General features: G+C 40.7%; 7 protein-coding genes and 1 long non-coding RNA gene across 9 annotated transcripts in view; 4 read left to right on the top strand and 4 right to left on the bottom strand.

The window, feature by feature from the left end:
* The window catches only part of LOC144531010 (sorting nexin-18-like), an 11,204-nt gene extending 7,188 nt beyond the window's left edge, over nucleotides 1-4,016 (top strand). The window contains exon 4 of the mRNA XM_078270880.1: nucleotides 512-4,016. Coding sequence (XP_078127006.1) covers nucleotides 512-738 — 227 coding nt within the window. The 3' untranslated portion in view covers nucleotides 739-4,016. The remainder of the gene's footprint in view (nucleotides 1-511) is intronic.
* LOC144531009 (chondroitin sulfate proteoglycan 4-like) lies at nucleotides 3,403-26,616 on the bottom strand. The gene is made up of 22 exons (XM_078270878.1): nucleotides 26,422-26,616; nucleotides 22,313-22,476; nucleotides 20,666-21,784; nucleotides 20,103-20,513; nucleotides 19,898-20,019; nucleotides 19,277-19,385; nucleotides 17,051-18,379; nucleotides 16,283-16,375; nucleotides 15,497-15,994; nucleotides 15,101-15,247; nucleotides 14,258-14,443; nucleotides 13,875-14,057; nucleotides 13,226-13,402; nucleotides 12,110-12,311; nucleotides 11,856-11,987; nucleotides 10,821-10,996; nucleotides 10,493-10,688; nucleotides 10,211-10,382; nucleotides 9,565-9,937; nucleotides 9,060-9,212; nucleotides 7,937-8,518; nucleotides 3,403-7,346 (listed from the first exon to the last, which is right to left on the bottom strand). Exons 1-22 carry the CDS (start codon nucleotides 26,483-26,485, stop codon nucleotides 6,267-6,269), a joined length of 7,668 nt encoding a protein of 2,555 aa, XP_078127004.1. The 5' UTR covers nucleotides 26,486-26,616; the 3' UTR covers nucleotides 3,403-6,266.
* On the top strand, nucleotides 22,412-44,365 carry LOC144531011 (uncharacterized). The gene is made up of 2 exons (XR_013503181.1): nucleotides 22,412-22,500; nucleotides 44,090-44,365. It is a non-coding gene; the product is annotated as an uncharacterized LOC144531011 (long non-coding RNA).
* Nucleotides 44,366-56,109: 11,744 nt separating this feature from the next.
* On the top strand, nucleotides 56,110-75,398 carry LOC144531298 (ras-GEF domain-containing family member 1B-B-like). The gene is made up of 14 exons (XM_078271356.1): nucleotides 56,110-56,300; nucleotides 64,672-65,212; nucleotides 65,899-66,021; nucleotides 66,518-66,655; nucleotides 67,268-67,483; nucleotides 68,062-68,136; nucleotides 69,811-69,903; nucleotides 71,583-71,685; nucleotides 71,957-72,036; nucleotides 72,419-72,514; nucleotides 72,591-72,686; nucleotides 73,417-73,540; nucleotides 73,662-73,734; nucleotides 73,840-75,398. Exons 2-14 carry the CDS (start codon nucleotides 64,688-64,690, stop codon nucleotides 73,871-73,873), a joined length of 1,776 nt encoding a protein of 591 aa, XP_078127482.1. The 5' UTR covers nucleotides 56,110-56,300; nucleotides 64,672-64,687; the 3' UTR covers nucleotides 73,874-75,398.
* Nucleotides 75,399-75,458: 60 nt separating this feature from the next.
* LOC144531299 (anthrax toxin receptor 1-like) lies at nucleotides 75,459-90,065 on the bottom strand. Its single transcript, XM_078271357.1, has 17 exons — nucleotides 89,789-90,065; nucleotides 89,137-89,208; nucleotides 87,679-87,750; nucleotides 87,410-87,491; nucleotides 86,709-86,813; nucleotides 86,096-86,164; nucleotides 84,454-84,534; nucleotides 84,283-84,343; nucleotides 82,280-82,375; nucleotides 80,621-80,690; nucleotides 79,081-79,159; nucleotides 78,698-78,793; nucleotides 78,480-78,530; nucleotides 77,043-77,138; nucleotides 76,627-76,800; nucleotides 76,260-76,340; nucleotides 75,459-75,626 (listed from the first exon to the last, which is right to left on the bottom strand). The coding sequence occupies exons 1-17, from the start codon at nucleotides 89,911-89,913 to the stop codon at nucleotides 75,588-75,590; spliced, it is 1,449 nt and encodes a 482-aa protein (XP_078127483.1). The 5' UTR covers nucleotides 89,914-90,065; the 3' UTR covers nucleotides 75,459-75,587.
* A 3,206-nt stretch (nucleotides 90,066-93,271) lies between these two features.
* On the top strand, nucleotides 93,272-101,831 carry LOC144531384 (progestin and adipoQ receptor family member 3-like). 2 transcript variants are annotated; one of them, XM_078271482.1, is made up of 7 exons: nucleotides 93,272-93,458; nucleotides 93,875-94,115; nucleotides 94,383-94,545; nucleotides 95,782-95,937; nucleotides 96,238-96,372; nucleotides 96,589-96,679; nucleotides 98,900-101,831. In XM_078271482.1, the coding sequence occupies exons 2-7, from the start codon at nucleotides 93,904-93,906 to the stop codon at nucleotides 99,040-99,042; spliced, it is 900 nt and encodes a 299-aa protein (XP_078127608.1). In that variant the 5' UTR covers nucleotides 93,272-93,458; nucleotides 93,875-93,903; the 3' UTR covers nucleotides 99,043-101,831. The 2 variants fall into 2 exon arrangements, with proteins under 2 accessions (XP_078127608.1, XP_078127607.1); XM_078271481.1 differs by having other exon boundaries at nucleotides 93,273-93,458; nucleotides 96,175-96,372.
* A 2,745-nt stretch (nucleotides 101,832-104,576) lies between these two features.
* slc26a1 (solute carrier family 26 member 1) lies at nucleotides 104,577-111,238 on the bottom strand. The gene is made up of 7 exons (XM_078272182.1): nucleotides 110,796-111,238; nucleotides 110,113-110,310; nucleotides 109,137-109,383; nucleotides 108,738-108,969; nucleotides 108,045-108,228; nucleotides 107,563-107,850; nucleotides 104,577-107,433 (listed from the first exon to the last, which is right to left on the bottom strand). Exons 1-7 carry the CDS (start codon nucleotides 111,183-111,185, stop codon nucleotides 106,858-106,860), a joined length of 2,115 nt encoding a protein of 704 aa, XP_078128308.1. The 5' UTR covers nucleotides 111,186-111,238; the 3' UTR covers nucleotides 104,577-106,857.
* A 14,862-nt stretch (nucleotides 111,239-126,100) lies between these two features.
* LOC144531313 (5-hydroxytryptamine receptor 4) overlaps nucleotides 126,101-144,179 on the bottom strand; it is a 75,339-nt gene continuing 57,260 nt past the window's right edge. The window contains exon 7 of the mRNA XM_078271382.1: nucleotides 126,101-126,364. Within this exon, the coding sequence (XP_078127508.1) occupies nucleotides 126,295-126,364 (70 nt within the window). The 3' untranslated portion in view covers nucleotides 126,101-126,294. The remainder of the gene's footprint in view (nucleotides 126,365-144,179) is intronic.

The raw sequence follows: 144,179 nt of genomic DNA, 5'->3' as shown, positions 1-144,179 counted from the left end.
AGGTGTGGGATTTTGACATGGAAACTTTGACAAATTGAACATTTGACCTAGGGAAAAAAAAAACATTACATAAAACTCTTTGAAAGGTCTCTTTAATGTGTCTTATTAATAAGATATTGAGATGGGGAACAGAGGACCCTGGGAACATAGATACCCTCTCCATGAGAGTGGTATCAAAATTCTCATTTAACTCTCGGCAAGAAAGCAAAAATCTATGAAGAAAAGACAAAAAAACTATGCGATAAGACTGCTAAAAACATATATAACATATTACATTAAACATAAATATTACATATCTTCTATCTTATGTATTTATTGAACTATGCCTGTCCAGACAAATGGAGTAAACTGAATGACACTGTTGAGCACGATTACATTTCAAAGGCTACGTTTTTGATTGCCGATTTGGTCGTAGTTCTAGTTTTAGTTTGGCTCTATATTTCTTTGTATACTTGCCACACTTCCTCAATCTCCTTCCTCTCTTTCCCCTCCCTCCGCCACCTTTTTCCAGGTGCACTGACCAAGGTGAAAGACTGTCCAAAGCAGGAAGGTGAGCTCCACGACCGCTGCAACATCATTTCCTGTGCCACGCTGGCTGAGATCCAGCACTTCCACCGCACGCGTGTACGGGACTTCCGCTCGCAGATGCAGCACTACCTCCGTGAGCAGATCGGCTTCTTCCAGAAGATCACCGCCAAGCTGGAGGACGCGCTTCAGAGATATGACGATGAGGAGTAGGAAGAGAGGGAGACAACAGAGAAGTTGGACTACAAAGGCCTAGAGGAAACGGGGGGGAGGTGGGGTTAAAGTGGGGAGCAAATAGGGATGATTGATGGGTTCGTCCTCCAGTAAAAGAAAAATGTTTTCATCCTTTGAGAGAGAAAGCTTTTTGATGTTGGGACTCCTGGGCCTGGTACAAGCATTGGAAGAAATATACTACTCGTTATAAAAAAAAATATAGGCCACTGGGCTGTGGAATGACAACTTCTTTGGATTATCTGGACGGTTCTGATTAATGTACCAGTAACAGGGATCTTGCTGACACTCCAGGCACATCTTGCAACTCAGCGGGACTGCAACAGATATTAAAAACAGCTGCTCTCAATGTGATGGGGCTGCCTCTCCATTCCAAGTTTCAGGGTCACGTGATGTCTCCATGCCTCCACTGCCTCCCCACTTCACTGAAGCCCTCTGTCTGGGAACACAGTAACTCAACAGAAACGTAGACACGAAACTCCCCAAATCACTTAAACTGGATGTTTTAATGATTGAAAGACAGGACTTAATGAATTTAATGATTTTTATCTCTGTATGTGTCTGTTTTTACTTGAATGACCTGTTCAGTATTGTTTTGATGGGACGTGATTGTATTGATGGAAGTGATTGTTTGTGAATATAGAAAGAGGCAAAGTGGGCGTAAGTTGGATTTCATTACAGCTTGAAATCTGACCTACTTGTGATGGCTAACATCTCTCACAACTCGGATGCCCTCCCATCTTTTTATTATAATTGGAAGCCCTGTGTTCTGCATTTTAGTTTATGCCTTGCCAGACCTAAAACAATAATTGATCCCAGACGATCTGCTTGTTTTGAGAAGTAGCTCCACAGTTCGGTTTCTTTGGGTTGCTGCGGGCCTTGGGTTATTAAAACTCAATCTGTCTCTCTGCTTTCCATCAATCAGGAAAGGCCAGAGGTAAGGCACAGGGTACTACAGCCCATAGACTGTATAAAAGAAGTGGAAGAAGCTTCCAGGTCTGAAAAGTGAAGCCAATGAGGAAGTGCCTTAAACCTGCATTCTATCTCATTTCCAGCAGGATGTGACCTCACTGGTTGCAAAAAGAAGTAAGTCCGATTGAGTAAGTCTGATTATATAGACGTCTATGAGAAAATGACCCATGCCTTAGGGCGGGGCTACCTTATGATTAACACGTCGCTACCACGGCAACCTGTCAATTAGGATAGAGGCTTAGCAATGCATAGCCATGGCAATGAACATTTAAATAGCTGTGAACTTGTTTTTGGGTGCTGTCTGAGTTTTCGTCTTAGAACTTTGACCCTCTCACCGTGTGTTTCAGTTCATCAAAGTAAAACCTTTTGTTTGCCAAAAAATGTCATGTTCAGTTGCACCTTGCTAACCAAGCTAGCTAGCGCTAGCATTAGCTGTTAACTTGAGGGAAAAATTGCTGATTTTCAGGCAGCTCAGTGTCACTGCAGCGCGGGCAGTACATGCAGCCGATTGAAAATCAGCAAATGTTCCATCTTAAGCATTTAGCTTAGCACAGCGCCTTTGAAACAACACTGGCCTAATGCTCCTCCCAAGCTCCACCCTCCTGCCAAATATGGTCATTTCTGGTTCCAAAAACCAAGATGGCGATGGCAAAAATGTTACTCGAGGCTTCAAAACAGTAGTCCACAAACCAATGCATGACATTACAGTAGCTACGTGCACTTCATTTATACAGTCTATGGTACAGACACTTTAACACAATGGATGCTTCCCGGCATTAAAGCTTTGAATCCAGATCTTCTAGCTAAAAGAAGATCTTTTAGCTGGAGATCTGTTTGCTTTTTCAATGATTCTTACTAAATTCTTATGAGGGCATAGTTGTTTTATTGTAAAAAGACAATCTTCGTGAAGATCTATGTGCTTAGTCTTTTTTTGATACTGCCACTTGAGGGCACCAAAGTTGGACATTTTCCAATTCTACATAGTGGCTTTAATGACGGTTCCTCTTCTCAGTTGGCTATGCTAACCTGCTACTCTAAAGCATTCTTGGTAAAGTAATTTGGTAACTAATAAGTAACCAAAATAAACTCACAGAACTGTTTGTTGTAAGTCCCCAAAACATCACAGTATTTTGACACCGAGAGGGAAGTTTAGGATCTGGTGAATATAACCAATAAAAATTTACCATAAAGTAGATCAGTGAGATAATCAATTGAATGCATTACAATGGTTTACACCAGGGGTCTTCAACGTTTTTTAAGCCAAGGACCCCTTAACTAAAAGAGAGATGGAGCAGGGACTCCCTATTACTTATGTTTTATAAAATGAAGTTGCATAATAAACTGTGCCTACAATAATGTGTAGGGCCGCCTAAAGCCTTTATACCTTTTTGCATAGAATACTAAGCTATTACAATAGGCTACTAATTGTTGGCATGATTTTATAAATCATGTCTAAATGTTAAACATACATGTAGCACAGTGAACTCTTAGGATGAACTGTGTATGTGGATGGCCTTAGTGACTACCTTACCTATGGGCCAGTTAGCAGTGGGGATTTATGTTTGCTAATAATATTTTGGATTCATGTTAAGACTTTTGGTAACACTTTACTTGAAGGTATCTACATAAGAGTGACATGACACTGTCATGAAGACATGACACTGTCATGACACAGTCATGACACATGAACCCTAACCCTAACTTTAACCCTAACCATAACTTGTCATGACAAAAACCGAATGACACTTACTGACAGAAGCGTTGTGTCATAAACGTTTATGACTTGTTTATAAACGTTTATGACTTGTTTATAAACGTTTATGACACGTTCATGACAGTGTCATGTCACTCTTATGTAGATACTTTCAAGTAAAATGTAACCAGACAACTTTCAAAAATTTACAATAATTTGGAGGCCCCCCTGCACTGACTCTGAGGACCCCCCCTAAGGGCCCCGGACCCAATGTTGAAGATCCCCGGTTCACTCTATCTAGTGCTGTAAATATTACACTCGCATAAAGTATTTCTGGTAAATGTAACGTCAGGTGTGACTTATTCCTCTCCTGGGATTTTACTTCACACGGTTTACAATGGGATACACCACCAGCTAGGTTACTAACAGTGTTCCTCAGAAACACGTAATCCACTACAATGAAACTGTTTCTTAACACTTTTAATGTAACACATCCAAACAGCATTTCAGTAGATAAATGAAAGTAGAATATATTTCAATCATATATCTGTGTTGTTGACTGTTTTCCCTAAATATAACTTATAGTTTCACTTGACCCGTTCTGTGTCTTTCATAGTGTTTTGATGAATATGAAATCTTTTGGTTATCTTCAATATATTTAAATATTTAGTTTTTGAGTGGTCACTTACTTCAATGCTATTTCCTAAAGTCAGATTAGAGTACATGTCACAAGACACCGAATCCCTCATATCTTCATATTTCCAATGAGGTTAGTCTATTATAAAAACAAATACGTATTCTGTGTGTTTTCCATGCAAAGCTTTCCCAAAGAGAAGCATGTTATCACTAGTTTTTCCTGTGGAGGCAGCAGCAATCCAGTCGCTGATATATGACACCAGAGTTGACAGACTGCAGGTCAGGTTACTGCTGTCGCAGCCTCTTCATTATTTAGACGTGCTCCTTTCTCCCCTCTTCCCTGTTTTCTTCTTTACTGGTTCCTGCTAATCATTTCAAATTCTCGGATATTCTGAGCCAATACAATTTAATTCATGAAGATATTCTAAAGATTAGGATTTTCAAGATATTTTCTTCCACTTTATACTAAAAAAAACAACAACTCTCTGAGTGCTGCACCTAATCCATTAAGTTTTAAAAGCCACACACAGGATTACCTGTTGGTCAGGCTGGTCATGGGGTGATTCAAAACATTTACATATACACAAATTGTGTTGTGGCACATATATGCGTCAATATATATCTGGAAACATGTTTGAAGTGCTGACAAATAATGTATTTCGAGTACATGTAGGCTAATGCCTCGAAAGCCTTTTATTTTGTCTTTGATTATTGAACGGGCTGAGGCCTACTTTTACAAGTTACATAAAACCTAAAGGGGGGTTATGTAATTGTCACACAATTGTCAAGTTTAAAGTGAGTGTTTATGTGTTCAAGTACTCAGCTCTTAAAATGTAAATCCATGTTGTCAGCAGATGGACGGCCTGTTTCAGGTCATTAACATGATTATGACTTTTAGATGTATCCCATTGACTGATGATTGGACTCATGTGTTTGAGATTAACACACAGAAGTGTTTAAGACATATCTTTTATTAAAAATTAAATCTTTCACAGTGCATGGCAAACAGAGGCTGGCATATTATAAGGGGTCACAGTTGACAAAAATAAGTCAATCAAGAACTGAGAAAGTTACCTATTATAGCCGCTTTCCGTTCAAGTTTTTCAGTTCCTAGAACATAACGTTCCTAGAACCCTTTTTTTCTCGTGTTCCGACTGGACCAATTTGGGGATTATTAAGTTCCTCTGGCCACAGTTCCTGTAACTCTTTCAGCTCCTACTTCAGGGCAGGGTCTTTTCCCTTTTCCACATAGTGGTGGTTAGATGGCTGTGATTATAATAACAAAAGGTCAGTTCCTATGGCCACTCGGCCAGCGTGAATGCAAATCCGGTTTTGGGGGAGAGTATTTAGTAGAATTGTTTAGAAGTGGACTGTTCCTATAACTACGTCCCTGTAACTACTTCGGTCGGAAAGAGGCTATTGTCTCACTATGAATTGTTAACTGCCTTGAGCTGTAGCAAAATCAGAAACGTGTGCAGAGCAGTTAAAGAGGGGTGAATGTTAAAAACAATAGTTTGCATGCATGGCCTTGGAAACTTACAGTGCCATTAGTCACATTTACAAAATGGCAGTGTGATCTAACAGCTCACATACATGGTTTTGGAGTAATACATCAACTCTGTACAGTTACAATATTGTGGTTGAGGGGTGTCAATTACCAGTTACACTACACTACACTAACTCTTTTGAGCTAATTTTAAATTCAGCTACATTTAATCTTTTACAGTAAATGCGCAACACGTCAGTCTATGTTTCACTTTCTTGTTCAGCCACAGTTCCAAAATTATAATACTATGTTCATCACAGCTATAGAAGTTAAAACCAGTGTTTTGAGGAATCCGTCAGGCTGTTTGTTACAACAGTTGTAACATTGCCAAGGAAACCAACGGTGGTCATGCTCATGTCATACCACCTCACACCTCCTAGGTAGCTGGGTAACGTTTTCAGTACATTGTTACTACAACAAATATGTGTTTGGTTCAAGTTAGTTCAGTGAAATGGCTGAAATATAATGGCCATTATGCATTTCCTACGAAAAAGGAACAATTTCTTCAACAAATGTCCATACTTTTGTCCTCTTTTTAGTTTATAGCAGGTCAGATGTGCCTGAGATGACTACAGATGTCCCCTGGAGAGTACGTGCATGCTATTTATACACTTAAACTAAAAATACACCTCTAAGGCACAGTTTTCCTTTGGATTACTTACATCAAACCCAGTACTGGTTGTCTTTAAGAGTCGGAGTAAGGGACCTAGATCTCAGAGAGGTCTTGAAACCTGCAGTGACGTTATCTCTTTCATTATTGTTATCACCTCTAATATTCCCATCACCACCTGCTCCATCAGCTTCAAATGGCCCCCAGAAGGTCATCCCAGGGGCCAGACTCCTTCTGGGACATCTGAGTACCCTGGGTGAGGAAGGGCAGCTTACAGGGCCCAGCGGGGTGACCACCACGGAGGGCATAGCCACGCTGCGTTCCGCCCGGCCCAGGTAAGGGCTGTCCTCAGTGTGTAACGCCACTGCGGCGAGCTGCTGGAGGAGCCGCAGCCGCGCCTGTTTCTCCTTGCGGCGGCGGAACACCAGAATCAGAATAACGAGGATTATGATGAGGAACAAACAGGCCAGCAGCGGCAGGATAATATGGAGAGGGTCGGAGGCAGGGCGAGGGAGCATCTCAACGTGGACCGGGTGTATGTCAGGAGGGATCGCTGGGCCGTGCTTGTCTGAGACAGAGGGAGTGTGGGGTTGTGGGGCATGACTATGACTCCCTGCTCCCTCTGCACCACTCCCTGATCTTCCTCCATGACTCCCACTGATTGTGTGGTTCCCCCAGCGGGTGTGAGGCCTCAGCTTGTGCTGAGTCCTGTTGTGGTTCTTATGTGACAAAATGTGGGGGGGGAAACCCACCCCAACCTCGGTGAGCGTCGTGGGACCCCCTCGCCCACCTCCTCTTCCGGTAGTAGTCTTATTATGTGTCGGAAGACGGGTTGTCGTGTGTTCTGTATTTAAACTGCTCAGACCATGATGCATCTGGTGGTGGGGTAAGATGGTGAAGTGAAGCTCACCCTTTGCCGGTTGGACGTTTCCAGCCTTCAGCAGAAAGATGAAAGAATCATTGAGAGGTGTGGCAGGGGCGTGGCCTCGAACTGTTGTGAGTGCTGATTTGTTGTCATGCAGCTGGCTGTCACCATCGCTGAGAGTCTCCTCGATGGCGACGCGGCCTTGTACCACATCTCTGAACGTAAACGACGTCAGGACCTGTGATGCTCGGTTAGGGTCATAGGTCATCTGCATACATGCACACACAGACACAGCAGAAGAGAGAGTGAACTGAAATTAGATGATTAGATTACGAGTAGTCTCGCTTTGCCAGACCTTCCTCCACAGCGCTGCGGAGGAGGGTCTGGCTAGTCCACACAGCATTACGGGATGGGAGAAAAACATGCTGTGGTTTAATGGCATTTCTTTAAACCAATCACAATCGTCATGGGCGGCGCTAAGCACCGGACAGAGCCACGGTGCCGCTGCAAAATAGCCTCGGGAAGGAGCTTGTTTTGGTAGAACGTTCAAAAGTTGTTTTAGTCGTGCAACAGAAAACTCAGTTTGGACAGATAGTCTAGCTAGCTGTCTGGATTTACCCTGCAGAGATCTGAGGAGCAGTTAACCATAGTCCTCAGAAATCCACCGGCTTCTAAACACAAAGAAAGCGGAATGTGACGGACATCCGGCCGAAAAGAGTGACATCCGGCAGAATTTCCGCCGGCAACGGAGCAATCCCGGAAGTGGAACGTCGTGGATATAGACTTTTTCTTACTATTTGATTATTGATTGCATCCATACTCAGTATGGCATGTTCGAACATGAATGAACAGCTTTACCTTGACTAGTTTTCCATGTTTTGGTGGAGACAGAACCTCAAAGACCGGGTCGGCTCGGCTGATTCTCGCCAGCTCAGAGGCGTCGATCATGGCTTTCCCCAGTTTCACCGCGATACCACTGGGCACTCTCACTGACTCCCTCAGGTAGATCAGAGGGCGCACAGTTACATTCACCGTCTGTCCTGTTACATTTCCATAGGCCACACCAGGGGACGAGGCTGAAACTGAGACTTGGAAGCTGTCCTCGGATTCGCTGAAATCAGTCATGTGATAGACCACGCGGCCAAACTCCAGGTCCTCATGGGAGAAGGTTGTGACTTCCTGGTCGTTGATAGCAATGCGCCCGTGGCGAGGGTGTGTGGTGACCGTGTAGGTGATGATGGCCTGCGTGCGACTGTTGGTTTGAGCTGCAAACCGGTTGGTTGTCAGGATCACAGCGGTCCTGCCTTGAACCAGTGACAGGCCAGTGTTGTTAACCATGGAGACAGAGGGCTTCATCACCTCCAAACTAAACAGTTTGTAGAGTGGACGATGATGACCGTCGGTTACGTTGAAGTAGAAAACACCGGTTGAGGGCTCTCCCTGACAGAGGGAACACAGGAAGTTTAATAGCACACTAAAAGACAATCAATGGCTATCTGAAAGTCAGGATAAGTAAATAAAAAAATACCTAAAGACTATGATTTAAGGTTAGGGTTAACTTAGTCTCGCATTGACAGATCTTCCGCCACATCGCTGCGGAGGAAGGTCTGGTTAGTCCACACAGCATTCCGGGATGGGAGAAAAACATGCTCTGGTTTATTGGCATTTCTTTAAACCAATCCCAATCGCAATGGCGCCTCTGCAAAATAGCCTCGGGAAGGAGCTTGTTTTGGTGGAACATAAGTACGTTCAAAGTTTTTTTAGTCGTGCAAGATTGGAACTCAGATTGGACAGATAGTCTAGCTAGCTGTCTGGATTTACCCTGCAGACATCTGAAGAGCAGTTAACCATAGTCCTTATAAATCGACCGGAATTTAGAAGGCCAACACAAAGAAAGCGGAATGCTGTTACACAATTATATAATCACATGCAAATTACACACATATGGGCTTCAAATGGACAACCCCCAAACAAAATTGACCTGCTGTATAAAGTGCAGCCGGCCGTGGTTGACGTCGTACTGGGTGAAGGAGGTCACCGGCTCTGGTCTTTCCCCTAGCGTCAGGTAGCCGTTGTTGGGCTTACTGATCACAAGGTAGTGCAGCTCCTCTGGAGGGGTGTCATGATCCTCAACCTGGACATGTAGATGGACAGGATTGCATTTTATAAGACAAAAAAGTAACGTTCACCCAAAGTAAAACATTCATGTTCAAGTATTGTTCCTGCAGGTCTAATAGATCTCAAAAGGAGGAATACTGAGGATCTTCTTACACCACCATTAATAAGAAAAGGCTTCTGTTATTTAAGATACACTTAATCGTGTATATATAAAATAGCACTTTGCGTAGAGTAAAATGTAGAATTTAGTTTCCAACGATCGTTAAATAATTGTGAAAATCATGTAATACTGATTATATAAAACATGTTGAACCATAATTGCGCAGGCCCGAACCACAGCGTCACATGCTATCTTATTACTGGCCCACCTGCAGGTAGTCTGGTCCTAGTACGACTCTCTCTCCGACTACCACCTTCATACTCCGCGCTTTGCTCCTGATGAGTGGTGGCTGGTCGTTGACCGGTGTCACCGTGATGCTGAACGTCTCCGTCACCGCCAGCCTGTCCTTGGCACGCCGAGGAGAAACCACATCTAATGGCGAAGGGGAGGATGATAAGGCTGAATAGAGATGGGAAAAGGAGGAGGAATCGGAGGAAAAGGCAGACAAGGAAGAGGAGGAGAGATCCAAAGGAACCACCCAGGCCCGGAAAGTGAAGCTGTCGCTCGTCGTCTCTGAGTCATCGTGGACGTATGTGATGCCGAACTTGTTTAGGGTGACCTGGGAAAAATCAGGTTGGTTCCTGTGAAAAGACGAACATAAAAAAATGATTTGTATGTATTATTTACTTCATATTTGCAAGGTTGTCTAGTAGTGTTTGGTGGAGTTTTTGTTGAGGTCAGCAGTGAATTTTCAACACGTGAAAATACAATATATCCTTTTTTTTAAATCATAATTAGAACATCTGATATATGCAGGTTCCCCTGAAGTGTCTGTGTTATTGTGTTGAAATGATGTGTCTGTGCCTTGGATTTGCTATGACTCATTTTGAGTTTAGTGTTCAGAAGCCAAGCACCTGGTGAGGTTATGTCCTTGTATAGACAGAGTCCCGTGGTGCGGCAGGGAAATCACACGATACAGGATTTGGTGGGCTTTCCGGTGGGGCTCTGGAACCTTCCCAAGGAGATTGGAGGCATCGAGTTTTGACCTGTCGATCGTCACCCTGCCTCCCTCGGCCACCACAGCTCCTGAATGAGACATACAAATACCTCAGTTGGTCCTTTTGAAATTATAGTCTCTCTGGTACAATAAATATCAAAAAAAGAAAGGGAGATTTTTGCACACAGTCACACAGTACCTGCGTTGTTCAGTAGTCTGGTCTTGCGTTGAGCGCTGTCGTGATGTTTGTTCGCCTGGTAGGAGATTAGGATGGTGAAGATGTGCGGAGGAAGGAAAGCAGGAGGGGAGGACACGGTGAAAGAGAAAGAGTCTGCTGCCGACCATCCCACTGACTGTGGCTTGTTCTGATCGTACAAGATAACTCCATCATTCACCTGAGACACGAAGAAATGACAAAAGAGGAAAGGGCATTGTTTAATTTGAGAAATAAACAAAAGGCTTTCTTTTTGAGCAAAACTAAACATACATACTGTACATACAACACACATACAGGCACAGTTCCCTACCATGCTTTGTGTGAATGTGGAAATGTTTTGTGTAGAGTTGTCGGGCATACGTCGGACCAGGCTGCCAAGTTTAGGAAGAGTGGTCACTGCAAACACCACCGAGAGGTTTCTTCTGATGTCGCTGACATCGTTGGTTATGGCCTGAAGCTCCAGCTCAGAGATTGGTGTCACAGAGCCTTTAAAAGACGGGGGGAAAAAACACAGTGAGAGAGACAGGACAAGCTCACAACAACAGAGAGGGGGCAGTGAAGGTTTTTGGTGGAAATGGATTTTCAGTAGACATCACCATGCTTCCAGTTAAAAGAGCCACAAAAGGGCAGATGGGCTAAGAGCAAGTAAAAAATTGAATAGGCAAGTGAGTGACTTTTTTTCTTAAAAGCATTAAAAAAACGTAGTATAGAAGTATATTGTTAAAGATATAAAGAAAAGAAATCAACAACTAAAGTATTAAATGTTCCATACTATCAGAATATCAGCTTCACTTGTGTAACCTTGACCAGAGAGACTACTGATAAGTGAGTATGCTTACAAGTTAGAACCACTTAATTCTTGAATAAAATGGGAAGTGGCCTGGTACTGACTGGGCACAGACGTATTGAGTAATCTATTTGTGTAGGCAGAAACGTAACGCAGCAACATAATACTTAGACCAGTGATGCCACCCAGTGCCATTGTTATAAAACTGCACTACATTTACTGTAGCTTTCTTTTTCAGATTCCATTTGATCTATAATCACAGGAGGAATGAGGCTACAAACTATTAAAACATTTCAAACCAAAAATGTGGAAGAAAATGGAAACAATAAATACATTGATGATAATACATTTCTATCTAATTAATCTTCTAATGACCCTGAAGAGTGGTCCAAATACCTAGGTTTACAAGTGATAGATTCACAGGCTGGTATCACCAGTTTAGATGTAAACATGCACTGTACCTGAGCAGGAAAATGCCAGCCTAAGAACCTCTCCTACCACCAGTCACTATACTTTAGTGCAGAGTGTCACACTAGGTTTTTGATTGTAAAACCTTACCTGGATAGACCTCCATGGGATGGTTTCTCTGCAGGGTGAGGGCCAGAGAGTAGGCAGTTGTGCTGAAGATCTGGCGAGGGGTGAAGTTCACGCCGTCGTTCACCTGGAAGTGAAAGCCACCCGATGAAGCACCTACACAAGAACCGAGTCAGCATCAAGTAAACAGAGGGGTTGTCTTTTTTTCATTTATTCCAGACTAATCAATTGGTCTAAAAGTTTAGAGAAAGATACTACAAATAGCAAAATATACTCACCGCTGTGCACAAACATCAGTTGTCTGGTTTCTATGTGATTCTGGGTGAAGTTCAGGATGTGTCTGGAGGGGGCGCTCTTCAGTGCCACGTGGCCGTTGCTGGGTGGTGTGATGATGAACTCCAGCCCCTCAGACTCAGGAGTGTCCAAGTCCTCTGCTCTGAGATCATCTCTGGTGATTTCTGTCACTGAACCCACCCACACCTGAGGAAACGAGACAGGAAGGTTATTAACTCTAGCTAGCCTATTAAAAGAATAGTTTGCACTTTTAACGTTTTGGGAAATTAACTTTTTCACCTTGGTGCGAGTTACATGAGAAGATCAAACGTACGCTAATGAAACTAGAGCTATTAGGCCATTAGCTTAGCTTAGCTGAGCTTATCGTAGCGTAAAGACTGGAAACGGGGAAACAGCTAGCCTGGCATGGTCGAAAGGTAAAGAAATCTGCCTACTAGCCCCTCTAAATTTTTACAAATTGACACATTTTGTTTGTTTAATCTGTACACAAGCAGAAATGTATAATCAACAAGTTGTAGTTTTACTTTATGCTAAGCTAAGCTAATCGCTTTACACAGTAGCTTCATATTTATCATACAGACATGAAAGTAGTATCGATCTTCTCATCTAAACTCTAATTAAAAAGCAAATAAAAGCATTTCCCATAAACTACTCTTTTAACTTTAGGTTGTTGTAATAATATCTTCAAGCTTGCACATATTTTCAGTAGCCAATAAAAACTACAATAACCGTAATAATAAAAACAACACAATAATACCAAGGCTATTACCAATATCGATATATGAGAGTTGAAAAGATTTGATCAAAATATATCATCCAATATTATTATTTTTTACATAAACACAAACAAATACACTTGATAAGGATACCTTATATCTGGTAATTAATTATTTATCGGTCTAGTTCGACATTTTTCCCAATTAAAGGTTTGCCATTTGAGAACTCCCTAATCATGTATATTTCCTACTTTGACCAAAAACATGGAAGTAATCCGATCCAGCATCTCTTTACTCAGAAAAGGTGATGCCCTCGTTTGGGCTGAAAATAGTAAGTCTACTTCTTATGAACGTCTCCTGTGTGTATATATCGTCACTCCCCACCTTCAGACCCTTATTGGTCGTAACAACAGGAGTCTCATCATTGACAGGTATGACACTGATGTGAGTGGTGCAGGGCAGACTGTGCTTCCTGATTTCCGTCTGATTAGCCACAATGGTAAAGTTGTCTCTCAGTGTGTCGCTGCCGTCATGGATATAGGAGATGTACTCACGTTCCACCTGGAGAGAGCGACGCGCGAACATTAAGAGATTGATTCTAACACGGCCCTGCTTAAATTAAAAACTGGCTAAACAACAGTAATATAATATATTATCACACAGAGATGAGTGTTCCCCATTTAATTTAATGGAAAAATCAATCAGATATTGTGATTTCCAAACTATGAAGGAGTCATAGTTCACTCAACTCCCTAAGACCAATAAGTCTGATGTTGAAAATGCAGGAACAAAATAGATGGAAGTGTGTCTTTTGACAGAGCTGCAACCATTTCCCAAAACACATTAACACTGAAATTATTGCAAAATATCATTCTTGTGCATTGCTAATGAACAAACATTTATTGGATCACACATAAACACTCTTTACAGCATGAATCTTACTAATTACCCCTTTTTAAAAAAAACAAAAAAAAAAACAAAGGTCCAAACCCAAATTTGAAAGACTGTGTGTGTGCTCTCTGCTCAGTCAAACCTCAGTGTGAGTGAAAGCAGTGATGGGCATTCCCGGGATCCGGCTGTGCTCCAAGTGTCCGTGTCGCGGTGGAACGATGACCTGGTACAGGAAGTTCATCCCTGAGAAGTGATGATTGGCCACCTTGATGATGTCGGAAGTCAGCGGCAGGGACGACCCCTCATCAAGGGTCAAGTCAGACACCTACAGACCAGATCACAGTAGGTTTGACGTACTGATTGACGGGTTGAAGAAGTTGGCTAACTGATCAATTGATTCTTCCTTTGTGCAATCCTTTGGTTGGAAAAATGAGTTTCTCTCCATTTCATGCAATTCTTTTCTTTTCCTCTTTTCCTCTTTTCCTTTTTCCGAGGTACTCTAACATCTAGACATTCATTCTGTACCTGTAGAGGGAGCAGCATTGGGATGATGTCAATCTCCAGCCTGATAGGTCCGACCTTTGTAAGCCCGTTGGTGGCCTCCAATAGAACAGAGTCGTTGGTGTGTCCTGCAGACTGCTGATGGTAGATGATCATTCCCTGGTTCAGGTCCTCCTGGGTGAAGGAATTAGTTGGCTGCTCTGTGAAGCCCTGCATGGAGGAACGGAGCAGACAAACTCATCAAGTGCTGTGTCTGTGTGAAATCTTTAACATTTTAAAGCTGCAGTGTGCAACTTTTGTGGGCCAGTTTTGCTTTTACTTTGATAGATCAAAGTGGAGAGTCACATAAAATATGAATGAGTAAGAAGGCTGTAAAATGAGACTCCTTTTCTTGGTTCTACAGTCATGGTAAAGTCACTGAATGTGAAAGGTTCACGGGTCACTTATATATAGTCTATAATTATAAGCCGACTCTGCATTGCCTTTTGCACTACAGGGCTTTTTGGTTTGTGGCTTGCAAATTATGTTTGGAAAGAGAACGTCTTATTTAATTAGTTTAACAGTCTCAGTTAAATATAGGATAGTGTAGGCTTGGTTTGATCAGATTCGATTTACAGTGCTGGCATTATCAGCAAACAACTCCACAACTGTCACCACATTTTGATTCAAATGTTGCTACTCTGATTGTTGCACAGAAATATGTGAGATCACATTTACCAACTGAGCACTACCCACTTTAACCAAAGAGAGAAAAGCGAGGACTAAAACATAAATGCAGAAATCTTTCATGTGAAATAACAAGTTTGCAAATAGCTGGTGAACATAGTGGACCCACTTCCTGCTCCACTTAGTCACTTTTAAACCTACAGTCGGCTGTACTTGATAGAGGCGCTGCTGTTCTCCATTGTTGTTCTTGTGCTTGTCGTTGGGGGGAATCCTCTGAAGGAAGCCCAGGGTGGGATGACTTTGGACAGTAAAAACTATCTCTGAGGGCTGGCTGTCCTCATGAACCACCTGTTCAAACAAACAGAACACATTTACAATAATCTACAGTATGACTAACAAAGCATAGGGTGAACATACATAAAATTCCCACAATATGATCACAGTTACAGACAAAAACCTTGATAAACTGCAAAGCCCTAGATGCAAGTAACTTATAGATGCAAGTAACTTATCTTGCAATATCAGAAAAAAAAACAGGCTGTAAAGTGACCACCTGGTAGTAGCCGATGAGTCATACATGTACGGTTATTTGCTTACCTCTAAGTGCTCCTTGCTTATGGAGACATTCTGTCCCTCCGCCACTACCACTGGACGGTTACTTATGACCGTTGGCGGCCTCTGGTGACTTTCCAGGTAGATTTTTACCATCACTCCGATGTCCAAATGTACCTCCCTTCTCTCTCTGTCCATTCCTCCATCTGTGCTCTTGTCCCTTGCTGTTGTTGTCACATTGAACCCATCTGACAACTCATGGCTGCTGTCATGGCGATACGCCAGGCGCCCTGCCACCAAATCTTGCTGGGTGAATATTGAAATTGGTTTTGCGCCTGTTACAGTCTCACAACTGCCATTATTAAAGCAGAGCACGCCGTGTTTAGGTGGAAGGAAGACCTCAAATGTCACTTCCTGTGGGTCTCGGATGTCAAGGTTGCTGAAGATGCTGAGGTTAGCAGATGTCATGGTTGTGAGCCCACCTCGCTGGACCACGAGGCCTGTGTTGTTCTCGACCTGAAGGTAAGGATCCTGCGCCATCACCTGCATCAGCCAGTTACACAACAGAGAGAGAGCAGCAGTCAGCGAACACATTGCTAAGATCCCTTTTTTCCACACTAAAAGTAAAATGCCTTATGATACCACTAATAAATGACACCAAAATATAACTATAAAACATCCTTAATGATGATTGCTCCTACTACACATACTTTTTGACCCATTCTTATTATTTCAATGGCTAATCAACTGTGAAATTGACTAAAAATCCATGTAAAATATAAATAACAAATAAAGCCCTAAATACATCATGTGTGAAGACGTTATAATCACCTCCAGCAGGGCTGAAACATAATGTTTCCCATCTGATACGAAAAGCACAAAACGGCCGAAACTCACTCCTCTGTGGACAAACAACACTTTTTTCTGATTGGAGAGAAAATAAGAGAATACAAGACAGAAGAGGAAAAAGCATCAGCAGGCTTTTTAATTAAAAATAACATTTCCAAACTGAAGAAACACCAGTATTACATTGTACAGAGTACCTGAAGGTAAAAGGCTGCTGGATTTGCCGTTATAAAGTGATTGTCGGATATTCAAGCAGAGTCTGAAATCCCCTCCCTCTTAACCTTTCTAATATTGGAACTGGGGGGCTGCATCCAACCATTTGGATTTCCAAAACCGATAATCGGACAGGCATGGCCACTTCATGCAGCAATTGGCCAGGTGTGCAGAAGTGAGAAACTATGAAGAATTTGAACTTCTCTCTCAAGCTCTCGTTTCATTCTTTACGCAACTGCTTCATCACTTTTTGTGTGTACAACCAGGTGCAACACATGAATACCTTTGAGGAAGTGTGTGCCCTTATCCCCATTTGTATTATTGTAAAAGGACATTTCCTGTGAACTAGTTCGCTCATTAGTGTTACTGGAAAGCTGCAGGGCTTTCAACCTTTTTTGTGATCAGTCAGAAACTGTAGATCACATGAGGGTTGTTGTAGTTATGACAGAAACATCTGAGGACTAACCTTTGACTTTGTGATTCTAAATATTCTTCTAACATCTGGATGATCAATCATTTTCAAAGATAAATTGTGCTGACCTGCTGGAGGTCCCGTTGTGTGAACTCGTACAGCTTGTGACTCGTATCGCTGGCCAGCACCAGCTCTCCCATGGGAATCCCCCTCCGCGTGTACACCAACCAATTGTCCTGAAAGTCTGAGTCGTCGTCCCGGTAACGAATGTCAGTCAACGTCACCAATCTCTGCCCATTGCGAGCGACATGGAAAACTTTATCCACAACCCTGACGGGTCTCTGATCGTTGACGAGCTGCACAGAGATATTAAAGGTGTGCTCTACTATGTTTCTATCCTCCTTCTTGCTGGTGCGTTTGTGCGGTTTGTAAACCATAATTTGAAAAGTGAAGGAATCCTGCTTGGTCTCGCTGTCATCATGAACGTACATGATCTTCTCCTCAATGATATCCTGATTGGTGAATGTCACAATGTTGTCGTTAATGGAAGTTGAGTTGGAAAGGTTGATCCTTCTTATCTGCCCGTGCCTAGGGCTCACCGTAATGCTGTAGTGGACCTCCTGGTTACTTGCTGTGTGGGTGAACAGGATTTCTTTGTTGATGACTTTACTTCCTCCTTCCAGGGTTGAAAGGCCTTTGTTTACAATGGTGATGGCTGTTGACTCAGCATGGATATTTATTCTAAAGTCGTAAGCTGTTGAGTTGGCATGCGATGAAAACACCTGAAAGCTGAACGTGTCTCTTGTGTCATCGTGCAGCATGTTGAGGAGCTCATACTTCATCAAGCCATCTGTGATATTCTTTTGGCTAAAGGTTGAGTTCCTTACTAGAACTTTGTTGTCCAGGAATAGCTGCCCTTTATTTGGCACTGTTAGGAGCCTAAAATAGAGGTCACTCTCATTAAGTTTAACACCTTTAGAAATCACATGGAGGTCCTCAGGAGTGACAGCAGCAGTCTGAACACCATTGACTTCCATCTTGCTGCGTGTGACCTTAAACTGGATCCAGTGTACCCTGATTAGGAAAACGACTTCCTCTGCAGCCGTGGAACCGATGCTGATCTTACATTTGAAGTAATCAGTGATGTTGTTCCTAGTCTGAAGGCCATGGTAAGTGCTGAGGTATCGGATCCGTTCTTTTTCGAGAAGCTTCTGAGAGAAGTATGTTGTCTGTTTCCAGTCGCCACTTGAGTGCAACCGCTGGAGCTCACCATATTGTGGCAACTCTGTAACGTCATAGCGGATTTTCACTGCCTGATCATCCACATTAACTTGTACTGCAAGGTGAATGGTTGTGATGATGGAAGCCCCGCCTTGGTTCACCTCCAGTCCAGTGCAATTCACCAGTTTGTGTTCAAGTGGCACCGCCATAATCCTCAAAACTACTGTGTTGCTCAACTGTGGAATGGAGACAAAACACCAGTAAACACCAGAGGTGAGGATAACAGATGAGATGAAGGGAGAAGAAACAAGGGAGGATGCAACAGAAGATGAGAAGAGGAGAATGACGATATTAGAACAGGAGCAGATGGTTTATCAGTAGTCCACTGTTGTAACATCTAATTTAATGGCAAAATGTAAAATGTGTTTGTATGTGCAGTTATAAAACAATCATCGACAAGTCAACGAGACCAAGAGGCTGCAGCCATGCCAGTGGCTCTGTGAGGATGTACTGAAGCACAGCAGTGCTTTGAGCTGATGGGAATGTCATTAGTTTTGCAGGCAAGTATTGGACAACAAATATTGACCTGATGATGGCAATATATGGAAAGTTAATGGAACACTTAAGTGATTACAATTCATCCTGAGGGGGATGCAAATGTACCAAATTGAATGGCAATCCATTCAATAGTTGTCAAGACATTTCACTTAACCCACAAATGTCAACCTCATGGTGGTGCTAGAGGAAAAGCCAAGGGATCACTGAAGTAATTTGGATTCGACATCTCATTTTGTCGGTACAAAAAGTTGTGGCAATCCATCCAGTAGCTGTTGAGATATTTCATTGGTTTAGTGAAAACTTTGACCTGCTGGTGGCACTAGATAAAAAAGTCAGAGAATGTGTATCCTCTGGGCACCATGGACACCCGTACTAAACTGTATGGCAATCTGTCCAAAACTGAGATATTTCAGTCTGAACCAAAGTCATTTACCAACCAACCATCCAACCGACTAATAGACCGACACACCAAAAGACATTAGCATGGCTAAAAATGCTCCAACTCTATATCTCACATCCTTTATGTCACAGATAATGGGTTTATTGCATCTTGGGCACGCTAATACATTACTTACCTTCAGGCCATCGCTGACTCTGAGTGCCAGCCGAGATTGGGGGACCCCAGTGTGGACAAAGCTGATCTTACCCCCCTCCAGATCACTGAGAGAGAACAAGTTAATGGCCCTGGAAGATATATGCAATCCTGTTAATTTCTATGTTCTGTTTCATAACTCTGCTTGTTAGGGTTTGGGCTAGCCCTAACCCTAACTCTGATTTGAAATATTAACCCATCTAATTGCTGCTAGCATAAATTTTGGCTACATAGCGAGGTGCAACAAGGTAACAAAAGTGTCTTAGACTGAACGTGGAATGTGACTAGCATTATCTCTATTCCATTGTTGGCCCAGTATTTATAGATGCTGATGATATTATTTGAAGAATAAAGAATTGTCGGTTAGTTTAGCTAGTTGTGTACCAGCAGATTCAACAAGCAGTTACAGAGAGCCATAATCTACAATTAGCTTTTGTTCCACTAGCATGCTTTTCACAATGCATTCTTGCATAAAATATTTTGTTTTATCTGAATAAAGAATGTATTATTTTAATTAACATTTAACAACCAATAGACCTCTATGATGATTGCTTGTAAGGAGATTTGCAAGGCACTGTAAAGCCCCACAAGCCATAGCACCAACCTGCCAGGGTAATCATGGTGCTCAAGATGTCCAACCTCAGTGTTGAGGTTTCCCAGGGCGCTGAACACCAGCTCTGCAGGACTGCTGTCAGGGTCTGACACCCTCACCACATCTGAAGTCAGCTGGGGACATTGTGGTTGTATTAATTTTCATTTTAAAATCAACACACTTTTCACGTAGCATCCAAGCATTCTGCTTTACCTACCTGTCGTTTGGACTTCTCCAGTAGAGTGAAAAGGTTTCCCTCCGGCAGGCTGAGCACAGGCGCATCATTAGCAGGACTGATGCTGATATCAAATCGATGCAGGCGGTTGCTCTTCAGAAATACAGGAAGCTTCTTCTTACTGCTGGAGAAGACCGAAAACATGAAGAAGTCATATTGGTCCTCTGACCCACTGTGAACGTACATCACCCGACCTTGCCACAGGTCCAGCATACTGAAAGTCCGGTCGACCTCTTCTGCTCCTATTGTGATAGTCCTTTCCTGCCCTTTGCCCGGCATTCCATCGGGGTCAGGACTGAGGTCCAGCCGGAGCTGGCCGTGGACAGGCTGCCCCTCAATGCGGAACATCAACTGGGATGGATGAATGCCCAATTTCCGAAAATCCAGATTCACCTAGAAGGGAGTGCAAATAGGAACTGACTTATATATTGGTGAAAATTACATAACTCCACGTTATTTTTACTGACATTTATGCATACATAACTTGTAAAATAACAAAAAGTGAAAACTAGAAGAACAGATCAGCAGGAGACAACCAGTCCTACCCTAATGTGTTTGGGCTCCAGTGATGCCCAGCCTCCCTCCACAACTTCTAGCTTTCTCAGCATCAGAATATTTGGGTTCTTCTTATTGTTGGTAATTGGTCGTGTGGTTGTAACATCAAACTCAGGACGATTTTTTGGGCTAGTGGTGGCCAGTGCATTTGTAGCTTGCCCTGTATTACAACCCACAGTGATGTCCTTGGTTATGGCAGCATGAGGAAGGCCTGTTCTTTGAGTATTCACCCTAATTTCTCGGAGGCAGCCTTTAAAGGAGACTCCTTGCCCAGCCTTTTGCCCCCCAGACACAGCGGACATCAGCCCAGCTCGCCGTGCCTCTCCCTGGGCTTCTTCGTCCAGTCCTCCCAGGAAAAGAGGCCCTTTGAGCTGGATAACCTGGAGCTCCAGACTCAGGGTGGCCTTGATCAACTCCTCACCCACCTTCAACTGGACGCTGTTGGGCAGCAGGTGCAGCTGGATGGGATACCAGGTATGGTTGCTGTGAACATGTGTTAGAGAACGCAGCTCAGTCTTACTGCCCTCTCCATTTCCTACTGTTGCCACCAGGTTACCATCTTTGATCTCTATGGCAACAAACGCTCCCTGGTTACCAGAGCTAAACAGGACCATGCCATCTTCTTCTCTTGCAGAGGGGTACAATTCACATTCAAACACCCCCTCCTGTGGCCCCTCCCAAGGCGGGAGAGTGATAAATGCTTTAGAGCTGAAAAAGCTGACAGCATCTTCTTTTGTTGCAGAAAACTGTGGACTACAGCCCAGAGATACCTCGTGGACGCTCTTGTACCCAGAATAGGGCCTTAGGCTGGACAACAGGTTATGTTCATTGAACACAACTTCATCTATGCATCCTCTAAACCCAGTGGAGATGTTAAAAAGGTATGGGTGGTTCAGTCCAGCTGCCCCGCCAACAAAAAGCCCATTCTCGACACTGAGCTCCAGATCTGGTCCTGGCATACGGAAGCTGGTTTGAAAGTTTCGGTCTAGGGTCATATTGACATTATGGCGGTTGTGTGTCAGCTCTATGGAGTGCCATGCCAGGTCGCTAAGATGGATGCCCTTTTCTGAGCGTAGTGAACGCTCACCTGAGCCCAGGTCCAGACGTACCTGAGGGATGAAGGGGGGAGGCAAGGAAAGAAGGAATAGAAGGTGATAACCAAGACACATGCAATGCAAGACTTTCTATTTTTTCTATGCCAAAATACAAACTTTTACTTTTGTTGCAAGAAAAGCAAAAAGCAGGCATAACATGAGGATGAAATCTTGAATGTGCACAAATAAAACAGAATCAGGGGAGTTGTTAACAGAAGATCAAAGAATTATTCTACACAAATGCAGCCAAAGTCTTTCAGGAGCAGCTCCCTTACAATGTACTTGGAGTTTTCATTAAACTATTGCAGTGTTCTCTCTAAACCTTGGTCATGAAGGAACTTGTTCTGAAAGTGCCAGGGGGTTTGTTTTCTCTCTGCGAGCAATCCGACACCAAGCTGAGTGGGTTCAGACTTCTCTCTGTCTCTCCTCAGGATAGTAAATGGCAATATATGAGCCAAAATGGCTCAAGGGAGAAATATTTTCTCTTCTTTTGAAGGTGTGAGGCATTTGTTTGCTTTGCTTGTTGCTTGTGCTTCAGCCTACCTGCAGGCGCCCAGAGATCAGCTCCAGCAGCAAGAAGTCTCTGCGTCCAGCTGCCAGAAAGAGCATCCCCGCCTGACTGGAGGTTCTAAATCGTACATGGAGCAACGTCTGAATGGATGCCTCCACTGTCCGCAGGTGGATGTAGCCATCACCGTAGAACGACACTACAACAATGAACAAGAAGACAGGTAATGCAGAATTATGCTGGAGATTTGTTCCATGTTTTTATTTATTTAATAACATTCTCAGTTATATCCGTATACTTTAACACCTAACAAATGAAATAAACATGTGGTGATGAAAGGCATTCTCCCAGCAAAGGCTATTCCATTAATCTGTATTGACTGGCTTGTCAATGTGGTGTCTACTCTGAACTTTACACCTGCTATCTGAATTTAATCAATGACAACTAATGCATTCTAGAGTGGGTCATCCTGAAATGTTCTGATGCTAATTAGACTTCATTGTTGACCTAAATGACGCAGATTGGACATTTAGTTGTACAAACATTACTAAATGACAGAGCTGCTCTGAAAGCACAATGCCATTAGTTGGTGTAAAGCGTGTTTTTTTCCAGCACATGTGACTAACTCGAATTGGGAACCCAGGATCCAAATATACATACAAATGTGTGAAGGACTACTATTTAAATTCATTCATTTATGACCATGATATTGATATTCTATTGTTATTACATCCTCATGCCAGATATCAACTATGCAGCTATGTGGCCTGTTTGAACTTGGAACTTTAAAACAAGATTAAGTTTACAGCTATGCAAACATCAGCATGCTAACATGCTCACAATAACAATGCTAACATCTTGAAGTTTATCAGGTATACTGTTTATTATGGTCACCATCTTAGTTTAGTGTGTTAGCATGCTAACATTTGCTAATTAGCACTAAACACAATATCCTCTTTCAAATGGGTTTCATGTTCTTTAGCAATGTTTATCCTTAGGTCAAATTAATGTTCAATGTAGATCCCTGGGTCAATATGTGAAATCACCCACCTACAGCTTACAGCCTACTACATACTCTTTGAAATTTACGCCTTCATATTTGCAGGCAAGACAGTTTTCTTTGCTCAACTGTAGACGTTGATTTCTCCACACTGGCACACTGAACAGATTTTTACCATTCAAACTGCATTTGAAATTCCCAGCTCCTATCATTTCTTTGCTATGTGAACTGTAGCCCTTACCAATGTCTAAAAAAACTCAACACAAGGCTGGACTAGGCCCTTGGGAAAATAGGACCCTGGGAACATAGGGACGACCCCGATGTCATTAGTCCTGCAGGTATTTGGTCATAAACCAAAGTATTTTGACCTGGTTATGACACTAGATTAAATACTAAGGTGGCAGGCTTTTATCTAAAGCCTTGTACAAATTAGGTTCAACTGGTCAACACTTGTTATTCTAGGTGTTTATAGTTGTCTTTATATGTAATTGCAATGTACTTGTTTTTAGTAGTGAGGTCAGTGTACCAACCACTCACATCTGTGAATGACAAAAACGGTAAAACAGTCTTGATTTTAATCGATTTGACCTACAAAGCAGCTGTATAGGAGCACTCTGTTAACATGACTGTCAGTTTGTGGAAAAAGAAACACACAGTAGGGGTCAACAGAGAGAGGGGGGGAGAGAGAGAGAGAGAGAGAGAGAGAGAGAGAGAGAGTGTGTGTGTGTGTGTGTGTGTGTGTGTGTGTGTGTGTGGAGGGGAAATGGCTGACACTCTAAAAATTCCCCAAAGCGCTTTAAACATTACAGCAGTGTGGAGTGGCAGTGAGACTAAACACAAGATAGAAATTAAAGAAGTAGTTCAGTGATTCAAATAAAGAAGCAGAACCGAAAAAATGAAAGGAGCTAATTGGCCTGAGGGGGGTGAAAACCCAAAGCCGAAACTTTTTATGAATGAATTACTCACAAAAGCTGCTGTGTACAGCCATAGACTGTAAAACAAAATACACAAGGTGTACAGCGCAACAATTCGACAGTGTATTTACATGACAGCCAATCATTCACTAGAGCTGGGCAATATATCGATATTATATATCGATATTGTGATATGAGACTAGATATCGTCTTAGATTTTGGATATCGTAATATCGTAATATGGCGTAAGTGTTGTCTTTTCCTGGTTTTAAAGGCTGCATTACAGTAAAGTGATGTAATTTTCTGAATTTACCAGACTGTTGTAACTGTTCTATTATTTGCCTTTACCCACTTAGTCATTAAATCCACATTACTGATGATTATTTATCAAAAATCTCATTGTGTAAATATTTTGTGAAAGCACCAATAGTCAACACTACAATATCGTTGCGGTATCGATATCGAGGTATTTGGTCAAAAATATCGTGATATTTGATTTTCTCCATATCGTCACACCACATCACATAGAAAAAGTCTAGCAGCAACACAAGCTAGACTTTTACCTGTAGGGAAATTATAACTAATTAGCATTTAACATAGTGTTCATTCTCTTAATATTGTTTTTCTGGCAGGTCGTTAAAGCATCTGCCAGATTGGCCAACATTGCTGATTCATTCATAAAATTACAGTTTCTGTGACTGACTTTAAGTAAAACAATTTGGGGTAAGCTTTTTGACCAATGTTAGGATAAATAATTTTACGTTAACATCCAATACGAAAAACAGACTCATTTTTGTACAAATAAGTATAAATTTGCTTTTAAAAACAAATAGAAAACAATTTTTTTTTTTTTATATTTTACATCCGGTCTTCTGTGCTCCAAATGTTTTTATATTTTATCCTTCATATAATATATATATATATATATGATATATATATATATATATATATATATATATATATATGTATGTATAGTTTGGCATAAATAAGGTTTATTATTCACTTGCCTTTTAATCCCTTCGCAACGCTGGTTGGTAAATGCACTGCCTGCTAAAAAATTATCTTATTATCAAGACTAATATTACAGTATGTATTATAAGACTGGTCCCACTGAGAAGTTCTCAGTCAGCAGGCTGGCCCAGCATGCCACTCTGCATTAGGCTTATAAGCCTGCTGTTAGTATACACCGTGCCTTTCTATCTCTCTCCAATCTGCCTCTATGACACAAGTGAACATTGGATTATTAGTAATCTTCCTCGAATGTGAATGTAGGTCTGTAATGCACTGTCATGAGCAGGTGTGAGGAGACATGTACGATTATCTCAGGCAATGCTGACGACCATGAAATGCTACTCCTGCACATGCAGCAACTTGTGTTAGGAAATGTTCATATATTAGTGGCAGTTATTTAGATTTGATTAAGTGAGACAATGTCCACTTACAGAACTGTGTGTGGAAACAAATTTAAAAACAAATGAATACTGATTTACAATACACAATGTGCCATGGAATGATGTGCAAGGGTCAACTTGATAATGATGACACGGTTTTGTTATTTTAAGCAAGTTACATCACTATAGGAAAACTATCTTCTAAACCAAACTTTGAACTGTGTAGGAGGGCATTTAGTGAGCAGTGTGACATCAGATCAGGTACCCATGACCCTGTGCAACTGAAGGCATCCATATAATCCCGTATCCAGCAGCATATTGCCATATGTCTACAGACAATATTAGACTGGATTAAACATTAAGCTACCAACTGTCATAGACACATTTGAATTTAATCATCTACAACAATACCATTATCTCCTGTGTTAATTGATTAAATCAGAATCAGAAAAGGATGTATTGCCAAGTAAATAAAACTTGGAATTTGCCTTGGTAAATGGTGCATACATAAACATATTAAAAGGAAATAAACAGTAAATGTAAAAGAAATGATGACATGAACAATATGTACAATAAGAAAAGAAGGCTGTACGGTTTAGTGCAGGATGAGCAGAGTTGTTCAGTATGAGCAAAAGTTAAGTACAGTAGCCTATAGTGTGCAATGGACAGGTAGGGTTTACAGCATTACCAGTCACATCATTTTTTACAGCGCTACCAGTTATATCATAGCAACGCAACAAATCGTTCAACTACAATGCTGTAGCATAATCATTCTCAGTTGTAACTTTTGCATCACAGGTAAGAGTAAAAGTAATGTTGTCTCTTCTGCAGTGCCTTACCTCCATAAACGTGTCCTGCAGAAATGAGCAAGAGCAGAAACAGGTCAGCCACAAAACTTCCCATTGTTAATTAAGCCTTTATAATCTAACTTGCATTTAATGAAGAGCAACATCTGGCTGCTTGATTGTGCTGTCCATTGTCTTTACTGCACAGCACCGGCCCTCATTTCTAACTGACAAGTTCCAGACAGTCTGTACTTGCTTTGCTGGTTGTAGCTTACAGCCTTTTAAAAAAATGTTACCTGTGTCTGTGAGCAGTGAGGTGAAGCTCCACCCTCTGATTCTCCCCATGGCTGCTGTAGTGCTGAGTACCAAACATGAACACAGGGGGGAGGTGTCACAACACATACGGAGACAGAAAGGGAGAGAGACAAATGAAAAGAAATGTGCAGAGGCACTTTACGAAGTGCATTGATTGTGTATTTTTTGTTCATGGGAAACTGAGACTGGATCTGGAGTCTTGTTAGACTATTTCAGATACAGTACATATGAGACTTAGATTGAAACATTTAGAAGCGTGTAGGCCTATATTCTGAATTGAACCCCTCATTATATTATATATATAGCTAGAGGAGAAGAAAACCAAAACTGGACACAGAACTAACTTTTTCGTGGTGATTTATTTTAAAACAGTGATTCCTTGATTTCACGTTACCTATAAGAAGACATGACAGTGAAGGCTCATTCACAATTTCTTATGGACAGGTTCGTAAGTTTACATAAGAAGACAAAAACATAATTTTAGCCGGCTTTCAGGGCTAGAATGTCACTGGGATATTTTATCAGCGGTAGCTAACAGACATGAAAACGTAAGCAGACTGTAACAGAGTTATAACTGCAATGCTTAGTAGCGCCACAAGGCGGTGCCTCCCTCTGTTAGTATGGCAGTGAAGACGTGCCGCTGCAGCCTTCTCCCCTCGGACCGAGACACATCAAGAGAGACTTCATTAACGAGTTTTACTGTAAATATAGCGCCGTGGACACCTGGCATTGTATGGTCCATGTTGTAGAATAAAGTAGCCTATCAGTGTAGAATATCCGTTTAGTTGTCTGTCGACTCTTTGAGCTAACTGGCTAACTGCTAGCTCTCTCCAACACCATTCACTTTACAAGACTTATATGCCAAACAGTTGAAACCGGATAAAGAGCGGTCAGAGAGTGCGGCTGGTGCCGAGCAACGGTTGCTAAGCTGCACCCTGCTGGGGGCGGGGCTTAGCTGGAACGTCCCTTGATCTGACCTCAGGTTCGATAATGCCTTTCATCCATGATATGCCTTTCATGAATGACATCATGACATTTTGCCTATAAGACAGCTTCAGACATTAGGGAAAATCATTCTATACTATGGTTTACTCTACATCGGTTTACTTTTATCTGCTCAAAAAGCTTCTGACAAACCTGTACCTGTAAAACAAGACAAGACATTCAGAAAACGCAGCCTATCTAAAACAATCACCATGACTGAAATGGAAAGTTCCCAGACAGAGGAGACATCGAAGATCAGAGTGGAAGATGTTCGTCCAGTGGTTGAATCCTTTTTCAAAAGGATGACTTTGGAACAGCAGAGATTGTTGATGCAAGATGCACCTGATGATGCCACATCAACATTGTTGGCGGAGATGATTTTGGACCTAATATCACTAGTTTCTAAATCCATTTTGACAACTCTGCAGAATAAATGCAGCCAAATAATCTCTGAGGAGTGTGTTCGATCCAGTCTGGGTGACACACTTCTTCTGACTTTTGCTGAAATTCTTCAAGTAAAGGACCCAGTCCACTGTGACAGCTCAAAGAACTTAAACAACATGTTTGTTACAGAGGTTGCACAAAGCATTTACTCTGCTGTCACAAATAGTGCGGACACTTTGGAACCTGTATTTAGTGAGCGTGTGACTCCCCCTCACAGACTTAATGTAATGGTACGACATGCCTTTAATATGTTGAAAGCATTCGTGGGCAAGATGAAAGATGTTTTGTGCTCATGTCGACCACGTAAACCACGAACAAGACAGGACATCTCCATAGAGAAGGCCGCTGATGGACAACAAGAGATGGACGATCAAGAGGAGGCAGATACTGATCGCTACCAGTCAGCAGCCAGATCTGTGGAATCAAAAACCCCGGACACGGTCTCCCGAGCATCAGAGCACTTTGTGAGTGTAACAACCACAGCTGTGAGGGAAATAATTACAAATGAGGTCAGTGGACTCACAGAACCTCTACTGCAAGAAATGACCGACTCGGAGTATGAGCAGCTGCGATCTGACACCTCACGGGAGATTCAAATTATTTCAGATGACATTACTCAGTTAATTGTTCAGGAGGTTAACAGTCTGGAAGAGCAATATGCTGCAAGTATTAGTCCAGAACCCACAGAGACAAATACCAGCCCAGAACCAACAGAGACAAGTACCAGCCCAGAGCCCACAGAGACAAGTACCAGCCCAGAGCCCACAGAGACAAGTGATACCCCAGAAACCACAGGGATTTGTTTCACCCCTGAAGCCAGAGGGACATGTATCACCCCAGAATCCAGAGAGAAACTGTCCTTAAAAGGAGTGGGGAGCAAGATAAAAATCTTTTTTGCCACGCAGTTTGCCAAACTGTCAATACATCGCATGGCGACTCAACTAGACAACCAATTCCACCCCGACTCCAAAGTTAAAAGTGAGAAGTCAGTGCAGTCCTTTGTGACTGATGTTGATTCTCTGTTTTCAAAAGATGGTGTAAAACAACAAGTTGGAAGTGAGGTTGTTTATAGTAAATTGCAGGATATTTCCAACGGTAAAGACCAGGTGTTCAAAGAAGAGCTTACTGGTCTCCTCTACAGTTACGTCTCTGAGGAGAGGATTCCAGAGACTGTCCCAGGATCAAATGAAAGGACACTGTCTGCTTCCCCATCCCGTGATACAGTGTATGGTGAAATACATTGTAAAGTGTGGCGTTACCTTGGACTGATGAAGTGGTGGCTGTGCACACGGGCTGACACCCACAGTGACATGATGAAAAAGGCTTTCAAGAATACTGAGTCACTATCACCCACCGCTACACCGACACCCTCACCCTCACCAATACCTACTCCTACTCCTACTCCTACACCTACACCCAAACCTACACCTACGCATACGCCCAGACCTACACCTACGCATACGCCCAATCCTACACCTACGCATTCGCTTACGCCCAAGTCTACACCTACACCCAAACCTACACCTAAAGTCACAGTATCTGAGGAGGCAGCTGCCAGACCTGTGCAGAATTCAACAGCACAGGCAGAGAAAAATAAAATTTCCATCAGGCTACTTGTGCAGAAGTTGGTTTTGCGGACCTTTAACAAAGCTAAGGTGAACACAACAATTGGAAATTCAAAAACCATCATTGAGCGCCTGTTCAAAAAGATATGGGCTGAAGTCGAGGGAGAAGATTTTCAAATCACCAATGACACTTACAAACACCTCAGCAAGGCCATTTTAAAGGACATGTGCAAGAAGTGGGGCTGTGCACAGGACGTGCTGGTTTCAATGAATCTAGACGAACCAGCAGTTGACAAATGTATTGTCTCCTTCTTCAAAGACCACCTGATGAAACCAAGGAAGCGAAGCGCCATCAAAAGATTCTTCTCCGCCATTTCAAAGTTTAGCCAGGGACTCTTTATTGATTGGCCTCTGTTGTGAGGATTGTCTTTGTAGGGCAGAGACCAGTGTATAGTGTATATAGGACAAAGGACCAGTGAGTGGCCTCTGTAGGACGGAGACCAGTGATTGGCCTATGTAGGACGGAGGCCAGTGATTGGCCTCTGTAGGACGGAGACCAGTGATTGGCCTCTGTAGGACGGAGACCAGTGATTGGCCTCTGTAGGACGGAGACCAGTGATTGGCCACTGTAGGACGGAGACCAGTGAATGGCCTCTGTAGGACGGAGACCAGTGATTGGCCTCTGTAGGACGGAGACCAGTGAATGGCCTCTGTAGGACGGAGACCAGTGATTGGCCTCCGGATTCTTCCCACTTCCCTTTAAACTATGCAGCAATTGGGCACTAACAACATCTCCCCAACACTAGTTGGTTTCATGTTTTACAATAAACAACACAATTTAAAAAATAAAAATCTGCTTATCTCTCTTATCATTTGTTGTAAATATTCAACTCGTGCAGAAGTTCTGCCAATTAAGTTTTACCCAGGTCAAATGTTACCAGCCGCAACAAATGTTGACTGACTTTAGGTAAAACTATTTGGGGTAAGCTTTTTGACCAATGTTAGGATAAATCATTTTACATTAACATCCAATATCAAAAACAGACTCCTTTATGTAAAATAAGTATACATTTGCTTTTAAAAACAAATAGAATACAAATATAAAATAATTATATTTTACATCCGGTCTTCTGTGTTCCAAATGTTTTTATATTTGATCCTTCTTTTGTTTGTTATTATGTTATGCCTGTATTGGTATAATTTGGCATAAATATGGCTTATTATTCACTTGCCTTTTAATCCTTTCGCAAAGCTGGTTGGTAAATGCACTGCCTGCTAAAAAATAATTTTATTATCAAGACTAATATTACAGTATGTGTTATAAGACTGGTCCCATTGACAGGTTCTCAGCCCAGCATGCCACTCTGCATTAGGCTTATAAGCCTGCTGTTAGTATACACCGTGCCTTTCTATCTCTCTCCAATCTGCCTCTATGACACAAGTGAACATTGGATTATTAGTTATCTTCCTCAAATGTGAATGTAGGTCTGTAATGCACTGTCATGAGCAAGTGTGAGGAGACGTACGATTATCTCAGGCAATGCTGACGACCATGAAATGCTACTCCTGCACATGCAGCAACTTGTGTTAGGAAATGTTCATATATTAGTGGCAGTTATTTAGATTTGATTAAGTGAGACAATGTCCACTTACAGAACTGTGTGTGGAAACAAATTTAAAAACAAATGAATACTGATTTTGCAATGTGCCATGGAATGATGTGCAAGGGTCAACTTGATAATGATGACAGGGTTTTGTTATTTTAAGCAAGTTACATCACTATAGTTTATACTATCTTATAAACCAAACTTTGAACTGTGTAGGAGGGCATTTAGTGAGCAGTGTGACATCAGATCAGGTACCCATGACCCTGTGCAACTGAAGGCATCCATATAATCCCGTATCCAGCAGCATATTGCCATATGTCTACAGACAATATTAGACTGGATTAAATATTAAGCTACCAACTGTCATAGACACATTTGAATTTAATCATCTACAACAATACCATTATCTCCTGTGTTAATTGATTAAATCAGAATCAGAAAAGGATGTATTGCCAAGTAAGTAAAACTTGAAATTTGCCTTGGTAAATGGTGCATACATAAACATATTAAAAGGAAATAAACAGTAAATGTAAAAGAAATGATGACATGAACAATATGTACAATAAGAAAAGAAGGCTGTACGGTTTAGTGCAGGATGAGCAGAGTTGTTCAGTATGAGCAAAAGTTAAGTACAGTAGCCTATAGTGTGCAATGGACAGGTGGGGTTTACAGCATTACCAGTCACATCATTTTTTACAGCGCTACCAGTTATATCATAGCAACGCAACAAATCGTTCAACTACAATGCTGTAGCATAATCATTCTCAGTTGTAACTTTTGCATCACAGGTAAGAGTAAAAGTAATGTTGTCTCTTCTGCAGTGCCTTACCTCCATAAACGTGTCCTGCAGAAATGAGCAAGAGCAGAAACAGGTCAGCCACAAAACTATTTCAGATACAGTACATATGAGACTTAGTTTAAAACATTTAGAAGGGTGTTATATATATATATATATATATATATATATATATATATATATATATATATACATATATATAAACACCACAATGAGCATGACAGAGGACCATTGTTCAGTAGCCTATATTACCACTTTTCTGTGATTCACTATTTAAGGATGTCTTCCTCCATTAAGCTTGCTTAAAATGTTGGCTAATGAACTACAATACTGTACTTTACCATGCTAGAGCTAGGAGAAGAAAACCAAAACTGGACACAAAACTAACTTTTTCGTGGTGATTTATTTTAAAACAGTGATTCCTTGATTTCACGTTACCTATAAGAAGACATGACAGTGAAGGCTCATTCACAATTTCTTATGGACAGGTTCGTAAGTTTATATAAGAAGACAAAAACATAATTTTAGCCGGCTTTCAGGGATAGAATGTCGCTGGTATATCTTATCAGCGGTAGCTAACAGATATGAAAATGTAAGCAGACTGTAACAGAGTTATAACTTCAATGCTTAGTAGCGCCACAAGGCGGTGCCTCCCTCTGTTAGTGTGGCAGTAAAGACATGCCGCTGCAGCCTTCTCCCCTCGGACCGAGACACATCAAGAGAGACTTCATTAACGAGTTTTACTGTAAATATAGCGCCGTGGACACCTGGCATTGTATGGTCCATGTTGTAGATGAAACCAAGGAAGCGAAGCGCCATCAAAAGATTCTTCTCCTCCATTCCAAAGTTTTGCCAGGGACTCTTTATTGATTGGCCTCTGTTGTGAGGATTGTCTTTGTAGGGCAGAGACCAGTGTATAGTGTATATAGGTCAGAGGACCAGTGAGTGGCCTCTGTAGGACAGAGACCAGTGAATGGCCTCTGTAGGACGGAGACCAGTGATTAGCCTCTGTAGGATGGAGATAAGTGATTGTCTAGACCAGGAACCCATAAGACGGAAGACATGCTTGAGATTAAAAATAACAATACAGTAATAGTCCTCAAGTCTAAACCAGGAACCCGTAAAACGGAAGAAATGCCAGAAATTGAAAATAATTATACAGTATATACTATCATCAAGCCTCGACCTACAGTAAAGCATACAGTAATACTCATCAAGCCTAGACCAGTAACCCGTGAGACTGAAGACATGCCAGAGATTGAAAATAATAATAATAATAATACAGTAATACTCGTCAAGCCTAGACCAGTAACCCCTGAGACTGAAGAAATGCCGGAGATTAAAATCAATGTCATCCTCCCAGTGATCGAATCCTTTTCTAAAAGGTTGACAAAGGAACAGTGGAGGTTGATTAATTCAGGCACCCCTGGTCATGCCACTAAAGTTTTGTTGGCATAACTACTTTTGGACATAATAAGAACACTGTCACAAGCCTTGTTAAAGGCTAGGAGCCAAAATGTAGTCTTTTCTGAGGAGAATGTTCTGTCCAGCATCGGCAACAAACTCTCTCAGAGTTTTGGCAAGGTTTTGAACGTTGACGGCCAAGTCCCCTGTGTCAGCTCAATATCATTGACCAACTTGCTTGCTAAAGAGGTTGCAGATATTTGCAACTCTTCCACTATTGAGCACACTGCAGAATTGCGTGTCACTCCCTTCGAAAAGACTAAATGCTATGGTCCGTCATGCCTGCAAAATGTTGAAGTCGTTCACAGCCAGGATGAAAATCTTCTGCTCATTTCGACCACGTAGTCAGAGACAAAGTCCGACTGCCTTCGAAGAAGAACTAATTGTGGAAGATGAAGAGAAGGCAGCCACGGATGTCCGCTCTCTGTCAACCACAGCTATAGAACCAGAAACCCCGGAGGTTTCACCAAAAGACAGCTCTGAGATGACAACGGCTCAAGCGGTCGAATATATAATTAGGGAGGGGATGAGTAAGATATCTGAACCTGTTCTGGACGAAGTACCAGACGCAGAGTATGCGCAGCTAAAATCTGAAAGCTCTCAGGAGATTTCAACTGTTGCAAAAGACATTGCTTGGTCAACTGCAAAGAGTTTCGACAAAACAGATGCTTTAGAACAAAAGACGAAGCACAAACTGTGCATGAAACAAATAGGAAACATGATCAAAACCTTTTTTGCCAAGTGCTTTGTCAAAACCTGGATCCATCGTATGCTGGTGCAACTGAACGCCAAATTCCACCAGGGCTCCAAAGTTGAAAGCGGGCAGTCAGTGTCGTCACTCCTAGATGACATTGACTCTCTGCTTCGGCCACAGCATGGTGGAAAAGCACGCTGTGGAAACAAAGTCACTGTATTCTGGGACCTCAAGAAGATTTCCAGTGGTAAAGACTTGTTATTCACAAAGGCACTATGTGATCTCCTCTCCAGACACATCTCACCTGGGATGGCGCCCAATATTATACCAGATGCAATTAGAGAGAAGGCATCTCACAGGACACATCCTGACATGTATGCTGACATACAGAACAAAATGTGGAGTTTCCTGGGAATGCTGAGCTGGTGGCTGAACACTAAGGTCGGCGGCCACAGTCAAGAAGCTCTCGGCTGATTGAAAAATCAATCACTGGCACCAACACACACATCACACCAACACAGTCAGCAGAGGCGTGTGAGGATGCAACAGCAAAGACATCAAGACACAAAATGTCCATCAAGGTGATCATGCAGAAGCTGCTTACAAGCACATTCAAGAAAGCAAAAGTGGACTGCAAACTTAAAAACACTAAGGACTTCATTGACCGCCTGCTGGAAAAAACAATGGGGGCCAGGGCGAGGGTGTCGATTTCGATCCCGCCACAAAAACATTCAGAAACCTCGACAAGGACATTTTCCAAGACGTGTGTAAGAAGTGGGTCAGTGCAGAACAAATGCTGGTGTCCGTGACTTTAGGGGAACCAGCACTGGAAGACTCTATTGCTTGCTGTTTCAAAGATCACCTGATGAAATCACAGAAAACAGGGTTCTTCTCATCTGTGTGTAAAGCCATCTCCAATTTCTGCAGACGCATAAGTAGGGTTGGTGTTATATGTACATAAAATGTTGTCTGTCTACTATGTTAGGGTTTTCTCCGGGCGCTCCGAGTGTTTCTCCCACATTTAGTATGTGAATATTTTAAAAAAAAACATTATCTTAGACATAGTAGTCATCTTGAAGGAAAATGTGTTTTTTTCCTTCAAACTTGAATGGCAAAGTGAATGACCTCTGTAGGACGGAGACCAGTGTATAGTATAGGACAGAGACCAGCGATTGGCTGGGTTTATTCCGGGTGCTCCGGTTTCTTCCCACTTTCCTTTAAAGGTCCCATGACTTGCTGCTTTTTGGATGTTTTTATATAGGCCTTAGTGGTCCCCTAATACTATATCTGAAGTCTCTTTCCCAAAATTCAGTCTTGGTGCAGAATTACAGCCACTAGAATTACATCCAGCGCGTTCACATAAAAGAGGCGGTGTTTGCACAGCACGACCAATCACAAACATCTACCGCATATTTTACAAAATATGCGCAAAAGAAGAGCAAACTATAATTCTACATAAATATGAAAAACACGGACACGGTTTTACAGGCAAAATGCAATATAGTAGCTGCTTCCTAAAACAGGAAGGAAAGCTGGCAAAAAGGCTGACGCGTTATGCGTAAATCACAACGCTTATCAATATCACTTCCCCATCAGTCAGGCTCAATATCTGACCATATTACACTTTTGCTTACCATAACTGCTTTAGCCTATAATTTCAGTTACACCAGGCAGTGGTAAGCGATCGTGAGAGAAAATAAAAAATATATAAAAACATAATTCAAACCCATATGCACATTGGCAACACATGGCTCAAGAAGCCGACAAATAGCCTATACGTAATAAATATATAGCCTATCTTTCATAAAAATACTCATCAGGGAATGTTAACTGGGTTGTCGGCAGTGGCGGCTTGTCAGTAGAGGGCGCCATCAAATTCCAGAAATATAAATGTATACAAAAATGAAATAAAAAAAATAAAGTAAAATATAAAATAGTAAAATTAAATTAATTTTAAATTAACGATGTTTTAAAATACAAAATTCTATAGAAATGTCCCAGTGTCAGAGTTTACCAAGTCGCCTATTCCCAGTGTGCACCTTACTGTTAGAATAAAACAAATACACAAATTAAAGCTGTTATAGCATTGTGCAATACATATGGGACTATTGTGTATAATGAGTACTTTAAATTAGATTTATATTTTTTTTCGATAATACCTATATACATTTTTCTATATTGAATCAAGGACATTTTCAATTGGGTTATTACCAAATGAATTACCAATAATCTGTATGCCTTCATATTTGACATGCATCAAATAAACTGATCTCATATCGTATGCATGTATTATTCAGTCTAGTTTGCTTCATTGTTCAAACTTAAGAGATAAAACTAGCCCATACTTCTCATTTCCATCAATTTTTGGAAGTCCTATTTCTGCCGCATCAAATGTGTAACTTTCTTTCTTTTTTTTATCACTCTGGCATATCATCCTGCCAAAATCTGGCAATTTTAAACTTAAACACTCAGCTACTTAAGACTACTCAGGTACAAAAACGACGTTGTCTGTTATTAGTTACTTTCCACCCCTGACGTCAGTAAAACACCCACTGAATTGAAATGAATTGACCTGCAGAGAAGGATAGAAGAGAGAGGAAATGAGAGACAGAGGAAGACAAAAACAGAGAAAGAAAACAATAATGTGAAGAATGGGAAGGAGTGTGCAGAAATGCTAAAATGGAAGAGAGAGAGAGACAGAGAGAGAGAGAGAGAGAGAGAGAGAGAGAGAGAGAGAGAGAGAGAGAGGAAGTAAAAAGGAACAAGAGGTTAAAGGAGGGAAATGTCATGTGGCTGATTGAGGTAAAGTGGAAGTTTGGGTGTGATTGTTCAAACTGCAGGACAAATTTCCTAGTCTGTATCCTGAACCCCTCCCAGCCTTTAACCTACCACCTCTACACACACACACACACACACACACACACGTTAAGCTTGGGAGAGTTTGGTCCATTAGAATGTTAAAAGAACACATAAGGGCTTTTATTCAGCTGCTGATTCAAACTCTGCTTGGCTCGCACATGAGAGGAGTGCTTGGTTTAGGTTTAGTTCCCAGGGTGTTGAATAAGAGACCATGCAGCCTGGTTTCTTAGACAGAGGGGTCACACCCAAAATGGGTCACAGTTCAGCTGGTGACGAGTCCTCTCGTGACGAGTGAGGTGGTGTGTTTTAATGAGCCTGGATCCCACGCTGAGAGGATTACCGCCTTGTCTTTTGGGCTGGAAAAGTCTTTTAAAGTGCTTTTTTTAAAACTCTCAAGCTAAACTCGGGAACTTGAATGTTTATATTGAGCTCTAATTTCTATATTTCACAGGAACTAATCTTATCTGGGCATTCGGGACCCATTTGCAGGGGAATTTCTGATGCTAAAAGCAAATACGTTTTTTTTGATTGATAATAACAACTAAACAAGTTGTGTACTGTGACTAACAGTGTTGTTAGGTAAAATGTTACAGTAACCGATGATAGCCAAAACTACAATACTGTGATTGTCCAATATTTGAAATGTATTTTAATCATCAAATGAACGAAATATCAAATCAATCAATTAATCATAAAACCTTTCAACGTGCACCTGTTACTAGCTGTGTGCGTAGATGTTTTTCTATACACACATGCACTTTGAAAACGTTGCGACATGCTCATGTAACTGAATAAAGGGATTGTTGTTTTAGATGTTGGCTGGCCTTTGAATTTCTTCCTCTACAAACAACTTACTCAAGCTATGAAACTGGTATAACACAAGTTAGAGAACAGGAACCACCTGGCAGAGGATAAGGCAAACAGCGTAGACAAGGAAGAGATGGAGGATTAGGACCGATTTAACTCAGCAGCAGCTAAAACAAAAACACGCCACACAGCTGGATGGACAGACCTAAAAGGTTCCTGCTTTTTACAATGTCCCCAACACTTTGCTGTGTGTTCAACTGAACATGTAAAAAAGAAAACAGAAAGCCCAACCTGCTTCTGTCTTGGAAAAATAACAGATGACAATCTTTTCCCATCCTTCCTTCCTCACCTTTGTATCATACATGTGTGTGCACATTTGTAAATGTTTGCACGTATCAGTTCCTATTTTCACGAGTAATTTGATACAGATATTGATATTTTTTGCTAAGTTGCTAAACAAGCACTACAAAAAAGAACAAAAAGCCCAGCACATTATCCACCTGTGCAGCCGAGAAGAATGACTCAGTGTTTTGATGCATGGAGTAAAAATAAAGTTAATGGAAGAAGGCTTAAAACCGTGTGTGGGCTGCGGTATAAATGTTGGCTCGAGCCTGTAGTCCATTTCCACGATAAATACAGTTATTGAGTGACACATCCATTTTCTATTTATGAGCTGGTTGCATAAGAGAGACACAGAGAAAAAGAGAGAAAAGGGCTGTGGGCCAGAGTCTCATTCCGAGAGAAAGTGATGCAGAAGAAGTGGAGAAAGAGGCTGTCTGAGAGAGGTTTAGAGGGTCGAGATCCATCGATAGACATTAAACCAGAAAGGACAAAAATAATTAACAAGCTGCTGTTTTTCTTTGTTCCGGGCATTTTTAGCATTTAGCTTAAGTATCATGACAACCTTCAACAAAAAGCAGCTGAGGAAATTTGATCCCGTTTAGCGTGTGTGTGTGTGTGTGTGTGTGTGTGTGTGTGTGTGTGTGTGTGTGTGTGTGTGTGTGTGTGTGTGTGTGTGTGTGTGTGTCCTTTCTCCAGAGGCACCTTTTCAAATGTTTCGGGGAACTTTTCAGATATTTGATATTTCTCTCCTAACAAATGCAACGCGATTCTGGGACCAGCTGCTACCTTTGCTTGGGGACACTTTAGAGTCTTTGATTGAGTGGGTTTCTGCGCGGGTGTGTGTGTGTGTGTGTGTGTGTGTGTGTGTGTATGTGCCCACATGCAAAGAGTGATTGAGGTGTGAGTCACTTTGAGTCATAGCTACTTCATTTAGCTCGCTTGTTGAAAGTGAAGAGAAGACATAATAAGACACAAGAAGAGAAAAGCTGATACGACTTCAAATTAAATCGTTTATCAAAGGGGAAAAATAGACAAATAGCAGTAGTGCTAAGTATCTTCAGCTAACAGGTACTAAACTGTCCAACAGGAAACAGACCAACTCCCCATCCTCTGCTACTTGCCAACCTTAGATTCAGTCTCGTTTTGGATCTCATCTTATCTGTTTGCATGTCTTGCACACTCTCACACACTTTAGAAAACAAGCCATGCTAGCAGCTCTGTAAAACTGTACTGTACTGCACAGTGGTGCTTTGAGCTAAATGCTAACATCTGCATGCTAACATACGAATAGTGACAATGCTAACATGCTGATGTTTAGCAGCTATATGAGTTTCCATGTTTAATTGTGTAGTGTGTTAGCATGCTAATATTTGGAAATTAGCACTACGCACAAACTACAGCTAAGGCTAATAGGAAGGTAATTAATGATCCAAGTTTTGGTCATACACAAGTATTGGATGTATTTCTTTTCTTTTTTATCACCAAATTTATAAGGGGGGGCCGAAAGGGCTCCAGGGATGGCAATGTTGACCTGTCAGTCCCCATCAGGAAGATGTGTAATACATTTGGTCATCGCTTAACTTTTTATCTCACATCATCATCAGGTATAAAAGAAGAAAAAATGTATCCAATACTTTAGTTTATGACCAAAACTCGCAGAACTAATGATCTGCATCCTCAGCTGTAGTTTGTATTTAGAGCTAATAACCAAATATTAGCATGCTAACACAGCACACTAGTAAACAACGTGGCAAATCATATACCTGCTGAAAGACCACAGTAGTAAAAGAGAGAAGTAAAATATTAGGATACACGTCCTCAGTGAAGACAGCAACCCTTTTTCAGAAAACATTTTGACTTTTCATTGCACATAACAAAATGTCTACAGTGAAAAAGGATACCTTTAAGATAATGAAGTATGTTTTCTTGATTTCTTGTGCACTGATACACATGCACATTTTAATGTTAAAATTTGGAAACTTTAAAGTGAGCAAACCTATAAAGTTTTTTTTTCTTCTTTTTTTTCTTACAATTACTTTCATTTTCCTTTCCTCCCACCAACATATAAAACATAACTTGTTCTATGAAAACAAAGCCTGGCAACATCTGCAAGATCAGCACTAAGAGGGACGAGCGACAGGAAGGGAAAGGGCAGAGAAGGAAGGATGGGAAGGGACGAGAGGAAACAACCTGTGGTTGTCTCACAATGTTTTAGTTATGTTAATGTTCAGCTCTATGAACACACATGTAAGAGTTGTAATTGTCTTCCAAAACCTTTCCAAAACAAGTAATGAGAAAATCATGTCTTTGTCTGACTTGAATTTTCCGAGCACTTAACACTTTAACCGCACACACTTAAACAAGCTTACTTTTACAAGCATGCGGACACAGTTTCAAAAACAAATACGTGCAGCCAGGTATTCACATGGATACTGCAAGTTACAAGTACCATTTTGCTCTCTCTTACACACACACACACACACACACACACACACACACACACACACACACACACACACACACACACACATAGCTCACACACTACTCCCTTGACACAATATCACGGCTTCAGCTGAGGATTGTTGTGTTCTTATTTAAACTCTGCCTTTCCATCACTGTGACAAAGGTCAGTCCCCAAACACAATGGCTGCAAGCAGCTGACGGCCTGACTCACTACCAAATCACTTGACCCTGCAGCTTATCACACATTTAACATAATTTAAGACCTCAAAGCAAAACATAATATGAGTCACTGCTTCTGTCTTCGTCATAACAAGGGCTCGAACTATGAAAAAGATATGATAGGCAGGGTTCATCGTGTCACTGACTAAGGACTGAACTTTCATCACACCATTCATACGTGATCAATGACACTCACAGAGCCCGGTAGTTTAAATGTGTGACATGCTGCCACAACTTTGCAGTTGATTCATTTTACAGTTTTTCTTGATTGCTTTGACCTGCTTAAAGAAACTGGGATCCACTCAGTTTTCATCATCACTGTTTCAGCAGAGCAGAAGACACCTCTTGCAAATGTGTTAACCCTTTCTCACTGGATTGACACATTCCCCCCCCCCCCTTTTGCAGAACAGTTAACACGGATGTCATTCAAGCAGTCCAAACTCCATTGTTTTAGCTATGGTAACCAAACAGAATCAGAAAACTAACTATTAGGAACTACCTACATCAGTATGAAATCACTGAAGCACCTGTTTGACACTCCTTCACACAAATCTTCAATTAGCGATCAGTCTGCAGGCCTTAAAGGTGCAGCGTCTGTGTTGTTCTTTGCCAACATGGATGGAAGAGGTCAAAGGCAGATGAGTGTGAGAGGAAGAGGTAGAGGAGTCCGAGTGCGAGGTGGAGGTATAGTTGGAAGGGCTCAGGTTTCTGATGAAATTCGGGCAACTGTTATTGATCACGTTATCAATCATGGCCATGTGGCCCCAAGAAGGCAAATATGACAACAAATGTCACTGGCATGAAAGCTACGTACAGTAATAGGCTACAATGACAAGCAATGGTGCACTGAGTCGCACTGAGTGCTGTATTTAGTATTTTGTTGTCCACTGTGTAATGGTTGATTGAAAGAGCTCATACACTTGTTTGCAAGTTGTGTTGTTTGAAGGCAAAATTTGCTTTTGTTGCATATTTTACATGTTTTGGCAATGTATCATTTTGACCATGAGTGCCACTGTTTCGCCCTGTGTGTTAACTGTTTTGAAAAATGTGGAGTTTGAGTTGACTGCTGTATCAAAGCCATCAAGAAAAACTGTAAAACATTTCTAACCTTCCTGTCTTCCACGAAACTTGTTTCTGAGTTTTAAAAAAAATAGGAAATGCGTTGCATATCATGTGCTGTACCCCAAAGCTACTATCTGATCTCTCCCTTTAATCTTTTCTCATGCTACGTCTAACTGGATTGTCTTTGGCGATACAATTTCTCAGCATACAATTCCCTCACCAAAAGCTATTTTTGTTGGAGGGGTTAGGCCTTTTTTTTGAATCTCAGGAATAGGAAACAAAAACAGCATTCTGCTGAAAACCGTTTGAATGAGCCAAACAAACATTGGGAAATCCTTCGAAATGTGGTACTGTAATGTTGGCTAAACTTAAATTGCACATTTAATGACAACATTTTTCAGTTACGTAATAACCAGCATGCAAAGACGAAATAAAGAAGAATTAACTCAATCTGCGTTTAAATACATCAAGTAGTTGAAAGCTAAATTAGTTATTTTTTATGTCCTTTTACATCTATAAGACAACTAGATGGACAAAGCTCTTGACGACGCATTAAGGCAAGCCCCATTTAGTTTTCAAACCTGGCATTTTAGAGATGCCTTCGTCCCAAGCTAAACTAGCACAACCAGTACAACAACGTCTAGACTGTCTTGTCTTTTAAAAAAAAACAACAGTGAGCCTGGGAAGACAGGCTGTCTGAAGGATATATGAAAGAACCAATTGTAAAGTTGAAGTAATTAGGAGGCCACGAATGAGACTCATGGACAAAAACTAGGGTCACAAGGTCAAACTGCAACCTGGTCATTAAGTGAGTTAGATATGAATCAGCTATTGTTGCCTTCCAAACTGTCTAATTTTAACAGGAAGAATGCCGGTGTTCTACATGAATTAGAAATGATCGTGTGAATTGCCCTTCTTGTCATTACTTCTCATCCACAGTTTATTTTAAAAGTTGTTGTACATCACGCTGTGGTGCGATCATAAATACTGTTGTTAAGCCAGCAGCCTACTAAAGCATTACTGCTTGTTTGTGAACACAGCCAAAATGATGACAAATCAGACAAACTGTGGTGTGTCGTGCATGTTGCAAGACTTTTTCTTCCATCACAAAAGGAATTTGGATCAGAAATGGCTCATGCTAAATATTTTCACTTGTCACATGGAAGCTAATTGTTAGCTCTATTTAGCTTTTCATACTCATAAACAGGCAGACAATCTCTTAGCTTTTGGCTCTGGTTTGGTCGACCAAATAGTAAGAAAACAAATGCTGTTGTTGTTCCTGGGTATTGGACAGTAGATGTTTGACTTCCTGGAGCCAGTCATTTATTTTGTTTGTTCCCACTGGGCAGTGTACATTTAGCTTGTGTGAGATCATAAGCATGGAGTGTCAGCTGCCTATATGTGGGAATCAGTGAGAGCTATTGGGACGCAACCATACAGAGTGGCTGACCAAAACTATGAACTAAAATTGTCTCAAAGCTACAAGGCGCTACAGACTGTAGAGTTGACTGTAATACCAGCAACTCTTTCACATTACAGGAGGGGAACTTGCTGAAAGGACTGACTGATCTTGGGTCTCCTCATTTCTTGCATTTTAAAACGTCTGATTTTGCTAAATAAAAATGATTGCTGTATGAACTGGGAATTACTGAAATTGTTGGGTCTTTGTAAATTATAATGTGGTCTAGACCTACTCTATCTGTAAAGTGTCCTGAGATAACTCTTGTTATGATTTGATACTATAAATAACATTGAATTGAATTAACTGCCACAGACTATTATAGCCTGTAATAATAGCTGCTGTTACATATGAGTTTTGCTTCAACCTCACCTCTCTCTCTCTCTCTTTCTGTCTTTCTCTCTCTTTTTGTCTGTCTGTCTCTCTCTCTCTCTCTCTCTCTCTCTCTCGCTCTCTCTCTCTCTCTCTCGCTCTCTCTTTTTGTCTGTCTGTCTCTCTCTCTCTCTCTCTCTCTTTCTCTCTCTCTCTCTGTCTCTCTCTCTCTTTTTGTCTGTCTTTTTGTCTGTCTCTCTCTCTCTCTCTCTCTCTCTCTCTCTCTCTCTCTCTCTCTCTCTCTCTCTCTCTCTCTCTCTCTCTCTACAGGAATGAATCACTCCCATGAGATGAGTTGGAGTGGCACTTCACTCTAAAAACAAACAAACTCGTCCCTCCCCTTTGGCGCTGATGTTTACAGAAGAACCGTTTGTGGCCCAGATTCAGGTCACAAATTGTTGCTGATAAATGAAAACCTCATGTCCCTTATTGCTGATATTCATCCAATCCAACTGAAGGATTATATGTTCATGTAAGAACTGAGGTCATCTTCAATCTCATGAAAGAACTTTTAGATCAAGTTGGATAAACCCAGAAACAATTGGCCGTCTGTTTGGAATTTTGTTTTTATTCCTGAAAACGTGACATTTCAGAACTGCAATGTCTCCACAAGACATGGCCAATATATCACTATTATAAAATAACCACTTCTAAAACATTTGTTACAGTCCAACTGCGTTATTGCTTAAGCCACAAACTGTCTCACGATTCTCCTAGCTTTAAGTTACTTCAGAGGATTACTTTAACTGATTTTAAAGGATCCAATGATGGCCGGATCACAACAAAAACAATTGTGCCTAGATTCAGTCAAAAAAGTCTGAACAAAAACTAGACCTAAACACACATAACAAACTTTCTGAAAACACACTTCTCAAGTCTGGGACAAAGTGGCGGGAATAAGTGGACAACATGCAAATGCAGACAGGCAGGAATGTTTGCCGTGACTCGTTAGTGACGCATTTGTTGTTGTGCTACGCTGCAGTGCACTTATTGTTGAGGAGGGACACTTCACACTTGTTGGGAGAGGAGGACAGAGAGAGTGGGGAGGGGGCAGGGGGAGAGGTTTTGCTGTGAGAATGAAAAGCCGAGGGTGTTCTCCTTTCGTTTCCTTCTTTCCCTGAAAGCCACCCCCACCCCTTCCCTTAGTCTGTCTCCCTTCCACTCCCCCAACACTCATGTTGTTCCTAATGTCTTTCCGGTCCAGGGGTAGGACCTGTTCCCACCCCGTGTGGGACACCCCTTGGACACACACACACACACACACACACACACAATGAAAGCACACCCTGCTCCATATACAGTCCTACATGTTGTCTGGCCTGATTCTTCATGTGGAGAATAAGCTTTGAGGTTTGAGGGATTGTACAGCATATTCATATATGTATAATATATATATATATATATATATATATATATATATATATATATATATATATATATATATATTTAGGAAAAGTCCTACCATCATAACATCATTCATCATTCAAACTCTAAAATATAGAGTGTCTTTTGGCAGCGACATGATTTTTGAACTATGATGTGACTGTTTTTTAACCTTTGTAGCTCTGAGGTTTGTTATAAGATCTTGCTCTTTGCAGGAAAGGTTTTCTATTCACTGTGATCCACTAGTTTACATTGGCTGGCATTTTCGAACTACTGCTGACGATGCTGTGCTAACAGTTTTACTACTTCAGGATCAGTATTTGCTTATTTTGGGTTCAAATCCCTTTTTTTCCCAGCCAGAACACAATAAAAAAAAAAACTTGTCTGGTCTATCACTAACAGCGGGACAAAGAGGACAGTTGTCCCATATATGACCAGAAACAAATGTGAACATGCTAAAAAAGGACTTGTTTTGCCATCACTCTTTTGACTTTAAGAGGCATTTCCTGTACTTCCAATGGCATTTTGCCCAGACCTCCCATTAAATACTGATCTGTCCTCACATAGACGTCTGAGTGAAGATAAAAATGTGATCAATGAGCGATTTCAAAATGTTTCAGTATGATAGAGGGGAATTAACATCTTTCAACAGTGTCTGTTATGTAAGCTCCTGGCCGAGCACTCTGTGTTGGATAAGCCAACAAAATAGATTGCACAAGGACAACGTTTGGAATAAACCTTTCGAGTGCACCGCCGAGCAGGAGGGAACACAAAGCTTGTTTCCTGTTTGTGTCACATTCAAACCCCTCCCCTCCATTTCCTTCCCTTATGGTTTGATTGTGCACCTGCACCTAAAGGCCAGCATAAACACTTTCAGCTGCCCGCCGCATGACTGGACGCTGAATGCATCAGCTGCACAACAACACGTGGGGAAACAATACAGCCCGTGGGTGAAAACAAGTTTGTTTTTCAGTGATCCTTGGCAGAAAGAATAGAAAGTCCTGGGAGGCCCTCAGATTCCATTGCATTATTCTTGTTTGATGTTGACTGTTTAGATTTGGTCACTGGGATGAATATAGATGTTACATCCAACTTATTATGTAGAGGAATGAAAGGAATGTGACCAGCTGCTCTACTCTTTGATAAACTATATTGTGGGTCACAGTGACGGATGCGGTAATATTAAACGTGCACTGCAGTTATTGGACGAGGTTTTCTGAAAACATATAAACTGCACACACATTTTTCTTTAACTTTTTTTTTGTTTAGTTCTTTTTAAATGTGACAAACTGATTGATATCACAATATGTCCCCACTGTATGACAATACGTTTGACGCCTGACAAGCTGTTGCAATTGGAGATTAGCTAGCTAGTTACGACCTTTATTGTGCACAGTGTGGGCAATTGTTTTGGCTTCACCACACAGCGTGAAAATCAATAAAATTCAACTGACTATTGTCTTGTTGACAAATGAAAGGACCAGGTGTGGACAAAGAATGCCACACTGCTCTCTGCTGAATCCATTATATGACATAATCATCAACACGTTATGAGGTTATAGAAAAACAAGAATGAAATGCAAGAATAACAAGGTCAACAATTATAGGTCAAATTCCCCTTTTTTATGGAAAAAGAATGAGGTCATGGATATGAGTGGTTATGTTAACATACGGTTCATGACAAAAGCACTGAGCAGTCATTAAAATGTTTGAAATTAGTCTGGATTAGCAATTATCAACACAGCACAAGCCAATAATATCTTCCATGGCCTCGGTACAAAACCCCCCCATTATTATAGCATTATACGTTAAGTCACTATACTTTGGTTGGCAAGGTAACAACACTTTTACAGATGGACCCTCTGTATTGTAGAATTAACTTTTAATTTTTGACAAACAGCCTTGTGAAATTGTACAGAGGCGTTTACATTTTCAGCAACAGGTTTCGTATTTGACTGTGCCTGAAACTAAAGTTGGCATGAGGATCGTCTTGAAAAAAATGTTGATTCTTTTTTTCCTCTTGTATATGAAATCATACTGTAGGTGAGTGTGAGTTCCTAAGGGCCTTATGCGCCACTGCTAATTACTCAAAGACAGAAAACATGGCTTTGTCCTGTTTCTTGCATCAGGCCTGGTTGCACTCTGAGATTATTCTCTAAACTGACACGATTGATCAGTCATTGTATATCTGCAGGAGGTCTTTTAGATTATATTGTTTTAAACCACTAATGAGTGCAGCATTTTAGTCATTGTGAAGAAGTGAGAGGGGAAAACAAGTTTTGCATTTTGACTAGTGCAGTAAAATCCAATCATTGTAAGGAGTAAAGGTCAGTTTGCTTAGAAAACCCCAACCGAATTCCTTAGAAAGAATCCAATTTGGTTTGGACGTACGTGTAACACACACACATACACACTCACACTCCCTCCCACTAAATCCAGTGCCACATCTGCAGACAGTGTAGGAGTGGTTTACAGTAAAAACTACCGGAGCTGCAGTGAAATTACAGAAGAAAATCAAAACACAAGACCGTGCTCGCTCCCAGATGTCTCTTTACTTTTGTTTTTAGTAAGAGTGTGGGCAGCTCACATCCCACCTCAGACATCCACTGGGTTTAACGCTTTATTGGGAAGACTGGGAAGCAGCAGAGTGGGCACTTCATAGTACAGATATAGAACTGAAAGAAAGGCAAGAGTGCCTACGCTGTGTCTTTAAAAAACAGTTACATGAATATGTGTTTCACTGACTCCTTTTTAAATATTTACTTTGCATGGGTTGTCAGCTTTAATTAGACAGTAAATAGGGTCATGAGAGGAGGGGTAATTGAGACCAAGAGAGGCGAGGAGACAGAGGAGAGACCAGAGTCAGACCTTTACATTACAACAAAATAATGAAGCCACATCTACGCATCTGGATACGAAAATATCTTAAAAACTACAAAAAAAGTGTTTCTGTTGTTACAAAATTCTGTCCCTGCAGGGACTGTTTTGTATATTTCACCCACGCAAGATTGTGCAAGTTTCCAAAAAGGTGCAAGTCATAGCTGTGACAGTAACAATTTAAATGTCTGCATGTGTTTTTAGTCACCCCAAATCCAAAATTTACAACGTGTCTGTCTGCTAGAGATATAAAAAAAACAACCAATAAGAGCATGTTGCAACCTACCTACGTACGTACCTACAGCGTAGATTCAGTGCAGGACCATAAATTAGCTTTGGCCATCAGTACATCTGACTGAGGTTCAGTCCCTGTTGGAATTGTCTGTGCTGTGATTCATAGGTTTTTCATGGATTTGGTGGAAGCAAGTTTGTAGTTTTTGGCAGAGCATTTAACCTGAGAAGGATTGGGGGAAAGGTTTCCCCTGCTTGTCGTCTTTTCACAGGTACTTATCATATTTTATATGCTCACTACAGTGTAATATGACTCTAAATATTCCAAATGGATGGACAGAAGACCCTTAAAAAATCCTTCAGATGTTCAAAAAAAAGTTGAGCTTTTGCTTCCTACCTTTTATGTAAAGCAGATGTAGCTCAGTGTGAGGAATGTAGGGTTATATACAATGAGAATGTAAAGTGTAGTGTGTGTGTGTGTGTGTGTGTGTGTGTGTGTGTGTGTGTGTGTGTGTGTGTGTGTGTGTGTGTACCTCTCATCCTCAGAGGATATCTGTGTGACATTAGGTTTTAAGGGCACATCCAGGAAACAGGCCCTCTGTCCAACTGTCATCCATCACCAGGCCCACACGAAGAGACGGAGGGTTCAAACCTGGAGGAGGACGAGGAGAAGGAGGAGGAACAGGAGGATGAGGAAGGAGTTGATGAGGAGTGTGTCTCTATCGGCTTCACCTGGAGAGCGGGCAAAACCAATGTGTTCCTTAAATTAGTTATTTTGTTAGTTATAACAGTTATTTTTTTAGTTCAAGTAACCAAAGCACAAATGGTTATGGGGTATAAGACTGTTTACATCTAGGCAACAGTTCTTCTTGCTTGATTTGATGCCCCTTGATGTGTTCATCTCTGTTCCTAGCAGCAGGAGAAAGCACACACAGATGACGACTGACGTTCAAACCTTAGTCATGGGTTACATAATAAACACCTGCATGTTCCCTGTCGTTTTGCTCAATAAAAGCCAACACAAAGACTAAGCAGCAAAACAAAACAAAAGAAAAATGTTAAATGCTATACATGCTGGCATACATCCACAGCTGTCTGCCAACCTGACTCATAATGGAGCACCTGATGAGCACTTCCTGTCATTAAAGTACATGGCTTCTGTTGCCGTGGGTGAAAGTGATTCCTTTTTCTATGGTCTTAATGGTTGCTATAGCAACACAATTCACAGGTCACAAGGTTGAACAGAAAGATGGATCACTTCAAGGAAACAGCAGAGCAGCGTGAGTGAGTAAATGAGTCAATGAGCACCCAAATGAATGGGGAATAGTGTGCATATGTTTTGTTTCTGTTCCTTTCATTGGGACGGTGATGGTCTCGCTTTGCCAGACCTTCCTCCACAGCGCTGCGAAGTGATTCTTTTCTCTAATACAGATGATGCTGAACTGAGAACTGAGCCTAGTAGCTAGCATGCTAACTAACTAGCTAGCCAGCCACTAAATTGGTAGTCTCGCATTGCCAGACCTTCCTCCACAGCGGTGCGGAGGAGGGTCTGGCTAGTCCACATAACATTCCGGGATGGGAGAAAAACGTGCTCTGGTTTATTGGCATTTCTTTAAACCAATCACAATCGTCTGGGGCGGCGATGTGCGCCGGACGAAGCAATGGTGCCTCTGCAAAATAGCCTCTAGAAGGATATTGTTGTGTACACGTGTACGTTCAAAGGTTATTTTAGTCGTGCAACAGAAAACTCAGATTGGACAGATAGTCTAGCTAGCTGTCTGGATTTACCCTGCAGAGATCTGAGGAGCAGTTAACCATAGTCCTCAGAAATCGACTGGAGTTAAAGTAAAATTACAACACAAAGAAAGCGGAAGGTACCGGACATCCGGCCAAAAAGAGTGATATCCGGCGGAATTTCCGGCGGCACCAGAGCAATCCCGGAAGTGGAACGCCATGGATATAGACTAGGACGGTGATGACAAAGGGTATATTGATGCAGCTCAATGCACATGAGTGAGACATGTACTCGTGTTTTTGAGAAGTCAAAGCATCTATAAAAACTGAGGCCTGTTGACTCAGCTGACAAAAGTGCAAAAACTGTCTGAGGATCTTTTTGTCTATAAAACTCATACAGTAATCCAATTACTGTGCATTATTTAAATTCTCTACACTTTATAAGCCTATTTCTTTTACCACTAACTCAAGAAAAAGTAGTAGAACTGTTTAGCATACATTTTCCCTTGCTTATTTTCCATATCTTATGACCTTTGGGGTCTTTCTTTTCTCGAGCTTAGTAAATTTGACACATATTGTCTCCACGCAGGGTCAGGGGGCTTCCAGGAGATGAATCAGTCAGACTTCTTACTGGAAGCCTGTGAGTCACCCGTCTGCACCCCCCTACCCCCCCCCCCACAATCCACCCCTCTTCTCCCCCTTATGATATAGCCCACATATCAACCTGGACTGTCCTCATGCATGTCTCTCGGCTCAGATCCTCTCACATGTAAACATAAACGCAAAAGGGATTTATTTGAAGCAGGTCAATATTATTATGCAGCTCTTCAGCTTTTCTAATGTACAAGTGCATGCATTCCTCAGAGAAAAGAATGTCACCACAAAAGCCTCCCGTCCCTCTGATCCAGCACCATTATACCCCAACCCCTCCCTTCCCCCGATTCTCGGGTTCTCCCCCTTCTTCTCCCCCGTTTCTCGAACCTTAATGATTTCACCCAGCTGTCTCTGTGTAATCCCACCCACACTCACTACAGCACATACGTCTGTTGTTGTTGCCGTTGCTGCTGGTAGTGGCGGCTGACATCATTTGTTTTATGTCGCCGTTTCCTGGAATCCAAACCATGCTGCCAGTCAGAAGCTTTTTCACAATGTTTTTTTCTGTCATTTTGTTTTAACTTAATAATTTAATGTAGGCCTAATTGTAAATTATCTAACATTTAAGTCAAATTAATAGCTTTTTACTTTACTGTAGAGTTGGAAATAAAGTACAGTTGCACATCACATTGGGCAACCAGAGTTCCAAGTAGAAAGTAGAAATCCTATTGATCAAACAGACAAACAGAACTAGATGAAGGGGACAAAACATTAGAAACCCCATTCAAAACAATGCAACACAAGACAACAGCAATTGTGGCCACAAAAACCTAAAATTGAGTTGAATCCTCTCTGACACCATCGCAACAAAAACTTAAGCCCGCAATAATTGTTTTTTTTGGCCACTTGGGAACAACAGAAACACTACACTGACATATTTCCTGTTAAATTTACATCAATTCAATTCAATTCAATTTTATTTATAGTATCAAATCATAACAATAGTTATCTCGAGACACTTTACAGATAGAGTAGGTCTAGACCACACTCTATAATTTACAAAGCCCCAACAATTCCAGTAATTCCCCCAAGAGCAAGCATTAGCAGTGGCTAATGCGACAGTGGCGAGGAAAAACTCCCTTTTAGGAAGAAACCTCGGACAGACCCAGACTCTTGGCAGGTGGTATCTGACGGCACCGGTTGGGGATGTGATGAACAGTGGTAGTAATAGTCACAAAGATAATGTAACAGTGACTACAAATGGTAGTCATAGTAGTTCATGTCATAGCAGGGCACTGAAGGGCGTTACAGGATGTAGCGTGGCACAGCACAGCATGGGTGGACGTAGCAGGACGCAGCAGGACACTGCAGGGCATCGCAGAGCGTAGGGACACAGTGACAGCTCCAACCAAGATCTTGGTGCCACCTTAATCCAAGGAAATATTTGGGGCGAGAAAAAAACATAAGGACTCCGGGGAGTAAACTCCCCAGAGCTAGGCTAGTAACAAGCATTTCTGGGACAAGGATGCACACAAATGGAAAGAGAGAGGAGAGAGCAGCTCAGTGTATCACAGGAAGGAAGGAACTTCCCCGGCAGTCTAGAACTATAACAGCATAACTAAGAGAGACAGGTTAAGGAGAGGAGCCTGGTCGGGCTAGAACTCTCCCCAACCAACCAATTACAGTAGTCCAGCCTGGAAGTAACGAATGCATGGACTAGTTTTTCAGCATCGTTTTGCGACAGGATGTTCCTAATTTTGGCAATGTTATGAAGATGAAAACAAATCAACATTAGCATTCATGTGGAATCAATAATAAATCAATGAATATCTCTTGTTTGAGCTCTTCTTTTGGTCACCACTCACTCCTGAGGGAATTGATCTGGCTCTTTAGCTGCTAAATGCTCCACTAGTTGTTTTGCTAAGCAGGTAGCATTAGCTTAGCATTTATAGGTTTTTCGCTAATAACCGCTGCCTGCTGCACCTGAAATTGACACTTTGAGAGCAGTGAGAACGAACCAAAGCTGTTAAGTTGCAGACCTGGGTACCAAAATAATTATGTGAAGTTAGTCCCATTTCCTAAAGATGATCATTTGTTTAGGAAATGTCCGAGTTCTCTGTAACACAATCTTTTTAATTGCTGTGTCAAACAAAATATATTGTCAGATCATACTGGCACAGGCGCGTCTCCTATAAAATTAAAAGTCAGAAACATTGCTCGCTCCTTGTTATTTAATCTAAGGGTATTCACAGTAAATTTACAATTGCATTGCATCAGATTTCACGTAAAAAAAAACTTTGCTTGACAGTGTATGTTGGCATGGCGACTAAGAATCAAGGACATGAGTCCTACTTTCACTGTTTTTGCTTCAGTATCTGTATGAGTAGTTTTGATGAATAATGTGACAATCAGAAACGGGGGATGAGTGCTTCTCTGGTTTCCGTAAATAGTGTGCAGACAAAAAGCAGACACAACCTAAACTCAATTAAACCACCTTTTTATTAAACCAATTAAGCCTCTGGAACCATATGGCTTATGTTTGAATCCTGCAGGATGTCCCCCTCCTGTTACTCCATTATTACATTCTCTCTCGTTATAAGACAATTAAGTCTTTAAAGGTCCCATGTTATGCTAATTTTCAGGTTCATACTTGTAATTTTGGTTTGTACTAGAACAGGTTTACATGCTTTAATGTTCAAAAAACACTTTTTCTCATAATGTCTACCTGTATTCACCCTCTGTCTGAAATGCAACGTTTAAGCCTGCATCCAAAAAAGCCCAGTCTACTCTGATTGGTCAGCGTTTGCAGCCCGGGAATGACTTTAACGGCACTTTTTAGTATTGTTGTGACATCACAACTGTATGGAATTCCTGCCTGTCCTGTGTGCATTTATCTATGGATTGAGCCTTTTGATACTTTTGCAGTATTAATATAGCACCTTGACCTGCTTTATAATATAAAAAGACATGGACCATGGACTTTTTACAGTGTGGGACCTTTAAAGTCATACTAAAAAGGCAGTGAATACTTTGGGAACCATTTCAAGCCCAAGAAAGTTTATTGTCACTCTACCATACAATGATAAATGTTTTTTAAAGGTCTTACAAAAGGTGTGTTTTAAGAACATAAAACTAACTTTGTTCATTACTTATTGAAGAAGTTTTCAACAGAATGAAACAAGTGATCAGAGAGGGGACAACGTGTGACAAACATCCAAGGTGGGATTCAAATCAACATCACATGAAGATGGGACATATGACGGTGCATGGCTGCCAAATGCAAAAGTAACTGTGGTGGTGTTGACGTCATGGGGACCGCCAGTTGAGGCTTATCTTATTTACATTGACATCCTTGATCTCATATGCCACTCTGACAGGAAGTCTTCCTCAAAGGCACTCTGGCAGTCGTGGGTGTCAAGCAGCCAATCGAAAATCTAAGTCTCATGAGGGCCCTTACCAAGCGCTGCAACGGTCAAGTATCACCGGATGGAGATGCGTGTGTGTGTGTGTATATGCATGCATGGGCATACTACCCAGCCGGAAGCTGTGCGCTCGGATGCCTGGTGTAGGAGTTGGGTTATTGAAATGAGAAAACCCTGCAGCCTGTAAGAATCAGAGATCAGCTATTCTTGCCTAAACGGTGATGTGTCAGAATGTAAGAGGCGTCAGTGATCAAAAAATGAGCGCCGCCCACAACGTCAGCAGGGCTTCGCTGTAAATCTAACGCGGTGTTTATGTAATTTGATGTTTATGCAATGAAAAGGACTGGACTGTGCTGAGGTGGATGGCAGCAGTGCAGTGGCAGTTGAGGGGGTGGGATTGGTGTGCACCCACCTCGCTTTAATTACCATATTTCAGAGGAAATTAGACTGTTGGAGGGAGCATAGTATATATATTTAGAGTATATTCTAAACATTTAGAGAAAGAGATGAGGTGTGTTTTTATACTCTGCAAAAGTAAAATGAATTTTGCTCCTAGTAAACCTGTTAACCCATAAGCCTAAAAAGACCCACATAGGAACGAAAAACTACGTCGCTACGAGTCACTGTTCCTGTTGTTACATGAAAACCTAACTTAGATAATCGTCTTGTTTTTACTTCAATTTAGGGATAACTTTGTGTTATGGGTGGAGTATTTCTTCAACCTTGTGGGGTTGTTAAATCCTTTCAAAACCCCATCGGATATCAGGAAAATCACTGTCATCAAGACTGTTTTTCTTAATTCTTGAAAAAAAAATGTATTGCAACAACATGTAATTAATACAGATTCTGTAAATAAAAAAGAATCCTGTTAATTACCACTTTACTGCATGCAGTGTTGAATAGTGTACACACTACAGTACAGCTGAGAGTCAACAACTGTGTTTATAGATTTACTCAAAGGTACAATTTAATGGATTACCAATAAACAGTTACACATTAGGGGATTGCGAGAACGGCTATGACCAGGTATAATTACCTGTAAGCACCAGTCTGCTGGGAGTGTGTTCATTAACTTTACACACAAACATTTGTATGAAAAAGTGGTATGTGACATGGTATGTTATGTGATAAGTGAATGAAATCTTGAATACACACACAACCAACAAAACTTGATTAAACCGGCTTTCAACTGCACACAACAATGACATCGCTTCACCAAAAAAATGAAAGCTGCACTATCCAATACATTGTATATTACCAATCATCACATGACTCTGTGTAATGTGAATTTAACATTATAGTAACCCACAGGGAGTTATCACCCAACTCTCCAGTTCTCCTCAGTTCAAAGGAGCATTGTAGGTAAGTAGGAAAAAAACCCTCAAATGGACAGTAGCCTACGTTATGCTACAATAGATGTAATGCTTAAATACTACTCCATTATGCTTGCTAACATACTGTAGTAGCTTATAGAATAGCTAGCTAATTTCCTTCTTAGATGGAGGGTTATCGCTAGGCTACATCTGTGTGTTGTAATGTTGAATCCTACTAGCAACTCTCACTGACAACGCCTAATGAAATTATTTACAAGTTAAAAACATAACACACAAGAAGCATAGGCTACTCTTCCAAACTCTTGCTTTTAGGTAACTGAGACCAACTTACACACACACACACACACACACACACACACACACACACACACACACACACACACACACACACACACACACACACACACACACACACACACACACACACACACACACACACACACACATTCCGAGAGGAAACCGTACACCTTCCATATTTTAGCTCTCCAACAAAAACATTCGCGGCCCCTGGTTGCGGTTGAAAAGAAAGAAGTCGACGACGGCGAGCCAGCCAATCACAATTTCCAGTGATTTCGATTTTTCGACTGCTCCAATGCGATTGGCTCGTGTCGCCCCAAGAGGCTCCCTCCCCCGTGCAGCCATTGGCCGGTTTTCCCGGCTCTATGGAAGTCATTTGAATACGCCTCGCTTTGAGGCTCATTTCCAGCGCTGCTGGTTCAAATAATTGACTCAAATACCAAGAGCGGAGACACACAATGGAGGGGAGCACGGTGCAGACACACTGCTGAAAGGCTTATCTGTATTTTACACACCGTGCAGCTTTATCCCGGTGTGAGGAGGACAAACTGCGGAGATTACTAACAGTTTGGTTAGTCTAGACTAGACTTGAGCTGCATCTTATCAGAGGTAAGTTGTGCAGGGTGTGGATGACGGGGTTTATTAGAAACAAACTTAATTTTTGTTGGAATTAAGATTCATTTTCAGAAAAATATTTTTACGGACGGAATGAAAATCTGGTACGGTAACATTGGAGACGTTTAATAGGGTGATAGTTGGCATATATTTGACTTAACAGAATTGACGTTTAGTCACACAATTGTTTTCCCCAAGATTTTATTCCATTGCCTTAATGCATTTAGCATCAGTGTGTTGCCCACATTATTTTTAAAATGAAACTTAAATCAGACTATCATATCAACTGAAAAGCTTATCTTGTGATATTTAAAGATAAAAAACAAACAAAAAACTAAACAATGCTAACTCTATCTTCCCTCCTTTGTATTTTCTTCCTCCTAAGTTAAGTACTTTCGTTGTTGTTATTGTTTTTCCACCCATGTGAGTTTATAATTATGCTGGCTGTCAGACTCACTTACTCACCAGCACCTGTGATAGGACTGTGGTTACACAGCATGGCTTTTTCACAGTCAGCTTTTACTTTTACTGTGTTATGACTCAGTCAGAAACCCATAATGTAGACCAAGCTCTGTGTGTGTGTGTGTGTGTGTGTGTGTGTGTGTGTGTGTGTGTGTGTGTGTGTGACTAACAGATTGTGGATCTGTAGGGAAAAGAGAAAAGAATGAGAGAAAGCGTGTATACTTGTGGCCAAACAGACTTTAAATAGCCATATTTCCTCCACACACTTCTATAAACCAATGGTCCCTAAGCTTGCCAAAATTAATGCCTCAGTTGTCCCTTACTTTGCAAGCGTATGCGACAGGGTACATAAAACAAACCCTAAATTAAATGGTTTAACTTATTCAATGATAATAAATAACACAATGGCAGACTGAAGAACACAAGCAACATTTTGGGCTTCAGCTGTTCTCAAAACAGTTGTTTTATCTTAAGTTACGTTTTCCAACTTTAATCTTAATATACATTGTATGTGTTGGGCAGTGTTGTGTGAGATCTTTAGTATTACAGACAATAGAAAATGTGTGTGAGAAAACCCCTTACACAAGCTTGTGTTATTATATCCCAGCAGCAGAGGAGATAATGGGTCTTTATCCTTTCTGACACTAGGTTAATACTGTACTAGCCTACCAGATCATACAGTGTGTGTGTGTGTGTGTGTGTGTGTGTGTGTGTGTGTGTGTGTGTTGAGCCTACACACAAGGACATGCGTGCTTGTGTGCAATGTGTGTGGGAACAAAAGATAAAAACAGAGACCAGCAGTGGCTGAATTGTGTTCCACATATCTCTCCATCCAATCTGAACATGGTGTCTGTATCCGGCTCTGTTTGCCTGTCTATTAGATTTAGTTGCAGATGCAGGTTTGGAAAGTGGTCAGTGGGTCCCAGTGCCTGGTGTTTTGACAGCGGCTGAAAGCCTCATCTGACCTGTAGGCTTACTCAAGCGTGAGTGGAGCGTTTTTGTTTGAGCTCTGCACTGTATCCTCCTACTTTAGTTTGGCTTGTTCTGATCTGGTGATGATGATGCTTAAAGTGATTTAAACAAAGTGAAGGAAAACAACTCCAAAACACAAAGAATTATAGGTATGCAGGTTACTTTGATCGAACAGTTAACTAGAATGAAATAATATCTTGACCAAGGCTGTATACACATGTTCAAAAGTGCCTCAGAACACACCGACGCGACGCCGACTTGAGCATACGTTCTGCGCGTGCGTGAGACGTAATACGTCTCCATAACAGCAGGCGGCGCTAATCTGTGATGTTGCCCTAAAAATGAAAACCGGAAATGACGGAATATCTCTCCAGACCTAGTAAACACAGAGCACACTGTCGTCAGTCATTGTTTTCATCAGAGAGTGTTGATAGTAGTCAAGAAGGATCGTTGTTGTCATTACTCGCTGAACGGAAGTAAATACGATGGCTAGTAATAAGAAGATACTGGCGTTGTCAGCTCCGGTTTTCTCGTGCACTGATTCGCTAGTCAAGGGCTAGCACTCCACCAAGCTGATTGGTCATTGAGTCCGACTGCCCGCTGGCCGATTCAACAAGTCAAATCGGCCAAAATGAACGCCGACGGCTCCTCCGACTGACGACGGCACGGAACACACCGAACAGACTTGAGTCACTGACCTCGCCAGACTGTCGCATTCTCGTATACAGGCGGTCGCCGTCTTGGGAGCTACTGTCTTTCTAAACTATCTTTTTAATAAACTGTCTGTACACTTACAAAGTTCTCAATGCTTCGGTTTACATATAGGGACCCTCATTATGCTACCGTTGAAGTGTGGTGATATTTTGAGCCTTGTTAGTGGTATAAATAGCGATTTGTTTTTACTTTTCCTGTGCCCCGAATTCTAACGTTGTAAGCTAATCAGTGGTCCGTGCTAGCTTGTTTCAAGCTACAAACACATTCGATTAGCATGAAATCATGTCCCAGAGAACGACAGAGTGGGTACACATCTGTTAATAACCCCTAGGTTTGTTTTGCGCCGGAATTGTCCTTTAAGATAAGACTGCTAATTGAGGCATCATGGATTTATTAATGTGGCCTAAATGGCATTCGTAAGTCAAGTATAGTCACTTCCTACAGATTTAAGTTTGAGTTTGAAATCCTCTAAACAGCAGTGAGCGAGCCCTCCTTCCAGAGGAAGTTGGACTTTCTTTGCTTTTCTTTGACAGAAGTGCTGTTCCTGTGTATGGTAGTGCTGTTTAAAGGGTTAACTCTTGTACGTGTGGAACTTGTCTAGTGTGCAGCTTTGACAAAACCACGAGTAAGTGATATGAGAACAGCCTGGACTTTAACCTCAATCTTTGTAAGGAATAAGGCTGACTACGGAGGGTTTTCCCTCAGACTAACGCGCTCGTCTTGCTCACACGCCTTACCTGCTGTAAGTTATTAGTGTCAAAGTACATAAGGTACAAAGTAGAACAAAGATAACGTTGCATTGCTTTGGCCTTTTACCACACTGATAAATTGTTTTACAGGTCCTCTTTATCAGGTGCTTTTCTCTCATGCCATGTGTCCACATTGTGTTAACCCACATGCTGAACTCTGTCTAACAGTCTTTTCTAGCTTCTAGCCCTGCTTAAAGGCCGCACATTTGATTAGACGTCACACAAAAAGCAGGAGCCTTTGCAAACAAATCTTCTCTTGTTCCTTTCAGGTCCTGTAAGGATCAGGGGGTTTCACCACAGACTATTATTAGGTCAGTGAGTACGTAGATGCTCTCTGGGGTCAGTTGGCTTTCAATAAGGAGAATTTATACTGACTTAGATAGCTGCAGAGTGCTTGCACACCACCATGCATGAATATACTGTTTTCTTCTGTACTATGTGCATGCACTACATGAGAGCTGCTTGAGCCACGTGCAGTTATATCGGCTTATGTCAATACGCAAGTTTCGATATGCTCCTTTTACCAAAGTCAGATTCCTGTACCTTGTTTATTGCGCTTAGCAAATACAAGTGTGGATTTATGACGCATGACCTCACAATAGATTATGTCTGTCAGTTCACACCTTACAGAGGAATGAGAAAGTCGGCTTTATGCTGGTTTGACTGATGTGAAAACGATCCCAGCCTCGGTTCATGCAAAGACAGGGCCTCACACGGCCTGACGGTGGCAAACAGAGTGTGTGAAAGCTGCTGTGTGAAAGCTGCTGTGTGTGTCTGATCTGCTGTGGTCTGCTCTGATCTCTTCCTGAGGGTCTTTGTGTGGTTGTTAATGCCATGACAGGATAGATAATACCTCTATTGTTGAAGACCTCCCCCTCATTCTCCCCCGCCTGTTATAACTAGCCTCAGCATATATGGGTGTACTTTTTGTTTTTGTTTTTTTAAAACACATTGTGTGATTTAGGAAAAAAATAGTCTGAGTAAGGTTGAAGGATTTAGGTTTTCTGGAACTAATTCAATTGAAGTTAGCCTTAAGCCATCGTTGTTTCTGTTAGCCTAATCTGCAGGGATCCATCAAGGAAGCCAGTCCAGCTGCAAACAAATGCGCTTGACTTTCCCCTAATCAATTTATTCCTGTCAGGGTAAAACAAAAAAAAGCTTTTTTTAACATGCTTTATTGATTTAAAAGCCAGACAAAGCCAGGCATTCACATATAGTAGGATGATATTTGACAACTGTCAAATGTATTGACACCACCTAATGATCTTTGAAGCAGTTTGGACAATTTCCCCTGGTTTAAATCTATTAGCAGATCATATTTGTCTGCAGCTCCATCAAACGTTCAATTAGTTTTGACCTTTTGATGAACCAGGTTATGACATTTCAGGCACCAGACACTACAGTCTGTGCCATTTGTCAAACACGAGATATTGTCTGTTGTGTCACGTTACGAAACGGATGCCAGTTGCAGGGAAGATGCAAGATGAAACTCGCAATGTTTATTTTTTCTTTTTTTTTTTCTCCTTTTAAGTTCAGAACAGGAGCATGAAACTGGATCCTTGTGGTTTCGTTAGTACAATGTTCAAAAACTACACATTTCTGCCCTTTCCTGTATTTTTTATTACCACATCAAACCCCTTTTGTAAGGCTGCAATTTTTTTCAAAGTTTACAAACAAGGGAGTTTAAACAATGCTTTCAATATGAAATTATGCTCAAACACCATCATTAAGGCGTCCATAGAGAGTCCAACCTATGATTAAGAGAGAGTAAAATTTCAGCACTGCAGCATGGAAGCCACAAACTATCCAAAGGGTCAACATTTCAGGAAGTCAGTCTGGAAAAACCCAAGATTGGATTTAAATTTGTTTTCCATTTGTTTAAGGTCACCTTCCAGTGCAAACACAAGAGAAGCACAGCATCCAAACTGGAGTAAATATTATTCAGTACTAGATGCCTTATCTTAACGTGACCACCAGAGCTTTTTCGAGATTATATTATATTGTAACTTTAGGAAGTTAAAGCCACTGTAATCTTGTAACTGAGTTAGAAGGAAAACAGCAAGCAGAGATCACAAAGTTCAGAAGACGGGCTGGCACTGGACTGGCTTACGGCTTACTCTGGCATGATGCCAGGCTCTCTCTCGCTGTGTGTGTGTGTGTGTGTGTGTGTGTGTGTGTGTGTGTGTGTGTGTATCACTCAAGCCATCATTTGTTTGTGTGTGTGTGTTTGGATTATAACGGCATGGGGCAAGGCGCCATGGTGGACATGGGTGTGTAAGATGTTGGCTCAGGCAGACACTCCTCTGTCGGCGCTGCGATGGACAAACAAAAGTCTGCTGGATTCCTGCAGGGTTTTTTCTTCTGGCAGAGTGTTAATGTACGTGCATGTGTATACGTCACTGTGTGGGGTGTGTGTGTGTGTGTGTGTGTGTGTGTGGCTCGTTTTACGCTGCCATGTGGTTCCTAGACAGACAACAGGAGCAGGATAAAGATGGCTCCAGAGTTAAAGCACGCATTGGTGGTGATCTGGGATCAGCTTACCTACCTCAAATCCAATTATCTACACCATTAAGGCAGAAAGAAATCATTGCTGTCTTGAGATCATCCATCTGTTGGCCTATTTTTTCCCCCCCATATGCTGCCCTGATGCCGAAAAATTTGATTCAAGAATGTGTAGTAATAAAACATACAATAAAGGAAGAGACAGTGGGGGAAAAAAACTGTGTGTAAAAACCCTTTTTTTTTTTGTAAACAAAAACCAGTAACTTTTAGGGAAAGTGAATTTTACAAGAAGGCATCTTTCAACAGTTCAAAGCCAAAACGGTAAGCAGAGGAGGGGTAATATTATGTGATTAAGTGTAATTACTTTCACAGAAGCTTCTTAGGCTTCTGCTTTGCGTGATCGAGTTGCTCAAACAGATATTTTCACAACATGTGACGCAGCTCAATCATCAACCACATTCCCAGGAAGCGGGAGTGGTTGTGTCATAGTGTTATTGCAGGAAAACTACAGGAGGCATTTGTAGGGGAGTGATTTCTAATGTTGACTGGAAGATGGTTAGTCCAACAGCAGTGAATGTGTTTTGAACACCTATTATCATTTCTAAACTTAAAGTGGCTATATGTAACTTTCAGTTAGTGTTGATGTCAGCGGCCCCTTTGGACAAAAGCGGCAGAGTTCTTCCCACACCTGCTTAGGCCTCTCGCAATATGCAATAAATCAATTAATCGCATGATAAATAAAAATGAAAAATGTCCATTTTATTTATTGTTTTTGATTGTGTTTGGTTTTTATTCCAGTGCATTTTTTTTGTTAACGGAGACTGAGAGTCAATTTCATTCGTTGTTTTTGGTTGTTTTGTTCATTTATTGTGGATATTTAAAATGTCTTCCAGTTCCAGTGTTAAATATTCTTTAGAAATAAAAGTTTCTTAATCTTTGAAAAGGTGTACCTGCATTATTATGACATTATCATTATATTAGATGAAAATGGTCTCAATGTTATCGTTTATTGCCATAATTTCTGGGACAATTTATCGTCCAGTAAAATTTGTTATCATGACAGGCCTACACCTGCTGTCTTAAAGGTCTAGGAGTAAGCGTTACGGGGAGGTCATATAGTTGCGATGAATAATAATAAGAGAATACGTTACAGGTGCATTGTTGCATTTCAAGTGTTGCATACTGCAACTTGGCCTACTTTGGATGTCTCGTCAGCTAAACCGGGTATCGCTGTAATTCAATTCAGTTTTATTTATAGTATCAAATCACAACAACAGTTATCTCGAGACACTTTACAGATAGAGTAGGACTAGACCACACTCTGTAATTTACAAAGCCCCAACTATTACAGTGATTGCCTCAAGAGCAAGCATTAGCAGTAGCTATTGCGACAGTGGCGAGGAAAAACTCCCTTTTAGGAAGAAACCTCGGACAGACCCAGACTCTTGGTAGGCGGTGTCTGGCGGCGCCGGTTGGGGGTGTGATGAACAGTGGTAGTAATAGTCACAATAAAGATAATGTTTTGTGTCACAAGCCAAAGCAATAAGAGATTGTTGTAGCAACCAACGTTATTAATAACTTAGATTAATATAGCGCCTTTCATGCAACCCAAGGACGCTTTACACAAGTACAGGGAGACAAGGGAAAAGAAAATAGCAGGCCAACACAACCACAGACTAAAAGGAATAAAGCGTCCGCGCTAAATGGAAGGGGGGGGCGTCATTTAATGTCGGTTACTGGCGTACAACCACATCGTGCAATCTAAAGTTATTTTCTGAATGAAATAGACATGCTACATACCTTAGGGCCAATTCAGGGTCGTTTTTGAATAATTTACAATCCCGTAATTGTCTCCATCTGTGAAAAGCCCGACCCGAGTGTGACTCGTCGTCTTTTTCACTTTCCCTTTTTAGCTTTTAGTAGTTCTTCGTTTAATTTCCTTCTTTTCTGTGATTGTCCTGCCCCAGTATCAGCCATAACTACAACAGATAACTTCAAAATAAAATCGAAATACATTTAGGCCTATATAAAGAAATCTCCTGCTACCTTTTACCTGGCTGGATACACTAACACAGGCTTTTCCGGTGTTCAGCGGCAGCTGAAATCTGTGACCCGTCAGAATGTGTACTATGTAGCGCCGTTTACCTGCCGTAAATCATTCTGTGACCGAAAAATCGGACCCGGGGCAGAGGCGTTAATGGAAAAAAAAAAAAAAAAAAGAACCGCGTTCTTTTCACTGTTAACCTCGTTTGCTGTTACAGGTCATTTATTATCATCAGATGGAACATTACAGTTTCAGAAACATTTAAAAGTTACATATAGTCACTTTAAAGCATGTCACCCCAGTTTTGTAGTACCATAATTAATGCCACTGCTGAAATTAGTGACATAATTTGATTAGCTGATCGACAGAAGATTGATCAACAAAATAGCTTGTTGTAGCTTCTTCAATGTTTGGATTTGCTGCTTTTTAATTAGTATACGTGAAATAGATTGGGGTTATTGGACTGTTGATTTGAACAAAAGCAGCAGTATAAAGCATAAGGATCGGTTGCTGGGTTCTCTGGCTGTATATTAGGTCAGTGGTTCCCAGAGGGGTTGCAAGATAAATCTGAGGGGGTCATGAGATGATTAATGGGATAGCAAAGAACCCAAACCATATTCTTCTACACAAAATTATGTTTATTTTTCATTCTATAATAATTATTTTCTTGTGGAATACTGCAAAGTTCCTTTTTGAATGCCAAAAAACGATTCCAGTCGCTCATAAGTCAACAAGGGGGTCACTTTGTTTTAGTCAAAAAGTTGGGAACCACTGTAAAAGATCACTTGCAATGCTGCAAATCACAGAGCAAAACAGCTTTGTGACCCCAGCTGACTGATCGATATACGGTCCGAAAATGACATACACCGTGATTGTATCCATATTGCCCACTCCTAACCTCCTCCTTGTGTCTTCTCTACAGGCCTCCCACGGTCATCATGCCTCCCACGACCCCGTATGCCGGAAAGTTCAACTCTTGTGCTTCTTACGGCAACAACAACAACAACCACCCTCAGCCCCACAGCCCGTACCGCAACGGCACCGCCCCAAAGCCCGCCAAGGAAAACGTCTACAACGGCGCCTACTCCGCGGCAGAAAACCCCTACGACATACCGCAGCCCCACGCTTCGTATCGCAGCTCCTCTGTCTCCTCTGTGACCACCAAGGAGCATCATTATAACAGCGGCTGCGCGGTCTCCGAGAACCCGTACTCCTCGACGCAGCCTCACAGCCCCCGGCAGCACAGCACTTCCTGTCCGGCACGCGCGTACCGTCACACCAGCAGCAGCAGCGGCAGCGAGCAGTCTTCTCGTAACAACTCCGTCGCGGCGAAAGGCCGGCGTTACGGACACGGCGTCACCACTAGCTATGGGGAGATGTGTTACCATGACAACAGTTTGGTCTCAGCATCCCTTGAGGCGCTGATCCAGCACCTGGTCCCCACAGTTGACTACTACCCCGATGTAAGTACCAGAAAAGTGCTCTTAATGTTGTGAGAAACACATTATTTAGTGGTACAGACGAGCTGTGTTAAAGGTCCCATGACATGGTGCTCTTTGGATGCTTTTATATAGACCTCAGTGGTCCCCTAATTCTGTATCTGAAGTCTCTTTCCCAAAATTCAGCCTTGGAGCAGAATTACAGCCACTAGAGCCAGTCTCACAATGAGCTTTCCTTAGGATGTGCCATTTCTGTGTCTGTAGCTTTAAATGCTATTGAGGAGGAGAGAGGGGGGGCAAGGTGGAGGGTAAGGGTGTGGCCTTGACCAACTGCCACTTTGCTCGTTTGAAAGCCATGATGCCTCTCTCTTTCTCATGGGCGGGCCAAATTCTCTGGGCGGGCAAAGCAGAGAAAGGGGAGGTAACCTCACTCTTTATGACATCATAAGGAGCAGATTCCAGATCAGCCCATCTGAGCTTTCATTTTTTCAAAGGCAGAGCAGGATACCCAGGGCTCGGTTTACACCTATCGCCATTTCTAGCCACTGGGGGACCACAGGCTGGGGGGAACTCATATTAATGTTAAAAAACCTCAAAGTGAAATTGTCATGCCATGGGACCTTTTTAAGAGGAAAAATGTAAGCTGTCCGGTGTGTGTGTGTGTGCCGCGCCTTCTTGTCCTGAGAGCTGTTTTGTTTCCTCATCATCAGAGGTCGTACGTGTTCACTTTCCTGCTGAGTTCACGCCTCTTCCTGCATCCGTACGAGCTCATGACCAGGGTTTGTCACCTGTGTGTGGAGCAGCAGCGGTCCGGAGACGCCCTGCTGGATAAGGTGGGCGGATCTCACACACACACACACACACACACACACACACACACACACACATCCACACGAACATACGCAGCTATTATTTCTCTCTCCCACACAAACTCACACCCACCATATGATCGTCACACTCCCTCTCCCACAGACACACACAAAGCTCTGTAATTCTAATGTGTGAGAACATATTTATTGACTATTTTCTTAGCAAAGAAATTCCACTCAGACAGAGAGGGCTCAAATTGACACAAGGGAACACATTTAATGGGAACAATAAAGTAAGCAAGCAAACAAACAAATAATAGCAGCATATTGTTTCAGAAAGGCAAGCCACAGTGGCTACTTTTGTGCCGTGTGAAACATTAAGGTCATGAGGTTTAAATGTTTGTCTCAAGACAGACTACATCAATAAATGCTGTAAAAGGATGTCTGCAAAATGTCTACTTCAGTGACACTTAACATGCAATGTGTTTTTTTTTTTTTAAATTTTATTTCATTTTTTTAGATCCGTTTCCGTGAGGTGGCGCCCAAGCTGGTGCAGCTGCTGACCGAGTGGACGGAGACGTTTCCGTACGACTTCAGGGACGAGAGGATGATGCGCTGCCTCAAGGACATGACCCACCACGTGGCCCGAGGGGATGAGGTCAGTGTGGAACTCTGGGGGGTGTCAGGTTTTATCACGATACCATATTATATTGATTCTTTTGGACAACGATACAACATTTACTGATATCACAAAGTCTGCCACGATTTTGTATCCAATTCAGGGGCCTGTGACCGAGACGAGACGATACATAAGCCCATTTAACACAATCAGTTATATTAATATATAAATAAATATATATATATATATATATATATATATATATATATATATATATATATATATATATATATACAAAAAGAAACTAAAATGACATTTGACAATTTAATTACTAAGCTCTTCTGGACATTTAAATAAAAAAAAAAAAACTTTTTAAGAAAAAGAATAAATATAAAGTGGGAATTTCAAAATAAAGGCGCATCTTAAAGATGACGATATGTATCGACATTTTCACTTTGTATCGATAATATTGGATAGTTGAGGATTGAATCGACGAGTGGACCAAATCCAGCATTGCCCGCCAGACTCATTTAGTAATCCGCAAACATCTTTTCATTTCTCATGTCGCCGTGATTCCTGTGTTAGTCAAGTGAAAGAGTTTAGTTTTTGAGTGTCCTGTCTAATGGGCCGCGTTATGTTTGTGTCTTCCAGTACTCTTGGCGAGCCATGCAGCAGATGACGCAGCGGCTGATCAAACGGCTGTCTGCCCTCGGCCAGTACGAGGAGGCCGTCGCCGCGCTCAACGCCGTGGCGACGGAGCGGCCCGCTTCCCTGAAAAGCAAACAGGCCTCGGGTCAGCGGAGCGACGTGATGAGCGTGTGCGACGACCCCTTCATCCTCGCCCAGCAGCTCACACACATTGAACTGGTGAGAAGAGATTTGGGACTCTTTTATTTTGGAGTAACGTGTCACAAGTCTCCTGTGTAACCATCTGTTGTGTGCTGAAACGTGTTCTCTCAGTCATTTTATGTCTTGATGTGGGGTTACTACTTTACAGGCCTTTTTATACTCGTTATTAGTTTGGTGGTGTAAAAGCAGAATTTAAGTTTAAAAAAACAAAAAACATTTATAGACTTGAACTGCTAAATTACCTTTTTATCTATTTCTGTCTCCAGTTTGCATGTTGACTTAATGCATTTTTGTTTTCCAATAAACCCCTTTGTGTGGTCTGTTTTGCTGCAGCGGTGCATATTGAAAGTTTATTTATACTTTAATTTTATGTGAAGCTAAATTGCTTTGACTTTTTTTTTTTCTGGCAGCGCTAATCGTTAAACCACTTATCGGAGCACATTTTTTGTTTAGTCTTTTATTTATTTATTTTGCTTTTATAGTAACCCTATTAATAAATACTGATAACAAATTATTATTTGCATCATAACCTTCAGTTTAGTTGTCATGTGTTGTTGTCGTCCTTATTGTTTCCTCTCCCTGTTCTCTGCCTTCAGGACAGACTGAGTTTTATCGGTCCCGAGGAGTTCATCCAGACATTCGCCATGAAGGATCCTCTGGAGAACCATAAGGTACAATTGAGTTTCAGTTCCCAATCACGACCCTGTGAGCCAAGTTTGTTTGCGTCTCCCCTCTGGTAGTTAATGTTGCCGATTCAAATGATTTGTAAATCACCGAAGCTGTCTTTCTACTACAAGATGAATGCATTCAAACTCTTTCCAGTCAGAATTAGCAGAAGGATGGATCTAGCTGCTACGCCTACAGCCTGCTGCATATAGCTTTTTCCATGTAAAGACCGCTTAAGAATACAGCAACATGATGTGTTCATAATGATCAACATCAAAGACATGATGAAGAAAAGCTCCAGGTTGTTGTCATTTTTATGTCCTGTATTATTTTTAGTTCAAGTTTCTTCATTTTAGGTCTGCTTTGAGTCTAATTTGTGGTTTGCTTCAGTTCAAGTTAATTTGCTTTAGAAGCCACATAAAAGATCCTTCTGGCAGATATTGTGATTTAAACCCCCCCACCCCCCCCTTCAATGTAGATTTAGAAAATGCATCAAACACAGTATGAAAGAGGCATTCTGCATACGTACACTGCAAGTGTATCTGAAGGGCTCTTCTACTCACAGGACCTAAGTGTTCCTGTGAGTCAGCTGAAGGGTCGCCTTCAATCAACGTTGCCGAGAACATGCTTTCGGCCGCTGTTTGTGACCGAGTTGCATCATCCGTGGTTGCATCAGTTATGTAAGACCCACTTTGTATAAAAGAGCCGTTGAGTCAGCATAAGGGGTCCTGAAGTGTAAAGGGGAAGCTTGGAGTGGAGTGGGCTGCCGGTGTTGTGTAAGCATTTAATAAAGCCATGAAGCTGAGGGATTAAATCACAGCCAAGTCAAGTCTATGTATACGGCGCTTCTCTAATGTTTATTTATAGAAAATTGCTCCCGGCAAACATGTTTACCATCGCGCATCTCGCAGAAAACCAAAAGGCCCAAAAGCAGATGGAAATAACAACAGACGCGTCACAGACTCCACTGTGCAGGTCTACAGGTTGTGTGGGTGTGAGGGCTGTCGAGATCCATTTGCAAAAGAAAATCACAGAGTAGCAGCAGTCTGCTTTCTTGTATTTCTTATAAAATGATCTTTGGATACTCTTGAGAAAATTATGATGCAGAAAGCAGAATCAGAATTTGTGTAAAATCCGAACAAGAAGAATATAAAAAAAACAAAATCTTAGCTCAAGGTCCACTTACTATCTTTTTCTTCCAAAGCTTTCATCTGCATCTTCATGGTGTTCCTCGGTGGATGGATTGAGCTCAGTATTTGCATTTGCTGTGTATTAATACACAGTACTTTAATCAGTACTCTGAGCAAACTCTTAGGAAACCCATGAGATGCAGCTAAAGCTCCAGAAAAGGCTAGTAAGGGTACCTTAATGTCTATTTCCATTTATTACACAGATGAATGTATTTCAAGATTTAAAAAAAAAAGACTTGAGTTGGATCAAATCTTGGCGTTGCATCGGTCACCTACCCATAATCCCTTTTTATATAGTTTTTTCCCTAGGCGGTTCACTTTATGTTCTCACCTATAACAAACAGGACCACAGTTCTTTTGTCTCTAAAATAATATAAATATTAAACTACTAAAAACAAAAACAAATGTATCCTCGTCATGCTTGTATTTTGACCATGTCATCTCCCTCCTCTTTTTTTTTTTTTATTATTTTTTTTTTTTTTTTTTTAGGGTTTCTTCCGGAAGCGCAAAACCAGTAACCTGGAGGCCTACGTCAACTGGTTCAACAGACTGAGTTACATGGTGGCCACTGAGATCTGTATGGTACGTTGTTCTTAAAGGAACAGTTCAGAAATCAACAAAGTCTCTCCCTGTTTTAGGACGGCAGCTATTGAATGTTTTAGTAGTCGAGTATTCTACCGATTATTCCATCGATTAATCGAGTAATTAATAGGGGTGGGGATCACCAGAGGCCTCACGAAACGATATCATCATGATACTTATGTCGATATTATTGCAATATTCTGCGATATATTGCAATTTATTACCTTTTTTTCCAACTTCAAATTTTTCCCAATTTCAAATTATGTCCCCAAAAGGAAACTTTGTCAACATCTGTTTTATCTATAAAGATAAACTTCTCTGTTTGTTCATTTCACTTCAATTTTATTGCTGCAAAATGGGATTGTCAAGCAGACAACCTGACCAACACATACATAATAATAGATCGATACTTGGCGTCTGTGTATCGATACGGTATTACCACAGAAAATATTGCGATACTATATAACTACTTTTGCTTTTATTAAGGAGCAATAGTAAATATATAATAGAGAAAGTAAGACAGGTCTGGTAAAATGAACAACTAACACAGTCAGCTGACCAGCTCTGAGTCACCGCAGTGTGTGAGCTCACCGCTCATCCGGCGGCAGGGGTCCCCGGGTTTGGCGTCACCTGGCGGACGAGCGGTGAGCTTTCGTCTCAACTAGCAATCATATGGATTTACGTTAAATGCTAACGCTAAGACGTCCGGTATACTCGCCGTTCCCGACCTGTCGCGCGCCAGTGTGACGTCATGGGAGCGCCGTAACTATTTATACTTGTGCGCGGTGGTCGCGACACTAGTTGCAGTCTTCTCCTGAACAGAGGTGGCGCTAATGAGGAAAGGCTACCGACTTTGCTCTTTCTACGGACTAGAAGAAGGTAAATAATAATAGGTAAATAATGGCGAAGAGAAGCACTTTGAATACTTCAGAATGTCTGCACGACGATTCGATGACCTACTTCGTCGGTGAAGCCTTTCATTCACCATAAAATAACTTATCTTAACCCAGTTAGTTTACAAGAGAGACTTGCAGTCACTCTGAGAGTCCTGGCATCCGGTTGCCCTCAGACTGGTCCATGCATCCTTGTTTCTGCTTTGTCCGCTGAAAAAAACAGAAATCCTGGCGCGCTAGCGATATCTACGTCATTTTGACATCACATTGGCAGGTCAGGTCGGGCCTTAACGTTACCTTGTGTCGTGTCTGCTACCTGGACTAAGTTGCGTAACACTAGACTAGATGCTTTCTGCTGAGATGCTGAAGCATTGACGTTGTGCTATTATGGTAAGCTAGTTCTATTTGACAATAGACACACTGTACAGTTTTGGTTTTGTTTGAGCTTGAAATGTTCCCCAAACTTTTGGAAACTTTGCGTCGTCGTCTCTTCTCTTCGCCCCTCGCTATTTTTCGCTCAATTCCTCCATTTTGCAATCCGTCGTCTTCTTCACGTCACCTGTACATAGCCCGTCAGCGCTTTGCGTGACAGAAACACAATTGGATTAAACAAGGTACTCGAGAAATCATTTTACACACACCAGAGCTCTTGTTGTTCATTGGCAGGTTTCTGTTTCACTTTTGTTATCCATTCTTCGTTCTGAACCACGCAGCTCCAGTTGGCCATCTTTAGGCCAGAGATCGAGGAGTCTTTGATTCACCTCCTGTTGTGTTCTGTCATTACAGCCAGTGAAGAAGAAACACCGAGCGCGGATCATAGAGTTCTTCATTGATGTGGCTCAGGAGTGTTTCAACATCGGCAACTTCAACTCCCTCATGGCCATCATCAGTGAGTATTCCACAGCAAACATACAGAAACTGGCCTTTCACCAACAGATGGTGAAAAGCAGCAAACACTGTTTGAATGACTTGGTGATTTCGGGGGATGAAGTGCATTGTGGTTCCCAGCATTTGTTTTTGTCAAAGAGAAATCAAATTCAATAAAGTCAACAAACATAGTGCCAGCTGGGGTTTAGGTTTAGGCTATTAGTTCAAGGAAATACAAACTGATGTTTGTTTCTGTTAATCCTCTGCATACTTATGCTTCCTCTGTCTTTCAGCTGGGATGAACATGAGTCCTGTTGCCAGACTGAGGAAGACCTGGAGTAAAGTCAACACTGACAAGTTCGAAATCCTGGAGGTAAAAAAACCTGCATACATCAGTGATGCGCTGGTACATGCATTACATTGTATTTTCTTTTAATCGTTTTGAAAATGAAAACTACATATTTTTGTTCCTCTTACCCGTAGTGTGCCATCAGTCTAGATTGTTTCGGTGTAAGTTGCCCAGTGTTGGAGATATCGGCCGTAGAGATGTGTGCCTTCTCACCAATATAATGGAACTAGATGGCACTCGGCTTGTGGTGCTCAAAGCCGATCAACTCCAACATTGGGCAACTCACATTAAACCAATCTAGAGTGATCTAGATTTTGGGGGTGAACTGTCCCTTTTTAAAGTTGTATGTAGGATTCCCAACTCCAAACGAGTTTGATCAATGTCTGCTCTGTCTGACCTCACTCAGCACCAGATGGACCCGTCCAGTAACTTCAGCAACTACCGCACTGCGCTCCGTGGCGCCACCCAGAGGTCTGAGACCGCACACAGCAGCCAGGAGAAGGTACGAGAGCACCAGGGAGTCTTCTCAAAAACCTAATGTCCCAAATGTAAAATTTGCTGTTGTCTCTTTCCTGCAGATTGTGATTCCTTTCTTCAGTCTCCTCATTAAAGACATCTACTTCCTGAATGAAGGCTGTGCCAGCAGGCTGACCAACGGGCACATCAATTTTGAGGTCAGTCCACAATTGAAGAGAGTGGTTTTAAAGTGACAGTATTTCAATGAATCAGGTCGTAGGTTGAGGTTATGAGCTCTTTTAAACACAGTAAGATTAGATCATTATGTAACTGCTACACAGTCATGCGCTGCATCTCATATCCCTTTTTAAATTGCCTCCTCGAGTCCTCCACTTGCCTCCCTTGAAATCATGGGAGGAGAGCGGCAACGAGCAAATGTGTTTTAGAGGGATGAGACAGCCTTTGCTCTGAAGCGTCGCATGAATTTGTCAGCTGTGTGGGCGGCGTTAGCAACTCCTTCAGCTGCACGGCTTCCGGGAAGGCTGCTCTCGTGTATCCTCGCCTACAGCTCCTCGATGATCCCTCCTCGATGCCCGCTCCTCGGTCCTCGGGGCAGAAACGAGAGCTTTGAGACGGCATTCACCGAGGAGGGACAAAACGGCTTCCGGTTCAGCCGAGGACCGAGGAGTCGAAGAGCTATCAAATAAGGGCCATGAGATGCAGCCACAGTTAAGGCTTTGAGAAAAGGCTTTCACGTGTGGTGTAATGGCTCCCTCTTGTGGCTAAAAAGAGCAATACAGTTTCCCTCTCTTTTCACTTCAGATGACATTAAGAAACTACGACAGCCGTTTTATTGAGATGCTCTCCTTGTTGTGCATTATGATCTTAATGCATTCTGTGAAATTGGTGTCAGTGTTAATAAAGTCTGTTGTCATTGTGTCTCAACAGAAACTTTGGGAGCTTGCAAAGCAGGTGAGCGAGTTCCTGGTTTGGCGTCAGGTGATCTGTCCGTTTGACAGAGATCGCCGGATCCTCCAGTACCTCGTCACCATGCCGGTCTTCAGCGAAGACGGTCAGTAATCCGATATTCACCGCATTAATCCAATCAGATGTAAATTGCTAGACTGCCATGTGTAGTCACCAAGTTGAGAGAACAATTCCAACTCGGGCTTCGTCTTGTTTTAATGCTGCAGAGCTGCACCTGGCCTCGTACGAGAGCGAAGGACCTGAGAACAACATGGAGAAAGACAGTCGTAGGTCTCTCAGGTGGGTGTACACTCACACATGCACACATTCAAAACGATCAAACCACCTCAACAATAATGAATCGATTAACGATAATGACGAGATAATCTGTGTTCTGTTCTACAGATCTTCCCTTCTGCATCGAGAGAATCGGTCCTAAGAGAACGACGATCTCCTCTGCTCTGCAGGCTGTAAATGAACGAGGTATTTTAAAGCTACAGGTTCCTCCATATTATCTTATGGACACAACAAACACAGCTGGGCCCACATTCTCACACACATCAACAGAAGAATATGTCACAATTTGTGGGCTTTGAGCTCACAAGGAGCATACATGATTTATAAATCGGATACTGTCACAATCCCTGATGAAATTCAGCAGATGCCAAAGGACCTTAATGCTGCAGTTTTGAACATAATGATTCCCAAGGAGTACTCGGATCGACTCGGAAGCTCTTCTTCTTCTTCTTCTTCTTCTTCAACATCAGCTCCGTTCAAGGCACTTAAAAGGATTTTCAGACGACTGGAGAAGTAGTCAAACGTGTGGATTTTGTTTATATCTCCAGTGGACCTTCATCATGGCGACAACATAATTGTGGAAGGACTCTATGGAAGCATAAAGGGCCGGTTTTGTCTCTGAATGAATAAGACGGATATGGACCCGATTGGTTACATTGCAACATTAGCACTGCTTCTCTGCGGACATCCGGGGCTGAGTTCAGTCAGAAACCACAGAGAGAGGAGAGACGCACTCTGAAAAGAGAGCTCATCGATTTGTATTATAAGTAACAGGCTAACAACTGCTTTTAGAAGCGCTGTTGTCTGCCATGTCGTCTTGTTGAGTGCTTGATTGTAATGACAACATCGTGAGCACAACAGCGATCACCACATCCAATCCATTTTCTCTCAGTTTGCACACAGCTTCAATTTCCGGCTATTTCCAGGTCATTCAAGCCTTTGATCTAATTTGAACACAGAATGCAAATCCGCTACATATTTCCTAAGACATTTTACAGACACTGCATTCATCAATCATGCTATTTGGTTCTAAAAATGTTGTGATGTGTGCACTTTGGCTGCGCATCGGTGATGCAAAATTGTGCGAGTGTCAGCAACATCATGCTAATCACGCGCGTAGAATCAAATGCACTTCAGTGGGTTCTTGTGTAGTGTATTGTACTATAGGGTTTAGTGACACCTATTTTATGGCGTCCTTCTATACAGTATTAAGTTGTATTTTGTATCAGAAGGTAAAAAAAAGTGTTTTATTCTTTATGTACTTTCTCTGAAGTGTAACAGTGAGCTTGTTGCAAGTTGGCTGACTGTGTTGGTAAGCTAATTTGTGTTAATACAACACCAGTTCATGTGTGATGTGGGGTCTGAATGAAGCACAAACAGATGTGTGTATGTGCAGGTTGAATACAAACAGGACCCTAAACCTGCTCTTCATCTCATACGTGATGATGTGAGCGTGATGCGATCCTTAAAGTCTGCCTATGAGTGAACGTGATGCTATTGTTGTGTTTTCTTTTTTTTAAGCTAATTTTATGTTTCATTTTATAAGTGTTTTTTCATGTATGATTTGTTATACCGGTCAGGGTACTTGTACTGAAGGTCTTTGTGAAAAGAGAAGTATATTTTTCTTTCAAATAAACAGAATAACTGAATAATGTGTTCCATGGTTTGGTTTTAACTGAAAACAAAATGGGTAATACATTTCTAAATGTAATAACAACACTAGAATATTATAGATAGTAAATGCTTTTATTTACAATACACATTGAATCCAAACAATCATCTCTGAGTGTACAAACATGTCATGTTTGGCCAAAAACTGGAATAAAGTGAAAAGTGTTGATCCTCACGTTTGAACATCAGTGACTCTGAACTCTGGTGAAGTTAATGCAGCGGCCCTGGAGACAACAGAAGACAGACAGTCAGATATCAGTATCAACCACAAATAGAGTGTATTACATACTGTAAAGTGGCAGAGTCTGTAAACACAATATGATATCAAACAACACCAGATGTAATGCATCTTATGTGTTTATTTATCTGGGCAGTGGTGCTAAAAATGGGAAATATCCCATTTGAGTTAATGATAAGAGCACTTGCATCAAAAAAATACAAAATATGAGGACACATCATCAAAATCAGACAAGTAAATATTGTAAGAAGACAACCATCCTAAAACATTGTCTGGAACCTATTCCTGCTGTCAAGCGTTGACATTTAGACCATTATAAGTTGATGCAGTAAGCTGTAAATTGTCTGTTGCGTAGATAATTAGAGGGGGGATGTTGGGCTGTATTATTTTCTGTTATTAATTAATTAAATCACTGTGGAGTCAAGAGACTGGGTCTATTCTCTAATCAAAGTAACTGGTGACACTTTATGGCAAAAGCGTAATTATTTCGTGGTGACTGCAGACACTGGCAGGAAGAAATGATGATGAAAGCATTCTAAATTGGTAAGCAGCAGTGTTTTCTTCCATCTGAAAGAAAGTTGAATTGATTTGGAGGGTAATACTGCAGATGTTTCTTCACCTTGTCCTGAGGTGTTGGCCTCATGATTGCCACTCTGTCGTACTGTCTCCTCAGCAATGCCCGCAATGCATCAAAACGCCCCTGAAAGTCAAATCATGTTAATTCAATCAAACACACACAAACGCAAGATAAAAATGCAGATAAAGAATGATATAGGACATGCGCATCATACCGTGTGTGTGTGTGTGTGAGTGTGAGGCAGAGAGAGAGAGTTTGCTGCTGCTCATGCTTGTGTGTGTGTGTGTGTGTGTGTGTGTGTGTGTGTGTGTGTGTGTGTGAAGGAACAGCAGTGATAAGAGTCAGAATCAGATAGATATTAAGCCTTAAAGCAGTACATATCTATCAATATGCAGGGTTATTGTCTCACCTTGATGGGAGTGTACCATTTGGATTGTGACGGGGAGTTGTAGACCGGAGGAGGCCGTGGTGGAGGCCGATGCATGATGGGCTCCTCTGCTCCCTCCGGCATAGTGACCACAGCATTTTTGGCTTTCTCGAGACGTGACCCTTCCTCTGTGGAGCCCATCTGCCCCCAACGCACCTACACACAGACCATGGGTAAAAAAGACAGACATGAGAGACCTGTCTGTTAGTGGCAGCACAGTAGCCAAATAGTTAAGAAGAGACACTGAACACACAGCGACTCCACAAAAAACCAATGTGTGTGTTCGTCAACACTTTGCCAAAATGTTGAAGTTTGCCTAAATGAATGTTGTTAAAAACAAACATCGATGTGAAACACTGAATATTTTGTACGATTATTGTTTCTGTATTTTTTTTCACCTCCATGCGTTTGATTCCTCCAGGACCTCTGCCTCCATAGTATGAAGCATCCACTGTGGGCCACCTGTGTTTGGGCAAAAGATCTTCTTCTGGCTCCTTGAAAACAACAAAAGTAAATTGAAATAACTTTACAATTAGTTTCAGGAGGGGGGTTAACTAGCTCTGTGTATCATGCACCTTTTAAAGATTATTTTTTAGGTCTTTATTTCCACAGGACAGATGAAGACATGAAAGGGGAGAGAGAGGGCGAATGACAAAGGGCCGCAGGTTGGAGTTGAACCCGCGGCCGCTGTGTCTAGGAGTAAACTTATATATATATATATATATATACACACACACACACATATGTGCGCCTGCTCTACCAACTGAGCTAACCCAGCCACATCGTGCACCTTTTAAATAACACAGAATTTCAAACTGTTACTATCCAAAATTTAAATGATGATCTACATTTTAGGTCCATTCAATCCTATCTAAACTTAATGTGATTATTTAACATTTTCAAATGAGTCAATGCGGAACAGAAACAACTGAAGTCATTGCATTGCATCATGTGATGCAGTACCACTAACAGTCAGTAGATGCTGCCTCCACAAAGCACCATAGATATCTATTTAGCTTCTTCTATCTTGAAATTATTATCACTTAAAATGATCATCATGGTCTAAATCAGGGATCTTCAACAGAGGGTCCGGGACCCCTAGGGGGTCCTCAGAGTCAATGCAGGGCGGCCTCCAAATCATTGTTAATTTTTGAAGTTTTTTTCAAAAGTTAAAAAGTCTTAACATGAATCTAACATATTATTAGCAAATATAATAAATCCCTACTGCTAACTGGCCTGTAGGTAAGGTAGTCACTAAGGCCATCCACAGAGTAGATATAGATATGCATAGTAGATAGATTCATCCTAAGGATTCACTGTGCCACATGTATGTTTAACATTAAAACATGATTTATAAAATCATGCCAACAATATTAGGCTATTTTAATGGCTTAGTATTCTATGCAAAAAATGTATGTATAGAGGTTTTAGGCCACCCTACATGTTATTGTAGGCTCAGTTTAATATGCAACTTAATACAATTTATGTAAGAGGGGGTCCCTGCTCATCCTCAGTTTTAGTGAAGGGGTCCTTGGCTTAAAAAAACGTTGAAGACCCCTGGTCTAAATAGCTGATTTCACTACTTATTTTAAGTTTCTTAGAGGCTTCTTGTTCTTTTAGAAAGAGAGTAAGGCTTAAAGAGAGGTGTGTTTAGACGTGTGTTTGCTTGATTGACAGGTGCTGCAGCCTATCAGACACAGCTGTGGTTTGTTAGATAGTTAGGTTATTTTCTGTGTCATTCACATACAAGTGCCCCGCCTGCATGGACTTAAAAATTATAAAGACACTGATGATGTAAGAGAAAAATGTTTTTCAACAGTCTGTGGTCTACTCACAATGACAGGAGGTGGAGGAGGTGGACGAGAGGGGGGTGGGTCTCTGATCACCTGTAAAACAATATGAAAAAGTAAAAACTAATTAAATAGGAGTGTTACTATAGAAACCCTGGCCAAATTGCAACACTGGGCTATAGTTCCATAAATAACAATAGCAGTGAATTATGGTTCGTGCTTCTAAGAGGCCTGAATTGGGAATGCATGGACTGTAAACTCACCACAGTGCAGCACAGAGGCCAGAACCACCAGAACAAAGCCAGGGCCAGTAACAGCAACAGAGCCAACAGCAACCAGAGCACCCAGGTCCCATCTGACTACAATAAACACACACTAATCAGCTACACCCATTACATCATGCACCCTGGACATGTGTTTATGTATCTTGTGTTATCATTACACTGGCACTAATACCACTGAGATCTGAGCCATGTGTTTACCATTACTCACATTTTAAAGATGCATGCTTTCCTCTTCAGTTATAATAGGAAGATGGGTAAAATGTTGACTGTGCAAACTGCAGAATTGCCTGTATTGATACTGTAGTGATACTATCGTAACCTATAAAAAAAAAAAGTTTTGGTACTATATGATTAATACTCACACAAGTTGTAGCATAGATGGTGATGGGACTGGATATGTAGGATTGTCCATTATTCAGGCTGACCAGCACATCAATTGATCTGAATTGATTGATTGAATTAGGCAGAATTGAAGAAAACAACACCAGGAGATGAAACACTTTTCTTCCAGACCTATTAAAATGTACATGTGATGTCCACTAAGCCGTCAGTGTGGTGGGAAATTGAGAGGAGAATGGTCAGAGGGTGCATGTGCGTGTTTATGGTGGTGAAATATGAAGTTTTATTGCTGTATTGTTAATTAAGGGGTTTATAGCTACAACGTTTGAGAAGCACTGCCATAGAGCTGTAGCTGTTTCTTGGTAACCGTGTCAGTTTCCCTATTAGCCTTCCAACACTATTAGTGCCAAGAACATTGACTCACTGAAAAAGGAAGGCATTGCCATTCAAATGCTTATCATTTTTGACCAGATTTCCTAATCTGCCATTATAGTTTGCCGTTTAATACTGTTTGGTTCCAGTGGTTTTGAGGGTTGGACTTGAGCGGAGATTGTTTTAGCTTTGTCCCTGAGAAATAATCAAACTATGCATGAGCGTTTCAGTATGCAGAGAGTGTTACAGAGTGGGTGAGACCTCATGGGAAGTGAGAGGCGACTGGGGACAGATAGAGGAGGGGGGAGAGAGAGAGAGAGCGCTGTTTGAAGTGGGTGAAGTTAAATCAGCTTTGGCTCGTTCTCTAAATGCCACAGAGATATTCTGGTCGGACTGGCTTCAGTTCATCCAACACTTTGAGCCGCTGATAGTTCTACTGTAAACATTGTTCTCTTTTCTCTCTCCATCACACACAACAGATTTATAGTTTCTAATTTGAACCCGCTGTATTTGCACAGGCCTAGTGTTCGGATTAGTCAAAGGAAGAAATGTTGATGGCTCTAAACGGATAAATTGACGCACGTTGATCTACAAATATCGTTTTATTGTTGTTTTTTCAATTTCCATCAGCTTTATGAAATAGCGTTGTGCCGTTGTTCCGGCGAATGATGCACTTTCTTTATAAGCCTGGGTCGATCCGGCATTGTCAGACAAATGCCAAGGTAGTGATGTTATAAAATGATGTCATGCTGATTTTTTCTTTCACAAAAATGAATCTCTTTTCCTATTTAAGGTAAACACAGGCTCAGTATTGCCTTGACGGGGAGAGAAAAGGCTGATGGGGTATGGAGATGCTCATGACTCTGATTTTAATCACAAGGGTTTTACTGTGCAACAAAGAAAGTAGAGAAACACCAGGACAGACAGGACCAAAAAAAAGTTATATGAAAGCTTTAGTCACCTTTTTCAGTGTTCAAACTCAAGTGTGGTTTCTCAGCTGTAGATTACGAAATTCCTGAAGCTACTGTTTATTTTGATGTGGTGGGACTGGGGCTGATGAAGCTAATACTTCCACATCGTCCTTATCACACACAGGCACCTGCGCCTGTGTGCCTGTGTGTGTGTGTGTGTGTTCGTGTGTGTGTGTGTGTGTGTGTGTGTGTGTGTGTGTGTGTGTGTGTTTCGACTTACTGTCCGACCTCGTGCAGAACAGGAGCTGGACACAGCAGATAGCCGTCTCTGACGACTTTTGGCTTCTGGTCTGAGAAGAAATAGAAACGGACAAACTGTGAAAAGTCTTACTGCCTATAAAGAAAGGATATTCTTGCAAAAATATTACAAAAAAATGAAAAAATATACAAAAGTTACGAAACATTTAGTTGTAAATTGAAATTAACTTTGACTTGCAAAACAAATTTGCCTCTGCGTGCACTTAGGGTGTTTCAACTCCTGAAAGACAATGGATCATGGATGAGTTTACAGTCCTAGTGTTGGTACATCATCTAATTTTACACAATGCAAATTAGCAAAGAGAAGATGCTATGTACCTTTACTGCCATGATGTTGCATTTCATGTGTGTGCATAATGCACACAAAAGAAAGATTTCAGAATCTTGTTTGGTAATTTCCAATGCCATGCTACCTCCAGTAACTATTTTAATTGAATCATGTATTTTTTTTTCCCTCATAAAAAATATTTCGCAGCCACATCACAGATATAATAGATAAGATAAGATATACTTTATTGTCCCCGAAGGGAAATGTGTTTTGGACTCTGTCCGTTCCTTAGCTTTACAAAGACAACACAAATTATAAAAACTCTCAACACATACTCTCATGCAACACAAAACATGCTCTCATATACATTTGACAGGTACCTATATAGTAAGCACATTAACTCCCCCTTTCAGTGGCAGTTTTAAATTGAACAACCCCGTCGGCTGCATTCTCCGCAATAAATGTAGCACAGCCCTTGCACAATGAGATATTGCACAATTGACATAGTGCCCAACCCCAATAGCCTACGTATTGCACAAATGACACAATGCACTGACATATTGCACAACCCCAATAGCCTATGTATTGCACAACTAACATATTGCACAACCCCAATAGCCTACATATTGCACAAATGACATAATGCACAACCCCAAATAGCCTACATATTGCACAAATGACACATTTCCACATAACCTATGCAGTACACAATAACATACTGAAGAATCCAACAGCCCATGTATTGCACCATTAACATATTGCATAACCCCAATAACCAACTTATTGCACAATGACATAGTGCACAACCCAGCCAGCCTACATGTTAGTGTGAATAAAAATTCAAAGCAAAAGGATGATAGCAATAGAAAGAATAAAAGACAATCCAGAAGAACAGATAAAAACAAGCTGGTTAGAAGAAGATAAGATACAGTCATGTGTTTTCCCTTCATGTACTCTCAGTGACATTAAGAGGACACAGATCTGTTAATAGACTAATGAGACAGAGAACATGTCCTCCCTCCCTCTGCTCAGTCTCATAATGTGTCCTCTGTTCTCCGGCTGAAGTCAATAAAAAGCAGCCACTGTTTGTTTCTGGACGTCATGATTTCCACTGCAGCGCATACATCTGCACATCGTATCACATTTCACCTCCTAGATTATGCTATCTCAAAGTGTATTGCAGTACATGAGCACATGTTTTGGCTTCAATGGTGAGTAAACGTGTACAATTACTTCATACCATAAAGGTTCAAATAAGTGCATCCTTTGCATTAGCATGCAAAAGCCAATTGTAAATCCGCTGACCTCTGAGGCACTGTGGAAGAATGTTTTGAGTGTGTGGCATTTACTGACCGTATGTCTTTTGATTGACAGTGAGGGAGCAGAGAATGTTGTCTGTCCTCCTGGATCCGCTGAAGCCACTGCCCCTCAGCACCACACTGAAAGACTCTGAAACACACCAGACACACATTACACTACTGTGACCTATGGTGCTTACATTGCAGCAAACAGAAACAGCAATTACCGTATTAAACAGCAAATGATTGAGCAAAAAAAACCCTAAAGACTAACTGAACTTAAAAATACAAATATGAACCTCATAGTGATGCTAAAAGGAAGTCAATGGAGCCTATTAGGCTTCATCCTCTGGGGACCATGAGTATCTACAAAGTTGTATGGCAATCCAACAAATCTTTGTTGCGATATTTCAGTTTGGACTAGACTGAAAATGGTTTTAGAGTGATACATGTTTTGCTGATTCCATGTAGCAACTGGCTCATTTCATGCAACATGATACACATATCCTTGAGTGTTGTAATTCAGTAAAACAACAGAGTGATTTAAGAAGTATGTGTCAGTCAGTGTGTCTCCTCAAACAACCTTGATTTTGATTGAAACACTGGGTAAAAACAACAACAAAAAGAACACAGAGCACATGAAAACATCGTAAAAAATCCAAAGAAATAAGAACCATTAGAATAATCTTCAGTCCAGACCAACCGACAGACCAACATTTTCATCACTAAAGACGCGCTCTTAGTGCATTTGACATAATAATTTGCACCATATGTTTAGTGCATTATTATATTCAAACAATACAAACTCTTTACCGCTAACTTATGTTACACCCGGTCTTTTCAGTAGCCGTTTGACAGGGAAAGCACTGACATGTGACAAGAGGGGGGCGTGTTTGTGTGACGGCTGATAACCCAGATTCGCAGGTGTGTGGGGGAGATGATGGTGGAGTTTCATTGAGGAGATCGCTTCCGCAGTGGAAAAGAGCCTCACGCCGACGGGCTGCAAACCAGACGCTACTACATGGAGAAACACACTGAGAGAAAGAGAGTTTTCTTGCCTTTCTTGTTTTCCCACATCACAAACTTTTGTAAATACACCTTTTAAAACATATACTACAACAGCAAGGAAGAGCGGGGCTGGCTCGGGAAAGACGCCGACGGCAGCGGATCCGATCGTCTGCTCGTTTCGGTTCAGTGCATTAGCAGCGATTACCACCTTCAGATGCCAAACCATGCAGATCCTGGGTGAGTCAGTAACACAGCACTAGTCTCGCATTTTCCAGACCTTCCTCCACAGCGCTGCGGATGAGGGTCTGGCTAGTCCACACAACGTTCTGGGATGGGAGAAAAACGTAAAAAAACAAACAATCACAATCGACTTGGGCGGTGCTGAGCGCCGGACACAATTCTCTAGAAGTAAGAAAGACAAACACTCATCCAGGCAAGTTAAGGCCCTGACACACCAAGCCGACCGTCGGCTGTCGGTTGAAGTTGGGCCGACGGCGACCGACCGTCGCGCTAGATTGGGCGGTGTGTCCCGCACCGTCGCCAAGCGTGGGCCTTCGTGAATCGAACGGCGGCTGTCAACCAATTCATCTGATTGGCTGTTGAGCTCGAAAAGGAGAGTGAGGGAAACAAACAAACGACTGTGAAAGGCACACAAAAGGCTCCTTTCGTTTTTCATCTGATCTGTTTAATCCAATACGGACAAAGATAGAGCTGTCAAAACTGGTCAAAAATGACATTAGAATGTTCCTTCTAAAAAACAGGTTGAAAGAGTGGAATAACTATTTTTCACATGATGTCCATAAGATGGCAAACGTACAGCAAGATATACATAACTACTTGTGTAGGTATATTTATTCTAACAATAACATGTCTTTTAAAAGATCTCTACATACTTACACATTACAAAATAAACTAACGTTTCATTCTCACGTTGAACACAACACGTGAGAAGAGACAGGGGGATTATGTTACCGGCTAGGCTAACCTTTAGCAGCTGTGTGCCTTTGTGTAACGAGCCCAGGTCAGCTTTAGCGCGTTTGTAACACTTACCATTCACACAAACACTCGATGGCTCTATTGTGAATACTTCTGCGCACGTCTGCTTCAGGATCTGGGTGGAGATACAGATGACGGTTGTAAGTCTGATGCCACACTCTCGCTGTGTGCCGCTGAACGTTTTTGTGTATTGTTATATATATATACGTGATGACGTGAGCTCACCGAGTTGACGATGTCTTTGAGGGCATGAAACCCGGACAGCACTGGGAAGACTTGTTCTGTGCCGTCTGCTATTTCAGCAAGCTGAGACAAAAATGAAAAGTTGACCTACCTTCAAATTCATTTTATGTTATATATCAACAGTTTACATTTCAGTGTTCATTTCTCGCTGCCTCTCTGGGAGGTCGTCTGCTCGTTTCGGTTCAGTGCATTAGCAGCGTTTAGGGAGGAAAAGGCTGTTTCTAGGAGATGAAAGCTCTGGACAGCTGGCTGAAGCTTTCAACTCCTACTTTAATGACTGCAGAACAGGAAGCTTGCCCGTCATCATTTAATTAGAGAATGATGTAATTACTTCCCTACTCAGACCACAAAGTATACACTGGGTCAGTAACCGGGCAGAGAAACCCTTGCACCCGCTGACTACTGAAGACTTTCCCAGTCATGAGTTATGTCATGTCGAAGACATTCAGATATGCGTATGAATACTTATTATACAGATCAATACTGTCACTATAATGTGATTAAGGGATGCTTCAAGGCGGGGGTTGCACAACAATGGATGCCACTTTAAATGAAATATTGTAGTATCGTCTTCTCAACTAATGTAATTACAGTTTTTTTCCTTGCACTGTAGATTTGATTAAGGATAACTTATGACCTGATGCTGACTGTAGTAAAGATAATGGCTACAAACACTGAGATCCTACCCTGGAAATCCAGAGTTCTCGCGAGAGCACAATTTGAATTTGCTCAGCGAGTCACTCTGCCATTGAGTAATGATGCTCATTAACTATGCCCTGGTAGCTAAGCTGCACCAATCACATCGGTGTATCTGATATAGGCGGGGCAGAGGCGAGCTAAACAGATGACGACAGTTTAATCTACCAGTTAGCTCCGCTGGTAGCTAAGCGTATGGGGCTCTGGATACGTCACCCCGTGTTTTGTTTTGATTGGTCGTAGTGTTATCCAATTGCGTGCAAGTGAGATTTTCAAAATGCATGCTTGTTGCCGCCCCTCGAGTTTGGCCATTTTCATTACTCATAGCCAGACCCTTAATCTTTCGGATTTGGGTCTGGATTTCCAGGCTATTGAGAACCAATGGTTCTTAGTCATGTTGTTGTTTTATAGGATACATTTTTTTCTTTGTATTTCTTACAGTCAACAAAGTAGACAGTTGGGCTGATTCTTATTCAGCATGAAAAACACCTTTGAGGACACATTAAGATTTCATCCTTATTTCTTTGTCCTGAACACAATGCTCCCTTTCAATAACTTGATACCTGCACAGGAATAAATCAAAGTCGCTCCGAGGATATGATAACTCAAAACATGCTGCCTCAAATAAATGATTCCATGGTTTAACATAAACCAAATGCAGCATAAACCACACACCATAAATCCCTGCCAGCTGCTTGCTGTTCTGTCCTTAGGAGGTTTCAGTTGAGCTTAAACTGATTTAGCAACAAGTTAATAAATCTGGGCCAAAAACAGCAGTCTATTGAAAATCTGACCACAACCTAACCTAACACACGCTAACACACACACAGAAAGACAAATACAAGCTCAGTGTTTAAACAAGTATCAATAACAGAGAGAAGTGTTCTTTCTCCCAGTGCTCAGAGGCCAGCGAGTTAACGTCCTCTACCTGTTTGTGGTCAAAGTCCATGACCCCGACACAGTACACTCTGGCTCCAAACCCTCTGGCTTTGTCAGCCTGGGAAGCAAAACAAAGAAAGTCCTAAATCAAGTTCTGCTTCTACTGACATACAGTAAACCTATATTTATGAAATAAATTATTGATAAAAGATCACATGAGTGGTTTATCTTGTTACAGATCGTTTATGTCAAACTGTGTGTGTGTGTGTGTGTGTGTGTGTGTGTGTGTGTGTGTGTGTGTGCGTGTATATATATAAATTAAAACTTGACATTTTCCAAAACATACCATATGGTTTTAGAGTGATGACATGTTTTGCTGATTCCATTTAGCAACTGGCTCATTTCATGCAACATGATACACATATTCTTGAGTGTTGTACTTCAGTAAAACAACAGAGTGATTCGAGAAGTAATATTTGTCAGTCAGTGTGTCTCCTCAGACAACCTTGATTTTTGATTGAAACCCAGGATAAAAAACAACAAAAAGACAGAGCACATGAAAACATCGTAAAAATACAAAAAAATAAGAACCATTAGAATAATCTTCAGCAACGTGTGTGTGTGTGTGTGTGTGTGTGTGTGTGTGTGTGTGTGTTTGATACCTCCTGTAGAGTCAGTTCAAAGGGGAAAACCTCCAGCTTGCCATCAGTCAGAACGATAATGATGCTGGATGACGGTGCAGTTTGTGCCATCATCTGCTCTGACACCTGAAGAGTGAAAGACTCTTCAGTCTAAATAGCGATACTCACACATATACTGTGCACATGTGCTGCTCCTAAAATGATAATGACACTTTCACTGTTACATGTTTTGGATTGCTGAAACATTTTCTGTTGCCAGACCCGATTGGAGCTGCTTGACATATCCGATAACATATCTAATTTACTTTAAAATACCAGTATACAGTACGACACAATGGACCAAAATATACAAGGCACATAGCCCGCAGTTTGTTGGTTGTGTAAGTGTTTTAAAGTAGATTTGACACACTCTATTCTAAAAATCAAAGCACATTTAGGTTGTTGCTTGTGTTAATTTAAAAAAAAAAAAGTGGCAGTTCATGTTAAAAAAAAAGTGACCATCGGTGTTAGAAATAAGATTCCTGGCAGGCAATCACAATGTTAGATGAGCGTACCCAGGGGTGTCGGACTGGGGGGGGAAGTGGACTGAGTATACAGGGCCCTTATGTGAGGAGGACCCACAAATATACTAGAATGAATAGCCGTGGATGCGGGGAGAGGCCCATAGAGAATGCCTATGTACAGAGTCCAGAATTCTCTGCTACCCCAACGAGCGTACCTACCGCTTTCATGCCTTCGTGCATGTAAGTTTCACCGGCAGGTTTGATTTGGCTCAGCTTCTCCAAACCCTCATCGATCTTTGACCTGCGCAGCCAGACCACAAAACATTGGACAACACAGCTTAAATAGAGACTGATAAGAGCTTAGTTTCTGTGTGATCTTGTTATCAGTGGTATGCTGTTTTTCAGTGGTGAGGAGGAAGATGGGTTAGGCAGTGAGGCAGAGAAGGAGAGAAAGAGATGAAGGAAGTTTTTAAACATGAAGCTGGTACCTGTCTCCTGTTAGTGGCAGTATTACAACTGCTCTGGCTGAAAAGACTATGTAGGAAACCCTCATCCTGGGACTGAAACACACAAACAGGAAGCTTGTGAATCTTATCTGCAGCACAAAAGCACATCAAATCCAAAACTACGTTTTGTATCCTTTAAGGTGAAACATTATAAGTGGGTTTGGTCCTCATGTCAACAAAAAGGATTCCTGTAACTGTTATTAAATATTCATTTGCTTATTAATTGGACAGAAAATATATTACCGGTAGGGTGTAAACATCAATGGAAATAGGACTTGATGAAATACAATAATAATGAGGTGACGATATACTGTATATACTGAAACAAAACATGACATAAATTATGTTACTTTTTGGCAAGGTGTTCCAATATGGTGACATGTGAGCAAAACAAGACCCTTCTTGAAATGTATCTTTATATATGTTTATAGGTACATTTGCTACTATTATCTATATTTTGTTGTACTGGTACTTACTGGGTGCAATGATAATCAAGATGAATCTAATCTAATAATATACGACATGAAAAAACCTAGCACGCCATAATAATACATGACACAACATAGCATATGATTTATATAAACACTAACTTTTTAATGTGATATAATGAAGTGATATGTAATGCCACAAAACAGTGATACATTAAAAATGACTTTCTTTTCATAACATGACAAAGCAGATTATAACATGTTGCATAACATCATAACATGTCATGACATAAATTAATAAACCATGAAATTAACACTGCAATTCATCAAGCAGCATTTCATTCCATTAAAATGTCCGTTACTGTGTGTTACTGAATCAGGATCACTAGACAACACAAGACAATCTCAGTGCCTTGCTCACCCACTGATCTCCACATAGTAGGAAATTGAACCCCTAAATGTGTCACTGTTACTTCCTTGCTCTACCCTTTGGGCTGTGAAGGGGAACTGGACTGTCTGTTGTGGTCAGCGCCAACTTCAACATCTGGCCAGATGTTTTGCTTTCATATTTAGCAACCTCTTATTAAACCTAAAGATATCACACACACACCACACACACACACACACACACACACACACACACACACACACACACACACACACACACACACACACCCTCTGCAATATTCCCCAGAGAGGTTTTGGAGCAGTTGGTGGCCTTGTATGATGTCTGCTGCCCAAAATAGATATGGCCTACTTTCTACTCACTACTACTGTTTGTACTATAATTTAAAAACCTATAACAACACCTCAGTGTTTAAAAATAAATACATCTTTTTTTCATTAGTTTAAATATGACTATTGTCTGGTTGTCTGGAAAGCATTTTTCACTTGGTTTTGAACTGTGCTATAAAATGTTTTGTAATAGGCTATTCCATATTTTATGGAGACTATTTAGTATAAATTCCTGAAATCTGAGAAAGAGAGGAGAAGACAGTGATACAACACTTACCTGACAAACCTGTTGGTGAGTTGCTCCACAAATCCATAGATCTCATGCCAGTGTCCAAACACACTGCCCGACCTGCAAAAACAGCCAGCGCCAGAAAAAGTATCAAATATATCCAACACAAGACTCTACACCAACCCTGTAAGACAACACTGGTGTACAGTCCATCAGTCAAATAAACCAAACTCCATTTGTACAGCTTATATTTCCTGTATAAGCTTTAATGAAGTTGCATTAATTAAGTTTTGATGCTGCAGAATGGGTCTTGGTCAATTTATTCTGTTATTGCATAGAATAAACAGAGAACAGATCATTTATTATATTATTGTAAACTCATGACTTAGTTTTATTTATACTTAACAGCAACCTAATACACCACGGAGAGGGACTCTGGAGGAGCTTTACATGAGTATAGACATCTGACTGCTGTTCAGAATAGAAAAGATTTAAAAAAAAAACAACACTGTGTCTAACCTGGAGTGATGCAGCAGAGAAAGTTGGAAAACTAAACACAGCCATACATGGAGAGGAGTGAGTCAAGACTCAAGTCTCAGCACTTGGGTATTACATTAATATATTGGTCTGTCCCTGGTGGCTCCATTATTCATTAAAGCAAACGCATGCATGCAGAGATATATGCTCTGTATTGACTCACCTGTCTAAAACAAAATAAATATCAAACGCTCCATCACAGGAAGTGTCGTCGCCTTCACGCAGCGATGAATTAACACAGACACTTAGAAAGAGTAGGATTTGACAACATATCCATATCAGAGCCATAATCCATGCGTTTCATATCAGCAGTGTGGTTAGCTGCTATCTTCCATCATCTTCACAGCATCAGCCCGGCGGTTCACATGTTGAATCACTGTTGAGTGGAAGTAGCCTACATGTGGGTTCCCTGACAGAATGGGTTGGAAATAAACGGGACAGGGCACACAGCTGCTGCACACCCCTCTCAAACCAGCAGTAATGCAAACACAACAGAGCTTCCCTCATGATTCTTCAAATTAAACTGTAGACACCAACGTATCAAAACTACTGCTCCACAACTATGATAGTGCTAATAAATATATTTAAAAAACATTATTTTCCATGTTTTTATTTGCTTTGATGCAATTCTCATTTATTTGTATGTAAGCTATAGCTTTGATGTCCTTATATTACATGCTATTTAATTAATACATTTATTTATTGGTTTATTTAACAAGGACACTGCACATTCATATAGTCTACAGTCCTGTAAATGAATCAGAATTAGCCAAACGTCAGCTATGGTCCCTGGAAATACATTAGGCAACGTAACCCTAAAACAGCAATTTAAACAGCTATTAAAATATTTTAAACACACGCAGAGGGATAACAAAATATAAAGGTAATGTTAGTAAAGATACACAGAAAATCATAATGCTACAATGGCAGGTACTAATTAAATTAAATCAAATTGCATACCCTACCGGTCAAAAGTTTGGGGTCACACATTCCACTCCATTACAGACAGAATACCAGCTGAGATCAGTTGCATTGTTTTTTTAATCAGGGCAGCAGTTTTCAGATGACATTATGTGCTTACATAATTGTAAAAGGGTTGTCGACTGTTGTAGAAAGAAGTGACTGATCTTTAATGCAATATCTACATTGCCCATTATCAGCAACCATTCGTCAAATGTTCCAAAGGCACATTCTGTTTACTAATCTGATATCATTTTAAAAGGCCAACTGAGAAAACATTGGAGAACCCTTTTGAAATTATGTAAGCACATAATGTAATCTGAAAACTGCTGCCCTGGTTAAAAAAAAAAAAAACAATGCAACTGATCTCAGCTGGTATTCTGTCTATAATGGAGTGGAATGGAAATTTCTAAGTGACCCCAAACTTTTGACCGGTAGCGTATATAGGCTATAATTTGCTATACATAGGCTATTTATTTATTTTATTACCAGGAACAGTGTAGCCTACAAACATGCAGTATAAGTTATCACATATCTAAAAGTAAAAAAAATAAAAGAGACAGTTAATGAAACTGTATAAGCAACATTTAGTAAATTTGAATTTTGTAAACAGAAACATAATTTCATGAAATGCATGTTATGTTGCAAAATAAGACAAAATAAGAAAGAATGTGGGCACAAATCTTCATTACTTTTTATTTAATCTTGCCTTTATTCATGTTATATATGTCATAGCTCACTCCATTATGCTTTTATTTTGAAGGCAGAATCATTTAGGTTCCTGTGTTAAAGATGCCATTTCTTAACTTGCGGTTGCCAGTGCAGTTGGCATAAATAGAGACTGACTGAGATGAGAAAAATATATATAAAAATATACTGATGGTCCAGATGACTTAATATAACTACAGAAAGTAGAGACCACATATTCCTGTATTTTAAAACAGAAGTGAAGGGAGTCATTATCCTCCTATAAAACAAAAAATCCCTTCTTGTTAGTGTGTAAAAAGTGTTTTATTAGTTTGCCCAGTTTCAAGATTTAGTAAAGATTTGCTCTTCAGTCAATGAACAATTCAGCGGTGGTTTATTGCAAGACATTTCTCACTGACTCAATTCTAGTAATTTCTACTGTATGCCTGATGTCTTTTTTTCTCCTCAGAACAAACAAGTGCATCATGTTCGTGTAAATCTATTGCAGATGGAAAGCAGAATTGAATAGGCTAACAGAACGCCCTTGGTATGTCAGAGTGATTTGCTGCCTTGCATGAGTTTGATCCAAAATGTGACTCCCCAAAATAAATTAAACCTACTCCTTTGTCTCACATGAAAAGACTTGGACTTATCGTTTCTTCCAAGCATGTCTCAACACCAGAACATGACCATGTCCTCATAAGCACACTTTATCATGTTAACAGACAGAAGCATCAAAAATATTGTAAGTAAAATTCACTCTCATGAAATGTTACATATGTATACCATCAATCTGAAATGCTCAACACATTCCAGGAGTTCTTCTGTGTGGTGTAGTGCTGTAATTATGTATTTCATTGTGTTTGCAGGGATGTAATGCACCGACTGCCTGCGGCTTCCTGGTAATGTTTAATTTCAACTTTTAAGAAGGATGAAGTCATGACAGTAAACAACTCAAATAATAACATACCAAAGTCATTTTGTCAGCAAATTGCATCCATTCTGTTTAATCTTGTGCTTTCCAGGGATCCCCCTTGGACATTTCATGGATAGCTGTTGTGGATAATGTGATCTGGGCTTTATTTTTGGGTGTAACAGTTGGACTAGAAGACAAATAGAGACTTTTGTTGCATGTCCCCTTCAATCATTGGTTTCTCCTCCATTCAAGTAAACACAAAATGTAACATTTAATACAACTTAAGAGTGTAAAAAACGGAAAGAGACCACCAAGTAATCATTAACCAGTCATAAGGTGGGCACAAATGACTATTTTAATTTGAAGTAGTAAGATGCAGTCTAATAGAGTTAGCCTGTCATACCAGGAATATTTCATGGGGAATAACATTGTTGAAGTGAAAAAGGGACGTTAGGCCTACATTTAAAATGGGAAAAGTCAGAGCTGCAGGTGGATGGATAGCTGTGTGTCAGGAGGAGGACTGGTCTTGTTTTCTATCAGGCTAAAAGAACTCAGAAAGAAGGGATCACCACTGTTGACTAGATGTGGCAGCCATGCTCTCCTTTGACCTCAGTTAAAAAACTAAAAACAGAGACAGTGTTTCTTCACACTAAGTTTGTGAACTCCCTCCATCAAAGCCAAAACAAATGCATTTTATTTTATTTTAGGGTGTAGCCACAAGTCTGGTCTATTAAATGAAAAGCATTCATACTGTCAGTAAACAATTGGCATTTTAATTATGTTTATTTAACTGTCGCCAAAAGCAAGGGCGGGATAGCATACAGGCTATTCATTTCAGCTTTGGTTGAGATATCTACTGGGAACTGCTCAAACCACTGCAATTAAAGATACTGTAAGACATGTTGCTTAATATATAAAGAGGAGAGACTTTCTAATCCTATGAGAAATTAATTTAATATAGGATATCAGATATTTTTTGCAGGAAAGCTCTGGAGATTATTTTGTTTCTAGATTGAATAAATGTTTTTTTTTACAGTCTATGCTCCAGCTACAATCCTCCACACTTACCAGTTGGTGGCAGCAACGTACCGTTTTGTCGTTTACTATCAGGAGAGAAGAGGCTAGGTTTGGTGTTATCCAGTAGCTGAGAATATGTATGTGCTTTGTTTGGTTGTTTTTTAAACTAAAATGTGATTTTTCTGAAACACGATGCTGGCTTGATAGTCATCCGGATATGGCAGAATTGCTTGAACAAGGACATCGACTAATGGTGAGCTTTATAACCCTGTTTTCAATCAGTTTCGCTGGCTAAAACAATGCATGCGCTAGCCGGGGGCCGGGGAATTTAGCTTGCTAACATGGCTTGCAAATAACAAAACAGTCTGACACACAGTTTGAAGATAAAACGCTTTATTTCAAAGTGAAATAGATAATAGCCTCAGCGTTGAAGAGTTGCTGCGGATGTGGTACAGAGTGGTAAACTAGTAGCTAGCTAAGGCTTTTGACAGGAAGACGTTAGCTTTAGCTAGATTAAACACACGTTTTTAAATGGGATTAATCAACACTGGCAGTTGTGTCACAAACACTATTTGTTCGCACTGTTTTCGGCTCTAATCTCTACCCTGTGAATTTAAAAAACAACAACTGTGGTTTACTTTTCCTTTTTTTTTTCTTCTCCAAATTCAGCCTAGCCTCGCTGACTTGCCTTGTACCAGATGAGTTGGTACAAGATGCTGCTGAAGATGCCCCAGAAGCTGCTGCGGACTGCCCACTACATAGAGCTGGGCAGCTACCAGCACTGGCCGGTGCTGATACCTCAGAGGATACGACTGTACACCTACGAACAAATCCCCCTCTTTCTCAAAGAAAACCCCTACATCACAGACGGCTACAGGGCCCACTTGCCCTCCAAACTCTGCCTTAGGAGGTGGGAGTCATGTTGGAAATGTATACCTTTTAATAGCAGAATTATGTACTACATTCCAGTCATGTTCAATAGAGTATTTATTTATTTATTTTTGTACTTATTTTGTAGTTGGATTACTTTCTGGCTTTATGGTGTTAATTATGTAGATCCTCAATATGCAAATGTCCTGCATATTACAGTGTATGAACATTACTATTGTGCATGTTAGTGTATACAGACTGGCCTTGTTGACATGTGTGCATCTTTGTTTCTTCTATTCTGTTGCAGTATCTTCATTCTGTCCAATGAGACTGTGAACATTTGGAGCCACCTTCTGGGTTTCCTGCTCTTCTTCTCTCTCGGGGTCAATGACCTCTCCTCAGTACTGCCAGCCTCTGGAGCCAACAGAGAGGACTACGTCATCTACACTATAGGACTGTTCTGCTTCCAGGTAAAACATGATTTGGCTGACTGTGAGGGTGACAAAAGCTGTGATTGTCGTCTTCTGGAGTTGATGGTAACAGAGAGAGTCTTGTAACCTCATCCACATCTTGTTGTTTACTGTGTTGTTTAGATCTGAATGCAAACATTTTTTGTTGTTTAAATACATACAGTGTATTCCAGGCTTATTATAATACTCTTTCCTTATTCCTGCCAGCATCCATGCTCTCTGTGCATGATCTACAGGTGTATGTGTCTGTAATTTTACTACTTTAACAGTTTTACAGCTGTTCACAATTATTAGTTTATTATGAACATCTTCATTAGCTGAATATTTGTACTGTATATAAATCAAGTTTGTGTGGCTTAACAAACTGATTCATGTAGGTTCACGTTTCCTACCACAGGTGCAATCAGTTCACCTCAACCCAAGGTGTGTAAGCTGTGTTTAGGTGTAACTGTTGTAAAGGTGGGGCACAGTCCTATTGTATTATAAAGAGGAATGGTAGTGTAGTTCAATGTAGAGGCAGTGTTTCTGTGTTTACAGTTTGTGTTGTTGGTTGTGTAGCAGCTGATAATGGGATTGGAAACGTGTTAATGCAATTATATGCATATACATGTATATAGTTTCCCACCCACCCTCCTCCTTGAGCTTGATTTATGGTCCTGCGGAGGCTCCACGCGGAGCTTTCGCCGTAGCCTACGTAAGTGGCCTGAAGTTTATACTTTGTGTGTGTGTGTGTGTGTAGAGAGAGTGACGAGGATTAGCTTCGGAGCGAAACCGACTCTAGAGTCATAGTGAGAGAAACAAGGTGTCTCCCCTGAGCTTTCTGACCACGGTGGGAAATCTGTAGCAGGAAAAGTTAACCCTCTCCTTGATTTCATGTTGTTTACGGAAAAGGAGAACCAGGAAATGAGTAGGGGGAAATGCGACGCACGAGAGGTGCACATCAGGCTACGGCGTAGGGTCCGACGTAGGTTCGTGTCTCCACGTACATACGTACGTAGCCACGGCGTAGATTTTACGCAGAAGTATAAATCAAGCTTTAAACTCCTCTCCTTTTCTTTGTCCACACAAGTGCATTAGAAAAGGTAAAACAAAACGAACTTGATAAAACTAATAATGACAATCATAAAAAAAAAAAAAAGCTCTAATTTGTGTTGGATGTTATGACTACATATTTGTGAGAGATGACACTCACAGATATCTTCCAGTCTGTAATGTTACTGTGTGTATTCATCTCAGGTGTGCATGTTGTGTTCTGTGGGGTATCACCTGTTCGCGTGCCACCGGTCGGAGAAGACTTGCCGTCGCTGGCTGTCGTTGGACTACGCAGGCATCTCTGTTGGCATCCTGGGCTGTTACGTACCTGGGATCTTCTACGCTTTCTACTGTAACGCTGTAAGTGTGAATAGCCAAGATTTCTTTCTCTCAAGATGGTATACTAATAAAGAAACGGATGCTCCAGCTCTGATTGTACATATACTTATATTGTTTATAGCTTTACTTATGCACGTGTGACGTGCACCAACAACACCAAAACAAATTCCTTGTATGTGTTAAAAAACATACTTGGCAATAAAACCCATTCTGATTCTGATTAGACTGTATCTAATCGGCTACTCTCCTGTCTCGCAGTTTTGGCGACAGGTCTACCTGCTGACCGTGCTGTCCCTGATCCTGGCCGTCTTCTGTGCTCAGGTCCACCCCCGTTACCTCAGCAACGACTGGCAACAGATTCGGACGGCGATCTTCTGCTGTGTGGCTGGCATCAGTGTGATTCCTGCCTGTCACTGGGTCTGGCTCAATGGAGGATTCACCACTGCTGTTGTACAGGTCAGGAAACCGAGTAAAAATAGAAAACAAGCAGAGAGAGATGCTCACATACTTTGCATTTATTACACCTTCGTATACACTAGTCTGCAGCTTCATTAAGAGTCTAGTGTTCCTCTAGTGTTCATGTAACAAGTCTCACTCATGAATCCCAGCCCTTTCTTCCCCTGACTGTATAACATTTAGTCATGTGAATTCTGTTTTTTCTTGTATGTGCAGCTGTTCCTGCCTCGTGTGCTAGTGATGTACCTGATAGCTGGATCTGCCTTCCTGTTCTATGTCACCAAGATCCCTGAACGCTATTTCCCTGGTGAGTCCTTCTCTTCTGTACAGGGTTAGTGGGGAGCTTTGGTGTTAAACCAAGTGAGACATTTTAAATGAACAAGACGAAATCAGTGATTGAGGTTACTATGTGACTATTTATTTTCCAGTGTTAATTGTTTTTTGTTGCGTCAGTGAAGAAACAGAAACAGGTTTCTCTGTCATTAGCTTAGCTGCAGCTCAAGGTTTCAGACAGGTTTAAACCTGTGTTGTCTGGAGCAAAACCCGGCGGTTCTTTAAACCTCACTGATCTGTCCTCAGAAGCTGCCGTCTTAGCTGCATCTGTAGTTTGGTCCAAACGTCACTAGAGGTCAGCATATCTGAGGTTTACCTTAAACCTTCTGCAGACATGGTCTGACAGTAGCCTGGTCCTACCAGACTCTCGTACATTTCATTTGTACAGAGAGTCTGGCCACTCTCCATTGACAAGTGTTAACTTCCTTGAAGGAGGGTAAGTTTAAAACTATTGGATCTGCCCAGAGCCACTCTGGATCTGCCATAACCAATCACTAACGTTTGGTTGTGACGTATGTCATGCGCATGTGCAACAAGAGGGGAGACCGTCAAGGCTATTAGCATTAGCACCGCTAGCGTTAGCCTTAGCCAACTCCTTCACCACTAACGGAGCGAGCTGGAAAATCAAACTTTTCCCGAACCCCGTGGGGAGGAGGGCCACAACGTCATGGCCACCAACAAAACTCAGCAAAGATTGTTCTTGCTCGGGCTTTAACTTCTGGATATTCGGCGGCGTTGCCACAACGGACCGAATGGCTTCGCTCGCATCTTTCTAGCGCACGTCCTCAACGTCATCGTTCTCAGCCACTCCCTCTGTTCGCTGGTTGGACCGCCAAAAACGTTGGTCGAGAAATCCCAAGACTATATCGCGAACCCAGACGGAGTACTGAAGCGAAATGAAAATTGAGCGGAAGTACGTAGGAGGGCGGAGCCAGGCTAGTCTGACAGATGGAAAGAGGGAAAATATTTCACACTGTATTATGAAGGCAGCACTACCATGAGTGTCAAAATAATGTAACTGTGTAAATGCATTGGAACCATTCCAAAAAATGTGACAGACTGAGGAGGTCAATGTATAAGCAAATGCACCACACGTCCAGTATCTGTAACGGCGGGTTCACACTGGACGTAGTAACGCCATGAATGGCAGCTGAGCACTGCCCGCTAGGGCTGCATGATACGAGGAAAATATCTAGTTGCGATTATTTTTGACTGATATTGCAATTGCGATATGATTCACGATATTGGAAGGAATGATCATTTTTGTATCATTACTCTCATTTCCATTGAAAAATATTAAAATGATTATTGCGAGGATCTGTACCAAACAAAGATGTTTTTTCTTTAGTCTGTAGAATAGGATTTGTAGGGCGGGACGTCTCTTTAGCACCATAATGGCCTTACTATAAAGTAATTGAGCCCTGTTACACTATTCCTTCACAAGCCCATTTCAGCCAGGCGGTAATTCCTGCTTTGTACAAAAAAAACAAAAGCCCAAATAGAGAACCAGCTGTCCGAAGCACCAGCTGTTGCTCTGACAGCAGACGGCTGGACGTCAAGGGCTACATAAAAGCTACCTGACTGTAACGTGTATATTTCTTTTATAAGGAGCTGTTGTAGTTTTATATGCTGCTAAGAAGACACCCCAGAAGATGGGTCAAGTATAGCTCTGTCGTTGTTCAAAGTAAAAAAGCTCATACTTTATGATGTTAGTTTTAATAAATAAAATAATTGTAAAAATCAAGTAAATTTCTCTGGCATTTCTTTCTTTTTGCTGTATTGAAAATGTACCGAACCGTGACACCACTGTCTCGTATCGAACAAAACTGTGAATTTTGTGAACCCATACATACATTACATACAGTATACATACATACACACATACATACAGTATACATACAGTACATACATACCATACATGCATACATACATACAGTACGTACATACAGTACATACATACTATACATACAGTACACAGACGGACTGCTACATCACTCTGCATGGACATGCTCATGTTGCATAACATCTAACATGTCGATCATATAACATCTTAAGGTCTTTTTCTGGATATTAAATGTTACATATCCTCCTGAAATATATTTTTATTCTCGTACATTGTGAAGAAAGTATGATAAATAAAAAAATAAATAAAATGAAAACACTGTTCAGATCATTTTTTCCTGTCCTCTTCTAGGCCAGCTGAACTACCTGGGCGCCAGCCACCAGGTGTGGCACATACTGGTGGTGGTGATGTTTTACTGGTGGCACCAGACGGCTCTAAACATCATGCACTTCAGGCACAGCCAGTCCTGCCCGCCCCAGACCAGCAGCAGCTAAGTTGAACTGATCAAATGTTACGGAAAGGCAATCAGCTGCAGGCTAGTATCTATCATTGTTAGTAGACGCCAGTTCAACTCAATAATCTATCATTGTTAGTAGACACCAGTTCAACTCAATATGTTAATATTCAAAAATTTCTGACCAGTCAGCTGCTGGTTAGAAGTCACCGCCTAAAGGTTTTTCATCCACTAACTACTAGAAGCTCCTGACTATTACCTGCTAAGATGTAAGCCGGAGAGTCTGACGGTAGCTAGTAGCTTTCACTGAGCCCAAGCACTTGGTTACTGTTTGGCTGCAGTCAAAGGCCACTATATAAGTCTACTGTCTCCAACAGTAGTAATCAGATACGTGGCTTGACTCTACTGTAAATGTTACATTATCTTAACCAACATATCAATGCATGAAGCAGGAATTTAAATTGGTTTGTAGGAACTGACTAAGGTTTGGTGTTTTTAAATTGGCGAACATGTTATCTCATGGTTGGTTTAGATTGTGATTTTGTTTTTGTACAAAAGTATTGAAAATACATCCATAAGGATTCTTTTGAATGAAACATAATAGCCTGTGTGAACAAAGACTTCTTTGTTTGATCTATCTTTTCCTACAAGATTAGATTGTATGAAATGTCTCGACAAAACGTGGAACGCACCGAACAAAAACACGACAACTGGAAATTGTACATGTGGACACTGTGAGAGACTGTGTCTCTGGGAGGAAAAAAAAACCAAAAAAAACGCCTCAAGCATTTGAAGCTTTTGAACAAATAGTTAAAGGTCAATCAACCGATCAATCTGCAATATCTAAGAACAAAATGTAGAAACCATATCAAGCCTACGGCGCGTTGTTTTCTAAGAACTGCTTGATTTGTGTTTTTGGTGTGTACTGTTTTCACAAAGCCAGTATGTTAGGGCTGCACTAAGCAAGGTGTCATAGCCGCCTAAATCCCAGAGCAACAGAGTTAATCAAAATGTTGAACAATTACCCCCTTTGCTATAACTGCTGTTAATAGAGTAATGGATTTAATCTTGTCATTAAACAGGATGTGCCATCATCATGGCTAAATCCATTGGTTATCTATATCCCACATCAGGGGGCTACTTACTTCAATTTGATGAAACATACAATTCTGGCCAGGAGACGGGCATTCAGTCGACCTGAGATCTCCAATGAGGCGAGCAATGCTGTGTTTATACAGGGTGAGTTCATCCAAATCACGACGACAACATTTCGGTATGCACATTTGATGTGTGCTCTAAGATTTATGCCACCACACAAATACAATGGAGGTGAATGGAATTTCGTTTTTGGAGCTCACAGCATTGGAAAATGACGTTTTGTCATTTTTTTTTAAAGGGATACTTTGCCGAGTTCCAACAAGCTTTGTATCATAACATTATGGGTAGTATGTGTAAATGAACTGTGGTAACCTTCCATCCATCTTTCTAACGCCCAGATTTTCATGCTCATCTCCCAGCTCAAAACCGCCGGATTACGCGTTCCGAACTACAGATTTTCTATCATTGTTAGTAGTTCCGAACTACAGATTTTACTTCCGCATGCTGACACAAAAAGAGTATAGAAGCAGATCGAGAGAAAGACGCCCCTCTCGCCCTCTCAAACTCAGACCGAACTCAGATTAAACTGTAAAACTAGACAGCGCTCATTGACTTTATACTGAGATTATGTTACTGCATTGGCAATTTTTCTCACCTAAAATGTTTTCAGAAACACAATTTAGCTTGTTTTTTTTTTACTTTAATACGAGATTTGTTATCAGTTTGTGATCAGCAGGAGCATTTATTGGTCCGGTGCGGCGCAGTGCAGTCTGGTAGTCGGAGGTATTCTACCTTTTGAGCAAAAGGGAATACCACATCCCCTTTCCTCTGTTCTCTCTGGTCATGTAGCACCATTTTTAAAAACGTTTTGGTGCCATTTTACTGCATTGCAACCCAGTTTCATGAAAAGATCCTCTTCCCAGCGGTGAAATACTTCTTTAAGCGGTCTCTGATAGGTCAACCCCTGTGGCTGATAAACCAGGTGGCTATCTGTTATCAGCCATCAGATGTCACCCCTGCAACGGTGGGTTTTTTTTTCATAAAAGGCTGCATGTGTGAAAGATGGTTGTTATTGTCTATTTGATGGTGTTGTTTAAATGAGGCCAGTGTAAAGTGTTACAGCAACCTGAAAAAAACCCTTTCCCCCCACAGTACACTTTGGGACATATTTTAATGTTTAGTGTTGATTTTTATATAATTCCAGTGATGTTTGTACTTCATTTGCCTTATTATCTTTGAGTATATGTACTGTATGATAAGCACTTACTGTTAGAATCGGTTTTGGGTCAAGAAGAGAACATAAACCAGAACAAAAAAAAAAATTCAACTCTGACCGATATCATCTTTGCTGTTACACCACAAGGCCAGTATGGTTTGTTTTTATGTAGTGCAATTTAATGTTTAGAACAAGTTATGAATTTTAGTTGTGATCACTTTCTTCTGCAGAGCTGGAAGACGCACTGTACAGGTGCTGAAAGAAGTGACTTCATTTTGCCTTTAAGGGTGTGTGTTTATTTGACATGAACATCTAATTATCATAAACTGGCTTAATATGTTTTTTTTTTAAGATGTCATGATTGTTTTATCCTATTTAGGTTGTGTTTTCCTCGAATATCATTTGTATGATAAAGCACTGTCGCTGATTTATGAGATGTATAATATTTATTTCAGTGCCTGTGTGAAATTATATTTTTAAACTGTTTGAATGAATAAAGAATGCTGGGAAATAAATTTTTGGTGAGGCTTTTTTTTTTGTTGATAGCTCACAAAACCTTCATTGATTTGAATGTCTTTTTTTTACCCTAATCCATAATAATCCCATTATCATAGCAGAAGAAGCATCCTGTGCTGGTTTCTGTTGTTCACATTATTGAACAAGAGAGGGCAGCATTGATACAAAAGCTGCACGTTTACAAGAAAGGGTTCAAAGAAAACATGGGTGCTCATTTTCAGATTTTTGTATATCCCACTAACACACATTCTGTTCACCCGTTTCCCTCCATGTAAGGAAACATGTTTGTTGCTCGATTTCACCAGTTTAGCCATGCATTGTCTTCTCTGAACCTTCTCAGTGTTTCACAGCGGCGGGCTTTGTTCAGCCAGTGAAAGTGATTCACTTCAGTTAGCAAAGTGAAAATGACATGCTTGTTAAACACAGGGGTGTCCTGATGACAAAGCAGATTATAGGTAAAATCACATGTTCATAGTGTCTGTCTCAGAAGCCTGAAATATACTGTAAATCCTCCTCTGTCTAACCTTACTATTGTGCACAAAGTCTCTTGGTTGCTTCAGATTTCTGCATCTGCTGTGTCCTAGTTTTTGTAGGAAATGATACGCCATCACGAAATCCCCTCATGCACTAATGAATATTTGTGCAATTGGTGTCTGGCACTGTAATGATGGAGAATCCTCCTGAAAGTACAGTTGGCTTATAATTGATTTTCACTGGGTTAACGAGCACATTTCAGGGTTTCTTTGTTAAAGTGTAACTCTCGCCAAAATGCAACCTAGGGTCTTTTTGTGAATGAGTCAAACTTTAGTTCAAAAGCATAATTAGGACGGAAGCGCCACTTTTAAGATTTACTGTATTCTTGTTTTTCGGTCAAATGGCCTTTTGAATGGGAGAGCTAGGGGCACTACTATGATCGCATCAAAATCAACATTTTTATAACGCTAAGAAGGCTCAACACAACATGAAACTTTGCTCCAAGTATCACCAGGGGCTCTACGCATCAACTCGAGCATTGAGAACATCGTTTGTGTACACAGTTTACTAAAAAAGGTTTTGAACGACTTACTTTAGCTGCTGTTGTTTGCGGGCGCTACCATCTCCAAATGCAACGTAACAGGGAGGAGAGTAAAGGTGGAAAGCTCCTAAAGCTTAGTTCCATATAAATGCACAGATAATTTGTTGTTTTGTCATTAGTGAAGAACAATATTGACCTTGTAGTTGAAAAAGGAGCCTCATATAAGAATGATATTTCCTCCTATGGAGTCCGTTGGCGAGGTGGTAGCACCCGGAAACAACTGCTAAAGTGAGTTGTTCAAAACCTTCTTTTTAGTAAACTCTGTGTACACAAACGATGTTCTCAATGCTCGAGTTGATGCGTAGAGCCCCTGGTGATACTTGGAGCAAAGTTTCATGTTGTGTCGAGCCTTCTTAGCGTTATAAAAATGTTGATTTTGATGCGATCATAGTAGTGCCCCTAGCACTCCCAAAAGGCCATTTGAGCAAAAAAACTAAGATACGGTAAATCTTAAAAGTGGCGCTTCCGTCCTAATTATGCTTTTAAACTAAAGTTTGACTCATTCACAAAAAGACCCTAGGTTGCATTTTGGCGAAAGTTACGCTTTAAAGGAATAGTTCGCCATTATGAGAAATAAACGTTTTGACTTTCTTGGTGAGCGTTGGATGAAAAGATGGATACCACTCATGTCTGAGGGTGGTTTCAATCTTCTCAACTAAGTGTCCACCAGAAAGAGCATCACTTTTTCCTGAAAAAAAACTATGCCTTTTAGGATGCTTTCTTTTTAAATCAACATTGTTATTGTTGATAGGTCTGGTGATGCCTAAGAAATGTTACCATTTTGAACTGAAGGTCTTTCTGTTTTAGAGTTTGTGCTTGGGTTATAAAACTTTATGATGAGAATGGTGAGGTTTAAGCAGTGAGATGAGCCCTAAATTATATGATAGTTGTGCAAGAATTAACATTTTCATATATTTAAACTTATTTAATCATTGACATCTTGGTGCAAACAAATCGCTGACTCTTACTTTGTTTACAGTTAATAAATAAAAGATATACCTGAATGTGTAACTATGGACTATTAGGTAAGCATGTATCGGTCTTCCTGTTTTTGTGTCATTCAGAACTACTTTGACCATAACAAGACATTCTGTAAGTGTTTGAAAGTATAGTATTTGTGTTAGCAAATAATAGTCATGAGTACATTACCTTATGGACTAATGGATAGTTGTGTGGAGCCTGACACAGCGGCACAGTGTCAACTGTTAAAGCTGCTCAGGTTGTCATCATTTTGGGAAACTTTCATTTGGGTTAGTTTTTAATTTAAAAGAGGAAGTTGATTCCAAAATAAGTGGCAATATCTTTTACATTTTTATATATAAACATACTCTTAGCTCCTTTTAGACTTCAGCTAGTGACAAAACGTGCAACTTTACATTTACTTTTTACATTTTTGCATCTTCCAGCATATTTTCACAATAACTATTAATTCCAGCTGTTGACATTGAGGTCTGCAGATTATCCATAAGAACCACAACATTATTTCTGAAAAGACAGATTGCTGCTGGGTTTATGTCATTTGAAACTAGTACATTACAACTGTGGGCCATAGAATCAAAACGATAAGCTGAAAGATGTTAAAACACTCCATATATTCTCCCTTGATATGATAAACATGGTTAATGGCAATCATTCAGACACAAGCACTTCATTAAAAATGTCAGTTTAATTCAAGTATTGAACATTAAGGCAGTGTTTGTACTGTATGTAGGTGTTGAATGTCAACACTGTCAAAAATGTAAGTCAAACAGACTTCCCCTAAAGCATGATGTAATCACTATAAAGATTCAAGTTAAAGTGCTCATATTATGCTCATTTTCAGATTCATAATTGTATTTAGAGGTTATATCAGAATAGGTTTACATGGTTTAATTTTCAAAAACCACCGTATTTTTGTTGTACTGCACATTACTGCAGCTCCTCTTTTCACCCTGTGTGTTGAGCTCTCTGTTTTAGCTACAGAGTGAGACATCTCACTTCTATTCCATCTTTGTTGGTAGTCGCACATGCGCAGTAGCTAGGTCAGCACTACTAGCCAGTCAGAAGCAGAGTATGAGGGCGTGCTACACTAGCAGCTAGGCGAGCATTATAACGTGTGTTACAAAGTGACGCACGTTCGTCACGGAAGTAAAGGCTGGACTACAATAGAGCTGTTCGGAACAGTTGGTGAACAGTGTTTTCTGTTGGAGATGGGAAGTCCCTTTGGGGTGGACTTTGGGCTTTTTCACTTTGTAAACCTATTAGATGCACAAAAAAGATATATAACACAATAAAGGAAAGGGTAAAAAGCCAAAAAGCATAATATGAGCACTTTGAAATAATGCGTGGAAAAAGGTTTGATGAAAAAAACCAGTGCATTAAAATCCAAAATTATAATCTTCTAAATTTACAAATATGAATGTCTACATTTGATCACAATGGCAGTTAACATTAACATTTTATGATGAAGTAGTAAAAGTAAAAATACATCCTTTTTGAAGGATTACATACATAGGGTACTATCTAGACATTGTTAATTGTTTTTAATTAAAATTTTGCACTTGGCAGCAACTTGATGAAAGACATAACTATAAACAGTGATTTAATAAGAAAGCGACAAAAATCTGCTCTTAATTTGCAAGTCACAAAACATTTGATTTAACAAACTAGTGGCAGCGAACCATTTCAATAAAATAAGTGGCACCTGCTGCCATCAGTTTTAATATAAATTTCAGAAGCACCAAATGATGACTTGCTTTCATCCAGCAAATTATTTTTTTTTACCAAGAACATACTTACAGTATATATAGTTACAGATATAGCTGTCATTTTTGGGTGACTAGGAAACAGGGCAGGTATCTTGTAATGAGGCCAGGTTTTGAAGGCAAGACTCTCTCTGTGTAAGACTTGAAGAAGTCTGAGAAAGCTCACTCACGAGATGCTTCTCTTCCTGCCATGCACAAGTGCTTCTTCTTCAAGTCAGGAAGCATTTAAGTGCCCTTTTAGAAATTATTTTGAAGTTGCATGTGCGTAATAGCTGGCACCACAGGAAATACCGCTGATAGTGGCTGAATCCCCATGTCTGAACTCTGGACTCCTGGAAAAGAGCCATTATAGACTTTGGCAAAAGCCTTTAAGTGATACAAAAAGTTAAAACTGCTTTTATTGCAATGAGCATTGCTTTTGACAGCGACAAAGGTAATAATCAGCAACTTTATAGGAACAAACCTGTTAGTTATTATAGTTATTCTTTGACTATGTTGGGCCTTGTATCTGTCCTGTTGTTACCATTATCGCCTGGCAGCAGGTCATTTTGTGATACTTTGTCTTTTCGTCCTCTATACTGACACAAAAGCCTGGACGGCAGAGGTCTGAGGAAGGTAATGAGGGAGCAAAACAGTCTGTCCCCCTTATTGTTGCTAGAAGAACTGATATTTATATACCAGTGTATTTGGAAAAAGTATTTTTATGATATAATGTCGCAATCAGATTTTTAGGGCTTCATGCAGTTAGGCAACATAAGGAGGAGGAAGATGCTTTTGTCTCCATAAAGGACTGGCCTGAATGGGGCCTTCAAAGGCACCGTGTGCAATGGATCCTGGTTGTTGTAGGATTTTCCCCTTTAGAGCAATCGCAAATATGACAAATATTTTCGTAAATAAAATCGTTTTCAGTCATTGGTGCATCAGTTTTAAAAAAAATAATTACACCTTTCTAGTGCACAGATGGCCTATTTTAATGACATGGCCCTTTTTAAAAAATGTTATCTTGAAAAAAAAAAAAGCTTATTTGGCAGATCATGTGGTCTGGTTATTTAAAGGTGCAGAGCATCAAAAATGTACTTGAACGTAATTGGTACTGCCATGTTTTCTTGGACAAAGCTTCCCAAAAGGCTACCTCAAAGCTACCTAATGCATTATTGTTATAGGTGGCAAGATAGCATACCTAACTTCCCTCTCCTTCTAGCTGCTCTATACCACAGAGTCTTCTGACTTGCTTTCTGCACATGTACTGTTTGCATGAAGAACTGCAGCATGAACTGTATGAAACAGCAGGCTGCTCATGTCTTTGTCATTTTCCCCAAAGATTTGTCCCTTCTGCAGGGTATTGATGACTGAGGTGTTACAGTTGGCAAAGAGCATGCTCACCCCTATCTCTTTATATTCCTTGACCAGCCCTTTAAATGTGGCCATGCCTGTCGAGTCTATGAAGGGGATGGCAGAGCAGTCCAAGACCATCGTGTGGAAATCCAGTTCTCTTTGAATGAGTCCAATGACGACCTCTCCGTTGTTTTTATCCCCGTTTGCCTTGGCCTGCTTCGAGGACATCTCTTTGGCCTTCTTCTCTGCCTTTCTTCTCTTAGACAGCTCCAAGAAAGGTTCAACTCCGACAGCTTTGTAGAGGGATCTGAGGAATGAGTCCTTATTTGCGTAGTACAGAGGAGCCTGGAAGCGGAAGACATGAACCCGAGGTGGTGGCGTGAGGTTCTTGTACTCGTCCATGTCTTCGTAAAGATCGGTGTCATTGGCTCGGCCCAGGAGAGAGACCTGATGTCAGACATTAGATTGGATGAGATTATGAGATCACTAAAGGTTATTTTTGGTCTTTTCACATGCTAGAATAATTGCCATTTGCACAGCTTTCAAAAACCATTCGACATCAAGTCCGTTACTCGCCTTGGGGTTCTGGGTCTTGAAGATGATGCAGATCATGGAAAAAACTATTCCGACCAGGAGGCCCAGCTCCACACTGATCAGAGCCGTGGCTGACATGGTGACCAGCCAAACTATGCCGTCGTTCCGGCTGGCACGCCACTTAGCCGGGACATCCTTAAACTTCCTCAGCGCCCCCCGAAGGCTTACAATGATGATACAGGCAAGAACACACTTCTGGAGAGCATAGAAGAAAGGCGCGAAGTAGAGGACGACGAGAAGGACGACCAGGGCGCTGATCAGACTGGAGACCTGGCGGAGGAGCAGAGAAATAAACGGCGACAGAGGAACAACGAGGGATTTTATAGTGAGCATCTTCAACAGAGTTAACATGAACAGATACAATACGGTTAGTTTTTCTACTCTTTTTTTTGCTGGAGGTTCTACAAATGGCCTATGGACAGATTCCAAGAATGTCAAACCATTTTCAAAAGTGTGAAATTAACCTGTGTCTGGCAGCCTGTTGAGTCCTTCACCATGGTTTTTGCCAATGCTGCACTGGTGGTGAAACAGCGGAAGAATGAGGGGATGATGTTACAAAAGCTGATAGCCAGCATCTCCTGGTTGGGGCGAACCGTATAACCGTTTTTCTTCGCAAACATCTCAGACAGCGACACCGTGAAGGCAAAACTACAACATAAAATGAAAGTTTGTTTACCAATTAAGGCTGTGAATTAATCTTTGCCCTCAAAAGCATGTGAAGACCCTTTTAGACCTGATGATTTAGACCTGTAAAGATGCATTTAGTGTGTCCAACAAAAAGTGTAAATAAAATAGCATTTTTTCTTCCCTACACAGTTAATACTAAGGGAAAAAAAGATTTTTGCATCCCTAAATCACATTAATTAGGCCTAATTGTTGTCTTGTGAGGACATCTCTTTAATCGATTTCAAGACATATATTGACAAGTGGTTACATCATTTAAATGAGTCACTTTCCTTTTTCTCAGAATGCAAACGATATAGAGGACGAAATGTCCATAGTTGTGTGTCTTCTGGAGAAAAGGTGCAATCAAACAGTGAGGGCATGTATCCCTGCCATACGATAATCCAGTTGCTACAGTATATTGCATCTTTAAAAACCTAGATAAGAGACACATGTCGAGGCCAAGCAAACATGATAAATGTGTTGTATATTACCTAATGACAGCCAGAGGAATGGCATCCAGTGCCAACCGTGGCATCAGACTAAAGCTGGGCACCTGGGGAGCAATGAACCCTGTGGGGATGTGACCGGAAACACTGGAGCCATAATGGCTGTTCAGTTCTCCAAAATGGCTGGCCAGCGTAGCTCCTGCCACTACTATCAGCTCAGTCGGCAGAGGGATCTTTAGACGATCCTTGTAGCGCTCCTGGATCTCTTTCCCTGCCACTGTAATAAAATAATTCATAGTGTTATTCTACTGTATATGAATTTTTTTTTGGTTTTCGAAAATGTATGCGCAGTACTTGGATTTCTTCGTCTCATGTAGAAGCACAAAGTAGATTATAATAGTGACTGAGAATCTAATGGGGAATATGTAAAATAGACGTCTTTACCTAATACAGAGATAGAGATGGCGCTTGTGATGAGGTCACACAGGTTGGTCTTATGAATGTTGGCGAAGATGTTGATCCAGGTGACGACAACTGTGCCGTAGCCCTGATGACGGGGGATCTTTAGACCCAACAGGTATTTAGCCTGCACGGTGAGGATGGTAAAAGAGGCTCCTGTGGCAAAACCATCGAGCATAGGGGACGAAAGGTATACAGAGACGAAGCCTAGCCGAAACACGGCCATTATGAGCTGGCGAGGGGGAACGGGAGGTAGCAGATGAGGAAGAGAGAGAGATCATGGATGGGAATGAAAATGTCAGTCACTTATCAAATGAAATATCTCAACATGTACATGATGCAGTATATTGCCAAAAGAAATTGTACAGACATTCATGGTTACCAGATTATATAACCTAATGACTTTGGTGATTCCCTAACTTTTCGTCTCGTGCCATAATAAGGTGCACATTTTTGTTCAGAGTGAAATTTCTCAACCACTATTGGACAGATTGCCATAAAATTTGAGAAAGACATTTGTGTCCCCACAGGATGAAATGTAATAACTGGTGAACTAAAATAACTAGCACCATCATCAGGTCAAAACTTCACTTATTCAAATACTTTGGTTTGTAACCAAATTCCTGCAATGAATAATGACATAAGCCAAAGACTGTACTTTGTGTCAAGCGCTAGTTAGAAAATGTCAGCATGCTTACATGCTAAACTAAGATGCTGATCATGGTAAGCATCATACCTAAACATGAGCATGTTAACGTTGTTACTGTGAACATGCTAGCAGTGCTGTACCATATAGCCTTTACACTATAGCCCATGTTGTTCTAGGGGAAATGGGTTGTAATTATTTCACCAAGAAACTATAAATGGATACTAACAAAATAAGGGCAGAAAAAAAAAAAACTCCATCTGTTCCATAGTGCTATGCCTACAAGTGGTCAAAAATAGCACCTTGATCCTTTACCTGATAGATGCCTGCTAGGAATGTAAGGGCAGCAGCGATGCTGATGGAGTAACACTCCTTCCCACACTGCAGACCCATTAGCTCCACACTGTGAAGTTTACCAGCTGTAAGGTTAATGCCCACTGTGTCATTAAACATATCAGGGCCAGAGTCCTCATTGAGGTCAAAACCTGCCAGGAACATCTCCTTATCCACCACCTGCAGGCAAGTAGAAATCTTAATTTATCAAGTAAAGAAATACAACTGTAAAGAATTACAATCCTCAGTTGCATTAAGTGATCCATGATCTTAATTGACCTCTTCCCAGTGACAAGTAGTGGTAGGAAACAACTTAAATGCAGCAAGATCATCATTTCATTAGTTATCTATCACAAAGGATGATATTTAAAATTGATTATTAAGCAATATTAATTATTACCAATTTCAATCTGTAAATATTGAGGCTTTTTATTGGATAGAAAAGTTGAAGACAGGAAAGGGGAGAGAGAGGGGGATGAAATGCAGTCTCAACCAGGTGAGCTGCCCTGGCCCCAACAGTGGGTTATTTTATTAAAATGATATTTGAATATTGAAATTGAAATGTTCCTTCCTAACCATTTATAGTTATCTTTTTTATATAATCTTCATCCTTTTGATTTACATTTAAAAAATAAACTAAATAAGACATTTCGATGATCCATTACCTGTCCAACCATGAGGCTCATGAGGCTGAAGATCCCCACAGAGACATGTCTAGACGTCCCCATGAGGAAGTAGATGATGTTGGCGTAAAATGAGGTGTATAAACCATAGATGGGCTCCACTCCGGCCAGCAGGCAATAGGCGATGGCCTGCGGTACCAAGATGATACCAACGATTACCCCGGACATCAGATCGCCCCAGACATATTCTCGGAGCTTGTATTTAGGCAGCCAGCGCACAACGGGGAAGAACCCAGTCAGGGTGGATCGGACTCTGGGCCCGGAACAGGTCACACCCTGCTTCAGCTTGGATTTGAGGACTGATACTGTGGGCTGTCGCTGCCGAGCCCGGCGTTCCAGGAGAGGTGGTGTGACTTTAGCGACCTCCTCCATGGTCCCAGGTAGGAAGAGGATGCAACAAGGTGAGAGGAAGAGGGAGGGGAGGTGGATATTGTTGTCAGCTGTGCTCCTGGGAGATCGTCATCAAGGGAAATTGAGTAAGGGGGAGAGGGGAGGGAGATATAGGGGACAGACAGGAAAATGGAATCAGTGAATACCAGTGGAGATGGCTTCAGTCCATAGATAAAATACTGTATCTTCCTGTTAGGTCACTTCGTAGTGTGTTTGCTGTGGTATATTTGAATTCTGAGGCATTTACACATTTACTTTGTAGGAACCGTTCTATGTGTGAATGTTTACTCAGGAATGACTTTCTTATTTCCAAAAACAACCCAATATACAAATCAAACAGTTCATCCAAGACAACTGTTCTGTTAAACTTCAATGAATACTTGTGCAGTACAGACTGCAATTTTGCAATACAATTTTTTGTATGTACAATGTACCACTTTAGTCCACATCCATGCCAGTCCTTCACCTGAACTGTTTCTGTTTTGCACTTTTTTGTATTTCCTATACTGATACCAGTGCAGCACTCCTTGTTGGTTATCTATATCCTTGTGCTATTGTTTTGTGGTCTGATGGCTGGGTTGATAGCCTGGAAACCTGATGAATCTGCCAAATACGAATCAAGATGCTGTTACTGTATTGCATATTCCTCGCCTAATATGTTTTCAGAAACACATTTTTGTAGTGTTTAGCTGTTATTTGAGAAAGGTTGTGTCGCAGGAGGCCTTTACACAGCTGTTTTCAGCATCAGCTGCGTCTCAGCAGAGATTATCACGTCACACAGAAATCATAAAACACTCTAAATGATGCGTTATCGGCTTCTGCCATCACAACGCTGGTATGTGCTGTGATTTAGACTTCCTGTGACAGCGCTGGCCACTGTCACAAACTAATATGACGGGGCAATAAAGAATATAGGAATCACTTTTTTCATGTGTATTACTTCCATCAGATTTGTTGATTTGCAGTTGTTTCTAATCAGATTTAAGTTTAATCATGCGTTTCTTCAGTCTTTTTTTCTTCTTTGTTGACTTTTTTTTTCTAGGCAGTTTTACTTTGCGGGCCAATAATTGTTCACTTTGCATAGAAATGACCCTTTAAACAAACTAATACAGAGTTCAGTCTGTGTTCATCTGGGTCTTATAAATCCAACCTGCCTTTTTCAGATAAAAGACACAGGAGATAAATAATGAGCCTGTGTAGCTTTGAGGTACAACACATAAAGTAGAAGAACATATTCCAAAAAGTGGTCAAGAACACAAGAACTCCCTCGGATTTGTGTTTAACACTCCTGCCAACAAAATGTCCACTTTAACAAGGATTTCTTTCAAGTATAGAAACACAGACACCTGATTAACTGCTGAACATGACAGGACTCACACTGGGGACCTATAGGAACCAAAAAATAAAATTTACTTCAGCGCCAACCCTGAACAGCGCTTTGATTAAAGCTGCTTCTGTAAACTGTTTCAATGTTCTCTGTCTTTAATCATTTAATATAAAAGCACCCCACCGCTGCTTAGAAACGACCTGAAAGCTTCCTTATTTTGCCTTTCATGCATAGTTAAAATCTTTTCTATCTAGTCATGTTACAAATCTAAAGAGGCAAAAAATTACTGCATACTGACCTCAAAGCTGAAACACAGTTCTCCGTAACAGAACGCACACAGATGACTCCTCAAAATGTGATCATTTTTATCCACCAATTTACATCATCCTATAAAATCTTCAATATAAACTTTTTTTAATCTACTGCAGCAGACAACAATAGAAATATAATAAATGAACATTTATGGCCAAAAGTACAAAGATGTCCTAATTTTATGACACATATGACTTTTAAAAACCCTTAGGGTTGGTCCACATGCTGAGTCTTCAAAAACAATGCTAAGTAGAAGCCAGGACCATTGTCCCTTTGTTCCTTTCAATTGTAAAACACAACAATAAAGATACAGCATGATGCAAGCTGGTAGTTCCACCCATAGGCGTAATTTACCCCCCCTTTACATAAATAAAGACATTTGCACCATAGCTTGATGCAGAAAAGGCACAAATTGTTGCCGAAAAATTCACCAGAATGCAGAAAATGATTTGTTTGTTGTTAAAAATATTAACAATATTAATATTATTATCAATGTTGAATCCAAAGTTACGCCCTTGGTTCCCCCACTTGTTAATCCATGAAAAATCGTATTAAATGTGTACGAAAATTAACAATACTCGCCCAATATTCTTCTGACTTCTAACTTTGCTTTGCGGCTGATGTTGATTTGGAGAACAGGTGGTTTTGAAAAAGCTTTAAATCATTGTCCAAGCCTTCATGTTTAACTGAACTTGCAAAGCCAACAGTCAAGAGTCAGTTTTCAATAGATTTGGCATTAAAGAAAATCATAAAGAATACAGTGATTACTCCTAAACTGTCCTTTTCAAGTGCTTGCCTTTAATAAACTAGATATTAGATGACTCGTGTTGAAAATGCCTAAAAAAATACTCAACTTGTTACTTTTTAAGGCGAGAGAAGGAACCAACCAACATCTTGCCCATTAAGTAATGCTCTCCAAAATGCAGAGACCAATATACAACATACCCTGTAATTCTTACCTGTCCAATACAATTTTTAATTTACACAATGCAACTTAAGATTGTAGATACGCTCAAAATAGTAGGCTATGAAAGTATGTTAATGGAACTGCAGGATATTATCTGAATTACCTATTAAAAAGCATGTATCCTGTATGTGCCATACACATCATTTCACCTGCAGATCATCAAATCTGTGCTCACAAGCAACACATTACAACGCATAACAACATCATCTACTCTAGTCCTCCATCATGTTATAACTGCAGATACTTTTCAGGTGGAACAAAACCCAACTTTGAAAGCATCAGCGGTCATTTCTCAGACATCTAAATCTAAATGATAAGAACACACAGTTCCAGTCAAAATGTGACAACACACTCACCTGCAGAGTCACTGGAACAGGGACAAACAGGACCTCAGGTCTCTAATGTGAAGTATGCTCTGTGTTGACTGCCTTAACTTCCTCTCATTCCATCTCTCTATCTCTCTCTCTCTCTCGCTCTGATGTCATCTGAGCAGTCAGAGAGTAGTATTTGTGAGTGTGATCTCTGCTGGATAAATAGTGAGATAAGAGCAGCCCTTTGCTCACCCTCACTCAGTCACCTCCCTATTGGCTTGGTCAGCAGGAGTGGGTGGGGCTTGTCAACATTTGCGCCATCTGAAAAGCAATTATGTGCTTTCTCTTCTGCACAGGTCCCGGTGCCGTCAGTAGACATCCTTATGTCGGAACACAGACAACGCTTTTTCATTAACGGTAGTCATCACACGTTTCAAATGTATGATTCATGTGAGAGTACCAACTGACACTTATAAACACACACACACACACACACACACACACAACCAGCCTATATGCAAACAGAAATGATGTATGCGGGTATTTGCATATAGAGCGGGGAAGTGAGATCCAATCACAAGTGGTCAATCAAGACGCATTTGGAAACACATTATGCTGCCAGGTAAAAACAAACGTACTTAGGGCTGTCCATTTGTGATTGGATAGCTGTGGTGGTCCTGAAGTGCAAATCACAACAGCAAATAGAAAAACGCAACAGCAAATCATAAAACACGACGGCATATAGGAAGACACAACGGCAAATAGGAAAACACAACAGCAAATAGGAAAACACAACAGCAAATATGAAAACACGACAGCAAACTCTCTCCTTCCTGTTAAAAGACAGACAGTCTGTCTGTCCAATCAGGAGGGTCCATCCTCTACTAGATAGGCGATAGAAGTGTTTTCCTATTTGCTGTCGTGTTTTCCTATTTGCAGTTGTGTTTTCCTGTTTGCTGTCGTGTTTTCATATTTGCTGTCGTGTTTTCCTATTTGCTGTCGTGTTTTCATGTTTGCTGTCGTGTTTTCATATTTGCTGTCGTGTTTTCCTATTTGCTGTCGTGTTTTCCTATTTGCTGTCGTGTTTTCCTGTTTGCTGTCGTGTTTTCCTATTTGCTGTCGTGTTTTCCTATTTGCCGTTGTGTTTTCCTATTTGCTGTTGTGTTTTCCTATTTGCCGTTGTGTTTTATGATTTACTGTTGCGTTTTTCTATTTGCTGTTGTGATTTGCACTTCAAGGCCACCGTAGCACACTTAGGACAGATGCTAAAACCAAGTCAAAACAGGTCCTTTAACATTGAATCTTTAAGCTAAACTGATCCAATCAGTAGGTTTTTGCAGTAGAGCTTCCCTTACTGGTGACTGAGAGAGCCTCTGTCAGCGCAGCAGTGATTACAGCCTAGTTTAAAGCTTACTGAAATACTAGGAATGGGAGGTACATTGTTTATCATTTAGGGGATGTAGCCTGGGAATGCAATGTTTGTCACTAATAAGCAAAAATAATGTAAGATTAAGACTATAGATTTTCTCTATAACAAGGGCTAAAATTCACAGTTTGAGACTAAATGAATCTGTGTGTGTGTGTGTGTGTGTGTGTGTGTGTGTGTGTGTGTGTGTGTGTGTGTGTGTGTGTGTGTGTGTGTGTGTGTGTGCAAGTGTGTGGGTGTGTTCCTGTGTGCATTATGTGCTGGACTGAATGGCATCATTGTCAGTGTGGAGACATGGCAGTTCACTTCATCTAATATAGGCAGTCACTGTTAAGAAATTGAAAAGTTAAAAATAAAATTGAATTGAAGATTGGAGTCACAATTATTACAGAAATATTAATGGAGGGGGGGCTGCTTTTTGGTGTGTGTGTGTGTGTGTGTGTGTGTGTGTGTGTGTGTGTGTATGTATGTATGTGCATATCCCTTGCCACGGACAAAAAGCACCTCACCGTTCAGCCTGAGAGGATTACTGCACTGCCCCATTAAATCCACCGGCAGCATCATCAGTCTGCACGTCTGCTCCACTGTCTACAAGCTTCATCACCCGTCCAGCATGATTTTTGGACACATTTTGTTTGTTTTTCTGGTAAGTGACAAGTCAAATGTGTGAGGACTCACCCAGACTGGACGAGAGGAGCAAACAGGAGGCAACACCAGCCATACCTCCCTGGCTGGTGCTGCTGCATCCACCATTAGCCTGTTTTTGTCTATACACTGTGCTGCTCACTGACTGCTTCTGGCTTCTTCCTGCTTCCTTCTGCAAAGCATGTTGGGAGCAGCAACCCCCCCCCCCCCACCCCCCGAAATGAAGCTGAGCAGAGGGGGAGGGGAGAGAGGAGATAGAGGGAGGGAGGGAGGGAGGGATTGTTGCCAGTGGATGATGGTTACCATGGTGACTAAAATCAAGTCATTTTAAACAATGATAATGGTTATTACTACTACTCATATACATGCTGCATGTTAATCCTCATTTTATTGATGCTAAATTATGTCACTGATTGATGCTGCTTACCAGGCTCATCATAAATAAGGGATTTAGGCAGAGTTTACCAGTACTGCCAATGTTTTTTAAAAGCAGAAAATACATGCAAGGGCAAGGAATGCTTAATGCTAAATGCATCTTGAGCATAATAACAAAGTTTAAAGATGATTAATTGACCATTAATCATCATATCACAGTTTGACCCTCAGCTTCCTGGTGAGTTTTATGGTGGATGCCCGAGGAGCCACCAAATCGACAGCATAAACCCAGGATGATCAAACTTCACTATCTCACATTTCTTTTAAAGGGTATGTCTTGTGATATTCTTTAGCGTTTTCATATTTCATTTCATACAGATATTACATATTTCAAGTATCTTTGGATGTAGCATGTTGAGCTATTAGGAAAACAACCCGTGAAACAACACGGTCTCACGGCAGTTCATGAAATGGTCACGTAACTTTTAATCTATTGATTCGTGTACACGGACAAGTTCATCTCGTTTTTTTCATGGTGGTCAGCACGTAATGGGAAACATCTATACGGAGGTTGGGTTTAGGAAAAGAAGAACGGGGAACGTTAACGTCACACGCCGGGACACGATCCGCGGTCTCTGGGGGACGCGGGACAAACAACGGGACGGTTGTGTTTAGGAAAAGAACAACGGGGAAAGGGACGGTTGTGTGGGACACGATCCCCAGTCTACGGGGTGAAAGTCCTGTGTTGTTTGACCCATCCACCACCCCAACCAACCTCCCTGTGTGGATTTTCGGCATTTCATACTACTCGCTACCGTAGTCGTGCTGTGATCACGAAAGATGCTTCCCATTGAAATACATTAGTTTAAAAAAACGTGCTGACCACCACTAAAAAAAAACGAGATAAACGTGTCCATGTACACGAATCAATAGATTAAATAACGTGACCATTTCACAAACTGCTGTAAGACTGGGTTGCGTGAAAACATGACAGCCCACCAATTAACCTTCTCTTCTCCCCCATCATTTCTCAAGGATTACAAGGGTCCTTCAGCAGACACTGAACAATAGCACAATAGTTTATCCATTGACCCCTTGAAGTGTCTGTTTAGGAACGTAAATGATTAAGAAGAATTTAGCTATAACACAGGAAAAGTCACACACACAACTTGACTTAACTTTGCCCAACTCTAAGAAAGTTATATACTGGGTTTAAGTGCTTGAGTGAGGTTAGGTAGGCATTTATTTTAAAACTCACAGGCTCTTTAAAATATACTTGTCATCTTTCTCAGAACTGGACCAATTTCATGATGATTGTGCAAAAGTTTGTCCATGCTTGCAACCTACGCCTGTGCAGTGTTCCAGGAAGATGCAGTTATTATGTGATGACTTAGAGTAATAATTATGTTTTTCTTGAAAAATGACAGTCATCATGAAGAAATGGTAATGTTTGCTGATTAACCAGGTAAATATCAAATTGTAACTAAAAACAAGGTTATTTGGTTTCATAGACAAAAAAATAGGTTGGTTTCTCTGATTCAACCTCTTACTGTATAACTCAGGATGTTTTGGGCTAAAGCCAAATGTTTTTAACAGCTTATCAGCAATGAACAGCTTCAATAAAGGGCGTAAAAAAAGAAAATCTGAAAACACTAAACGGAAATTCCTTCTTTCTAGTTTAACGTGCAGCTGTAGAAGTTCCTCTTTCTAATAAATTCACTTGATTGCTCATTGATTGCACCTGTGCCAGTTACATATAAGTGACCTGAAACCAGGAATCTGTAAGCAGAGATGAACGCCTGAGGACTGAACTGTTTGCCCTTATGTGTAAATAATTGGTGCACTAATAATACACTTTTTTTAAAGGCTGTTTGCCATCTCTTTCTTTTGAGTGGACAACCTTCAAAGTTTTTAACAGTAAAATGATTAGGTGTTAAAATAATAAAAAAAATCTGCTAGATTTTGTGTTGTAGCATTTGTATTTGTGTTGAACTGTCTCGGCTACCGTATGCAAGGGCAAGGAATGCTTAATGCTAAATGCATCTTGATCATAATAACAAAGTTTAAAGATGATTAATTGACCATTAATCATCGTATCACAGTTTGACCCTCAGCTTCCTGGTGAGTTTTATGGTGGATGCCCGAGGAGCCACCAAATCGACAGCATAAGCCCAGGATGATCAAACTTCACTATCTCACATTTCTTTTAAAGGGGATGTCTGGTGATATTCTTTAGTGTTCTAATTTTTAACAAATCTCATACAATTACAACAAGTATTGTATGTGTATCCAAGGCCTGATATAACAGAGTTCCATTATCATCCAAAAATAAAAACACAGAAGTGAGCCCCACTGTTAAACTGGGTGACGTGTTTTCATAATGATAAACATGGGCCCTGTAGTTTATTTTGAGTCAATGCAACATTTAGTCCTGCTGCCAGAAATACTCCCTAAAACACAAAATAGTCTCTAATAAATGCAGTTTCCTGCTGTCTGAGTAAGATTTGCTAAAAACTACAGTGCCCAGCTGATTCAGGGAATTATTTAGCCTATTTTAAAAATGCTAACTTTAAATTCCTGACTTGTTTTTTGGAGTTGAGAACTGGTTAATTCCATAGACTTTAAAAATAGAGGACATAGAGTCAGTGACATCACCCATTGGTTAGTGAAATGCTGTTTTGAAGCCTCAAGTTTGGCAGTATGGCTGTCGCCATCTTGTTTTTTTGAAACTGGACATGACGATTTTTGATAAGACGGTGGAGTTAGGGAAGATGACATGGCCAAGCCATTGTTGTTTAATGTTGCAATGGCGCTGTGCTTAGCAAAACGCTAAAGAGGGAAAGTTGCGGATTTTCAACCCTTTTGAAGCGAGTCATCCAGTGGAGATTTACCGGCGGGTAAACACGGACCCCCGGGTCGTAGAGTGAGTGACTCAGAGTGAGTGGCAAACCAACAGATCACGCCACAGAACACTCCACTCTGCATTTTCCCTCAGTTATATAAAGTGTTTTATTGTCTTTTAGCTCTTTGTTTAGATTTTTTTTACAGTTCTGGTTCACTCTCACGACTCTCACAACTTTTCATTTAACACAGCGACACAAGTTTTTTAGAACATTTCACTAAATTGAAATGGCTACTATGGCAATTAAAAATCATCATACATACATTGAGACATACATTTGGTCTCATTGAATTCACAAGAGTCTCAGCTTTCCAGTCATACCCAATCTATGCAACTCCAAGACCCCAGAATAAAGAAATATTCAAACACACCATTTAATAATAGGCAAACACATTTATACTGCATAGTTATTGCTCAAACTGCACAGGGTTAGCATGAAGTGGGCCTGTAAAGGGAATAGTCGTGGCTACATAGAACCCATTTTCCTTCGGATATCTTGAGGTGAAAGGTCAAGGGACTCCTTTCAAAATGGCCATACAAGTTTTTCCCTCGCCAAAATTTTGCCTAACTTTGGAGCGTTATTTAGCCCCCTTCCAGACATGCTAGTATAACGGAGTTAATAATTCCACTTGTCATTAAAAAGTAACTTTTCATTTGGCTAGTAGTTTCCATATGAGACAGGCTTTTTCTGTAACATGAGCGCCATCTATTGGTGCTATTCTGCAGACGTTAGGGTAAATTCTTACACACTATCACCAGTCTGCAGTAGCCTGTTTCATGCTAACTGGAGCTCTTTATAGTGATAAATGTGATTGTGAGACACTATTCTGCTATTTACCAGAATAAACGTCTGTGATAGCCAACGAAGAGTGACGGTTTCGTCTGTAACACAACACAACGCAAGAGAGCAAGAGTACACACCCGCTACACTAGCATGACAGGTTGGTACCAATAGGTTCCTTAGCAATATCGTCACTCTGTCTCCTGCTACAGAAAGACAAAAAGCTGACCAGGCCATCAGAGTGGCAAAGGGTTAAAGCATTACATTGTCACATTTCAGATACAGTACATATTTCAAGTATCTTTGGATGTAGCAGGTTGAGCTATTAGGAAAACAACCCGTGAAAACATGAAAGCTGAATTTGACAGACCTTCTCCAACCACAGATAGGACCTTTGAAACCCAAAGTTCCTAATAACCCCTTGACATGCCACCAATTAACCTTCTCTTCTCCCCCATCATTTCTCAAGGATTACAAGGGTCCTTCAGCAGACACTGAACAATAGCACAATAGTTTATCCATTGACCCCTTGAAGTGTCTGTTTAGGAACGTAAATGATTAAGAAGAATTTAGCTGTAACACAGGAAAAGTCACACACACAACTTGACTTAACTTTGCCCAACTCTAAGAAAGTTATATACTTGGTTTAAGTGCTTGAGTGAGGTTAGGTAGGCATTTATTTTAAAACTCACAGGCTCTTTAAAATATAGTTGTCATCTTTCTCAGAACTGGACCAATTTCATGATGATTGTGCAAAAGTTTGTCCATGCTTGCAACCTACGCCTGTGCAGTGTTCCAGGAAGATGCAGTTATTATGTGATGACTTAGAGTAATAATTATGTTTTTCTTGAAAAATGACAGTCATCATGAAGAAATGGTAATGTTTGCTGATTAACCAGGTAAATATCAAATTGTAACTAAAAACAAGGTTATTTGGTTTCATAGACAAAAAAATAGGTTGGTTTCTCTGATTCAACCTCTTACTGTATAACTCAGGATGTTTTGGGCTAAAGCCAAATGTTTTTAACAGCTTATCAGCAATGAACAGCTTCAATAAAGGGCGTAAAAAAAGAAAATCTGAACACACTAAACAAAAATATCAGAAACTCTCTTTCTTTCGTTCCTTCTTTCTAGTTTAATGTGCAGCTGTAGAAGTTCCTCTTTCTAATCAATTCACTTGATTGCTCATTGATTGCACCTGTGCCAGTTACATATAAGTGACCTGAAACCAGGAATCTGTAAGCAGAGATGAACGCCTGAGGACTGAACTGTTTGCCCTTATGTGTAAATAATTGGTGCATTAATAATACACTTGTCTTTAAAGGCTGTTTGCCATCTCTTTTTTTTTTTGGAGTGGACAACCTTCAAAGTTTTTAACAGTAAAATGATTAGGTGTAAAAATAGTTAAAAAAATCAGCAATAAAACCTGGAGAAATTATGAAACAATGCTACAAAAAAAGTAAAACAGTTCATGACAGTTGCACAAATGTAACATGTCCAAGTTGGCCTTAAATAGGCTTTACTCAAAATGTAGGAAAAGCAAAGGTGTTACTGATTATATTAACAATTTACAGCTGTGCTTTTTCTACTGTGCCATGTCAAACTGTGTAGTGCGAAAAAGTGTCTCCACAATATAACACATCAACCTGAACGCACCTGTGGAGGAGTTCAACAGGAAAAAACTATTTTAGTGGCTAGTATTGTAGCTACATCTAGTGGTAGTGAGGAGATAAACAGGTAGGATGTAAGAACTGACATTACAGAAACTGCTGCTGCTTTCTCTTATCTCTGCAGTCTGACAACTGAACACACATTGTTAACCCACTTAATGTCATTAGCCTACTGTGTGATAATTACATATTCATACACAGGCATAGGCCTACTTCATACAGGATTGTTACACAAGCAAGTTGTGGGTCTCAGTGCTCAATCAATTTGCCAAACCAACCAGTTAGTCTCCATCCTTTTATGGCTTTTCTCTTTTAAAACTGAAAAATAAAACATTAATCCCACCAAATGTGTCTAGTGTCGAAGTTTGTATTTGTGTGTCGAATGGGCTCGTTGTTGCCCCTTGTGGCCACACACTACAACTACAGTTCTCAATTCCTGTCAAGTACCAGTGGATGTTTTGGGCTCTCTGGCCTTGGCTTGGCGCACCACAATGAGGTGAAGAAGACACCGACAGCACTAGAAATTGGACAAGCAACACAAAGGTGAAATTTATGCTTTATTGAAAGTGTTTTCAAACCGTATTTTGGGGTTTTACAAGAGAGAAGACTTCAGGGATAGGGACTAGCTGGTTGGTCTAGAAAATGTACGCCTGGTTTACTTCCCCACCTCTAATGAAGAGCAGCTCATAGATGCTTCCCTGACCTTTTGTATGGGAGCCATCCTGAACCTGGCTCAGGGTTACTGCTTTGTGTTGAGGCTGACCTCTCATCTCCACAGGAGATAAGGGCTAAATCCCCTGAAAGAGTTTATAAAAAAAAAAAATAATAATCACATTTTAAATCCGGGAGCAACGTTTTTTTTATTATGTTAGAAAAGCAGATTATGCTGGATTCACACAGGTAGGCCTACAAAAAATAACATGACTAATTTGTGCAATGAGAAGCCTTGAGATCTTCATGATGTATTTTTTCATTTTTATTTTATTTCGATAGTATGTAATCCCAGGGAGATTGTGTTTGAGTCAGTCAGTTTTGAGAGACTTCACATAATATTGAATTCCTCCTCTGGGTTTACACTGATTGGTTAATGGCCAGCAGCATCAATTAAACGAGGAAATCAGCTCAAAGATTGTTTTCAGCAGCGGCGGGAATGATTGGGAATAATTGTGTGTGCTGTTACCAAATAGGCCTGCCACCGCCAACAGTAATAAACTTTGAGTTAGGGTTAGAGTTAAGACTTGTTAAAATGCATTTCAGGTCCACATGTAATAGCCTAATATTAGTCTGTGCTTGATGCTCAGATGTTATGTGTAAATCATCAACAAAAGGTGTGCAAATGCTAAAATAGTTGTCCACCTGCCTTAAATGGGGGGAAATGTATTTGCTTAAAATAAACAGTTGGTGAGATTTGATTAATTACCACATTTGACTGATGCTGGGCAGCGATTCCCTCTCCAGTGCGTCTCAAAGTGGATTTTGCGGGTCATGATATTATACATATGTAGGGAAGGACTCTGTGCAAATTTATTGACGTGTTAAGCCAACCACCGATCGAGACACGTGCAGTTAAAGGCTAAGGCTACCGTCAGACAAAGCATGCCCACTATCTCCTGTAGAAGAAAGCCACTGTTCACAAAGAATTCAATACTTACAAAGTATTTTAATTGTATTGTATATGAAAAAAAGATGCTGCTGCTTTTAAAATAGTTTTTTTGGGGAGCTTTAAGCACCATAAAACAAGAGTCAAGAATCAAAACTGTTGTAGAGCTCCACTATACATGTACGATGCAGAATGTTTCCTAATAAATAAATACATTCACGCAGGTTTAAAGAGCCATAACACTACTCTACCGACTCTGAACTTGTGTCAGGATTTGGATAAATTTGCAAGGTTCAAAAGACTTGCCACATTTTAAAGAGCTGACAATCAATTTACACCGAATCATTGTCAAATTCTTTGTTTATTCATCATCTCCATTGTGAACAATAAAGATGAAATACAGGGCACAGTGAGCTATTAAAAGTTGTCACAATGTAACAAGACATTCATTCAGCTTGTCATCTTTGAAGCTAGGTTGTGCATTGAAAATAAAAAGGAGAGATGATGAGTTAACCTTTGTTTTCTGAGGCGGAGAAGACATTTAAATGAAAAAATAATGATGACAGAGGGCGGCTTAGATGGTATCACACCTCTGTGTGTCAATCTCCTGAACGTGTTGTGAAAGGCAGACGGAGAGGGACAGATGGAGTTCAGATATGTAAACTGAGCATCAAACATCGGAGGACAGTTAAATCCTGTGTAATAGAGGCATTTTTGAATCTACCTTTTAAATGAAATGGCTCGGAGTAATGTGAACGGGTCACTAGTGCTGCCAACCCCACTAAGAAAAACAGCCAACTCTGGAGCTTTAGCTGTATTTTTTTTTTTAGCTGTATTTAATTGCTTTTGGCCACTTTTTAATTATTTTGTTTTTTCCGAGCCCTGGCTCTCACAAGCCTCCTATGTACTGTAGGAGGCTGATGCAAGCAAACTAGCTCATACATGCTGAGAATATGCTTAATGCCCAAAACAAAAAGGGCAGAGAGAGAGCCAAAACGGAGCCAAAACGAATGGCTGGTAATGAAAATGGAGACCAAATTAAAGCTTAACAAGAGTCAATATTGATCTCTAGTGGTAAAGAATCACTTAATGGCACTTTAAAACACAGTCCAACCATCAACCATCCAACACATGGACGAAGTCTCTAATGCGTCATTTGAGTGAAATCAGACCTTAATATTCACCTTGGCCTGAATATGCTTATCAAGTCTAATGAGGAAAATATTCATATTATTTGCCATTATCTGCATCTAAAGGTCCCATATTATTCTCATTTTTAGGTTCATACTTGTATTTTGGGTTTTTAATAGTCCTAGAACATGTTTACACGCTTTAAAGTTCAAAAAACACATTATTTTTCTCAAACTGTCGGTCTTAATTTAACTGTAATCACCCTCTGTCTAAAATGCTCTGTTTTAGCACCCATCTCTGTAAACCCCCTCCCAAAAAGCCCAGTCTGATCTGATTGGCTTGCGAGAGACAAAAGGCGCATCTTTGCAAAGGTAGTTCTCAAGTCGTGGTGGAGTTACTCAGATGATGGGTGGCGGTATATTCTAATGAGCTGATATGTAAATTTAAAGAAATTGTGCTCATTTCACAAATGTTTAATCAAACCAAACAGCTTTTTTTTTTTAGATTCCTCAAACTTGTACTTGTTGTGATACATTTGTGACAGTATGTCTGTTTGGATGCATATGCACTCTCAGTGCTTTAAAACCACGTGTTATTAATTTACAAAAAAGTCAAGAGTCAATTCCTACATATGTCTCAATGTCGCCCCTTGCAGGAAGAGTGATTTCAACATTGGCCATTGAGCTTTCCAGCTTGCTGCAATGATGTAGAGCTTCACTACCAAACCAACACAACATCACTGTTAGGTGTGGACAGAGATGCAACACATCACACAACCTTTCAACCCACAGAAGTAAGTGCAACAATATTTGATGTGCCATGAAAGGTTTAGGCAAGTGTTTCATCACAATGTTCAACGAACCGTTTTTATGATGCTGTATTTCATGACAAAATTACCCTCGGCCTTTCGTGTTTTGTTTGCAGTTATTTCAAAATGGAATTTAAAATGAAGGGTAAGAATAAAAACGTCCACTTACGACATTACATTCAGCAGTTTCAGAGTCCTGTTGATGCTGGTAAAAGACAAGAATACAAACTTCTGTACAATAAACTGAACTTTAATCTAACGAGACCTGCAGTCACCTGTGTGACCAGCTGGCAGTTAGCTCGGCTTATAACTATGATAAGAGGCCTCTTACTCCAGCCCTCATGTTAGCCAGAGTTTGGCTTGTAGTCTGCTTTAGTTTTCTGAGATCTGTGGCACTGGACCGCTGACTCGATCTTCACCTCCTGTGATCTAGTTGTTTGACTGAGAAGAACAGTTCTTCACGTTTTAGAGCGAGAACATGGAAACACATTGGCAATGTACTCTACAACTAGTATTTTAGTTCTGCACCAATATGCCTCATTCGTTCCCCAAGAGTCAGATCTGAGTTTCTGCACTTGTCTGATGCCTCTAACCCTAAACAGCACCAACTGTTTGTTAAAAAAAAAAAAAAAAAAAAGAAGTCATATGTTGATGCTAGATCAAAGAGTGAATATCCAGGTGAGACAACCTTCTCATAAACAGGTCAGTTAACATTAGGCTGTTGAAATCAAAGAGGCCATGAAGTCTTCGTCTCGAAACTAACTTGAAGGTCCCTCACATCAGCTGATGATATCACAGCTCTGTCAAGGACATCCTCATAGTTGTCCAAGAGAGTCCTAGTACTGCTCGTTGGCCAGTATTGTCTGCCCGTTGTCGCTGTAGCTCCGGTTTGGCAGAAGGGACAATCTGAAAAAGAGACAGAGATTTTTTTTTTTTAGCAAACTTTAATGGAGCCTTACCTAATAAAGTTATGATCCTTAAAGGTCCCATGTTATGCTCATTTTTAGGTTCATACTTGTATTTGGGGTTTCTACTAGAACATGTTAACATGCTTTATTGTTAAAAGAAAACACTTCTTTTTTTTCTCATACAGTCTGTCTGATATACCTGTAGTCACCCTCTGCCTGAAACGCTCCGTTTCAGCGCCTGTCTCTTTAAACCCACTCCCGAAAAAGTCCAGTCTGCTCTGATTGGTCAGCGTTTCCGAATTATGAATGACTGTAACTGCACTGTAGCGCCACTTTCTACCAATATATGGTATAGTTGTGAGATCATAACCCCACGGAAGTCCTGGCGGCTCGTTGAAAGGCACCATTACAAGCTGTGCGCATTTCTCTGTGGATATTGCCTTTTGATACTTTCACAGTATTTATATAGCACCTCAACCTGCTTCATATTTAAAAAAAAGACATGATATCTAATTTTTTACAATATGGGACCTTTTTTTTCTGTGATTTAACAATTTATATATTTTTTAACAACATACAATTTGCAACCTGGACCAATTCTCCCCCCCCAACACAAAATGGGACCTTTTAAGATTTTCATGGAATTGAATTACCTCATTATATAGTAGAGGTTGGGACACTTTAAGCCTCATAATACTACTATAAAATCTGCCATCACACGGACTGGCAGAATAAAATAAATGCAATTAAAACAAAAGATAATAAAAAAAAACGAATTGGTATTGTAAGAAAAAGTGGAGGAAAAGTTAAGCTCAAGACTTTTGACCTTAACGCGTTTCATAGCTCTGCTGGCAGAAATAAGCAGGGAAGAGTTAGGGAGAGAGAGAAGGCATGGGAAATGAGTAAATAACGACTGGGAACTACTGTCAACATTCTTCTCAAAGTAGGGAGCAAAGTCCTTCGCGAACAGGGAGGAAGAGGAGGGAGACGGGGGGAAGCACACAAGCAGTAATAGTTTAAAAATGGCAAAAAGGACATTTTAGCATTTGTTTTTGTGGTGACAGTTTATTTAAAGTAATAATTCTTAGTACTTAACTTAGCAAAAAGGAAAATATTTAGTGATTTTAGTGTCTGCTGTTGTCATTAGTCTGTTGACTGAGCTCAAGAAAACAGCAGCAAAATGTATTTGTTTATAATCTGATGAATGTTTGTGCATGATGTTCTGGTGGTTTTACAGCCTTGACAGATTTAGGGTTTCTAAGTACCCCAAATGCACAAGTACTAGATATTGTGACAAAAATTCAATAATCGCATATATTTTTTTCCTTTAGAAACTTTAGACTAGTATTTCCTGGGGACATGGGGAATTTTGTGGACATTTCTAAATCACATGAGGTCCCCTGGTAATACCAGTCCCATGCAAATAGGGCTTACATATATCTGGCTAATACTGGCCTTTTACTGAAGATAAGATGTTTGTCAGCAGATTGTACAGATTACAAAAAAGCAAGCTACAAAAGTATTTTGCCAGTTAGTTTAGCACACACGCTCTGTGATGCCTTATCGTGTCACTGCGAATACACTCTGTAGTCCCTACACATCTAAAGAGCAACTTGACACCAGCTAAAATTATTGTTCTTCCGACCAGTGGCTGAAGTTCTTGCCTTTTCTACAAAAATGAATGCCATGCTATAATCGCGTAGAAATTCTACATACAGTAACTTTAAAATTTGTTAAAAATGTGATAGCTACGCTCATCTCATCCGTGGAAGCCGCCATGCTGTTTAGACTGAACAGTCGCTTCTCGTTGCGTCACACTTAAACCCGCCTCAAAACCAACGCTGATTGGTCGGTCGTTTGGCGAACGGCTCCAAATTTTCTCTGTCTCAAGATGCCAGACTGATCTGCAAGTGGAAAACTGGAGCTCGCGAGATCAGGACGGTCTCACGAGGCTAGGAATTCATAGCCATAAACAGCAATTTTTTGCCAAATGCTATTTTGGGGAATGTGCACGGACATTTAAAAAAAAGGTTTTTAAGTTGAGCTTTCCACTAAGAGAATGGAGAGTAATGTCAAGGTAACTTTCCAGCAGTGTGGTGTCTTTGACACCCATGGATCAGAGGTCCAAATCCTCCCCATGAAAATGTAACGCTGTCCCCTACAAATTACATTTATACACCACTAATTTGCATTGGCAAATATGTTTTGGAGGAAATGTAATGGCAGCAACATCTTGTTCCAATGCAGGAAGTGTTGCTTAGGGTGGATGGTTGGGTGTAAAAAGCACAAGAATGTGTCATCAGAGACCGGGGTTAGAGTCCTACAGCCCAGGCATGGTTTGGATTAGGATACCAAAACTCTCGCTTAAGGTCAGAAAAAAAATCTGTAGTGAATAGTCACCATGATTAAAGATGCAAGTTGAAGTTAACTCAAGTTGACTTTAAATACTCAACCAAGACCACAGTCTTTCCTTGACCTTTACTGAGTGGTTTGAGCGAAGACGCTGAAGCTAAATATGACAGATGCGTTCAATAAAAATGTTTCATTCTTGTGATGAAAAACAAAGTAACCCTGGGCAGCACTATGTTTTCTATAAAACATAACAGTAGTACCCAATGTTTTAGGAGGGTTGAAAAATCACATCATTGAAGTCCTTTGCAGAGGAATACAGATACATAAGGTGTTGCTTGAATTGCAGTAGATTGTAGTGTTTTCTGTCAACCTTTCCTTTGTTTGTTCATCTTATTAAAACTACAGTACCCAACATTTTGTCAATTAGAACTTCATTACCCACAAAGCCTGCCCGTTTTACGTAAACTGCACACAGTGCATCAAACCAGCCCCGATTTTTTTTCAGATATTTTTATTAATTATTTTTTGCCAAAGCTCATTCACAGATATTTAGGATACAGTTTGGCATTTAAACTTTATTTTCACTTGTGTTTTACGTGTTTGCATGATCAAGTTACATGTCAATGTCCTGGTGTTATAGCAATTTATTATGTATTTATTGGGTAAATTAACAAGAACGGAGCAAATCAACAAACATAACTGTTCATGGGCCAGAGTTTACCTAAAGGCTTTTTTTTATTTTTTTATCTGTGGATGGATGTTAAGCTGAAATGTTACTGTCCACAAACGGCCCGCTGGGGTATGCGGACTGTAAATGTGGTCATCAGTGCACCGCCAATTTTATTGTGACCGCGCTGACTTGTTCGGACATGTCCCCGCAGCCACTCCGCTACAAGTGGTAGCATAGCGATCTACTGTGCATGTTTGGAACGTGGACAACTAACCCTAACCAAGCGGAATGAATAAACAGCGCTACTATAATACGTCCGTGGTGTCTGCAGCTGTCCGTGTGTGAGTCCGTTCCGGAATATAATCAAGCCTTTATGCACGCACCCTAAAAAAGAATGCAGTGTATGAGCAGTTACTGAAATGGGATATGAGAAATGCCTAACTATCCTTAAATAAGTATAAATTAGGGGTGTAATGCAAAGCTACTCTCTGTATCTGTTTACGTCCCAAAAATATCTGGTAATATTCAGATTATACTGGGCGTTGTTAGAAATTGTTCTGTTCTGCATTCAATTGTCATTCATTCTCTTCATATTTAGCTGCCAACAAAACAATATGAAAATATAAGCTTCTTCGTCCCATTAGCATGCACTTTTGAGAAGGTCCCTAACTTTAGCTTGTCAGTTGCCTGTCTTGTGTCAACAACACCCCTGCAACATCAGTCAGCTTTATTCCACACTGCACAACTAATCTGGTGAAAACGGATGAAAAGTTACAGAGAATAAATGTGGTTGAATGTCTGAATATTGAACTAACTTACTAAGTACACCTCTGTGGTGTTTGTTTACATTTTGGCACATCTGCATAATGGAAAGTGATGCTGCTTTGGCTTCTAGCAGTTCCTGTTCACTGTGCAGACAACAATCACCTAGATGACTCTGATACTGAAGAAAAAGTCTGAATCTGTCAATTATCAGCCAAGATCGAGATCCTGACACCACTGCAAAGAGTAAATTCTAGTCAACAACAAACTTCTGCCAGCTGCAGCTCTCCTTACTGCCTTGAGGGAGATTTGGGCTTTAGTGCATTTATTTTAATTAGATTGTCATGCAGAAATCCTCGAATAGAACCTCCTGCAAAGCTATGTAGGGTTTTCTCATTTTATGAGGCTAAACAAAACCCTGCTGATCCAGAGATTTGACCCTGCACGGCATATTGGGAAAACTACATTACCCTACTTTGTAGGGATGAAGATCAAAACCACATTAATTCAGTCATAAACAAATTCATGCTTACATTTTGCATAATTAAATTAATGCTTTCCTTAACATCTGGGGGGCATTTTGGATTGAGTTTCATCCTGCAGCTTAAAGCTACATTGTGTAAGAATTTCTCCCATCTAGCGGTGAAATTGTATACGACAACCAACTGAATATTACTTTCTAGCCTCTCCTATTCCGATCACGTTTTAACTGCTACGGTGGCCGGACCCGAAATTAGCTCTTAGTATCTCCATCGTTTACACGCAGCTGTTCTAGACACTCCAATATTAACTTTGGTCTTGTTCCTTTGCATCTCGTCTTGTCGTTTTAATTCTCTTTTTCGCTTCCCTGGCGAGTCATCTCCCCCTGGCATTCGTCATGGTGCGGGATGCCACTGAGTGTAAAAGGGCGAAAGGCGGAGGTATGTCCCTCTTTGGCTAATGTATTTTAAAGATGGAGGCGCAACGTGCTGGCCGTCATTCCAGCGACTCGCTCGTATGTATTCTGAATGATTCTAAATGGCAGATTCTACGCTTTACTAATACTAATACTTTGATTAGTTGGTGGAAGTAATTACACATGAATGAGCATATATTTGTGAAAGAACAAAGGGTTTTTTGCTAAGAATCAACTAAAAAAATTACACAATGAAGGTTTTAGATTGACTCACATTTAAATTCACATGTACAGTTGACCAAAACACTAATATATTGCTTAAAGGTACAATATGTAGCATTTCTACACTAAAAAGTCTAAAAACAACATACTTTGTTGAGTTGTCTACTTAACACTATCCCAAATGTTTTCAACAATGTTCAAACCCAGTGAAATCTGTTTATTTTATTTTAATGACACGGCACGTTTCATTTAGTCGCCTGTCAGTGGCATCATAAAACGTTTGACCCCTCTAGTTACTCTAACGTCCCTCAAAACACGGGAACCCAGATGATACGTTCGAGAGGAATTGTAAATCATACAATGTCACAGAAAGAATAATAATCAGTAACTGTAATACAGGTTGCTTTCTGCCACACAGCATCATTTTGTCATTGATTACGTGTCACTTACAACACAGTAATACAGCAGAGACTTAATTTGATGATACATTTCAATATCAATCACTTAACGTTATGTGCTAAGTAGCTCATGCTAATGCTTGGTGGGGAACGTTATAAGGTTACAACATCATTCAACACGCTCATGAAGTTATTTTAAGTATAATTGTTTTGACCAATGTAACGTTAAACAGCACTGGGCTAATCCTCGATTACGTTCGCCAGCTAAAGTTAACATTAGCTGTATAGATAGACAACTAATTTAAAGCTAATTAAGTCAGCTATCCCAGCCTGGTGCTAACGGACTTCAGTCGTGATGAGAGTGAACAACAGCCCCGGGGACACGACCCATCCACAGTTAGCCAGCAGCCAGCCGATAATATTAACTCATAGCAATCCGAACCCAGCCAGCAGGCCGCCGAAATCGCCCCCCCCTTTCGCGTTTAGCGGTCTTCTTTACAGTTAAGTTTGATCGACAAATAGTGACTGTCCTGCGGCAACAAAGGTTAAGTTTAGGCACCAAAATGACTAACTAAGTTAAGAAAAAAGGTGAAGAGAATTCTGGCAGCCATTGGAAGAAAAAGTTTTCCCATGGATGTAGTTGATACTCGGCCGCCGAGTATCTCCGGGGCCGAGGCTAGGCCAGCCACAAAGCTACTCGGCGGCCAGCCCCAGCCGCGAACTAAGTCTCTCAGCGGTGTTGACCAACGTTAGATTAAACCCCCACCCCAGTGCTGAAAACATCCAAAAAGTGACACTGACCTGAAATATATTGTGATATCGTGGTTTTAGCTGCTGGCTATTGTTAGCTTGCTTGCTCCCTAACTGGTCAAGTACCAATACAAATCCAATCAAGAAAAAACGTAATGATGTAATTATAATTATGTGATTATGTGCGTAATTATGTTTTATCAGAATGACATGAATAAACGTGAATAAACATTAATAAACGTAACATGGTTAAAACTGTAATGGATAAACCCAAATGTGAACAGATATAATTTAATCGGATTGTGTTTAAGAATGAAAACTACAACTCCCATAATCCCACGCCACTTCACGACGTCATCAAAAGTCTGTGTTTAGAATCAGAATCGGAATCAGAAAAAGTTTTATTGCCAAGTACGTTTTTTAACACATACAAGGAATTTGTTTTGGTGTTGTTGGTGCACGTCACACATTTTTTAGATGGAATATTAAACAATATAAGTATAGGTACAAACAATATAAGTATAAGTATATTTACACAGTATGTATTAAGTTAAAAATAAAGAATAAATAAAGATATAAATAAAAAATAAAGAGCAAAGAGCATTACAGCAGAGAAAGAACAGTGGCATGAAGGTGGAGAGTCAGGGTGGTTTCCGGGCCTTGTTAATAAGGCTAGTGGCGGAGGGGGAAAAAGCTGTTCATGTGACGTGAGGTTTTGGTCCTGATGGACCTCAGCCTCCTGCCAGAGGGTAGTGTCTCAAAGAGTTAGTGTCTGGGGTGGTAGGGGTCTGCCACAATCTTTCCAGCACGCTTCAGAGTCTTGGTGGCGTATAGGTCCTGGAGCGGCGGCAGATTGCAGCCAATCACCTTCTCTGCTGACCGAATGACACGCTGCAGTCTGCCCTTGTCCTTGGCTGTGCTAGCAGCGTACCAGATGGTGATGGAGGATGTGAGGATGGACTCAATGATGGCTGTGTAGAAGTGCACCATCATTGTCTTTGGCAGGTTGAATTTCTTCAGCTGCCGCAGGAAGTACATCCTCTGTTGTGCTTTCTTCACGAGGGAGCTGATGTTCAGCTCCCACTTGAGGTCCTGGGAGACGGTAGTTCCCAGGAAGCGGAAAGACTCCACAGTGTCAATTGTGGAGCCACAGAGGGTGATGGGGGCAGGTGGGGCTGGGTTCTTCCTGAAGTCCACAACCATCTCCACTGTCTTTAGAGCGTTGAGCTCTAGATTGTTTTGCTTGCCACCAGGTCACCAGGGGGTCAGCCTCCCACCTGTAGGCGGACTCGTCACCATCAGAGATGAGTCCAATGAGGGAGGTGTCGTCTGCAAACTTCAGAAGCTTGACAGACTGGTGACTGGAGGTGCAGCTGTTGGTGTACAGGGAGAAGAGCAGGGGGGAAAGAACACAGCCCTGGGGCGATATGGTGCTGATGGTCTGTGAGTCGGAGACGTGTTTCCCCAGCTTCACATGCTGCTTCCTGTCAGACAGGAAGTCAGTGATCCACCTGCAGGTGGAGTCAGGCATGCCTAGCTGGGAGAGTTTCTCCTGGAGCAGAGCCGGGATGATGGTGTTAAAGGCAGAGCTGAAGTCCACAAACAGGATCCTGGCGTAGGTTCCTGCGGACTGGCGTAGGTTCCTGCGGAGTCCAGGTGCCGGAGGATGTGTTTACATCCATTGTTTTGATTGAGAGACCCTTAGCGGCAGAAAATTACTATTTTGTAGGTTTAATAGAGCAAATATGTTGGTTATACTTCTTATCACCCCAAATTAATTCACATTTAGTTGAGTCACAGTTCACTTTGCTGAACTTACATATATGGTATTTTTCAAAATAAAACACGAAAAAGTTATCCTTAAAGCTTTAGTGCGTAACTTTTTGATATTAATGGATGTCCGTTACATTCAAGCCATTGCCAAATGAGTTGTTACAAAGCTAATTAAGACTATCAGCTCCACACAACTCTCTCTGTATTTGTCAGTATGGCTATGTTCAGAAGATTGTGTCATCCGGTGACTTTCCCACGCTCAGAAACTCTAGATAAGATAGTTACTTTTTCTGAAGAGGCCATCATGTTTTTTTAATCCTCCATGTCCTCCTCGGTGCGCGGTCACGTAAGGCTTATATCATGTGGACGCGTCCAACAGTTTTGTTGTCATTACTTAGAATGCCACATGGGGGCGGCAGAAACTACGCATTGTAGCTTTAAAATTGATCCTGAAGGCCTGAAGCAGATGTTTTGACTACATATATTCAATGATAACACATACACATTAAATATATGTGCATATACTGTATATTTGCACATATCTTCCCTCTGACTTTCAATGCAGTAGCTTTTAACCACAAGCAGTGTAACTTTAATTTGACAGGTTTCACCTGTAGCATGCAAAAATGTAAACTGCTACACCCCCTTTCCCCCCAGAGAACATTCCCAGAGTAAAAAATAATGAAGGGGGAGGAGAAAGAGAGTATGGGAATTTTCCGACATGTTAGTTCTAATCTTATAACATCAGGTTTATGAAGAAACCGCAGGGCTAATGCTTGTCCAGAGATGGTTTAGTGGTTAACCCCCACCAGAGCTTCCCCTTGTGTCTCCTCTAATCTGTCTAGCTTTCTGCTTTTTCACTGTGCAATTTGGGTGGAAAAAGGAAAATGTGAGAGGGGAATTTTCTTGCAATACATGTCATCTTCCATCATTTCCTTTAGTTTAAGGGCAGTGAAACGTTTTGTGAGGCTGTGTCAGCTGTCAATTATGATAAAAATAAAAACCTGAAACAGTGAAATGGTATTTTCTCTAATGGGAATCTCCAAATATGTTTGTTTCTAATCTGACACTACAGCATAAGCAGCAGAGGTGAGGACAGCAGAGCCGTTTAAGATTTATTAAGGCAGATTTAAGAACATGACAAAACCCCATTTTTGACACTATTCTATTTTTTTTTTTAGCAATAGCCATTTCATGTATTTACATTCAGTAATAACCTCTCTAAAAAGCTCTTTTAATTTAGTCTGAGGGGGAGAGTTTGCCACTCCCACCCTGGATTAAAATTACCTTCAATCACACATGATTCACAGGAAATGATCAGCCTACACAGACTCAGGCTGTCTGAGGGGCAGGGGCCAAAATAAATAAAAAGGGCACCAGCGCGCAGAAAGTTTTCTAGCATGTAGGGCATTCTATATGGCACTTCTTCACATTTTCTCTACTGGGCAGCGACTTAGATGGCACTTTTATCATGTTTTCTCCATTTAAGGGCACCCTAGGGGGCACTTAACATGTTTAATCTACCATCCAAGAGGGCATTTTTGCGGCGTTGCTGCTAATTCACACCAAACAGTTCCTATTGCTACTGCTTTACGTTAAAAGCATTCAACTGGCTCTTATTGTGAAACAGCCACAATAAACAAAATGTATTTGTCACAGCGCTTAGCATATACGCTCTTTAAAAATGTGTTTACAAAACAAGACACGGTCATTTTGGCTGATATTGTAATATTGCAGGGAGTGATGCAGTGATGGGAGTGATAGCACAGTGAGCGGTTATTTGCTTCACACCTCCAAGATAACCAACTTCACTGTCTGCTGTTGTGTGGGAAATGACTCGCGCCATGTGCAGCATGAAATCAGATCTCAGTTTCAATCATTATTGACTGACTTCCTTATTAAAACAATGTTTGCTTGGCTGTGTCGTAAACGGATACACCAGCTGTTGTACTTTTTGACAAAAAGTGAAAAAACTGTGGCTGGATCAACACAAATCTCCTGTACTTTCAATGCCGTCCAATAACTTAAATACTTTTAAGGTGTTCTATTAATTATAATTTCTTCAGCTCAAGCTCTTTCACTGGAAACATGCCATATTTCCTGAGAAGCACCCCTTTAGAAAAAAAACAAGTTAAAAACAGCCCAGCACAGGGTCATGTATTCAACTTACTCTTCATAACGGCATCTGGCGCCTTTATGCTGCCAGATTTGCTCTTATCCGTCAGTTTAGTTTGATCTGTGGCTGAATTCCAGTCTGACAAATTGAAGCATTAGATCAAAATACGCATCAAAATGCTGCATGCTTTGAGAAAAAATCGTGGGAAAGGAGAAATTTTGGTTTTGATTTTAGTTCTTTTAGAGGAAAGAGGAGGTTTTAGCAGGCATTTCAGATGAGGTTTTTGAAACTATATTTATTGCTTAATTTGTTGTTTATGCAGTCATTCGTGTATTTTGGCCGACTGTTGACAACACACAGGAGTTGAGGAAACGGTATTTTCTTTTAAATAGATTTAAAAACAACAAGCAAGTCCTTCATTTTAAGTTAAACAGGAATTTTATAAATCTTTAGGTATTTGTTTTTGTATGAGAACCATATTTTTTGTAATTGTGTCAAAGCTGCATTTAGTACTTGTCCATGTTAAGGATTCATGCATGCTTCAAGAGTATTTAAACATTAAAGCCTAATGACCATACCAAGAAATAATACATATGTATAAGGAACATAATCTAATCAATCTTTGCCTCTAGACCAGGGGTGTCAAACTCAGTTTCACTAAGGGCCACACTGGAAAATGAGAATCACATCAAGGGCCAGACATGTACGGGTTTATTGACATGCTTTTATTTAATCCAAAAAGTTAAATATCTTTGACTGTATTATTGCATGTCTCGTATAGTCTTCTCACTCACAGTTTGGTCGACATAAAGTCCTAAAAAAGTCAGCAAAAATGTTTTTAGCCATCATAGAAGAAAGCGCCCAAAAACTTAAAAAGCAACAGAAACGAAGAAAAAGCGACAAAAACTAGGTGGGCCAAAATCTATTGTAAACCAAAACTGATATGCAGGCCAGATCAAAATCTGTGAGGGGCCGGATTTGGCCCGCGGGCCTTGAGTTCGACGCGTGTGCTCTAGACTCTAACATCTCAGTTACACTCGCTGCTTGCAGCCTTGCTACACCACTTTAATAGCTAAAATTCCCTGTCTCCTTCTCAGTCGTAAAACAACATTGCTGTCCTGTCATCTGCTCTGTAATGTGACCTCAAAACAGATAGACAACAGATGCAGATACAGTTTGTGTTCTTTTAATTTAGCGCTAATATCTTTTCGGGGACATTAAATAATCAGATTTCACTCTTATCTCTTGGCTTTGGGAGCTGAAGTAGTGAGGAGGGAGCGCTGATGGGAAGGGAAGATAAGGTGTGTTATCCCACAGGAACACTGAAGATATTACTGGAGGAGCTAGTTTTGCTCTTTCGAAGCAAACTACTTATTTGTCACCAAAGAGACTGTACTACTCCCTCTGTATTGTGTTTCTTGTGCTATACCCCTGTAAAGCACTGTCACTTATGTCTGTGAAAGGTGCTTTATGAATACATTTTACTTACTTACTTACTTACTCACTGCAGGTTTCACATGTTTTAGCCCATTATTACAAACTGTGTAGCCTATACTTAACATTACCATGCATCGGGATATTGTACTTTTGGAAACTTCAGTCTGAACACAAGGAGTCACGGATAAACTGATAAAGTGCTAAATACTTTTATTAAAATTAATAATATTTTACATCTGTCTTTACACACTCTTCAATAGTTGTGCGTCCATGCACACATAAATAGAACAACAAGTACAGACTGAAGCGTTGCTTGGACAGCTCCAGCACTCAAGGGAAATTTATCGGCTAATTGGCAGAGTGAATTCATAAAGACTCCTTGGAATCTGGGCCAGTAAGGACTTCAGAGTTTCCAGTACAACAAAGCTGTTGGACAGGTCAACTAGGACTCGAAGAGTACAACTTAGGACATAAATTCCAAGTATGCTGGATCCAGTTTTTATAATGTAGGAGCACCTAAACATGTGGTCCTTAAAACAAAGCAGAGGCAGGAAGCAGAACCACTCTTGATATCCATGGAGCACCCTGCCATATGTTACAGTCGTTTGATTTGTGTTGATGGTTGTGGACACACGGCCATATTAATTATACATCAAGACCCATATTTTGACTTTTACTCTATTCTACAAACTTCTATAAACAATGTCCCTTCTTCCCTCCTCGCTGAAATTAGTTTTTCTCCGGGTGGTAAATGGATATCTGGTGCCCTCATTTCAGAGATAGTTTGTTTCCAAAAACTCAAATGATTACAAATTGAAGATACTCTTCCTGAGACCAAACCGAATGAAAACATCAAGGGGTACAACAGACCGTCAGCTGACACCAGTGCACCAAAACAAATACAAATTGATTGGATTAACTGAGCATTCACACAGTATATACATACATACATACACACAGTACACACACACACACACACACACACACACACACACACACACACACACACACACACACACACACACAAACACAAACACAAACAATCCAAACATTAACAGTGGTAAAAGGGTACTGAGCCAAATTCATTCCTCCTTTTAACATTGAACAAATGTCTGAGAAACCTGAGACACTCCACTGGAGTGTCTTTGCTTCTCAGGAAATGTAAAATACTGACCACATAGTGACAAATGAACACACATACAGTATGTAATGTTATTCAGATGGCCAAAAAAGGCCTTAAACATTGAATTTGTTGCACAAACTCCCCTTTGAAAACACTGACTGACCGTCCGAACCACAAACCAGCATACTTTAGCATTAATCCAGACTGGTGTCCTGCAGCCCCTTCATGGGCATGAGCTGGGTTTCTAGGACAGAAAATGTTCTGGCTTTCATGTTTCTGCTATTTTGCTGTGAATGATGCAGCAGGAGCGGTTCTGAACAAAAACATATTTTCATGCAATGACCTGGCACAATCTCCTGGAAGGTCTAATAAAAAAATCCCCCCCAAAATTTGTCATTTGTATTATCTTACTGGCAATGCTCAATGTTGACTCTCTGATTTGGTCATTCAGGTTAAATAGAGTGTTCTTTCCTCTAAATCTGGACCTCAGTATCTACAGCTAATCTTTCAGTTATGTCACTATGCTAAAAGACTTGATATTACTAAATCAAAGATTCACAAAGGGGGAACACAAATGAGGGACTATTATTAGTAGACATTTTTTAATCATATGTTATAGGGCTATGCAGTTCAGTTTATTAATTTAACATGGTTCTTCAATATACTGCTGCAATATTAATTTTGTCCATGTTACTCAGCCTCAGTGCTGTCTCTGTGTGTCAATGCAGACTCCTATGATATAGCAAGCACTGGTTTTAAAGAAAACAAAGAAAATCCCTTCCTTTCTCCAAACAGAGCTTGTTTTGTTAGAGATGAATGAAAATGATTTCATCTTACGGAGTATTGGAGCCGATTTCCCCCCCCCCCCATCCCACTGAAGTTAAACCGCCTCACTTCCTGCTCACAGATGGACTACCCGATAGTGAGATGCTGCTTCTATTTTGGACGCTGTATGTCTGCGTGTTAGCATGTGTATGTGGCATCAAAATGAAAGACGATCTCATTTGGCTCTTATTTGCATTTTTTAACATTATGTCCTTTTGACGGGTGAAATCGTGCCCAATCATTAAACCTAACTTGTGACTCGTGGCAAATTATGAATTATTTGAATAAACTCCTCAAAGCTTGTTCCTGTGCTTTTATACTTTTTTCTTCTAACTACAAACTGTGCATATACCAGCACCTGAACTATTTTCTGAAGTTTACCAAAGTTTTGTACAAGAAAATGAACTTCATTTGCACAGTTCAAACTTGCTTGATTGAATATTACTGAACATCATGTGGCCTTTTCATGTGGCTTCTCAGGACTATTGGTGCATTCTGTGAAGTCATAGGAGTGCCATTAAAGGTCCCATGACATGGTGCTCTTTGGATGTTTTTATATAGACCTTAGTGGTCCCCTAATACTGTATCTACTACACTATCAAGATCCAATCAGCTAGAAGCTGTCTGCAGTCAGAATCATGAAAGCAGCAGCAGAAGAACATCAGCGCTGATGGATTATGGCAGATCTGATAGTGGCTGAGATGCCTCGCTTCAAGCTGCCCGTCATCTTCTATTGTCACACCTTTTGGACGCATACACGCTCTCTGCAGACGGGTTGCCTGCCACAAAATTCTGATGGCATTCAAATCTATCCAATTCTCCGCAGAGCAAGCACCATATTTAGTTTCAGTTCCTCCTTGAGTCCCAGTGGATGTTTGCGCCAAATTTCAGATTCAGATCAACTTTATTATCCCACACAGGAAAATGTGATCGATCCAGTGCTCCAGACACTGCCCACAGTCAAAACAAATATAAAATATCAAAATAAGACCTCACTATAATCATAAAAAAAAACATTTTATCACATTGAGACAGAATTTGTCTCGCATTGCCAGACCTTCCTCCACAGCATTGCGGATGAGGGACTGGCTAGTCTACACCAGTATTCTGGGATGGGAGAATAATCTGCTCTGGTTTATTGGCATTTCTTCTTTTTTTAAATATATTTTTTGTAGACATTTTAGGCCTTTGATTTTATAGGACAGCTAAAGACATGAAAGATAAGATAAGCTATACTTTATTGTCCCTGAAGGGAAATGTGTTTTGGACTCTGTCTGTTCCGCAGCTTTACAAAGACAACACAAAATACAGAAATGTGTATATATAAATGTACCTATATAGTAAGCACATTAACTCCTTTCAGTGGCAGTTTTTAATTGAACAACCCTGTACACTGTAAGAAAATTCAAGGTAGTTTAACTTGGAAATGCAAGTTCACCTGCTGCCTTGAAAATCAAAGTTCACTCAACTTGAAGACTGCCTTTGTTTCAACTTAGAAATTAAAGTTAATGAGGTTGATGTAACTACAGTGTTCTAGTTTTGTTAAAGTTGTTCTTTTAGTTGATTTAACTTTTTATTACTTGGTTTAACTTCATACTTTAAGTTAAAACAAATCATTTATTTTCTTTAATAATGCAAGAAACATTCCTTGCCTAGTATAACAGACATACTTTCCTGCTTTATTACAACTCACAGTTTCAAGTTAAAACAACAATACCACATTCATAGCTGAGATAGCTTGGGTGGTTGGGTGCCCGTGGAAAATAGGGGCCCCTCTAAAGCCGCAGATCTTGCATCACTTGACACAAAAGGGCCACTAGTGAAGTGACACACTGTAGCTTAATAGCTGAAGGAAGCCTATTACTGCTCAAAATCTAGCACTGCAATACTCCAGCTCTTCTTATCAAACGTAACAGTCACTTAACAAATGTAAACCAGCACAACAATGACAATTACCAGGCAACAAAACACTACATTCTAAGCAGACACGTTTAATGAACAGAATTCATAAAGTTATATTTGTATTTTGAACAAACTGCAAACTTTAAAGCAAATTTGAACACAACTCTATTTACCGCCTTGCAAATTCACAATTCACAAGCCGTCGACAGGTACTCCCTCCGCCGGTGGCACTAGTGCTTTCTTGTTTGCCACAACGCATGTTATATTTTAGTTGAAATTTGAATAGGCTACATCACTTATCTGCGGTGTATAATTAATTTATTGTGTCCATGCTTTAACTTTGCCGTGAAAGAAGACTCTTTTTTGTTGCAACACACATGTTTTTTTTTTCAGCTGATAACTTAACTTACATACCCAAGGTCAATCAACACATACATATCTGACAAAAAATTTAAATAGTCGACCCAATGAATAAATGCAAGTTTAACTTTCAAAAACTCATAAAGTTGAGTTCAAAATCCACAACTTGTATAAGCTCGTTCAGTTAAAAATAAGAAATAAGTGGACATAACTAAATGGGTCTGTACTTTTTTACAGTGTACGCATTGCACAAAATGACACAATGCACTGACATAACGCACAACCCAAATAGCCTCTGTATTACACAACTAACATATTGCACAACCCCAATAGCCTACATATTGCACAAATGACATAATGCACAACCCAAATAGCCTACATATTGCACAAATGACACATTTCCACATAACATATGCAGTACACAATGACATATTGAACAATCCAACAGCCCTGGTATTGCACCACTAACATATTGCATAACCCCAATAACGTACTTATTGCACCATGACATAGTGAACAACCCAGCCAAGGGGAGACAGAGGGGGAATAACATGCAGCAAAGGGCCGCAGTTCGGAGTCGAGGAGTGAACCTCTATATATGGGCATGCACCCTACCAGGTGAACTACCTAGGTGCCCATATTGGCATTTCTTTAAACCAATCACAATCGTCTTGGGCGGTGCTAAGCGCCGAGTGGAGCCACGGTGCCGCTGCAAAATAGCCTCGGGAAGGAACTTGTTTTGGTGGAACATGTGTACGTTCAAAGGTTGTTTTAATCGTGCAACGGAAAACTCAGATTGGACAGATATTCTAGCTAGCTGTCTGGATTTACCCTGCAAAGATCTGAGGAGCACTTAACCATAGTCCTCAGAAATTGACCGGAGTTTAAAATTACAACACAAAGAAAGCGGAAGGTAACGGATATCCGAAAAGAGTGGCATCTGGCGGAATTACCGGCAGAACGAGAGCAATCCCAGAAGTGGAACGTCGTGGCTATAGACTAAGACCGAATAAACAAAGTCAAACAAAAACAGTCAATCCACAACAGTAAACATTTGAAATTTGATATAAAAGTGCAAGTGACTGGCTGTTGTATGTTATATCGGCTGATGGCTTGAGAAATAAAAGAGCTTTTGTATCTACTTGGTTTGATTTGATTTTGTAGAAGTCCCTTTTTCTGGGTCAGGTTGCTGCTGCAGCTGAATTTGGAATGAAGTGGATGGGTACTACCATGTAAACGTTTTTTGGTTTGGTATACAGGCTAGTGGCTGTTTCTTGGTCAGTGCCTATGATTGTTCCAACTGTCCTGATTTGTTGTTGCAGCCTGGCTTGGTCCTGTTTGTGCATGTTACCAAGCACACAGATCAGAACAAAAGACAGAACACGCTGACGTGTAACATACGGCAGTATACATTAAAATGGTTACATTTGCGTTGATCGCACATGGACGCATTTCCCCCGAAGACATCGATCTTGTTAGAATTAAAGACTGTCAGATGTTCAGTAATTCTGTCTCATCTGTTAAGTACATTAGAGTGAAATCAGTCTGTGAACCACTTTGATGACTAACCCATGATTTACAAAAAAAACAGTTAATCATATTATCCTACCTGCTTGCTGTTAAGGAAACAAATAATAAACAATAAACTTCATCGGAGGGCTTACAGCACACAGAAAATCATAGAAAGGCAGAAGAGAATCTGGAGGAAGAAAGTAAATAAGAAGAGTTCCTTCTCTTTTCAGCAGCTACACTTGATGTGCATTTTAGCTAAGTCTGTGACCATCATAAAGCAGCAGTCAGAAAACATCGTTGTTTGACAGAGATCATTTGCCTCTATCCCAGCCATCCTCTCCTGTCTTTTCCTGTCCTTATCTCTGGATTATTATTTTATCTAACTGTACATTTTACAACCTATAAAACGGCAACAAGCTACCAGATAACACACACACATGCACACACGCACACACACACACACACACACACACACACACACACACACAGTTTATACTTTACTTTATTCTTTATTCAGGACACACAAAAAATTGGTCCATAGCACAATACAAAACATAGCAAAAGACAGACAAATACAAGACAAAACACATACAATAAGAAATGACTACAACAGTCAGAGTTCCACAATACACAAAAAGAGTGTTCAGATATTAGCATTTGGACTAAAACGCCAGTGGTTCCACAATCTTGAAGTGAACCTAACCGCACTCATTGCA

The sequence above is a fragment of the Sander vitreus genome, chromosome 16, assembly GCF_031162955.1.
Source record: "Sander vitreus isolate 19-12246 chromosome 16, sanVit1, whole genome shotgun sequence".
In the NCBI taxonomy this organism is placed as follows: Eukaryota; Metazoa; Chordata; class Actinopteri; order Perciformes; family Percidae; genus Sander; species Sander vitreus.
Note: the sequence above shows the minus strand (reverse complement) of the source record. Positions and strands in the feature narration are given on the sequence as shown.

What these genes read in the sequence shown, in the direction of transcription:
- LOC144531009 (XM_078270878.1), bottom strand. Translation starts at nt 26,485, where the DNA reads ATGGGAAGTTTTGTGGCTGACCTGTTTCTGCTCTTGCTCATTTCTGCA. An exon ending in GAGTCAGCGATGGCCTGAAG is followed by an intron (nt 18,380 to 19,276) that starts GTAAGTAATGTA and finishes TCCATTCCACAG; the next exon opens with TTGAGCAACACAGTAGTTTT. An exon ending in TCTATCAAGTACAGCCGACT is followed by an intron (nt 14,444 to 15,100) that starts GTAGGTTTAAAA and finishes TCCTCCATGCAG; the next exon opens with GGCTTCACAGAGCAGCCAAC.
- LOC144531298 (XM_078271356.1), top strand. Translation starts at nt 64,688, where the DNA reads ATGCCTCCCACGACCCCGTATGCCGGAAAGTTCAACTCTTGTGCTTCT. An exon ending in ACGTGGCCCGAGGGGATGAG is followed by an intron (nt 66,656 to 67,267) that starts GTCAGTGTGGAA and finishes TGTGTCTTCCAG; the next exon opens with TACTCTTGGCGAGCCATGCA. An exon ending in CTCCCTCATGGCCATCATCA is followed by an intron (nt 71,686 to 71,956) that starts GTGAGTATTCCA and finishes TCTGTCTTTCAG; the next exon opens with CTGGGATGAACATGAGTCCT.
- LOC144531299 (XM_078271357.1), bottom strand. Translation starts at nt 89,913, where the DNA reads ATGGCTCTGATATGGATATGTTGTCAAATCCTACTCTTTCTAAGTGTC. An exon ending in TTGAACTGACTCTACAGGAG is followed by an intron (nt 86,165 to 86,708) that starts GTATCAAACACA and finishes TTTGCTTCCCAG; the next exon opens with GCTGACAAAGCCAGAGGGTT. An exon ending in TGGACTTTGACCACAAACAG is followed by an intron (nt 84,535 to 86,095) that starts GTAGAGGACGTT and finishes TTTTTGTCTCAG; the next exon opens with CTTGCTGAAATAGCAGACGG.
- LOC144531384 (XM_078271481.1), top strand. Translation starts at nt 93,904, where the DNA reads ATGAGTTGGTACAAGATGCTGCTGAAGATGCCCCAGAAGCTGCTGCGG. An exon ending in TCCAAACTCTGCCTTAGGAG is followed by an intron (nt 94,116 to 94,382) that starts GTGGGAGTCATG and finishes ATTCTGTTGCAG; the next exon opens with TATCTTCATTCTGTCCAATG. An exon ending in TAGGACTGTTCTGCTTCCAG is followed by an intron (nt 94,546 to 95,781) that starts GTAAAACATGAT and finishes TATTCATCTCAG; the next exon opens with GTGTGCATGTTGTGTTCTGT.
- slc26a1 (XM_078272182.1), bottom strand. Translation starts at nt 111,185, where the DNA reads ATGGAGGAGGTCGCTAAAGTCACACCACCTCTCCTGGAACGCCGGGCT. An exon ending in TCCTAGCAGGCATCTATCAG is followed by an intron (nt 109,384 to 110,112) that starts GTAAAGGATCAA and finishes CCCCCTCGCCAG; the next exon opens with CTCATAATGGCCGTGTTTCG. An exon ending in TCAAGACCCAGAACCCCAAG is followed by an intron (nt 107,434 to 107,562) that starts GCGAGTAACGGA and finishes GTCTGACATCAG; the next exon opens with GTCTCTCTCCTGGGCCGAGC.